The sequence below is a fragment of the Halichoerus grypus genome, chromosome 8, assembly GCF_964656455.1.
Source record: "Halichoerus grypus chromosome 8, mHalGry1.hap1.1, whole genome shotgun sequence".
Lineage (NCBI taxonomy): Eukaryota > Metazoa > Chordata > Mammalia > Carnivora > Phocidae > Halichoerus > Halichoerus grypus.
Genome location: NC_135719.1, coordinates 111,881,768 through 112,025,946, shown reverse-complemented (window position 1 = coordinate 112,025,946; position 144,179 = coordinate 111,881,768). Strand labels below are relative to the sequence as shown.

The window sequence follows — 144,179 nt, the reverse complement described above, 5'->3', positions numbered from 1 at the left end:
CCACAGTGTATGTTGGGATTTGGCACTACTGACATTTTGGGCCAGATAATGGCTTATTGTGTGGGGCTGTCACATGTGCATTAGAAGATCTTTAGCCGCATCCCTGGCATCTACCCCTCAGATGCCGGTGGCATACCCCAGTTGTGATAACCAGAAATATCTCCAGACATTGCCAAACATCCCCTGTGGGGATAAAACTACCTCCTGAGTTAAGAACCACTGGTTAAAAAACAGGCTTTTCTGAGAGTTTCGCTCAGGAGAAGGCATATGTCCGTCCTTCAGTCTTTGCCTATTCCCAAAAGAAGAGTGCTGGGGCTGGGTACTGCTGAACAGTCATAGATCTCTGAGTCTTTGTAGGTCTGGAGACTCCCACCCACCATTGCTCTCCATTCTGAGAGTCTGAATATGCAGACAATGGCCAGATCATATATGATAATAGAACCCAGACTCACCACCTCTGCAGCAACCGGTCTGGGAAGCCAAACCACCACATTTACGGGAATCTGCCCAGAGTGGTCAGGCCTTGCTCAACGACTGCCAGCTTCCCTTTATCACCCCTACTTCCAGCTCAGGACCAATCAGAGTAAGCCAAAAATGTTCCGCCACAGTAACCACATGAGATGCTCTGCTTCTAGTTAGCCCTTTCCAGCTTCCCCATACCAACCGTCTCTGATGAGAGCACACCTGAAGCTTTCCCTTTTTCTCCCTATAAAGCTCTTCCATTTCCCTTGCCTGACTTTGAGTCTCTGCCAAATACAAGTCATGGTGGGTGACTCTCTTGCTATAGCCAGCTCTGAATAAACAACCCTTGTTTATTCAGAACTAGTCTTCATTTATTTCCGCAATTCTTATTGGTTAGGCATGAGATTGACTTCATTAGAAACAAACAAGAGTGTTTGGGTGCCAGGCATTCTGGCTTTAGATGCAGCCATTTAGGGATTTGTCTGGGAAACACAGCGGCTCAGCACCTGGAGATGTTGGGGCCTGTGGAAAGTTGTAGCTCCTCCTGGGGATGGGGTCAGGGACAGGGGTGGGAAGCTCTGGCACAAGGGGAGATTCCCCTAGTCCCTGCCATCTTAACATCCACGCTACCTGGAATGAATTCCCAGGGTCACTACTAGACAAATTTACTTGTTGCACCTTAGTTACATTCTTGTCACCATGAGGTAGGCAGGGGGAATAACAGGGCTTTATTAAACAATTCTGAGACCAGAAAATGGAGAGAAGCTACTTGTTGCATCTGCTCGCCCTATACCTGTAAATACATCCCAAAGCAAAAAAAAAAAAAAAGCGGGGGGGGGCGGGGGGAAGGCGCTGCGGTGTTCTTCCTTGTCCCCTCTCTCCCCCTGATCCTAGGGTCTGCTTGGGCAAACAGGCCATTCAGATCAGATTTGACCCAAGTGTCTCAGTCTATTCAGGCTGTTATAACAAAATACCATAGACTGGCTGGCTTATAAACAACAGAAATTTATTTCCTACAGTTCTGGAGGCTGGAAGATGAGATCAGAGTGCCAGCATGATTGGGTGAGGCCCTCTTCCTGGTTTATAGTCAGCACCTCTTGCTATGTCCTCACATGGTAGAAGGGGGGGTTAGGGACCTCTGTGGAATCTCTTTTACAAGTGCTTCCCAAAACTAACCAGCTCCTAGTTGGCAACCCAATCATGAGGATAAACAGTAGATGCATGGACAACCACTCTGTACTCATACAACCATTCTGTTTTTCGCTTTCAGCACAGTATTCAATATATTGCACGAGACATTCAACCTTTCATTATAAATAGGCTTTGTGTTAAATGATTTTGGCCACAGTAGGCTAATGCAAGTGTTTGGGGCATATTTAAGGTAGGCTAGGCTAAGCTATGATGTTTGGTAGGTGTACTAAATGTATTTTCATCTTACGATATTTTCAGTATATGATGGGTTTATCCAGACATAACTCATTTTAAGTCAAGGAAGATCCGTATTGTTAAAAGATAAACTGAGATATATTAAAAATTTTAGGAGTCTATTTGAGCAAAAATAAATTTGAGTTGGGCAGTGCCAAAACAGAAGTGGTTAAGCACACTCCACCAACAGGAGCTAGGGGCAAGACTTACAGAAAAGACCCAGAAGCAAAGCAAGGAAATTATTTGATTGGCTGTATCTTAGGCAGCTGCCTTATTTGGGAAGGTCTAATTAGCTGTTTGTAATTGGTTTTCCTCAGGTTTTGATTTCTTAACCTTGAAACTTAGGTCTTGGTTTGCTTACTTAGGCCGCCAAGGCATTAGACATCACCTCAGTCTAATGGGCTCCCTGTTTAACAATTTTTATATAAAGATTGGTTTTGCTTCTCTGGAAAACCCAGCCTAATACAGGGTTAAATGTTGTCATGAGCAAGCGCCCCTAAGCCTATGATTCTTGCATGACCAGTTTTACATCTTGTACACCTTGATCATGGAACATTCCAAATCAAATCCCAGGTACAGGTCAACGAATTCTTGCAATTCTTTGTTGTATAGTATCTTTCCTTCCTTATCAGACCATAATGTCCCCTGGAAGTTGATGCAGGGATTTAACTCTAGATGTTGACCTGGCAGACAGGAAAGGAGGTGAGGGTTTCTTCTGAGAGGAACATCTGATAGCTTGTCAGGGAGAGGCTCCTGCAGCATTTTCCAGTACACAGCAGCCTCTCTTATCAAGGAAAGGTGAGTCACCTCAGCTAGCACAGGGGTCCAGGGATGTAGAGTCAGCAGATTTCCCTGTCCCAAGCTTCAGGATGCGCACTAGGGCCCTAGCTTTTGCATAATAGACCTGCTTTGACTGAGTATTCAAAGGTCTCTAGAGCACTGTGACTCTAAGAACTAGGTTTTCAGCTTCTTGTTCAGCTATGACCTTCCACTGCAAGAGATAAAGGTCTTTTCGTAAGCTACAGAAAAGCTCTCTGGCTCTCACATTTATCCAGGAACTGCAGACACAAACATGCCTTTGTCTATGTCCATACCCATACCTGTGTCTATAGGGAGAGAATTCACACCTTGGTTTTTAAAAAAGAACACAGTGAACAATATTTCATAGTGTTGAAGACAAAATTTCCTCACTTTCCCAAAAAGGATAATGCTATAATTTATAGATCATACCTTCTGAAATAAATCTCTCAAGCCATACTTTTGGGGTTAATATACTTTTTTGTTTGATAGGGCTTTAAAAAACACACAAAATTTTAAGAAACAATGGATTGATGATTAGAAATAATGTGTAAAGAAACAGATCCCAATGAAAATAGCTCTATACAGTTTTGTAAGTATTTCTACCTTTATTAAAATACATGATGGGAAAAGAACTGCAAGCACAGCTTTCAGAATGAGCTTCTATTGTATACAAATGCCAGTGTGAGTCCAAATATGGGGTGAGGCTGATACGGGGAAAGTTGACAAGTAAAGTTGAGATTTGCATTATATTCTTATTTTTCTTAATGACAACACAAAATTAAAATAAATGAATAAATTTCAACATGGAAATATAATGCACACAAGAGGTTTATGGAGAAATAGCTGGTTGTTTTTCTTTCCCTCCTTCCTGTTCTGACACTTTCGGACGTGCTCTATAGAAACCCGTTGCAGTTTGGGTGGAGGAAACCTACTGAACATTGATATCTAGCACTTGGCTTCTTTTTTCTTCTCCAACTTCTATTTCAGATGTGTCTTTATGTAGCTTTGATTCCATTTCTTGAAAAAAGTTGGTTATTAAGTTAAATAGAAGAGCAATCCAGGCAAGACCATGGAGATTCCAAATTAATAATAAGATTGAATAAGTGATGTCCTTATTCTCTGTTAGAGGATTTGAAACTAAAGATAAGAGGCAAATAAAATGTAAATAATCAGATGGTGACTTTTCTTCATCATATTTTCTTTCTATTCATTACTACCTAGAAAAATGCCTCCTTTTAGGATCTGATCCTGAGAACAAGTTAATATAAAGCATATCTAAAATTATCACTGATTTCAAGGAAAGAATATAAATTCCACATATTCAGATTCTATTCATTTTTAGAGTACATCTAGAGGGTAAAAATTCTCTTTCCCTTTGAAAAGTATCCTTTTGAATACCATAATAAGTATAATATTTTACAATGAGTAATTTATTTACCATTGCTACTGCTAGGAAACCTTTAAAATGAGAAAAAGAAAAGATAAATATATATCACAATCATTTAAAATGGGATTCAGATTTTGTTAACAAAAATACACTTCATTTCACTGTGCCACTTATCTGTATTTCTGAGTTTAAAATTCTGTAAATTCATTGCCTTCATCATTCTTTTAAAGATTTTATTTATTTATTCATGAGAGACAGAGAGAGATTGGCAGAGAGAGAAGCAGGCTACCCGCTCTGCGGGGAGCCTGATGCAGGCCTCAATCCCAGGACCCCAGAATCATGACCTGAGCCAAAGGCAGACACTTAACCAACTGAGCCACCCAGGCACCCCATTGCCTTCATCATTAGAAATCTTGGGCAACTCTTTGAAGAAGGAAAAGAAAATCACTCATAATTCAATCATTCTAATACTTCAATACTAGAACTTTTACATTCCCTTCAGGTCTTATCATTTATTTTTCACAATTGCAATCTACATGTATGAAGAGGTGCAGCTGAAAGAGCATGAGTTATGAAGGCAAAGAGAAGTAACCAGTGACACATAACACAATAAACATTGTGATTTATCACAAGAATACAATTTAACTGTGCTTATCAGAGCATGACATAACAGGAAATATCTTAAATTATCAGACATTAAGTTATTCAATATTTATCTGTAATTTCATAAATCAACCAGCTAAGATCAATGCAGTATAATTATCAGAGAGTAAACTGAATAAGTATAATTGGAAGGCTACACACACTTTTGACTTAAAATGATATTTGGTTAACTGTCTCTGATGCGGCTTCTTCCAAATACTGCCTCCCAAAGCACATGAGTGTGTGTACATGAGCGGACATACACTAATAAAAGCAAAATATACCTAAAACTGAGAGTCCATAATCTGACATAATCTGAGTGCATATTTTGCTAACTAAAAACCAAGTACAAGGAATTTCTGCATTAGTACGTAGAAAAAAATCACAAGAGATTATCATCCCTAGCTAATCTAACAACAACAACAACAACAAAAAACTAGATAAGCTACAAGATTATAGTTCTACTTAAATAAACTCAGACAGCTGAGGACATGGGGGAAAAAAGTCTTAAATGAGCTAAATTTTAGAAAGTGACAAGTGCTTCCTAGGAGGGGAGCTATGCATGGTTGCTTGCTTTCCTGTAGAGTGATTCCCACTGTGGGTTTTCCAAGTGCAAGAGAGGTTGTGCACTGAAGCCTGGAAGCAGGGCAGGAGAACGCAGGGAATCTACCTGAAGCAAACCAGGTTTCACTGAGTGAAGGCAGGGGCTGGCAAAGAGAAGCTGGCCCCTGGAGAACAACCCAGAACCCAAATAACCATAGCCAGGCTGTAAACTAGAAACTAGAAACTATACCTAGCTGTGCTCTCTTAATTTTCTTCAATGAACATGGGAAACTTTCATGTCTTTGAAAATGTCTTCATTTTTTTAATTATCATTCTTTTTACTGATAAGAGAATGTGATTAGAAAAAAAGATGAGTAGTAAGCTATACAATATAAGATGAGAAGTTCTAGAATAAAATTAGGAGAAAATTTCTATCTGAATGCCAAGGAAGTACCAACTATCTCTGCTCTGGAAAAAATGTAACAGAGACTTTTCTGAGTGATATTTAAAAATAGTTCTTAGAGTTTTAGGTGTGTATCCTCAAAATATGTTTATTTTTATAAAATCATCAATCTAGGTGCTAAATATTTATGACTTAATTTTTAGTCCTATATAGATTAAAAAGAAATATTATAGGGACACTTCCATTCTGGGTAGGATGGAGTAGCTACTGATGGAACAATGCTCCAGCTGAGAACTAGAAATATCAGATACATTTTTAAAAATCATATGTTTAAAGGCACTAGAGAGTTGCTAAAGCAATGAAGACTAAGAGGATTAAGATACCAGGTAGGGAAACTAAGGCAGAAAATCTATAACTGCTTTTATCCTTGGCTCTTGTGCAGATTCTGGGCACAAGCAAGAGGCTATGGATCTGGGCTTTATCTGAGAAGAAGAATACTACTGAGGATCAGAGAAATCAGCAGAGCTTTTGGTAGTCCTACATGGCTACACTGACAAAGTTGCAGATCTCAAGGGTTTAGAACCTACAGTCTGTTTTCCCCTCCAATATATTGCCACATTTTGAAGCTGCATGAAGTTGAAGGCTAAAAAGCCAAAAACCTTTAAAAGCAGAACAGAATTTTCAGTATATGCAAGTACTGGGAAACAAAAAATTGGCTTCAAGATCAACCTAAGGGGGGCACCTGGGTGGCTCAGTCGTTAAGTGTCTGCCTTTGGCTCAGGTCGTGATCCCGGGGTCCTGGGATCGAGCCCTGCATCGGGCTCCCTGCTCTGAGGGAAGCCTGCTTCTCCCTCCCCCACTCCCCCTGCTTGTGTTCCCTCTCTCGCTGTGTCTCTCCCTGTCAAATAAATAAATAAAATCTTTTAAAAAAAAGATCAACCTAAGGGAGTGACCTTGTGAACATACCAGGCTTTCCTTTGAAGGTCATGAATAACTACAATTTGGGAACAAGAAGAAACCAAAAGGAGACCAAATCTTACCAAACTTGCAATCTAGTCTCAGATCATTCTTTGACTGAATGAAGGTGTTCAGTTATCCTCCCCACACTTCTATATCTCCATATGTCTAACAGAGAAAACAGTAAAACCTCTCTGGAGGAAGATAGCATTACCTGAAGCAGCTATAATTTCTAAAATACACAATGCCCAGCATACAACAAAAATTATTGGGCATGCTAAGAAACAGAATCATATGGCCAAAAATCAGAAGAAAAAAGACCATAAAATAGACCTATAAGTGTTCCAGATATTGAAATTAGTAGATAAGAACTATAGACTATGATTATGTTCTCTTAAATATAAGAGAATATGGAAAAATAGATGAAAAGATGAAGAATTTCATCAGAGAATTCAAATCTACCAAAAAGGGTGGGACAATAAAAGGACATTTTAGAACTAAAAAAATATTATGTTAAGAACTCATTAAATGGATTTAAAAGCACATTACATATAGAAGTTAGAATTAGTAAACTAGAAGACAGGTTAACAAAAAATATCCCGAGAAGACAAAGGAAAATACAGAAAATACATTAGAACATGTGAAACCCAGTGAGGAGGTCTTATATTCATATAACTGGAGTCCCAGAAATAGAAAACAAGGCATACTCAATATTCAAACAGATAGTAGTTGAGAATTTTTCAAAACAGATGAAAAATATCAATTCCTCAATTCAACAATCTCTGTGATTCTCCAAGCAAAATAAACGCAAAGCAAACTACACTGAAGTAATTAATAAATTGCTGAAAACCAAAGACCAAGATAAAAGCTTAAAATCGGGTGCGGTGCTGGGGGAAACAGGTAAGGTGCAAGGGAAAAGCTGTTTACCTCAAAGGACCAACAATAAGACCAACACCTGACTTATCAGAAATGATGGAAATCAGGGAATGAAACAACATGGTTTTTTTTTTTTTAAAGATTTTATTTATTTTTTGAGAGAGAGAGAGACAGCAAGAGAGGGAACACAAGTGGGGGGAGTGGGAGAAGGAGAAGCAGTCTTCCCGCTGAGCAGGGAGCCCGACACGGGGCTTGATCTCAAGACCCTGGGATCATGACCTGAGCCAAAGGCAGACACTTAACGACTGAGCCACCCAGGCACCCTTGAAATGGCATCTTTAAAGTGCTGAACAAAAATAACTGCCCATTATCAGGGAAATACAAATCAAAACCTCAATTAGATACCACCTCACACCAGTCAGAATGGCTAAAATTAACAAGTCAGGAAACGACAGATGTTGGCGAGGATGTGGAGAAAGGGGAACCCTCCTACACTGTTGGTGGGAATGTGAGCTGGTGCAGCCACTCTGGAAAACAGTATGGAGGTTCCTCAAAAAGTTGAAAATAGAGCTACCGTACGACCCAGCAATTACACTACTGGGTATTTACCCCAAAGATACAAATGTAGTGATCCACAGGGGCACATGCACCCCAATGTTTATAGCAGCAATGTCCACAATAGCCAAACTATGGAAAGAGCCTAGATGTCCATCAACAATTGAATGGATAAAGAAGATGTGGTACACATATACAATGGAATATTATGCAGCCATCAAAAAAATGAAATCCTGCCATTTGCAACGACGTGGATGGAACTAGAGGGTATTATGCTAAGCGAAATAAGTCAATCAGAGAAAGACAAGTATCATATGATCTCACTGATATGAGGAATTTGAGAAACAAGACAGAGGATCATAGGGGAAGGGAGGGAAAAATGAAACAAGACGAAACCAGAGAGGGAGACAAACCATAAGAATCTCTTAATCTCAGGAAACAAACTGAGGGTTGCTGGAGTTGTGGGGGGTGGGAGGGATGGGGTGGCTGGGTGATAGACATTGGGGAGGGTATGTGCTATGGTGAGCGCTGTGAATTGTGTAAGACTGATGAATCACGGACCTGTACCCCTGAAACAAATCATACATTATATGTTAATTTAAAAAAAAGAAAGAAAATAACTGCCCATTTAGAAATCTAGATCCAAAATGACTTATGGGCTATTTTAATCTGACTCAGATATTTGTGAAAACATTTAGTGTCTGTATGGCTCTAACCTTCTCCTTTTCCCACCTTTATTTTAGGAAGGAATTTGAAATACTTTCTGGAAAAGTTATATAACGTACATGATGTAAGTGTTTTGATTATATGTGCCTGGTGTTTTGATTATATGTGCCTTTTGTTTATCATATGTGAGCAAGCAGAGACATTTAGTTTAAGAGGAAGTACTCTGCATCTTATTCCCATAGTCAGTGATCACTGCAGAGGAGAGAGGGAGGAGGACAGGGTGAGTTTATTCATACAATGGAGATTTATTTAAAAGGGCTTGACCTTCATCTTATCTCTCAAAGAAATCTGTTAAAATTTCCATTTGATCCTTTATTTTTCAATCTGTTGTTGTGATAGCTAATCTTATTTCAAGATTATTAAGACTCACTGTTGTATAGTCTCTGAAACCAACTGTAGTTATGGTGGTGAATGAAAAATAAATTCCTTCAATGTAAGTCCAAATCTCTAATGCCATGAAAACAAATGGTGGTAATACCAGAAACAAAAGTGATCCAATTACAGTGAAAAATAACTTCTTCCAAAGATAAATACTTTTCTAGACTATATTAGAAAAAGAGATAAAATGTTAGCAGATACATCATAAACCAGCAGCATTAAAAAACTGTTGTTTGCTCCACTAACTTAAGAGTTCTTATTTACTCCTTCATTGCTCAAAGGCTTGGGGCCCTTATTATCCAGGGATCATTCCTTTGAGTAATCCTGCCCCTGGGAGCTTGTCCAGGCTCTACCAGTCTACCTCCCGTCGTCCTTTGTTCTGTCTTCTCGTGTCTTCTCTTCTATTCTTTCCTATTCTCTGCGTCTAGACCATGATTTAAGATTAATTTCCATATGACACTTTAACATGCCCCCCTTCCGTCTAAGACTGTTCTTGCCTAGGTATCTGACTCCAGGTCTCCATCACTCTGGATTTTGTCCACATACCTCCAACCTAGCCCAGGACACCTGATCTGGACTAAGCCCTCCACCCGCCTGTGTGCTGGCATTATAAGGTAAGTTAGACAACCATCAGCTAGAAGATCAGGGCACTAATTGGCATCACTGAATATATCATTTACGGTTTGGAGAGTCCCATGGAACAAACTGTATTTACATTTTCAAACAAAATCAAGACATCTTGTAATTTAATTTCTTATTTATCAATTTCTTTTTATCATGATTCAAGTCTCGACTCATTTATTATAGATTTTTTTTTTTTATTTGTTCATTTGAGACACAGAGATACAGAGAGAGAGAGCATGAGCAGGGAGTCATCATTTATCCAGCATCTTTCACCCTTACTGCCAGCCAGCATTATATGAAATGCAGGGCAAAAAAGGAAAAAAAGGGAAAAAAAAAAGACATATTTTAGGCCTTCACCAAGCTTTGATAAATAAACATTTAGAAAATTTGTTTTTTATTTACATATTTAAATATAATTTACTTATATTTACATATAATTTGTGTCATAACACCAGGGACTGAATTCTAAGTACCACAATGACAGGACTGATTTTTTAAAAAATACTATTGCATAAGAAGATTTATGTTTTGATAGTAATTAGTTACAGTGGTCACATTAGATCCTAATGTGTACTGTATTTTCTTTTGTGGCAGTACAATATTCTAATCTACCTGTAGATTATTCTGAACACTAGAAAGGGGGGATACATGAGGAACTTGGCTTTGGAATCAACCACTACTGGGGGAGCCCTGACTGGGAAGCCCCCCCAAAGCCCTCCTGGATGGAACAGAGAAAAATTAGGAAAAAAAGAGCGGCAGACAGACATTTGGAATATATTTTGTGAATTTTATTTCTCTGTGGAATCAAGAAGTAATGTGGAATCAAGGAGTGTTGAAGCCTTCATTTCTCTGTGAGCATAATGAGAATGTTCTTGTTTTACTAAATTAAATCACATTCAGACAGAATGTGGAGCATTTAAAATGGCGGGGAATGTCTTATGTGAATTCTGATAATATCTGGTATAGTTATTACAAGGCTTTCTGGGGACTGTGGATGGGTAAGATTGCAGAGCTCTAGTTGAGAGGGGAAATAGAATGAGTAGGATTTGGCCCTGTTGGATATAGTCTTGTCATTGATTATGGGCCATCTTAATCTGTTTTCAAAGCTTCTGAAGACCACACCAGTGAGGGTTTGAGGTGAGGATCTGACCATTTCTGTCACTGGGTGGATTTGTGGGAGGAGAGAGAAAGGTTGGTGAAGAGGTCCTTGAAGCCATATGCTCACTTCCCTGAGAGGCACATCAGCAACCGTGGCTGGTCACACCCTGTGTCCTCATGTCCACTGGGTCGACAGAAGAAACAAAGGGGTCTGAGAAAAGCTGGCTTGTAGTGAGGCCAAGGGCTTCCCACTCGACTTCTTCCCTACCATTGAGTCGAGGTAGGGAACATTCCAGGACCAAGGGCTCGGTATGTATAGTCAGTGTTTCTACCTCCTCAAAGTTTTCCTTTCTTTGAACTCTTTTACGGGATCAATTGTATCTTCTCAAAATTCACGTTGAAGCCCTAACCCCTAGTATCTCAGAATGTGACTGAATTTGAAGATAGGGCCTTTAAAGCCAGAACGAAGTTAAAAGGAGGCCAGTAGAGTGGGCCCTAATCTAATCTGAGTGGTTTCCTCATAGCAGCGGGTTAGGAGAGACACCAGGGGCTGACACGCACAGGAGACAACCTTGTGGAGAGGCAACATGAGTTCAGTCATTGGCAAGCCAAGGAGAGAGGCCTGACGAGAAACCAAATCTGTCTGCCCCTTGCTCTTGCACTTCAAGCCTCCAGAATGTGAGCAGATAAGCTTCTCTTGTTTAAACCACCAAGTCTGGGGTATTGTGTTATGGTGGTCCTAGTTGACTAATACTCTTTTCTCCCACCGGCTGAAAGATCTGTATCAAGTTGGAGGCTACACTGCCTTGAGAAGTCTTAGTCTCCACTTAGTATTGAGGCAAACACTCTTCTTTTGGTGCTTGCAGTTTGCTAACAGGCATCTGTCTAAACTTGTTTTTTGTTTTTTAAAGATTTTATTTATTTGAGAGAGAGAGAATGAGAGAGAGAGAGCACATGAGAGGGGGGAGGGTCAGAGGGAGAAGCAGACTCCCCGCCGAACAGGGAGCCCGATGCGGGACTTGATCCAGGGTCTCCAGGATCATGACCTGAGCCGAAGGCAGTCGCTTAACCAACTGAGCCACCCAGGTGTCCCGTAAACTTGCTGTTCTTTCCTTCTCATCAGAGTTATACATGAATGTGGGCCCAGGCGAAAGGACAACAAAGAAGCCATGTAAGTTTGACTAAAGTTCTTTTTATGATCCATCCTGAGTCACCACAGGACGACATCCATTTGGTCCAAATACTTCAAAGTTATATAAAGCATCATGGAGTGTTGGTTTTAGCAAAAATGGACAAGATCTTGCAGGTCTACTTATTTTATCTAAATTTTTTATTATATATCTTGCCCTAAACTCAACACAATTCACGTAGCACTTTTTCATTCTATTCATTTCATCTCAACTACTGCTGTATCTGAACATCTTGAACAGTCTACTGTAGAGAGTAGTGGTATGGAGAGAAGCAGGGGAGTTAGATTAGGTTCTGATGTTAGAAATCTCAACCCTATCACAGTTTGTTTCTATTGTTTTAGACAGGAATAGCTTCCCCACCACAAATGGGGTTGTCTTGAGGACCAAATGTTAATATTGTAAAACTAAACTACATACTATAAATCTACAAATATTTATTCATGTATGTGACTTAAGAAAACTATTCAGATATTATAATATTTTCCCAAAAGAAAATATTTCCTGTAATTATCTGCTGAGGACTAATTACTTGGTCCCAAATATTTAAAATATTGTAGACTTAGTTTCCTGATCTCACTGCCTCCTTGTCTCTCCACTTATGAAACAAGATTACATAAATCATTTTTTACATATTTAACTTTTACAATGGATAAAGTAGTGTTCTGTATGCCAGACAATTATTATAACTGGGGATGATGTAGTACACAAAATGTATACAACAAAATTTCTGGCCCCTCACTTAAAAATAAAACTTCTTTGTATAGTAACATATAACCAGTCATAAAAACAATTAACCGTTAAATGTTAAAGATGAAAATTCACATGTACCCATAATAACATTGAAGTTTTGCTAGATGTCTAAAAAGGATAAAATGTTTAGAAGTTATCTGGAATATATATAGTTTTTTTCTTTTTAAAATGTTTTATTATCATGACAGCCCATTTTAACCACTATTAAAGTTCTGTTTAAAAGTTTGTGAATGGGGTGCACTTGGGTGGCTCAGTCGGTTAAGTGTCTGCCTTCAGCTCAGGTCACGATCCCAGGGTCCTGGGATGGAGCCCCGAGTTGGCTCCCCGCTCAGCAGGGAGTCCGCTTCTCCCTCTACTTCTGCCCCTCCCCACTGCTCATGCTCTTTCTCTTGCTTGTTGTCTCTCTCTCAAATAAATAAATAAATAAACTAAAAAAAAAAGGTTTGTGAATGGAAAAAAGTAAAATAAAAATGAATAAAAGTTTGTGAATGGGCAAAATAGATTTAAAAGGTTTGTGAATAGTTTAAATTATTAATATAAGTATAATTTAACATGATATAATTGTGGATACACTTTAATAATTTAAATATAAGTAAATTATGAAAAAATAAAGGAATACAATTAAGTCATTAGACTTAATTAGGTAGCTCTTTAAAATACCATCACAGAGAGGTGTCTATAATAATTTTGAAGTAAAAGAGGTAATTTTTTTTTGGTAATACAATTTTTATTTAAAAGAATCCTGTGGGGGCGCCTGGGTGGCTCAGTCGTTAAGCGTCTGCCTTCAGCTCAGGTCATGATCCCAGGGTCCTGGGATCGAGCCCCACATTGGGCTCCCTGCTCCGCGGGAAGCCTGCTTCTCCCCCTCCCACTCTCCCTGCTTGTGTTCCCTCTCTTGCTGTGTCTCTCTCTGTCAAATAAACAAAATCTTAAAAAAAAATAAAAAAATAAAAAATAAAAATAAAAGAATCCTGTGTAGGGAGTGACATCAGCATCATGGCAGCATAAGATATCCTTTACTTTTGTTCCTCTTACCCCAACAAAAAAAATTTGGCATCCATCCATGGATAAAAGTGCCTTTGAGGGAGCTGTGGGAACCAGCCCCAGATGCCAAGGGACCCGGGAGGCATCTCGCCCACCTGTGTTTCAGGTAATAGGCAGACAAGCATTGGTCCCAGCTGCGGACCCCACAGTGGCCTATGAACCATCTCCAATCACTCTCGGCTGCTGTGCCCTCTAAAGAACACTGACTTAGACACTCACTGTTGAGAGAAACTTTGTGGACATCTAGGTTTCCAGAGGAAAAGTTCCAGCATTCCACTGGAGAAAAAAACAAAACAAAGCAAATTTGGAAACATTTGAGTTGGTAAGAGGAACAATTTGACTTTGCCTGCATTACTCCTACTCCAGGGTGGCCCAGCTCAGGGTCAAAAAAGATCTTTCTCAACCTATGTTTACCCTGTGGGAGAAAGAGAAAGCGTGGGAGTGAACACTCAGTTTCTCTAGCTGTGTGGGATGCTGCCAAAGGGGCTCCCTTCTCTCTCACCTCCTTCAGAGTACTGAATTGTGAGCTACGTGACTGGGGGAGGGTGGGGTGGGAGGAGGCTGGGAGAGCTCTTGGGGGCAACTATGTCACAGATTCCATCAAGAAGCCCCCCTGACCAGTGGGAATGTCCACTGGCCCATGGGCATCCCCAGGGCTGTGTGTCTCACCCACACATTCTCCCTACCCTATGGCCAGCTCCCTGTGTACACTTCTGATGGCAGCATGAGCAGGCTGGCTACTGAACAAGTGCAGAAAGTCAGCCAAATATGTGGGCCAGAGAGAGCCACAAATTTGAGCCTTAGTGTCAGCTTTGGAAAAACAAGAGAGGCTGTCAGCACTTGGCCTCAGATGTTCTCTGAGGCTCCAGAGAAGGCATACTAGCTTAAGAATTCTGCCACAGAGGGAGCCAAAAGCATGAACAGGTACACACTTACAAGGTCCGAGATTGCCTCAGCATCCCCAGCAGGGCTGACGGAGAGTATTCCTATCCTGAAGGCAGTTAGCAAAACTGGAGGAGATAACTGCTATTTTTGCAAAACTTCAAAGAATGTGAAGAATCAAAGGAACATGACACCACTAAAGGATCACAGTAATTTCCTGGGAACCAAACCCAAAGGCATAGAAATCTACAATTTATGAGATAAGGAATTTAAAAAGTAAAAAAAGACGAAAGAAAACAAATGCTGGTGAGGATGTGGAAAGAAAAAAGAGCCCTCACACGCTGTTGGTAGGAATGCAAACTGATGCAGCCACTCTGGAAAACAGTATGGAGGTTCCTCACAAAGTTACAAACAGCTACCCCATGATCCAGCAATCCCACTTCTGGGTATATGTCCAAAGGGAATTAAAACCATCTCAAAGAGAGAGCTATACTACCATGTTCACTGCAGCATTATTCACAATAGCCAAGACATGGAAACAACCTCAGTGTCCAGTGATAGATGAATGGATAAAGATGCACAAACCCGCACCCATACACAGACACACACAATGAATTATTATTCAGCTGTGAGAAAGAAGTAAATACTAAGATCTGCAAAAACATGGGTGGACTTTGAGGGCATTATGCTAAGTGAAATAAGTCAGACAAAGATAAATACAGTTGATCCTTGAATGACATGGGTTTGAACTGCACAGGGTCCACTTACATGTGGATTTTGTACAGTACAGTACCGTAGAGATTGATGCTCACCTTAAACTTATATAATGTTATATGTCAGTTATATCTCAATAGGGCTGGGAAAAAATCCTGTATACGTGTTTCTGTATACATAGGGAAAATTCTGGAAGGATATATAATGAACTTTTTTAGCTTAGTGATTTATGATAAGGTGTTAATACGAGTCAGAATCCCATTCATGGGCTCCATCCTTCCATTCTCCCAAAAGTAACCACTGTACGGACTTAAATAGGAATCACTTCCTTGCATTTCCTCATGGCAGTGGTTCTTAAAGCGTGGTCTGCAATTCCCAGGCGCCCCCACACCTTTCTGCACATCTGCAAGATCAAAACCATTTTCAGGATAATCCTAAGACATAATTTGCCTTTTTGCTGTGTTGACGTTGGCGCCGCTAATGCCAGGGAGGTTGTGGGAAACCTGCTGACACCAGCAGCCCTGGCAGCCCCTACACTCCTCAACACCAGGCATACGCGGTTTAAAAAAAAAAAAGAAAAGCCAGCTTAATGTCAGTTTAAAAATTTTATTAAATTTTGAGCCTTGAGTACATGAATTTTTAATATTCTGTAAAATCAATTTATTTTTTTCTGAATATTAATTTAATATTCTGGAGAAAATGAGAAAGCGTGCTTAAAGCACTTCTGCTGCTTACTGAGGTATTGTGTTTTTCCTAAAGAATAGCTCATCAGCAAAAGCTCTTTAGGGTTCTCGATAATTTTTAAGAGTGGAAAGGGGTCCTGAGACCAAAAAGTCACTATATGTGAATCCCTACACACTTTAATCTAGCTTTCCCATTTTCTAACTTCATGCACATTTTAAGCTTCCCCTCCTCCTTTTAAAAACAGGTCTAACTGACAAAATGAACTTTGGATGGTTTCATAAGTTTTGACATATGTATCTACCTGCGAAACCACATTCACAATTAAGATCATGAATTTATCCCCCAACACTAAAATCTCCTCATGCCCCTTGATGATCCATCCTCGCCAGCTCTCCACACCCTATCCTTCCCTCTGACCTCAGAGACTCACAGGTCTGCCTTCTGTCACTGTACATTAGTTTGCATTTCCTAGAATCTTCTGTAAATCTATCATATGGTAGTGTAGTCTTTTTTTTGATCTGGCTTCTTTCAGTAAGAATAAATTTTGAGATTTATCCATGTTGTGGAGTGTTATCAATAGTTCGTTCCTTTTATTGATAAGTAGTATTCCAATGTGTGTGTGTGTGTGTGTGTGTGTGTGTATAACAGTTGTTTATTCATTCCCTTGTTAATGGACATTTGGGTTGTTTCCAGTTTTAAGCTATAACAAATAAGGCTTCAATGAATATTTATGTATTAGTCTTTGTAATTTCACTTTCACTTCTTTTAAGTAAATACCTAGTAATGAAATGACTAGATGACAAAGTAGATGTACATTTAATTTTTTAAGAAATTGCCAAAAACTGTTTCTCAAGGTGATTGTACCATTTTATGTTCTCATCAATGGTGTATGAGGGTTCCATTTCCTCCATACCCTTGCCAACACTTGGTGTGGTCAATCTTTTTACTTTGAACTGTTAGGTGTGTGTTGGTATCTCAGTGTGGTATTACCTTGCATTTTCCTAATGACTAATACTTAGCATTTTTTTTAATGTGCTTGTTTGTCTTGTATATATTTTTACTGGTAAAATTTGTGCTTAAACCTTTTTCCCCATTTAAAAATACTGAGCTATTTTCTTATTGAGTTTTAAGAGTTCTTAAATATTCTAGATGCACGTCCTTCTACTAGGTATATAATTTGCAAATATTTTCCCCTAGTCTGTAGTCTTTCCATTGTTTTAACAATTTCTTTTGAAAGGCAGATATTTTTAAAGTTTTAATCTTGCTGAAGTATTAATTAGGCTTTAGGTCAGAGTTTCTTAAACTTTTGTGTACATCTTTATCACCTGCAGGGCTTGTTAAAACAGATTGATGGGCCTCATCCCCAGAGTTCTTGATTTTGTACTCTTGGATGGGGGCCAAGTATCTGTATTCCTAACAATTCCCAGATAACATTGATGCTGCTATTCCTGGGACCATACTATTAGAACCAGTCATCCGGATCAGAGTTTCTCAACCTTGATACTAATGACATTTTGGACCCAATAATTCTTCGTTGTGAGGGCCTGTCTTATGTTTAGAAGCATCCTTAGCCTCTACCCTTTGGTGGAGATAGCACTCTCCTCCTGCTAGTAGCACTCTTCTCCTGAGTTGTGAGAATCTAATATGCTTCCAGACATTGCCAAATGTCCCCTTGGAAGGAAAAAAAATCACTCCAGTTGAAAACCACTGGTCTATATCCATGGTTCTCAACCTTGTTGCACGTTGAAATCACTTGGGGAGCTTTAAAAACCATTGAGGACGCCACCTTCAAAAATTCAGATCAAATTGGCCGGAAGTGGAGGCTAGGCATCAGAATTTCTTTAAAGCTCACAGGTGATTCTATTGTGCAACCAAGCTTGTGACCTATATCTAATCCTATAGTAACCACAGACCTTCAAAAAGAAGACAAAGAAGTATCAAAGAAAGTGACACCCCACATTCTGAAGGGCTCCCCCCAGAGTAAGGACTTTGATTACATCAACAATTAATGGGATTCTCACCTTGCCTACCTACTCCCCATAGGCTCTCTGAAGAGGATCCCTTATGTTCCTTCATAGCAAATAAAAATACAGTTGACCCTTGAACAAGGTGGGGGTTACAGGCACTGACCACATGCAGTGGGAAACCCATATAACCTTTGTCCCCCACCCTCCCTGGCAAACTTAACTACTAATAGCCTACTGTTGACCAGAGGCCTTACTCCTAACAGTCAATTAACACATAAATTGTATGTTATATGCATTATATACTGTATTCCTACAATAAAGTATCTAGAGAAGAGAAAATGTTATGAAGAAAATCATAGGGAAGAGAAAATGCATTTACAGTACTGTACTGAAAACAATCCCCACGTCGGCAGTGCACCCAGCGGTCCCTCAGATCTGCCTCTTGCTTCAACGGTGTTTGGGCAGAACAGCCCCGGGGACGCCCCTCTTCCAGCCTCGCACCACCCCCCAACCGCTTTCCCAGTCACAACCTTCAGAACCATCTTCTCAGCCACCCTGTGCTTACAGGGCGAGCAACACCGTTTTCTGGGCTTAGCTTCTTACTGCCGATCACCCATGAGGCCCCAGATTCGTCAGAATTACTCCACCCAAGTGCAGGCCACCACCGCCAGCCGCCTGGTCAACAGGCATCTGCCGGCCTCCGACACGCACCTGTCTCTGGGCTCCATGTCCACGGTGACTTTGTGACTCTGGAGGGCGTGGGCCGCGCCTTCTGCGAGCCGGCTGAGGACACACACGGGGGCGCCACGCCTCTCTTGACGCTAAACCAGCGCGGCCGCCACGCCCTGTCTCAGGACCGCAGAAGCTGGCCCAGGACCAGGGGGGCAAAGCCCCAGATGCCATGGAAGCCGCCGAGGTCCTGGAGGTGAACCTGAACCTGGCCCTTCTGGAGCTGCATGCCCCGGCTTCTGCCCGCGCAGACCCCCATCTCTGTGACTTCCTGGAAAACCACTTCCTGGGTGAGAAGGTGAAACTCATCAAGAAGATGGGGACCACCTGACGCACCTCCGCAGGCTGGCCGGCCCCCAGGCTGGGCTGGGCGAGGATCTCTTGGAAAGGCTCACCCATCCACATGACCGGGAGCCTCCAGGGCCCAGCAACCCTTCAGGGGACCCTCTGGCATCCTCCTGGCATCGGAACTTCTGTCTGAGTCTCTCCCTGCAGCCACTAGGCAGCTTTTTAACCACCCTGGAGCCCTCTCCTAAGCCATAGACCAAATGGAAATAATAAAGCTTTCACAAGCAAGGGAAAAAAGACCCTAGGAAATTAAAAAAAAAAAAAAAAAAAGTGTAAGTGGACCCATGCAGTTCAAACAGGTGTTGTTCAAGGGTTAATTAGCTTCTTGAAGAATGTCTATAACTTAGCAATTAGGTAATAAAGAACTGTATTTTATTCTAATTTTTTAGAAAGAGTAAAACTTATGCTAATTACTCAGTAGACCACACATGATTCAACTTGATATGTGGACAAAGCTTTGCATCTCTGGGGTAGGAGTCTGCACTTGCACTAATTCTTTGGGTAATCTTGGGTAAGTCATTCAGCCTTTATGAAATGTTTTCCTCTTCTGTAAAATAAAGGAGTTGACTGAATGACTTTGAGAACATTTAGGTCATACCAGTTCACCACTGCTCATCTTTTCTTCTTCTTCTTCTTCTTTTTTTTTGAAGGTGGGGAGGGGCAGAGGGAGAAAGAGAGAAGGAATCTTAAGCAGCTCCACGCCCAGCCCAGAGCCCGACATGGGGCTTGATCTCAAGACCCTGAGATCATGACCTGAGTCGAAATCAAGAGTCAGAGACTTAACCATCTGAGCCACCCAGGGGCCCCTCACTACTGCTCATTTTATAAGTTAAATGATTAGAGGAAAATCACTTAAGGGGAAATAGATGGTTTTTTGAATGCTGGATTTTCCCTCTTCTGTTTTATAACACAGGGTGACTTGCTTTTTCTACTTCTACAAATTTCATTCAACATGAATCCAGTAAATATAAAGTGTCATGTGTCTGGTCAATCTAAGGTTATGAACCCACATCATATATATTTTTTAAAAACAAAACTTCTCTACCAGATGTGTGTATGTGTGTGTGTGTGTGTGTGTGATTGTGTGGAGGGAGAGAAAACTTACCTCCTTTATTCCCTTTCCACGGTTTTCAAATGGCAGAGAAATTAATTTACCAATACGTTTAAACTATATGATAGTTAGAGGGATTCCAATTGCAGCAAAGACAACACAGAACATCTGTCCACCAGCAGTTCTAGGAAAAATTGTCCCATAACCTGATAAAAGAAAAAAAAATGCAATGCCCCTCAAAATATGACAACTTGGTATAATTTGCACATTTGACATTGGGCATTGAGGACAAATTTTTAGTCATTGGTATTCTAAGAGCCCTAGCATACATAGCACATATTAAAAAACAAACAAACAGAAAACCCAATAACTCTTATTTCATCCTAAGAAAACAATCAAGAAATGTGAGTGAAAACAAACAAGATTTTTCACAGTATCAGTATTTCAAATTTAAAAAAATTGGAATCAGTGTAAGTTCAGCAATAAAGGAGACTGATGGTGGGCAATCTGGTATATCAATGTAATGAAATATTGTGATATCTTTCAGGACAATAATGAAGTATTTATGACTAGAAAGATACTCAGGAAATATTGCTCTGAGAAAGCAGTCTAAAACTGAATACTGTCATTTATAGATGAAGAACTTTCTATCACAAAAGTTTGATAGTTAATGTGTGTGGAACTGTGAGATTACACTTACTAGTTTAAAAATTGTGGTTTTCTATGTAGCACATTCTACTCTTGCAATTAAACAAGAAAGTGAAGAGCATTCACTCTAGGAATCAACTAATTTTTAAAATGCATGCTGCTGTTTATGAGCTTAGGCCTTCACCCAGGTTCCTTTGACCCTTCTGGTACACTCATTCCCATGTGCCATAAGTATCAGCTGCTAAGGCAGGACTTCCTTCTCTCGAGACTTGCCCTTAGCCCAGTGGAGCCGCAGTACTTGGGAGGTTTGACCACACCCCTTCTTGGGAGGCAGAGAGGTAATCATCTGAGCCACCCGGGGGCCCCTCAGCCGACTGACAGAGGGTTATAAAAAACCATTTGTGGGAGCACCTGGGTGGCTCAGTCAGTTAAGCGTCTGCCTTCAGCTCAGGTCATGATCCCAGAGTCCTGGGATCGAGCCCCGAATCGGGCTCCCTGCTCAGCGGGAAGCCTGCTTCTCCCTCTCCCACTCCCCCAGCTTGTGTTCCCTCTCTTGCTCTCTCACTCTGTCAAATAAATAAATAAAATATTAAAAATAAATAAAAAAAGAAAAAACCATTTGTGGTGCAATCCCTGCTTCAGAGCTACTCTGTTGGATGAGACTAATGTATATGGATTACATCCATTTGTTGATTTATCAATTTTAGGTATTTTGTAATTGAAAGATGGGGATTCAACTCCTATAATCACCTTCTTCTTCCTGCTCTCCAAGTTTGATATTTATATTGCCTCTTTTCATTCTTCTATATTTGCCTTTGTACTTTAAAAAAATATTCTTAACCCATTTAAATATTCTTTATAAATTCTCAATTCTTAATATTGTACATTAAGGTATTTATTTATCTCCCCTCTTATTTTTTCTCTCTCTTTCCTTCCCCTCTTAGTCATTTCACATTCTGGTTTCCTTTCTATATCATCCTGTGATAACATTTGCACCCTGCTTCACAGCTCCAACCTACCCCATTTGGGGAGCTCCTTATTCTTTTTTTTTTTTTTTAGTATTTTTTTTATTATGTTATGTTAATCACCATCCATTACATCATTAGTTTTTGATGTAGTGTTCCATGACTCATTGTTTGCATATAACACCCAGTGGGGGAGTTCCTTATTCTAAGAACTTTTTTTTAAAACCTTTCTCATGGGTCCTTTTTTGTCCAAGAGTTGATGACACAGCTTTGCGAGGAGTGGGAGAAGAGAATTAAGTCCCATTTGACTTATTTGGGAACATTTTATAGCTTTGAAACCTTTTTTGTTGAGATGGAGTGGGGGGGGGACAGCTTTTCTTACTCCCCACACTTTCTGGTCCAGAGAACATAGTCTTAAGCCAAGATTTGAAGAGATCGAAGTGTAGGGAAAAAGAAAAACAATGTCTTTTTCACAGAGAGCCAAGAATATTGACAGCTTCCCTCCTTTACCTTAGTAGACCTAGTTCTGGAAGTGTATCTTGTCCTTAAACTACTACTTTATTTCATTAAATCTAAGATACCAACCATACAAAGGTATGGGCAGTATGTAGGCAGTCCCATATGCAAAACATATATAAAATATTTAACATCCTAAGTATAAAAGAAAAAGCACAATAATTACCTACTGTGGATACAATAATTAAGGATGTCATGAAAGAGTTTCTAAACGTCCAAAAGGAGGCATAGTCTTATTTCCTAGGGGAGGTATTCCTGATAATATTCGAGAAGTCATCATCTACAAATTAAGAGAAAAAACAAAAACAAAGTTTGGGGTTGCATAATTTCTATTTCTTCAAGTAGAACACTAAAGAAAATTAGTTCCATTTAGCTGGATTAAAACCAAACCCATATTTAACTGGGTCAAATTAGACATTTGCCTTAGGACCAAGTGAAATAGAAATGTTTATGATGAGAACTTGTGATGGAAAACCTTGTTTGTTTTAGTGGCGTATGGGTTAGAAGTTGTGTATGGGTTAGATATGTGACTATAACAACAGTCTCTGAGGAAATTTGGGAGAGTGATGTATATAAATTTAGCATAACGATTAAAATGTTAATAAAGTTCAATTATTTTCAAGTACTTAGCAAATCTGGGTCATATAGCTATAGAGAGACTTCTAGTTTAAGTAAACCGAAATCATGAGAGAGAATAAGAAAAATCATAGAGGAGCACAGTAATTTTATCACATCATTGGAGAATAAGAAAGGAGTTAATGACAGGGCCAGCAATTTCTGGAAAGTAAATTATTTTTTATTTTTAAATTTAATTTATTATTATTATTTTTTAAGTAGGCTCCATACCCAACATGGGGCTTGAACTCATGACCCTGAGATCGAGAGTCGCATTCTCTACTGACTAAGCCAGCCAGGTACCCCTGGAAAGTTCAAAATACATAAAAGTTTGTTGGTGAAAGAACCTTGGCCAAATAATTTCACAATCTAAACAGTAACAGTAGCAGCCTCTTCAAGTGGTCAATGCCTTAATTCTCTAAACACTCCCAAGAAACTGCAAATACAAAGTCAAGGAGAAAGGAATATGGAAGTGGAGAGTAGTACAATGAGCAGAATAATTAAAAGATTTTTTTCTGTGCTTCCTGATTCTTTATGGAATGCTTAGAATGAAGCTGATACTAATATGTCAAAAGCAGACATGAATAGCACAGGTATAAAGGAAGGAAGGAGGGAAGGAATGAAAGAAGGAAATTATACACTGCCTATAAATATAGAATCCAAAATTCTAAATAAAATATTATTAAATAAAATCTAGCAGAGTTATAAAAGGATACATTATGACTGAAAGAATGTACTAAAGTTTAGTAATAGGAAATCACTAAAAATATAATAAAGATGAAAGCATATGTTAATCATTTTAATAACTACAAAAATAGATAAAATGAAATAGTTTTAGGGAAATATCTTGTAAGTTAGAAATAGGAACAAAACGTTTTAATTTGGTAAAGAGTAACTATAACAAACCCCAGAAACTTCATGTTTAATAGTGAAATATAAGAGGTATTCCTTTTTTTTTTTTTTTTTTTGAGAGAGAGAGAGAAAACAAGAGCAGAGGGGGAGAGGCAGAGGGAGAAGCAGGCTCCCCACGAGCAAGAAGCCCAACGTGGGAATCGATCCCAGGATCCCGGAATTACCACCCGAGCCGAAGGCAGATGCTTAATGGACTGAGCCACCCAGGCGTCCCTATAAGAGGTATTCTATTTAAAGTCAAAAGCAAGATAAGAATGCCGTCACTATGGGAGTCACAGATGAATCTAATAGGATTAAAATCCTAAAATTTCAAATATTGCAGTAATTGGACACAGAATATAAAATATGTTTAAAATGTTTAATGAAACAAAAGGAATGAGAGACATGTAGGAATACAATATTATCAAGAAACACTACACAAATTTAAAGAGGATAAAATAGAACTTCCAGACAGGAAAAATATAATTATTAAAATTAACAATTTGAAACATTAGATAAGAAGATGGAGCCAAAAAGAAAATAAGGGAAGATATATCTTATTGTATTACTGAAAATATAGCAAAAAAGACAAAATAGTGGAGAATAAAAAGAGGGGTTAAGAGATGACAGAGGAGAGAAATAATAAGCCAATCATATTGGTCATTTTAAAAAAATTAATGAGTTTCCCAGAATTGATAAGAGAAATGGCTATGAAGATTCAGGAGGCAAACCCCAAGCAAAATAAAAACAAAAGTTACATCTAGACTGTTGAATTAGAACAGTGAAATAGCAGAGATCAAGAGAAGTTCACAGAATCAGAGAAAGTCTCTGATGCCAGAGAGAAAAGATAAATTATCTACAAAGTATAGGCAATGAGATTGACAGAAAGCTTCTTTTTTTTTTTTAAAGATTTTATTTATTTATATGACACAGAGAGACACAGCGAAAGAGGGAACACAAGCAGGGGGAGTGTGAGAAGAAGAAGCAGGCTTCCCGCCGAGCAGGGAGCCCGATGCGGGGCTTGATCCCAGGACCCTGAGATCATGACCTGAGCCGAAGGCAGTCGCTTAACCGACTGAGCCACCCAGGTGCCCCAACAGAAAGCTTCTTAAAAGCAGCTGAAGGAATCCACAAAATAGTGAAATAATGTCTCCCATGTTCTGAAAGAAAGCAATTGTCAACCTAGTATTGCATACTCTGCTAAAATAAATTTCAAGAAAAAATATGAGATGAATAAACATTTAGACCAAAACAAAACAAACTAACAAAAAAAGAGAAAGAGTGGTTTCAACTAGCAGACTCTCATGAGAGAAATGTATTAAAGATCTATTTCACTAGGAAAATTATCCCTGGAAGAACCTCTGAGATGAAGAAAGAAATAATGAATACAGACACCAATAAAATGTGGGCAAATCAAAACAGAAACTAAGTGTACAATAATACATATGGGAGTTTTAAAAATGAGATTGAACAAAACCACTCTGGGATGACATGCTAGCGAGAACAGGGGTGATGGTCATCAGAGGTACAATACCCTTAGAGACAGGCTGTAATCACTAAGAAGGGAAGCAAATGAAATGAGCACTACCACTGCCAAGATTGTTTGGAAGTAATTTCTAGACTGAGATATAGAGACAGGGGATCCCAAAGAGCATAATAATATTTCTGAGTTGGGGAGACAGAGATGGGAGCTCAGTAAAGCTGAGGTGGCTACAATTTGAGGGCAGAGTTTCACAGAGGAGGAAGCTACACAGAGAAAGAGTTCTAGAAGTCTGCACTGAATCTTTGGCTGAAAAACATTGTGCACATGAAAAAGATGAAACTTTGTGAGGCTGGTCAAAAACAATTTCCCAAGTATGGCAGACAGACTCTCAAAGTGGCCCCCATGGTCTGGTGTTTGTGCCCTGAGGGATTCCCTTCCCTTTGACAGTGGGTGGGACCTGCGATTTATTTCTAGTGACACAGAATATATCAAAGGTGGCAGGACAGCCATGATTCCACTTATGGTGATTAAATCATATGAGACTGTGTGCTGATCTTGCTAGTCTCTCTCTACCTTGCTGGCTTTGAGGAAGGAAGCTGCCATGCTGTGAACTGCCTATGAAAGGGCCATGTGGAGGGACCTGGTGGTAGCCCTGGCAGACAGCGAATGTGAAACTGGGGTCCTGGGGAGGACTGCCTGAAGGAACTAAATGCAATTAAGAGCTACATGAGTTTGTAAGCAGGCTTTCCCTCATTTGAGCATCAGATGAGACCACACCCCTGTCTGGCACCTTGACTATAGTCTTGCAGAGGACCCAGCTAAGCTGTGCTCAGACCCCCGACCTACAGAGACAGATAATAAATGTGTTTTAAGCTACTAAATTTGTCTTAATGTTGTTACTCAGCAATAGCTAACTGATGTATTGGGAAAAAACAATTACTGTGGCCTGTAAACTGGAATATTCCTAGAATTCATACCAGGTTAGGAACTGTTTGAGCTTTCTCAGCTAGGGTGAACAGACTTCACTGTATGTTCAGGACATTCAGGAGAGAACCCAAAAAGGCCATGACTGAGCAGTGCAGCAAAATTCACTCCAGAAAAAGGGCTACTTTAAGCCTGAAAGAAGCCTAAGATAAATCTTGAAAGGATTAAAGTAATGTTTAAGTAACTTACTTAATTGCCTGTGAGAAAAAGTTAAGGAATTTAAAGGAATATAATAAAACCAAGCACCTCAAAACAATTCCCAATGTTTATTATCTAATTTTTAAAAATTAGTAGACATACAAAGAAGCAGGAGGTTACCCATTACCAAAAGAAAAATCACTCAAGAGAAACAAACCCATAAATAAGTTTCATTAAAATGGTGGAATTAGCAAACAAGGACCTTAAAAGGGCTAAAATAAATATACTCAAAGATAAATCATTAACATAATGAGGAAAGAAATGGAATATTTAAGAAGTAATCAAATAGAAATTCTAGAAATGAAAAATACAATATTCAAAAAGGAATATTTCACTAGATGAGATTATCAGCAAAAGAAAAGATTAATAAAATTAAAGGTATAGCAGTGGATTTTATCCAAACTATCATAAGCTATGGAACCCAGAAGACTATGGAACATTTTTAAAGTGCCAGACTAGAATTTTATATCCAATGAAAATGTCCTTTTAAAAAAGGCAAAACAAAAACTCTTTCAGACAAAACCAGAGAGGATTTATCACCAGATTTTTGTGGTTCTTCATATGCTCAGTACTTCTGGATTGTATCCTCAACATTTTCAATCCTATGTTATGAGACTGTGAGTCTAATTCAAGTCCTATGGAGAATGTTGATATTTTCACGCTGGCAGGCAATCTACCTGTTTAGATTCAGACTGCAAGTTCCAATTCACATTCTGTGGAATGTGTTCAGCTCTCATGGCCTCTATCATTCGGACCTGTCCCACACATCCATCACTCTGGTCAGTCTGAGATCTAGATTCAGGCCTACGCACTAGTTCCATCCTCAAAGTCTTTGATGTGTGAATTAGGGTCAGATCCATGCATGTGCAGGTCAGGGTGAGTCCAGAAGATCTTAAGCAATCTTAAACACTAATTGGAAAAGATACATGCATCCCTATGTTTATTGGAGCATCATTTACAATAGCCAAGATATGGAAGAAGGCTAAGTGTCCATCAATAGACAAATGGACAAAGAAGATGTGGTATCTATCTATCTATCTATCTATCTATCTATCTATCTAACCAAATATTATGTAGCCATAAAAAAGATGGGATCGTGTCATTTGAGACAACATGGATGGACCTAGAGGGTATCATGCCAAGTGAAATAAGTCAGACTAAGACAAATACCATATGATTTCACTCATAAGTGAAATATATAAACAAAAACAAAAAAACAAATAAGCAAAAAGCAGAATCAGACCTGTGAGTGCAGAGAATAAACTGATGGTTGCCAGAGGGGAGAGGAATGGGGTTTTGGGAAAAGTGGGTGAAGGGGAGCAGAAGATACAGGATTCCAGTTACAGAACAAATAAGCCACAGGAATAAAAAGCACAGCATGAGGAATACAGTTGATGATATTGTAATAGCGATGTGTTAACACAGATGGTAGCTCCTTGTGGTGAACATAATGTGTAACTTGTCAAATCACTATGCTATACACCTGAAACTAATGTAACGTTATGTGCCAACTATCTAAAAAGATCCCCAACCTTCCCTGAAACCAAACCAAAATCATGCTAAGTGGAAGAAGCCAGCCACAAAAGACGATGCATTACATGATTCCTATATACTAAGAGATTCCATTTTGTGTTTAAGAATACTCAATATCATCACATAATAATTCTCCCCAAATTCAAAGAAATCTCGATCAAACCCCCAGCAGAGTACATTATGGAATGTGACAATCTGATCTTGAAATTCATACAAAAGAGTAGGAAAATTTATTCCAGGACTCATTGCAAGGCTATTGTAATTCAAACAGGAGGGAAGAGAATTGAAAGCCCAGAAACAAATTAATGTACAAATGAGAACCTGGCATATGACAGAGATAACACTAAAAATTAATGAGAAATAACGAATTAATAAATTGTTCCGGAGCAATGGGATCTTCATACAGAAAAATATGTAAAGCTAGATCCTACTTTACATATACAGATACACACACAATCCAGATTAATAATCTAATTAAAAATTAATGATTTAAATGTAAAACAAAATTTTAAAAATTTTTAGAAGAAAGTTGAAGAATATGTCTTTATGACGTTAAAGTTGGGAAAGACAAACTATACAAACGCTCAAGGAAAAGAGGAATCAGAATGCCTGCATTGAAATTAAATTTACTCTACCACAAAAGGTAGCATAGGGAAAATTTTAAGGACAATGTGTCCAGAATTTAGAGCATGACAATCTCTGGAAAAAGTGGAAGGGAAAAAAGCCAGATTTCCTGCCAAATTCTTATCTCCTTTTCAGAACATCTGTCTGCACTTCATCTGAAATAATGAAAAGGATCATTTCAATCAGAATATTTTTAGTTTTTATCCTCATGTAGTGATTGGGTTGTAATCTGTTCCTTCTCTGACTTTCACCTCCTTCCACCTTCTTATCATCTGCTGCCTTCCTTCTTCTTTCTAGTCTGCATGATTTCTTATTCCCACTCTTCCCTGTCTGGCTCAGAGCTAAAATGAAGTTTCCTGTTCGGGTAAGCTATCGGTAGTCTCAATGAAGGAAGTTATTTCACAGAATTTCCCATTCAAAGCCTCTCTGCATCTGAAAATAACCATATCTTCATCTCTTATCTGCACAAAGAGTTCCACATCTTCTTGAGTCAGATTAGAACAATTTCTCAGAAAAGCAATTTTTGTATTAACTGCCAACTGGCACCACTGTACCTCAAAGTCTTTCTCGAAGTCTTGAAATATCATTGCTCCAAGCACAAGGTACAATATGTAGGCAGGCAAAAGCGTGCCCTTCTGGACTTTGGTGTTTGTCTCCTCTTCATATAGTGGAATGAGGGTCAGAGAATTCACATCACTTCAATGTCCTCTAAAAAGAAACCCAATACAACAAAGCAAAACAAAATTCTCAGATACAGAATGTGAACTCACTTTTACTTATGAACCTACCTTTAAACAGCTACGCAAAAGAGACCAATCCTAAATAGTCATGACAACAAAAAATAACTCCACTTTGCTCCTGACTTTAACTTCTTTATTTAAAAAAAAAAAAAAAATGATGGGGATACCTGGGTGGCTCAGTCAATTAAGTGGCTGCCTTCGGCGCAGGTCATGATCCCAGGGTCCTGGGATTGAGACCCACATTGGGCTCCTTGTTCAGCGGGGAGCCTGCTTCTCCCTCTGCCTGCCGCTCTCCCTGCTTGTGCTCTCTCTCTATTTCTCTCTCTCTGACAAAGAAAGAAAGAAAGAAAATCTTTTAAAAAATTTTTAAAAATGATGAATTGTGCTATTTGGGGAGATAGGGAAATATTGCAGGATCAAAGTTTGTCAAATGACTCGTCAATTTCCTTAGCGGAAATGTTACTATGGAGTTACATTTTGAAGTACATCCCAAGTGTACAATGTTGATGCTTTAATTGTCTGATAAACTGGATTAAGTCAGATCATTCACCCTCTACCTGTTATTAGTGGTATGAATATAGGCCACTTCTATATCCTTGCTGTGTTTCAGATTCTTCTTCTGAAGTTACTCCGGAGGGTTGTTATAGAGATTAAATGAGTTAATATATTTAAATCTTTAGAATGAGATCTAGCAAATAGGAAATGCCGAAGACATCTTAGCAAGTGGTTGAAGAAGTGGTGGTGTTTGCACTAGCAGTAGTGGTATGAGGAGGAGTATCTACTCTGCATCCCGATTCCTCTACCCCTTGGCTCTGCAAGCGGGAGGCAGAGAGGAAGAGCATGATTGCTGGCAAGATGAAGGAGACTCTTAACTGAATGAGGTCAGATTCTAATATTAAGAAAGGGGAAATCCGTGTGTGTTTCCTATGACTCTGGGATCTGGCTTGGAGACAGGCCTTCTCCACTTGGAAGGAGCAGGACTCTCCACTCGAATCTGCCTCTTCACAGACTCTTCCACTTTAAAGAACAGGGTGAACCTCAGTGGCACTGACCCCCACCCCTTGGGTGAACTTCCTCTCCCAGTGGGATTTTTTTTTTTTTTTTTTTAAAGATTTTATTTATTTGACAGAGAGAGACACAGTGAGAGAGGGAACACAAGCACGGGAAGTGGGAGAGGGAGAAGCAGGCTTCCCGCGGAGCAGGGAGCCCGACGCGGGGCTCGATCCCAGGACCCCGGGATCATGACCTGAGCTGAAGGCAGACGCTTAACTGACTGAGCCACCCAGGCGCCCCTCCCAGTGGGATTTTTAAAAAGAAAGCACATTATGCATTTTGTATGTGATATTCAAAACTATGAGAATTCATTACAGTAATAAGCATGGTTAAAGTCCATATGCTTAGAACATCCAATATGTAGCCTAATACAATATTATACAATTAAATATATCATAGTCAGTTATTAATATACATTTCCAATGTCAAATAATAAATTTAATCATACTGAATGTAAATAATTCAGAGTAACAGTGAAACAGTACGGTCTCGCCTAAGTAGCTCTTTTCCTTTCCATTTCCACCAGAATAATCATATGCTTTTATGACCTTCTATTTTCATGTTTAAACTAACCGTAAATACTGGGACTAAAACAGAACACATCTGAGTTGAACTGAGTCTTCCTTAGGTCTCCCTGTCTTCAATAAAATACTGTGAAGAAGGAGCAATCAAATAATTCTGGTGTACACCTAAAACTAAAACAATGTTGTAGGTCAGTTATATCTCAATTTAGAAAAAGAAAAAGAATACTTTCAGGAACCATTACAGGAGAGCATTTACAAATGTGTCTAATTTGGCCATGTTTCGTAAGTGCACTTTCATTGATCTGTTGGGATAACACACTGCACTGGAAGATTTTGAACTTTTGAACTTTTCATTAACACCCCAACATTTGGGGGGTGTCCTCTCCAGTCATACTACCAAAGCAAGGCTGCTCCCCACCATCCCCACCACCCAAGACTAGGCCCCCACTTTAGCGAAGCAATTGAAGTAATCGTACCGCTAGATTGAAAGTTTTGCAATGCAAAAGTGTAAGTTGGATGGCTGAGAAGGAACATTTTGAGCCTGTCTAAACGAGCCTGTCACTCTACAGTTCCATCCAGAACCTTGGGGATGGCTAGTTCTACATACTGTTGCCTCCCCAGTACTACCACGTCCCTCCTATGGGCTATGCCCAGCTCCTCTACGCTGTGATTCACATTCTACACCCACACTCCCCCCACTTGCTACATCTTTGCTGTGACCTCATTCAGCTCACCCTTCTTGTTCTATCAGTCTCCTGCTGATCCCTTTCATGGCAATGACCATCCATCCTGTGGTCAGGGAAACTCTTTATATTCACTCCTTCAGACTGCTTGCTGCTTCAACTCCTGTCCCTTCAGACTCATGCTCAGTACTGCCAGACCTCTGCACCTTACCTATGCTCTTCCTACCCTTCTCCACTTGCTGAAACGCTCCTCAGCCTTCCAGACTTGGATACCTGACATCATCTGTGATACCCTCTCTGATCCTAAGTAGACAGAAGGTTCTCTGCTGTTAACTCAATTACAGCATTTATTTGTACTGTATTCATGCACAGTCCCCTGCAGAAGGTATAGATAGACTTTACCTTATTCAAGTTAGACCTCTTTCAAACACCTAGCAGGGTTTCACATACTCAGAAATGCTTCTTGGACACAACTGAATAATTTCCATATAACATGTATTACTGACAAACTTCATATTTCCCCCTCTAGATTATAATATCCAGAGACAATATGAAGTATTGCAAAAATCACAGGCTTCGGAGTTTGGCGGCACTGGGTTTGAGTCCTGGCTCAGTCGCTCTGTAGTTTGTGACCTTGAATAGCTATCTTCTCTGTTTTCTCATCTGTAAAGTAGATTTCTGTTTTCTCATCTATAATGTAGATGGCATCATTCCCCTGGACTATCATTTTGGATTTGAGTTCCTGTGCAGACTGCCTGACACAAGATAACTTGACTTTATGACTAGTTGTAATAATTGTCTTCAGGCAGAAAGAATCTGCATGGCACATTTTATGGTGACTTCCCTCTAGTGTTTACTTTTTTAAAAAAATGTTTGTTGAGTGAATGGAAAATGTGGTAATGAACAAACTTGGAGATGGAGTCTTGACCAGAAGTTTCTGGGAATTAGTGTGTGAGAAATATGAGTGGATCTTTTCTTCTTCTCTCTCTCTTTTTTTTTAAGATTTTATTTTATTTATTTGAGACAGAGAGAGAGAGAGAGAGAGCACAAGAGTGGATAGGGTGAGAGGGAGAAGAAGATTCCCTGCCGAGCAGGGAGCCCGATGCGGGACTCAACCCCAGGACTACGGGATCATGACCTGAGCTGAAGGAAGTCGCTTAACCAACTGAGACACCCAGGCGCCCCTTTTCTTCTGCTCTTAAATCCCAAAGAACCAAATAGGACTCTTCTACTAATTTATCCCTGGCTGCTATGAACTAGGAATGAGACAGCCACTTGAGTGTCTGAACTTAGAGTGTGGCTCCCAAACACTCAGGGAAACAGTGGAGGTGTTCAGGTCTTCGTGAACATGAGTGACTTTAAACCTGGACTAACCCAAACAGTGTAGAAGGAGGTCATAGTGTCCCTGTATTTAAATGTCCTAGTGCCAGATCATTATTGAACTGGCAGTGTTACCTGCATTGTAATGCTAGGATACAATATACATTTTGTATATATATATTTTCATACTCTCCGGGTAAATACCCAGTAGTGGAATTACTGGATCATATGGTAATTCTATTTTTAATTTTTTGAGTAATCTCCATACTGTTTTCCACAGTGGCTGCACCAGTTTTCATTCCCACCAACAGTGCAAGAAGGTTCTCTTTTCTCCACAAGAAACTCGTTATTTCTTGTGTTTTTTATTGTAGCCATTTTGACATGTGTGAGGTGATATTTCACTGTGGTTTTGATTTGCTTTTCCATGATGATGAGTGATGTTGAGCATCTTTCCATGTGTCTCTTGGCCATCTTTATGTCTTCTTTGGAGAAATGTCTGTTTGTGTCTTCTGCCCATTTGTTAAATGGATTTTTTGTGTTTTTTGGTGTTGAGTTGTAGAAGTTCTTTATATATTTTGGATACTAACCCTTTATGGGATATGTCATTTGTAAATATCTTCTCCCATTCAGTGGGTTGTCTTTTTGTTTTGTTGATTGCTTCCTTTGCTGTACAGAAGCTTTTTAATTTTGATGTAGTCCCAATAGTTTATTTTTGCTTTTGTTTCCTTTGCCTCAGGAGACATATCTAGAAAAATGTTGTTATGGTGGGGGCTACCATTTTAAATGGCACAATTAGGGAATACCTCACTGGCAAGATAGAATTTGGGCAAAGACCTAAAGGATTAAGGAGGAGAGCTGTGGGAATCGAAGGATAAGCTTTCTAGGCAGTGGCAAAGGCAAAGGCCCTGAAACTGGAATATTTTTAATTCATTTTTATGTGTGTGAAGAACAACAAAGAAGCCAGAGTAGCTGAAGCAGATTTAGTGGGGGAAGAGTGGGTATTCCTAAAAATCAGGGTGTAGTTGCAAAAGAGAGAGCATGGATGTTCTATGATCAGAAACATCATTAGCACATACAGGATATGTGGAGGAAATTCATAAGAGAAATAAATGAATAGAGAATGTCTGTGATTTACCTCCAAGGAGTTGAACTGGAGGTAGGAAGAAAAGGATAGGATGGAGTTTATACTTCTCATTTAATATGCTTCTGAGCCACCCAGGCGTCCCTGCTTCTCTGATAATTTTTATACCAAGGTTTATTTCAATTTTAAAGTTTAATTAAACAAGGGAATGAGTATTCATATAAATGTGCTTAAGTGCATGCACGAGAATATTTATTTCTTCACGTTTTGTAATAATAATGAATAGGGAACTGCTTTTAGAAAATGGACTATCCATAGAAGGAAATATAAAGATAATGATAAAATGGATCTACATATTGATTTGGAAAGAGGCCTATAACCTAGAACTCAAACCACTGGAGTAAGAAATTTATTTTATAGATGTAATTGAATAAGTGTGCCTGTTTATTTGTGTGCCGATGTACAAAATTCCTCCAAAGAGTTGTCCCTACAGCAATAGCAAAACACAATGGAAACTATCTGTTTGTAATTATGGAATTGGATAACAAATTTATGGAGCATTCAAATGCTAAACTGTTTTGTTGTTGTTGTTGTTTTTAATTTTATTTTATTATGTTAATCACTATACATTACATCATTAGTTTTTGACATAGTGTTCCATGATTCATTGTTTGCGTATAACACCCAGTGCTCCATTCAATACGTGCCCTCTTTAATACCCATCACCAGGCTAACCCATCCCCCTCCCCCCCTCCCCTCTAGAACCCTCAGTTTGCTTCTCAGAATCCATAGTCTCTCATGGTTTGTCTCCCCCTCCAGGCAGGATATAAAATCAATGCACAGAAATCAGTGGCATTTCTATACACCAACAACAAGACAGAAGAAAGAGAAATTAAGGAGTCGATCCCATTTACAGTTGCACCAAAAACCATAAGATACCTAGGAATAAATCTAACCAAAGAGGCAAAGAAACTGTACTCAGAAACCTATAGAATACTCATGAAAGAAATTGAGGAAGACACAAAGAAATGGAAAAACGTTCCATGCTCATGGATTGGAAGAACAAATATTGTGAAGATGTCAATGCTACCTAGAGCAATTTACACATTTAATGCAATCCCTATCAAAATACCATCAACTTTTTTCAAAGAAATGGAACAAATAATCCTAAAATTTGTATGGAACCAGAAAAGACCCCGCATAGCCAGAGGAATGTTGAAAAAGAAAAGCAAAGCTGGCGGCATCACAATTCCTGACTTCAAGCTCTATTACAAAGCTGTCATCATCAAGAAAGTATGGTACTGGCACAAAACAGACACATAGATCAATGGAACAGAATAAAGAGCCCAGAAATGGACCCTCAACTCTATGGTCAACTAATCTTCATCAAATGCTAAACTGTTAAACAGACATTTAAAATTACTGCAGGGCGCCTGGGTGGCTCAGTTGGTTAAGTGTCTGACTCTTGATTTCAGATCAGGTCATGACCTCAGGGTTGTGAGATTGAGCCTCATGTCCGGCTCTGCACTGGACAATGGAGCCTGCTTAAGATTTTCTCTCTCCTTCTCCCTCTGCCCCTCCCCACTTCTCTAAAAAAAGAATAATAAAAAAATAAAATTACTGCATAGATCTCTATTTAGCATGAAATGATGTGCAAAGTATATTTTATTTATTTATATTTTAGATTTTATTTATTTTAAGAGAGAGACTGAGAGAGAGCAAGTGGAGAGGGGGAGGCAGTGGGGCGGGGGGAGTGGCAGAGAGTGGAGCCCAATGTAGGGCTTGATCTCATGACCCTGAGATCATGACCTGAGCCAAAATCACGAGTTGGACGCCTAACTGACTGAGCCACCCAGGTGCCCTGCAAAAATATTTTAAATTGATAAAAAGCAAGTTGTGAAATTGTAGCTGTGAAAGAATTCACTTTTTATAAAAGATACTAGAACATAAGCTCCATGAAAGGAAGGACTTTATTTTCAGCACTATATTCTCTATACCTAGTTCCTAGAGCATGGCCTGCACACAATAAATACCTGTTGAATGTTGAAAGAATGAATAAAAATGTGCACCCACACACAAAAACACAAAACCAAAGGACCTATCGCAATATGTTAACAGAATTTATCTTAAGGTAATAACATTTAAATGGTTTTTTATTTTTCTTCATACTTATCTGTATTTTCTAACTTTAAAAATTAACATATGTAACAAAAATACCACTTTTACTTAATATTTATTTAGAGGATTAGAAGTCTCAATACATTTCAAGGCTAAGAGTTTAGAAAACATCCAATATTGAGAATAACTATAATTCATCGTTTTCTAGCTCAGGACTCAAACAGAGGGTTGGTTGCACTCAGCAGGACCATTGGCTTCTATTGGGTTGAAATGGCAGTTTTGCAAGTGGCTGAGAAGGGGAGACTGAACAAATAAAAAGTAAAAACAAAGCAGAGTTTCGAAGCCAAAAGAATATCATGGTGCTGCTGGATCCTAGAAGGCATGCAGGGTGCAGACAGTCCCAATCATTTGGGAATTGGCGAGTACTATTACTCTTGATTTACTTTTAGCTGCTGCACTCGCAAATCGGGTAGCTGCCCCTTGTGGACTACCCAGTTAGGATTCACCAGGCACGGGTGTGATTTGCACATGATTCTGTCAATTATGCATTTTCTCTTGAATAATGCTGCCTTTTTATTCAAGAACAAAATGTGGACTTGCCAGTCTGCCAGAGCAGTGATAAGGCAGAAGCTTTGCATTTCCACTGGGGCCAGGAAAGAGCAGTTGGAGCTGGGCCAAAGTTAGTTAGCTGTTTCTTTAACAGAAGGTTAAAAAAAAAAAAAAGTCTGGAGATACCTTCAGCATGAGCCTATAGCAACACCTTTTCTTATGTTTCAGAATTCTGTAAGAAATTTAAGACATTTTCCGGGCTTCTATAACTTCCACAGCCTAAAGAGCTGTAAACTAAATCAGAGGAACCCCAGGCTTTCTGGAGACATTTCTTCTATTTTTTTTTTTTAATCTTGTTTTAAGCATGTGCACTTAATTGAATTTGTTATATACTATATTTGATCTTTTTGTTCTTCCGTTATTTCTTTTTAGTCTTTACCCATGTACCTGCTGGCATTGCTTTACCCTGTTTATTTTCTTCCTCCTTCTTCAAGTTTTTATTACAATATTTACTTATTATATTTATTCTTTATATTATCTTATTTTTAAAAATATTTTATCTTACCACATTATCTTAATAAATCCTTTTAGATAATTCTATCCCTCTACTTTATAAAAAGGTAATCACCATATTCCGTTTTACCAGCATGATGTGTGGTCACATTTATTTTAAATGTTCCCATGAAGCCACCTGAATCCCACCTGGACCTTCTTACCTGTGATACCCAGAGCGTCAGGAATGCTTCATCTCATCCAGGAGGTTGGTCCCGACCCTCACCCCGATTCATTGCTATGTTCATCCAGGGTGATTTATGCCAAATCTGGTGGGGGCTCCCAATTTACAATGTTACAGTTCTTGGAATACACAGCTGTGTCACCTGAAGGACCAGGCCAAGTTCTACTATTTACTGTATCACCCAAAAGAATTTGTGCAGCAATGTTTGTTGCCTACTCAATGGCCATTTCCCTTTCCCTACATTCTTGCTGGAATTTCTTTCTTTCTTTCTTTCTTTCTTTCTTTCTTTCTTTCTTTCTTTCTTTCTTTCTTTCTCTCTCTCTTTCTTTCTTTCTTAAGATTTTATTTACTTATTTTAGGTAGTGTGTGTGTGTGCATGCATGCACAAGCAGGGTGAGGGGCAGAGGGAAAGAGAGACTCTCAAGCTTGGCATGGAATCCGACAGGGCTGGGGGTGGGGCTCAATCTCACCACCCTGAGATCATGATCTGAACTGAAATCAAGAGTCTGGCACTTAACCAATTGAGCCACCCAGGCACTCCCCCACTTCTTAAGTAGGCTCCACACCCAGTGTGGAGACCAACATGGAGCTTGAACTCACAACCCTGAGATCAAGACCTGAGCTGAGATCAAGAGTCAGAGGCTTAACCAACTGAACCACCCAGGTGTCCTGCTGGTGTGCTTTCTTGACCAATGGAGACTAATGGGAAGAATAACCACAGTAATAAGAAATGCATGGGGAAAAATAACTTTTCATATATGTCGAATGTGATTACGTCTATATGTGATGCCATAATGAGACAATGGAGGGATATATTGTTAACAACATGAAGATGGCGAAGGGAAAGATGGAAAAGTACCAGAGTTCATCACTGCATTGCGTTGCTGAACCAAAACTGGAACCACTTTGCCTCTAGACTTCTTTGAGAGATAATAAATGTCCTTGTTACTTAAGCCGATTGTAGTTAGGTATTGTGCTGCTTGTAGCCCAAAGTCTCCTAACTGGGACATGCTGTTCCCATGTGAAGATGTACAACATCAGGAGTCACCCCACTGACCTCATCCCTTTTCTACCCTGATGGTGATTTTCTTTTACAGACCTCAATTGCATTTTACTGCTCATTCTCCCTGACAGGTTTCAGTAACAATGAATCACTGATAGAAGGAGTCAGATGTTTGTTCTTCACCTTCCACCAAATATTTGGGCTACATGCACATCTGCCTACAAACTTCTAAGCAACTGCCAAGTTCATCATGTCAAAATTTCTCACAGAATACAAATGGAAAGTTCCTCCTCACTACATACCTGCTACATAATAACTTTCTTCATAATTATAAAGGCAAAGTATATTCATATAAAGAACTGGAAAATGCCAGACGATAAAAAGAAGAAAATCTCAATTTGCCATGCAGAAATCTGTTCAGCTAACATTGCAGTATACTTCTTTTGAATCTTATGCCATTGATGTTATACTACATGTATAATTTTGTATCCTGGCTTGTTCATTTAACATATTGTTTTAAATCTTACATTACTATTCCTCAAAAGCATGATGTTTAAAGGTTGGAAACTATCCTATGGTGAGGATGTACCAAAGTGTATTTAATCATTCCACTGCATAAAAAGAAGCTATATAATACATAATAGGATGCTAAAATGTTGGGTTCTAGGGTGCCTGGGTGGCTCAGTGGTTAAGTGTCTGCCTTCGGCTCAGGTCATGATCCCGGGGTCCTGGAATCGAGCCCCGCATTGGGCTCCCTGCTCAGCAGGAAGCCTGCTTCTCCCTCTCCCACTCCTCCTGCTTGTGTTCCCTCTCTTGCTGTGTCTCTCTCTCTGTCAAATAAATAAATAAGATCTTTAAAAAATAAAAAAATAAAACAATGGGTTCTAGAGTAACAGTTCCAACTCCACTTTTTAGATGTGTGGTCTTGGACCTCATGGAGCCTTAATTTCTTCATTTGTAAAATGGGTATAATAATAACAACTACCTCCTAGGTTTGTTGTGAAAAACAAATAATGTGGAGGCTTAAAATGGGATCTGGCACAAAGTTAACACCCAACAAAGGCTTATTATAATGAAATTTTTGTGTTGTTTTCCATTTTCTCAAATATAAATAAAACACCCATGTCTTAAAACATCATTAAATATAAATGTTTTTGCATCTCTGATCATTTTTGGGAATCCTTTCCTAGGAAGAGAATTCCTAGTTAATGTCTATGTATTTTTGATACTTTATCAGAGTTTTATAGAAATAAAAAAGCAGGGAATTCAGGTCTCAAGAGACAATAGTGAGAGGAATACATTTTCCATTTTAGTTGCTCTTTTGGTCCCAGCATTATAGAGTAGATTCACCCATGTCCTCTAAAGCTGAACTTCCTACCCTTAAATTGAAGTAATCCAGTCCATTCACAGGTCAAAATTAACTAATAACAAAACAACATGTCTATTCTGGGGGCCGCTCGGATGACCTACTAGAATGGTATCTTCTTTCTCAGTTATGGATTCTCATCTTCCTTTTTGAAGAGAAATGTGATTTACACAAAAATCTAGGCTTTTTCCTCCATATAATTTTTTAAAAGATTTATTTATTTATTTTAGAGAGAGAGAGAGAAAGGGAGAGCAGGGGGAGGGGCAGAGGGAGAAAGAGTCCCAAGCCGACTCCACACTGAGCTCAGAGTCCAACGCAGGGCTCAACTCAGGGCTCGATCTCATGACCCTCAGGACCCTGAGATCATGACCTGAGCTGAAACCAAGAGTCGGTCACTTAACCAACTGAGCCACCTAGGCGCCCCATCCTCCATATAATTTTTGAAAACTCATAGGAGCACAAGGAGTGGGTAAGGGAGTCCTTTCTGGAAGGAGCCTTATTGTAGCCCCCAGGTATAATTTTAATTAAGTAGTTTAATTAACTACTTAATTAGGCAATTAAGTAGTTTCATCAACCAATTGTCAACCTCCTTGAAAGTTATGCTTTCATTCATCCTATGTTTTGATTGAAAATGTTAGTATATCTTTAGCTGCCTGCTTGCCACCACATCAAAGAAAGGCCACAGTATTTGTCCTGAATTCTTAATTACTAATCCTAGAATTCTCTAACCCTCAGAGCAGACAAAGAAAATAATGGAAGGAAGAAAGCGTCTTCTGTTTTTTCCCTACTCAGAAAATCCTTTCACAAGACCCACTTCTCCTCCTTAACTCTTTGAATCTTTAAACTAAATATAAAAGTTATTTTGGATCAAATTATATTAAACTCATGAAAAAATATTTCACTGACTCCCAGCAGTTTTAAATCTGGATTCTGTGATAGATTTGTATCTTTCAAAAACGTATGCTTTCTTAAAGGACACTCAGGAACTTCCGTCCGTGATGCTTTTGCTGCCCTCCCGTGGCTACCCTGGATCCTAACAACCTGAAAAGTCTTTTTTGTCCAGCTGCCTGGTCTCACCCTTTGTCATCTGCTTTCTCTGCCAGTGAGCCTCCTCCTCACTCTCATCTACAGTATCTGAAGGAATTCAGCCCTTCAATGACTCATCCATATTCATGGCTCCATTTTGACCCAAGACTGTAATGTTATCCTCTGCTAGACTCTATCTCCCTTCCGGCATTGGTTCTCCCATGTGTGACTAAATGCTTGCTTCCTCTTTGATGGAGAGTGTACGTTCTTAGTAATGGTGCATTCGGTTAAGTGATCATTTATTTAAAAATGATACTCTCAGTCCGTGCTTATCATAAGGCCCTTCATCGACCAGATTATCAGGCTGGACGCATTTGTTAGCAAATCTTGGCTTCTTCACTGAACATTTTATAGGCATCTCTGGGTCTACTTTTTCTAGGAGGCCTTTTCCCAGAAGGCTTTTTCCTGGGTTTTTGTCTCTCCTCACCTCAATATGCCTTTTCCTGGTTCAGACAGCCTCACAAAGATTTTATCTCCAATCTAAGGAAGGTTTCTAATTCAGAATCATCTGCCAAAATGAAATGCCTGATGCACTTTATGGGAAATTAATCATTTAGCTTTTCCTGGCACTTTCTCAAGTTTTTGGAAACGATTTCCTCTCCTCCCCCGATGAAAACAGCCTTTTAAAATTAAAATTTAAAAATATTTACGAGTGAAGATGCCAATATCATTAAAAGATAAAGCCAGCACTAAAAATGGGCTAACAAATAGGGTGACACAAAGATTTCAGGATAAGAACAGTTCCCTACTCATCATCTCTTAGCTAAACACATCAGTACTAAAAATGCAGGTAAACAATAGTAGGTACTGGATATACGACACCATACTGTGATTTAGCAGTTAAAATGGGTATTGAATTCTAGTATTATTCTAGTATTCTCTACTTCTGTGAGCAGGTCACTTAACCAGTGCCTCGGTTCACTCATCTTTAAAATGGAGACAATGCAGGGCATCTGGGTGGCTCAGTCATGATCCTGGGGTCCCCGCTGAGCAGGGAGCCTGCTTCTCCCTCTCCCTCTGCTGCTCCCCCTGCTTGTGCCCTCTCGCTGTCTCTCTGTCAAGTAAATAAATAAAATCTTTAAAAAAAATAAAATGGAGACAAGACTACATACTTTTCAGGGTTGTTATAACAAACATGTGGTACTTTTACAAACTGTAAATCAAGATACAAATATAAAATAGTACTGTTTACACTCTATCTTTTGGGGGATAAAATTAAAAGGAAAACAACATCAAAACAGCCAACCAACAAAGATCCTCCTCTAGTGGGTCCTTTATAAAAACTCAGCAACTCGGAGTGGATAATTCATATAATAAAAACATTTTATTCTAAAGACAGTTTCCCATATTTTCCTGTCATAAATCTGAGAACATTTGTAGTGTATACAACTGATGGTTTCTTACATTAAAGCAAAACTTCCAAGCACTAGTAGACATTAGGTTGAAATTCATAAAGCAATGAAGTTGGATTTTAGGGAGAAAAATGGGTGATGCCTAGTTAGATACTGCCTGTTAGATATTGGCCGGTCTGAGGCCGCTTGATTTTAAACAAAAGATTGACCTGAAATGGTCGAAGTGGTCCTCTGGCTAGAGAAAACGTGGTCTACAATGCAAGAGGATCATCTTGGAATTAATCAACTCCTCTACAAGACCTGGAGAAAACCCTCAGGACAGGCCACCCCCCACTTAGGAGCCGCTTTCCCACCTCCTATGCTACTATTAGCTTCCGCGTGGGACCCCCTTGTCTGGTCAGCCTTCATTCTGCACAGCTGCTAACCTTTTCGCACTCACTTGGGTCTTAGGAAATCTTAACTGTCGCTTTAAGAGTTAGATATTCTAATGGCTTAATTTAAACACTGCAGTCATTTTTGGCACAATAGCCTATGCCAGATAATATTTTAAAAGAAGCAGAACCCCTTTTAAAACCAATCCCACATGGAATTCCAATTTATAAAAGAGTTCAAAGGGAAGCTGGTCCAGTTGAAATAGGAGTTGGGGGATTATCTAGATTTCTCTGAGATTCTCCTTCAGCTCTCTCTCCAATCTCACAGTGGCTTCCAGACAATTTTCAAGGATTTTTAAGACTCTAGGAAACCCAGGTTGGAAACATTGGTCTGTGCTAATGTGACAAGTGGTTTTCTAAATAAGAAATTAGGATGAACTTTAAAATAATGGAAGGCATCATGGGAGAAACCAAATCACTCTCTAGAGAGGAGAATACCTGAGAAGAGCAAGGGAACTTTCTAGAGCGATAGCAGTGCTTTGTATCTTGACAGGGTATAGGTAGGTGTAAGTATTTTTCAAAACTGAACTGCAGTCTTAGGATCTCACAATATGCCTCAATAAAAGAACAAGGCCAGAGACAGGCTGAATCTAGTTAGTTCCTGGATAAACACTGACTCATGTTCACTTAACTAAAAAGATGCTCTGTAACTTCAATGGGTTTCATCTATGAAGGTCAAGCTCATGTTTATAGAGCAGCCACTATGGGCTAGTTAATACTATAATTCCAAATCAAGTAACACAGTCCAATGCATCAGCTCAATGGTTATAATATGTACCATCGTTTAATCTCTAGTCTTGATTTATCTTTGATTGAGATAAAGAAGGATGTTACAGTCCTTATTAAATTAATACTTTGCATCACAATTATGGTGAGAGCTAACCGTGTAGCACCCTAGAGACCATTCCCAGAAAAATGATTCCATCAGCCTCGTTGCAGGTCAAAGTGAAGTGTTAATTCTCAAGTGGCATTAGGAGTTAGGAGTTTCACTCCAAAACAGTGGTTCATATACATTTTGGCTCTTATACACGTTTGTGAATCTGATGAAATATAGACATTTCCCCTCAGATATGTGCATGCATATGCACACACACACACACACACACACACATAAACACAACCTAAATGCTGGATACATTTCAGAAACTTAGATTCCCTGAAGCCTATTCATGAATTCATGGTAAAGAAACCCTTCTCTGGGGGTGCCTGGGTGGCGCAGTCAGTTAAACATCTGCCTTTGGCTCAGGTCACGATCAAGTGGGATCGAGCCCCATCCTGGGATGGAGCCCAGAGTCAGGCTCCCTAGCAGGGAGCCTGCTTCTCACTCTCCCTCTGCTTGCTGCTCCCCCTGCTGTGCTCACACACACTCTCTCTCTCTGTCAAATAAATAAATAAAATCTTTTTTTTTTAAAGAAGAATCCCTTCTCTGAATATTTTCTCGGCTTCAGAAAGTCTCATTTGAGAATAATCACTATAGTGTGGTAGAATGATAAAAACGTTGTCCAGCTCCCTGTTCCTGAGTGGGGTTGTCATTGTTATTGTTGCTGAGAAATTTATTTTCTACAAATTGGCTCATGTCTATTAAAGGAATATCTAAGAAGTATGCAGCATTGTTTGATTTTCAGACACTGGCATGAATACCACATGATTTACCTTTACATATGGACATCTACTGAATTAAATTTTAAAAACATTTTTTTTTAAGATTTTATTTATTTTTTGATAGAGAGAGAGAGACACAGTGAGAGAGGGAATACAAGCAGGGGGAGTGGGAGAGGGAGAAGCAGGCTTCCCGCGGAGCAGGGAGCCGGACGCAAGGCTCGATCCCAGGACTCTGGGATCATGACCTGAGCCAAAGGCAGACGCTTAACGACTGAGCCACCCAGGCGCCCCTACTGAATTAAATTTTAAACTCATGATTTTCCCAACAATTCTAGAAGGTTTCAATCTCATTCATGGATAGGGAACCTCACATATAGAGATATCCAAGGTGAATTGGTGGGTCAGTGCAAAGTTCAATAAAAAAGACTGAATCCTTGCTCTGGCACTAGCCCCTTTTCTTTCGGCTATGTTGCCAACCAAGTGTTTTAAATAAATAAACAGCAACAACAATAATAGAATAGTTATCATTTGTTGGGCAGTTCCAAGCATGAAGCTAAGAAATGCTCAAAAAAATCCACTCTGAACAATAAATTTGAAATCAGAATTTTAAACGTGGATTCACACTGAATGATGATCTTTAAAAAATAATGTGAACATATTCTTCATCATCTGGTGATTGTCTTAACACTGAGTGTCGCTACTTCATTTTTGTGTTTGAGCTTGCACTTACGCCTGCCATTGTGCTCATGCTATGTGAGAGCTAAATAATTTCATGGCATCCTACACAAAGAAAGGTTTCTGGCAGTTCCACTGGAGAAATGTAATGACAGATCTGTGTTCACGGAGCACAAAGTAGTTTGAGAAATGTGCTCAAAAAAAAAAAAAAAAAATCCCTGTTGTTGATTGAATACTTAGTCTTCAAAATAATATTTAACTTTTCTTCCACAATACCAGTTTAGCAGTAAGTGTTATAATAAAGAAATTCTGTTCCCACTTTCAGAAATAAATGGATTAAGCTCCCATTTAATCTAGATTTCAATTCCCTAAAAATATTAACCTTAATGCTAATCTTTAGTAATTAATAAAACTGGCACGTAGGAATTTCTGGCTTGCAGAATTTTGACAAATTATAGCATCTGACTAACCTGAACTATCAAACAAAATCCTTGGAGTTTTAAATTTCATTTTGTACAGCATATTTATGCAAGTAAGCCTTTTCTGCACTGGAAACGGTGAAGCCAGGATGCTGAGAGTTATAGAACCTGACATGAAGCCTCATCACTTTAATATTAAATTCAACATCAGTGTCAGTAAACAACATTATCTGTCATGTCAAATGAATATTATTAACTTAGACTGTGTTTTTATTTGATTCATGTGTTTGTGATGATTTTAAAATATTTATTCTTGAATCGGGCCTGGAAGTGTAAGTTACTTATTTCTAGTTTTAGGTTTTTATGCTTGACTAATACTACAATAAAAATTTTAAATCAATATTGGGGAGGTCTATGAATATATATTTTCTTTAAAGGGGATCTACATATATTACTCAAGTCTGAGAAACACTGGTCTGGAATAGCAGTGGTTAATTTATCAGTATTCTTTTTTTTTTTCTTTTTCTTTTTTTTTAAAGATTTTATTTATTTGACAGAGAGAAAGACAGCCAGAGAGGGAACACAAGCAGGGGGAGTGGGAGAGGGAGAAGCAGGCTTCCCGCTGAGCGGGGAGCCCGATGCGGGGCTCGATCCCAGGACCCTGGGACCATGACCTGAGCCGAAGGCAGACGCTTAACGACTGAGCCACCCAGGCGCCCCAATTTATCAGTATTCTTGAGACATGTTTTTATCACTCAGTGATCCAATTTCTCAGGCAGATACACTGAGGATACCATGACAAAGTTTGTCAAGTACTTTGATGAAATCAGTACATTTTTGGTGCCCCTTTAAGCATTTCTGGTACATTTTTTAGCATTCTGGTGATCTTTTCATTTAGTGATGCTATAAAAAAAATAAATTTTGGAATAAAATTTAGGGGGTAACTTTGTCTCTCTGGAGACTTAGGAAAAGCCGTATTTGTTTCCTCTGATTCACTCTGGAACCCATTCTTCACTGCAGAGAAGAGAGAAGCCAAAATGACACTTTGGGAGCTTTGGTATCATGTGGCAAGCTTAGGAACCGAGTGCTTCACTGTGCTTCAGATAGGAAAGGGTGATAAGGGAGAGACGGTCCCAACACTGGGCGATAGCGTCCACTCTCTCCTTCTCTTTTTCGGTAGAAAGAGTGATGGTGCCTCTAGTGGGGGCCAAGATCTGCCTGTATGTCAATCCTCAACTACAAGTGGCTGTGGTGTTCTGCCTCATTCTGGAAAGTGGTCACATCTACCCATCCTAGGTGCTGAGATGGGGATTCTATTACAGCTTCAGACTCTAGTCCCTGCTGGTCTTTAGACACAGAGGCCACATGGACATGAAATTTCACCTCTGTTTTCTGGTCTTCTTTGAGGCTGTGGGTCCCCATGGAAACTGTCATCCCTGGCTGCATATTCTAACTGACCCTAATTCTGCCCAGTTCCTATTCCAGCCTGTGATGTACCACGGCCATTCTAAACCTTAGAACTAACAGAATTCCCAGACAATTTTATCTCTGCTAGCTGTAAGGCCTGTGAGGGCAAGAACCTAGTTTCTTTTGCTCATCTTCTTATTTTGAGCATCGAGCTTGGTACCTAGCAGATAATTGGCTTTCAATAAATATTTATTATATGAATGAATGAGTAAATGAATGCAAGCTTTGAAACATGTCCAACCCTACCAATTAAACGGAGACCTGAAGCATTTTCTCCCACTTCAGAAATACAAATGATTTTTTAAAAATCCCAGGTTATTTCATTTGTGTGGTCTCCAAATCCATCAACTCTTTCCTTGTGGTCATCATAGCTTTTAAAGGACTGAAATGAAGTCTTTCCTCACACCTTTCTCAATCATGGAGCAAGAGGAAATGCAATATTCCCAGGGCCTGGAAGTCGGCACCCTTTCTCTTCCAGGAGGTTAAGGAGAGAGTCCCAGCTGTCCAAACAGTGGAGGCAGAGACCTCTCTTTTACCTCAAGACTGGAGGGAATTTTACTTTATTCTGCTCAGAAGTCCAGAAGTCCAATGTGAACACAAAATAGGATTTAAAAATCTATGTTCAGGAAAACTTCTGTGGTTACAGGAACCATACTGCTTGCTCTCATTCTCTGCTTCAATAGAAACACTCCCCCCTCCCCAACCGCTTGCCCTTTGTCACACATGAGGAAAATGTATCCATCTACTCAAGTAATCTTATTTTTACCTTTGCTTGAAAATGCGCCAATAATGTTTGCTCATTTTAATTCTCATTTCAAATAAATTTTCCAGAATGAAAGGGCATGATTATGATCTAACTCTCGAATTTCAACTAGAAATTCAGATTACTCTCCAGAAATCCAGGACCTTTTCACACCAGAAAAAAACTAATTTCTTGCTATAAAAGGTCACACTGACATTAAATAATGACATATTTGAGGAGAGGTAACCTAACCAGAAACAGAATGATTAATAACACCTAGCCAACACCTCATCTTAAAATAAAAATTATGTCAAATTTTCAGTATCCCATTATGTGCCAATATGGTAAATAGTATTTTCAAAAGAAGGCCACAGCCATATTCCTGGTCCTGCACACCACTTTTCTTCGAGGAGTAGAGTCTATTTTCCTTCCCCTTGAAGTTGAGTTGACCTTTGTGAATGAACGTCTGCCTAAATGATTAGAATGTGGTGGAGGCAACACCGCAAACTTCCAAGGCAAGATCATAAGAGTCCAACTGGCTCTCCATCGTGGGATGTCCACTCTTGGAACCCAAGGATGACATTGTGAGAAAGCTCAGGTTACAAGGGGAGGCCACGTGTAAGCGTTCTGTCTGGCTGCCCCCGCTAGTCTCAACTGAGAGCGACATCACTCCCAGACCTGTGAGTGAGTTGGTCTTTGAGTGATTCCAGGCCTTGATTTCCAACTACCCCAGGTGAAGCTGAATGGAGCAGGAACTGTGCTCCTGCCTCACTGTGCCCTGCCTAAACAGCAGCTCTCTGAGCAAAATAATTATTGTGGTTACATCAGGCCACTAGGTTTTGGGTTCTTTGTTATGCAACAGTAGACAACCAGACTAATCAAATGCTATATTATCTCAATCCTGTGTTCATTTAATCCTCATAAGAACTGAAAGGTAGGTATGATTAACTCCATATTGCCAATGCATAAACAGGCACTGTGCTGAGCCCTGGAAATCCGTTAGTGAACACAGCAAACATATTTCCTGCCTTCACAAGCTTATAGGGCGCAGTGACTGTGTTCCTTTCCTTTAGAACCATAAACCATTGGGGGCGCTGCTGACCCTTCACTATACATATGAGAACAAAGATCATGCGTTCCCTAAACACTGTCTTAATCGTAATATTCTCCAGCAGGGATAAATTAAATCATGTGTTTCTCTTGGCTTCAGATGCAGTGTGTGTGTGTGTGTGTGTGGTGTTCTTACATTAGAATTTTATAGACTGAGTCTTAAAACTATGATGGTTGGCTTTCTATTTTTCACTTGATCCTTTTAAATATGTTTTAAACTTTCTTATTATTCAATCAGAATAAAGATATAAGTAAAAATATATTTATAAAACCTAAAATATAAAACATAAATATATGTTTATTGAAGGGAAATTGGAAAATATAATTAATGAAAAACAAAAAATATACAAAAGTGACAATATAGACATATAACCGAAATATTTTAATAAATAGGCTTCCAGGAATTTGCTGTTCCTAGGTATGTATATTTCTGTCAAATGATAGGATATTGCTGAGGACACACCAGACTTAAAATTTCTTGCCTTTTAACCTCATTCACATTGGTAGAATGAAATGATAGATGCTTAAAATCAATGCAAAAAAAAAAAAAATCAATACAAGTAAAATCAGCTTGGCTTTGAAAAGTGTGTTCTAGAGAGCACTCCCTTCAAATATTTTTTATATTCTCTCACTTTAGGAAAGTAAGATAATTCAACTAAAATAGAGTACCTTTAAATGTTTTAGGATTTAGGACGCCTCAACCTCTTGGCTTATGCATGTTCCTATATATTTACAATTATCTCAGATCTCCAGGGTCATTAACACATTGGCTGTGACTTTGATGCCTTGGCTATGGAAAATGTACTTCACCCATTAGCAACATCCCACATTCTCAAATGGCAACCTCTGAATTTTGGTTTTAGCTGATTGTGGCAATCTGGGTTTCATTATTTAAGAGAGATAAGATGACAGATTGGGCTGGTTCCCACTATCTCAGAATAGCAGCCTTAAATATTTGGAAAATGTGAACACAAAAATATTTAGGGATTTGAAGAGTGTATGCTATTTGCTGTCTGAAAGAGAAAAAGCAGAAGATTATCACCCAAACAGTTTTGATATTGGGTTTTATCTTCCTGAAACAAGCAGACTATGGTTGAAAGAGTCTGTTGCCATTTACCGTGAGACTGCGGACTTACTCATATCTCTAGCATCTCTCATTTGTTTTTAGCTTCATGTTTAGTTAGTAACATTGGAATCTGGGTGCCAACATGTTTTTAGCAAATACTGTCCAGATCTGCCAGCGATTTCAGCTGCTCATGGCCATGTAGAAATACAAAGCAGGAAACGTAATGAAGAGGAACAGAGCTTTCAATGAGGGAATGTTCAGAAAGTTTTCACAGGTTAGAGTTCAGCTTCAACTGTGAGTTTCAATTTACTGCACCTTTTCTTTTCTCTCTTACAGTATTCACGCCTGAAGAAATGATCCTGGAAAAGAAGTCATTTTGGATTTTCTTTTTCATCACATGGAGGGATATTTTTAATAGCCAATGACTCATATCTTGGGATCTTGACTTCTCAAAAGAATTCTATTTTCAACCACTAAACATGGCTCTACAGTTAAGAGACCGCCTTCCCTCAGTAGTGAATGGAGGCCATGCACATCAGGCCTTAGCTATGGCAAAGATCAGTTCCCAGGAAGCCTGTATTCTTGCCATCCCTCATATGAACATTCTGCATTTAAATTAGACCACCCAAATGGAATAGAAATGTGACCAGCAGTCATCAGTGTAGTTGAAAATATAAAGCCAAAATTGAATGGCCCATGAGATATTTGCTGTTTATATTATCTGCTTCCTCACAGTGTTACACAAGCATAAATAAAAGTACCAAAGAAAGGAACAGGAGGCCAGACTGAACAGCTGGAAAATGTATGATGAATCTACAGTCCACTCACCTTCTGATTTCATTCCAGTTCTTTGCACCAAACGGTTTCAGTTCTATAGCAATTCATAAGCTTATGGGAGAGTCATTATCTTGCTCTGCAATGCTAACTCATTTGGGGGTGAAAGAGGCAGTGAGATTGCAGGAAGTTACAAGAGTTGAACAAAGGAAAGCCAATTCAATATTATTTTTATCTGACTGGGCATTTTAATGTTACTGAGAACAAAAGAGTTCTCCTCTTCCCTTTTCTTAACCATGACCATCAAGGAAGACTTAGAAATGTTCTTATAATTATGGCTTACATTTCATAATTTCTTGATTCCCTGGAGTATATAGAAAATGAAAAGATAATGTTTTACCTTGAAAGACCGAAATGGAAAAACCTTCTGTTCATGGAATCTCTCTGGAATGTAGTGATTTGTGTGATTGCAATCACAGAGCCAGCTAAAATAGCATATGAACTCTCCAAACTCTTCCTTCTGTCAAAAAGAACATTTCATTGAAACTACCTTTATAGCCTGGGATGACTGTCTGCTTTCCAAAAAGAGTTCTAAATGGCTATTAAGCAACCAGTAACTCTGCCTAAATGTAGAGCAATTAGAACCATTTTCAAAGTTTTGAAAGATTGTTCTAACCTTGCCCCTTCCTTTGCCAAGACTTAGATGGAATCAAGAAAATAAGCAGCCTGGAGATGAAGACTGAAGACGTAAATGAGTCAGCACTATGTTTGAAAGTGAAGTGTGTCTGCACCTTTGGAGCAATTTTTGAATTTTGAATTATTATGATTAACTCTGGAGAATGGGATGCCATAATCACAGAACACCTCCTCCATTAAAAAAACAAAAAAACAAAAAAACAAAAAAACAAACCTAAAACATCGCATCAACCCCAACCCACATCATTACACATCTGTGCAAGGCCCATCCTTTCAAAATTATTTTTCTCTACTCGATTCCTTATCCCCACTTTATTCTCTGCACCACAGTCATCTTTTCCAATGTGCTCGACATGTGTCCATAGTATGAACAGATACTTATAAATATACATTGTGTGTCTGTGTGTTGACTTACATAACAGCATTGTGGTATAGATACTGTTTTGTTTCTTACTTTTAGAAAACTTTGTTGTTTTTTTTTTAGAGATTTTATTTATTTATTTATTTGAGAGAGAGAATGAGAGAGAGAGAGAGCATGAGAGAGGGGAGGGTCAGAGGGAGAAGCAGACTCCCTGCTGAGCAGGGAGCTCGACATGGGACTTGATCCCAGGACTCTGGGATCATGACCTGAGCCGAAGGCAGTCGCTTAACCAACTGAGCCACCGAGGTGCCCCGGAGAACTTTGTTTTTAAGATCTACTCTGTTGTTCTATATGCATCAGATGCATTGTTCCTGATACTGCATAGCTGTCCATGGTGTGCATTCACTACTTTCTCTTTATCATTCCCCACTATGGACAGTTAGGTGGCCTCAATCTCACACAGTAAGCAACACTTGATGAAGACCCTTGTACAGTCTTCCACAGATCTGTAAGAGAATTTTTCTAAGGTATGGATCCTGGAGTAGGATTTCATGGTCATATATGCATAGCTGATTCTACTGAGGACTCTAGGATCTACTTTTGCTCTCTAGGACAGCCAGACCAGTTTGCTCTTCCACCAACAGTATACAGTTTGTCTCCTCACATTCGCATTAATATTTGATAATGTCTTTCTAATTTTTGATCATTTAATGGGAATAATGTAGTATCTTGTTGTTTCAACCATGTTGAATTTTGCAGGGAGTTTGAGTATATTTTGCTTGTATGAGGATAGTTACATTAAGTAGGAGCATGGTGTCGTTTCAAAGTTTGAGACTGGGAAAGAGAGTCTGTATGGATGCTGATCTGAAGGACACGTTATAGACCCATGTGGATGCTCAGCTTAGTTTGTTCCGTCAGCCCTCCCAATGATTCTGTGAACTACACATACATTCAATAAACCCCTTTCTGTTTAAAATAGTTAGAAGGGATTTTCTTGTTGGCAGCTAAGAAGGCTGGTTTATATAGTAATTGGTACCGTAAGTGGTTGCAAACCCTCAAGGAATAAAATCGGAATCTAGGATAGGTTATTCAAATAGTTTAAGTTTGAAAGCTGAGGATCTGGTTCCCATTATAATACAGGTCACCACAGGATTTTATCTGTGGACTTTTATTTTTCCATATACGTTTTGGAATTGATTTGATGAGTCTCAAAAATACTCTTGGATTTTTATTAAAATCCTATTGAATTTATAGAATAATTTGAGGATAATTGACATTATTAAAATATTTTTGTCCATCAATGAACATGGTATGGTTCTCTATTTGGGCTTTCTTTTGTGTCCTATAATAATATTTTTAAAATTTATCCATAAAAGTTTTGTGGATCTTTGTTAGATTATTTCTATTTCTGGGTGATGTCCATTTCTCCTCTAGTCCAAAAACAATCCTGTTTGATATACAGGAAATTATGAACTACATTTTGTTAACCATTATAACTACATTATATGATGACTATAAAAGAGAAAGGGAATGGCAGAGGGAAAAAATTAAAAAAAATTTTAGTATGTATAAGTATCTACCTTACAGGTTTTTTAATACTCTTGTGGATGATGCCTGGATTTCTAATGCATTTTCTAGTTGGTTATTGCTGGTGTAAAACATAGTATGGGTTAAGGATACTTGCTACACTCTCTTATTCATTCTATCAGTTTCCCAGTTGATTCAGCTTTTTTAAACGTAGATTGATCTTATCTTCTTCAAGTAATGACTTTCTTTTCTTCCCTTCTAATCTTTAAACTCATTTAGTTCATTGCCCTATTTCACTGACTAGGACTGTAATGCTATGTTGAATAGGATCAATGACAGAGAAAGTCAAGTCTTGTGTCCAATCTTAAAAGGAATGCATAATAAAAGAAAGATGACGACTTTGCAATTTGGCTTCCCCATTTGCCACCACCTTTTCCAAGAACTGTCTCCCTTAGTTGTAACTACTTGTTGTTGGGGTGTACCATGGGAGAGAAGGAGGGAAGATGGGGAAACCCAGGCCCTGCTCAATTGCTTGCACTCCTCCCAAACTCTACTGGGCTCAAAGACCACTTTGTGTTAATCTCACTGATCTGCACTTCTCATTTTCTGCCTCAAGTTTAGACAGAGAAAGCAAGAGCTGTTCAGAGCTCTCTTTCTATGCCCATGTTACCTTCCATCTGTGGCTACTCACCCCTTCCTAGGCTCTTACTTCATCTGGAACTCACTCCAGGGCCTTTTCAGTTTTTCCAATATTTTCTTAGATCCATCTATTTTCTTTCTCCTTTCTGCGGCATCTTCAGGATTGGGTTTAGAGTAGGGATCCAGAAATTCCTTCAAGTAATACTTAAATTTTTGCTATTTGGGATTGTTGTCTAAAAATGAAAAGAACAGAGATGCAACTTGGTTGACCATGTAATAAGGAAGTAGCACAAGCTGCACGCCTACCATGAAACAGTATCTATGAAATACTATGAAAGTTGGCCTAAGACTCAGAAGGAGACTAGAGCTGGCCAGACCTTTGCATGCCTCAAACTGAAAACAGATTTCCCTAAAATCTTGAAGGTTTTAATAAAATCTAGAATCACAATCCTGAAAGGCATGTCTTGATCCTTTACTCAGAGGGAGAATAACAGGGCAGGTGGTTGCAGCTGAAGAAGAAGATGTACTCATATTCTATTTACACATGTCTAAAATCCAGCTTTTAGTCTATGGGGCTAGATGTTTGAAATTGGGTAAGAGAAGGAGGGAAGGTGGCAATGGGCAGATCACACACACAAAAAATTGTGGCCAGAGATCTTTGCCCTTGAACACCAAAAACTAAGAGGAGTTATCTCCCAGGCAAAGGAAACAAACAGATGAGATGGCATTTAGGATAAACCTAAAACAAAACTTTGGACTGCCCATCCTGGGCCTCCTCCTTCTTCCCCACAATATTCTCTAATACGAAATGAGTACTTCTCCAAGATGAGCAATCATCAGAACAGTACTGACACTGGACCTGTGCACAGATATTAGATCTATGTGGAGAGGAGGAAAGGAACATAAGGAAAAGACAAATAAAAAACTTGTATCATAAAGAAGCTTTTAAAATGAAGACATAATTGAAGAAAGAGTTCAAATCTCAAAGCAGTTACAAATCACATTCCATTCCTTACAGAGACTGTTCCAACAAAGACTGTTGCTGTTGGAGTCCCTCGTTTTATGTGATTCCAGGTCTGCTCACTTTCTTGATCCACACCTACTCCAGGGGAAATACCTTCCTTGCCTAGCTCCTGGTGAGAGTCTCATTACCTCCCAGTGTCAGCCTTTCTGCTCTTTCCCAGGCTGTTCTGTTTTTCCCATGCATGAGCCAGCCACCAGACTCTTGAAAAGTCCAAATGATGCTCACATCCTATGTCCTCCATTAAATTCTCTTTTGGAAGTGGAAAAATTATCAAGTAAATATATTGTATAAAAAATACAAATTTTGTGAAATTTGATTTTATGTAGGCAAAATATAACCATAATTGCATGTATTAAAAAACCAGAAGGATGTTTACATATCTACAGGCAAATAGGTACCGTTTTAGTAGCATTTAGTTTTCTTTTTTAAAAACTGGTAAAAAAATCATAAAATTTTAACCATTTTAAGCATACAGTTCAGTGGCATTAGGCACATTCCCATTTTTGTGAATCATCATCACTATCTGTCTCCAGAACTTTTTCTTCTTTTGAAACAGAATCTCTACCCATTAAACAATAACTCCTAATTTCCTCTTCCCCTCAACTCCGGATAATCACCATTCTACTTTTTGTCTCAGTGAATTTGACTACTTTAGGCCCCTCATGTAAGTAGAAGCATTTAACATCCTTAAAATCGAATAAATCATTTTATTTGTCCATTACCTCTACTTTGCACATTCAACATTCTTGTTACTTGTTATTCTCCAAACTGATTAGAAAGAGGTTTAAGTTCTAACTGATTGAATGTAACCATGTTAACAGGGGGTTTTTCTTGGTACCAATAGGCAAGTCTCTCTAAGCTTTGAAGGTGCCAATACTAGAGAAAATTTATTCTGATGGAGAAATAAAACTGAAGGAGAAAGTTGAGAGAGCTGAGTTATACACCGAGGAAAGATCACAGAAAAGACCCAAATGACAGAATTCAGTGTCTCTTTCAGTGGGTTGTGTGGGTTTTAATTTAGTCAGTGGGTAAGTGTACCAGCTGGCTTGAGACCACAGGGCTGGACATATTGGTCCTGGACTGGAATAGAAGGCAAGGTATCTGGTTTTGGTTCATCACATGAGCTCATTCATAATTCAGAAAAAGAAAACATAGTCAGGTGTTTGTTCTGATTCTTGGTTAGGAAACTTTCAAATGCTGCAATTGTTAAGAATTAATAAGATGATATTTCTGACGTTTAAAATTGATTCACTGGCTTTTCATAATAGATAAAGACTTCACATTTAAATAGTTATTCCAGAATGGCCTTTTATAATTGAGCTTTGTTTAGGTAACATTCTAAAAGGCATCACTCACTAATCATCAATCATTTAAAGAGTCTCTGCGGTGTTTCAGGCATAGTGCTACGCACTGGGGTAAAAAGTACTACGTTCAAATAATTCACGACAAAATAGTGCTAGGTGGGAAGGCAGGTAGGTAAGTAGCTAGCTACATAGATACATAGAGACAAGGGTGAAGAAAAGAGAGATAGGAAGAGAGAGAGACAGAGGGAATAAAAAGCGATGCGGCAAACTAAGGATCGGGTAAAGGGTAAATAAAAGTTCTTTGTACTATTCTTACAACTTCAAGTTCAAAATTACTTTTTAAAGGTGCTACAAAAAGTAAGAAAGAAGATAGAATATAAAAGTGATAACTAGTTCATTAAAAAGGTCATGTTGTAAAAGGGTCTTCCAACCTTATTTTTTTTTAAAGGAGTGATTCCTTATCACACTAATAGAGATTTAGAGGAAAATGTAGTTCCACAGGAATAAGCTTGCAAAATACTACGCTCCTCTCCCAGACAGTCTAGTGTACATTTTAGCATATTCAAAGATCAGAGAAGTCCCCTAGGAAATAAAGCCAACTACTTTATTTTGTTTAATACAGAATATCCCAGTGTATTTGACCATAGAACTCCTTTTTTTTTTTTTTTTAGTAACATCTACTAAAATAGAGATTTCAGAAATGCCATTGTAAGATAAGGAACATTATCTCAATTTGTGTACAAATTCAATTAGAAGAAGGAGTCTACATGTAAAGCATTGTATGCTCCTGAGTTTACACAGATACAGTTCCAATTGGTTCTCAGATCCTTTGTGTGAAGGTATAGACGTGTGGCCCTCCCTTAATTAGAAACTCTTATCCTTAATGTGGTATTTATTGAATTTCACACTGAGATAAATAGTTTTTGTTTATGCAATTTCCCAGGACTAATTGCTGAGTTTTTAGAACAGTCTTTCACTAAGCTTTAATGACTACAATTAAATGAACCACTAAGATAAAACAAATTATCAATTCAGCCACCTATTGTGAATCGGTTGATCTTGAAGTACCTGAGGAAAACATGTAAGATTGTTGGCCTTTTGCCTAAGATTGCTAGAGACAAGATTATCCAGGTAATTTCTCCTCGTTCCTTTGAGTCTTTTCTCAAAATTCCCCAAGAGTAGAAGGTGACTTCAGAAATATAACATCTGATTTTTCTCTATATCAATAAAGAAATCCCTGTTAACATGAACTCTCACTGTATGCTTCGTTAGTAGAAAAGTTTGCAAACGAATACTTGGGGAAATTCTAAGAAATAGTTGAGAACAATTTTTCTTTTTTAAAAAAAGATTTATTTATTTATTATTTTAGGGAGAGAGAGAGAGAGAGAGCACCAGTGGGAGGGACAGAGGGAGAGGGAGAGGAAATCTCAAGCAGACTCCCTGCTGAGCATGGAGCCTGCCATGGGGCTTGATCTCATGACCCCAAGATCACAACCTGAGCCGAAATCAAGAGTCAGTTGCTCAAACAAGTGAGCCATCCAGGCGCCCCAACAATTTTTCTTCATAAAAAAAATTCCCAATAAAAAACTTGAATAAGCTGTCTCATGTCTTAAGTGATAAAAACACATCTTGGAAGTGAATTCAGAGAATGCTAATTTTTATTTTTTATTTTTTAAAAGCTTTACTTTTTTTATTTTAAAGATTTTTATTTATTTATTTGTCAGAGAGAGAGAGAGTGAGCACAAGCAGGGGGAGCGGCAGGCAGAGGGAGAAGCAGACTCCCCACTGAGCAAGGAGCCTGATGCAGGACTCGATCCCAGGACCCTGGGATCATGACCTGAGCTGACAACAGATGCTTAAACGACTGAGCCACCCAGGCATCCCAGAGAATGCTAATTTTTAAAGTTTACAAACTAAATGTGTATTCAGTTGCTACTGATTAACTCTAGTATTCTGTTCCTTTCTATATATATATATTTAGGGCAAATGCCCAATACATGAACAAAAACAGAAATACTAATCCAGTTATAAGAAATATAATGAATTATCTCCACGATAATAATGTATATTGCTAGTAATAATGTTATATTATTAATATTATAGCTAGTAATAACAATGTAATTGCTAATATTTATAAAGATATTTTCTAACTGAAGTAGGTTTTCTTCATAATTATACATGTAAAGTCATAGAACAGAATGCAGTGATTCTTTTTTTTTTAAGATTTATTTATTTATCATTTGAGAGAGAGAAAGCAGGGGAAGGGGCAGAGGGAGAGAAAGAATCTCAAGCAGACTCCCCACTGAGCGTGGAGCCCATTGAGGGGCTTGATCCCATTCCCTGACCTGAAATCAAGAGTCAGATGCTCAACCAACTGAGCCACCCAGGCGCTTCCAGAATACAATGATTCTTAAAGAGCAAGTATCGATCTAATAATGCACCAATTCTCATTTAATTAATGGACTACATTGCTAAAAAAGTAAGTGTATTAGTGTAAAACCTGGTATTACTAAGTAGATAAAAGGAAGAAAAAGGATATAATGCCAAATAGATGGAGCTTCAAAACATCAAATTATCATTTTCCAATGATATTCCTAATTCGCATATTTCTTTACAGTTCTTTACAACTATGCTCAGCACACTGTGTAAACTGTCATTTAACCATGTTAATTATCTTGAATTCTTTCTTTAAACTTGTGCCTTGGGTTATGTGAAATAATGAAAAATAAGAGAAGAAAGAAAGATTAAATGAAGAGAGACAAAGAAGAACCCAACATTCCCTGTGATGGTTTTTGTATTAAAATATAAAAGGACATAATTTTATTTCTAATGGTGGATTATTATGTGGAAAATGCTAATTATTTTTTTTTCTTGGTTAGACCAAAGGTAGAGAAAATGGGTTTTAATTATTTACAAAAGAACTACAAGTTAGAGATCCATTAATTCGTTGAAACACTTCATAACCACCTACCATTCATTCATTTAATTCAGAGATTTGTGAACAACAGCCCATGGGCCAGCCACCAGGATTTACAAAGTTTTACTGGAACAAATCTATGTCCATTCATTATATTTTCTATGGCTGCTAAAACAGCTGAGTGGAGCAGTTCCAACAGAGACTTACCAGTCCACAAAGCCTAAAATATTTATGAATGGGCCCTTTACAGAAAGATTTTGTAGACTCCTGATTTAAGCAGGACCCCTCATTTGTTATCATTTAACAAGTGTTTTTTTCAGAGTCAATCTGGCATTGGTCTCCGGGCTAAGACTCCAGCAATGAACATACAGCTATCGGCTCTGCCCCATGGAGTTTATACTCTAGTGGAAGAGACCATTAAACTGCAGCATAATCAAGTCTAGAATAAGGGAAATGTGGCCAGTGATGGGAACACAGATCAAAGGCACCAAACCTGGAATGGAGAAGGGTGTATGCAGTAAGGGTAACCCTGGAAGGAAATGATATCCAAACTGAAATCTGAAGGGCAACAGTCAGTCAGGAAAGTAAAACCTGGGGCTGGGAGAGATGGGGGAGAAGGAGGGAGCTGGAGGTAGGTTGTGAGTGTTGCAAGGAGAAAGACAAATGCTGAGTCCCATGGATAAAAGAAAGTGTGGCATGAGTGATGTCTAGTCCAATCAGAGCAAAGGCTTCTAGGGAGAAGTAGTAAAAAGAAAGCTAGAAAAGCAAGCAGAACCCAGATTATGAGACTTATAAGGATCTCATGCCAAGGAAAATAGAAAGCCGTTGAAGGATTTAAATTATGAGATACAATCATATTTATATTTTAGAATGATCACTTAGACTTCAGTCTGGAGCTTGGAGGGGAGAAAGGCTAGAGTCAGAAATAACAATTAAGAAGCTGTTGTCGACATTTGGGCTCTTTCCATAATTTGGCTATTGTTGATAATGCTGCTATAAATATTGGGGTTCATGTATCCCTTCAAATCAATAAAATTACTAATTTGTAAAAACACTATTTCCAGGGGATACATGCACCCCAATGTTTACACACACACACACACACACACACACACACACACACACACACTGGAATATTACTCAGCCATAAAAAAGAATGAAATCTTGGCATTTCCACCAACGTGGATGGAGCTTGAGAGTATTATGCTAAGTGAAGTAAGTCAGTCAGAGAAAGACAAATACCATACAATTTCACTCATATGTGGAATTTAAGAAACAAAACAAATAATCATAGTGGGGAAAAAAGAGAAGCAAATCAAAAAACAGACTCTTAACTATAGAGAATAAACTGACGGTGACCAGAGGGGAGGTGGGTGGGGGGATGGGTGAAACAGGTATCGGGGATTAAGGAGTGCATGTGTTGTGATGAGCACGAGGTGACATATGGGAGTGTTAAATCACTATACTGTACACCTGAAACTAATATTACACTATATGTTAACTAACTGGAATTTAAATAAACACACACACGCAAAAAGAAGCTGTTGTAGAGATGGAATTCCTGGTTACAGCCAAGTGAGGAGATTGGCAAATCCTCTACCTGAAAAGCAACTATAAAGCTGGAAAAAAATGGCAAACAAATCATCCTTCAACATTCTGAAAATTAATAAAAGCATGCAACAATCTGAGAAACATTTATATTTGAAAAGCTGCTTAACTTCCCAAGTGGGAACATGGGTATCTGTAGTGCTCTGGACTTGGGCCACCCCCTTCCTCCCCCAGCTCAGTGGACAAGGAAATTTTCCAAGGCAGGGCAGGTCACAAGGACCAGTAGCACTTTCTCCCTAACTGGTGAAGGGGCTTGCTCAGTGCGGTGTGGTGGGAAAAGACTGCATCCAACAGTGTTATTGGTAAAAGTGACAATCACAATAGTTGAATAGGAAAGGCTCACAGCTCTGCTAGGCTGAGATTGTAGCCATTGTTGGAGAAGGCATATTTCTTGCTTGTCTGTGTGTATGTGCAGCTTACACTGGAGAAAACCCAAAGCAGTTACAATGCCTTGCTGACCCTGAAGCTGAGCGCATGTGCATAGGAGACACAAAAGGGCCCAGAGTAGAAGCCTGGGCATACTTGAAAATGGCATGAACTCTGAATGTCGCCCACTTTACCCTGGTACATATTTATCCAGCAGAGAACAGAAGTCTTACTGGCTTGACGTGGTTGAATCCTACCTCTACCCAACCTCTGTCTAAAAGAAGCAGTGCAGACACAGTGGTGACTTTAAAGAAGCAAGGTTAAAAATAAAAACAAGACTATTTAAAAAGCCAAAAAACATGAAGCAGAGACATCAGTAGGCACAAACCACAGAGGAGATAGATTTCACAGATCTTGCCAGGTAAATCACTCGACAAAGAAATAAATAAAACTGCAACCAAAACAATCTTCAGTGGGTAGAAAAATCAGAATCCAGAGTTGCTTTAAATGTATTACCTAAAATGTCCAGATTTCAACAAAAACTGCTAGACACTCAAGGAAACAGGGAAGTGTGACACAGACTCAGGAAGTAAAGGAGCTTAATAAAATTTGCCACATGTAGCCGAGTTGTGTTCTTCGGCGGTTCACATCCTCTAAGAAGCAGACCCAGATGAGATTAGACATGCAAAAGATTCACTGGCGGGAATGCCTGTGAATATGAAGGGAGAAGGGAGGAGAAATAGGTAAGGAGAGCCCTGGGGCCCCAGTGCAGGTCTGAGACCTAGGAAATGAGAGCAGGAAAAGAAGGATCGGCTAGGGAGACCCTAAGTTGTAGTGCAGTTCTGAGACAGTCTCGGCTATCCCTATTAGAGGAGCCCAGTGCTGGGCAGGCTCAGCTGTGGTACCCACACTAAGTGACTGCCTGGGAACAACCAGGAGAAGTGTGGTCTCAGGGTGACCAACAGATGTGAAGATTCAGCTGCTCAAACATACGACCTTTTGGCCTTCCGTAATACATCCATGCCTGCATGCCCACTCCCAGCAGCCTCTTTTTCTGTTTGGCTCTCCTCTTCTGTTTGCCAGAATAACTCAGGCTTCTCCACTTTACTTGGCATCAGCCTTCTCTAGTCTTCTAAGAATGAGTTTCCCTAATCCCCTGGGGCCTCACCAGAGCCTCCAAAGTCAATGAATTCTCACTTAACCATTCTTTTGTTCCAACCCCCTTGATCAAGAACCCTCTAAATCCAATTCCAGGGGTAATCCCTTCATTCTTCTTCTTTTTCTTTTTTCTAGATTTTAATTTTTTTAAGTAATCTCTACACCCAACTTGGGGCTCAAACCTACAACCCCGGGATCAAGAGTCGCAGGCTCCACCAACTGAGCCAGCCATGTGCCCCATAATCCCCTCATTCTTCATGGTACTTGCTAACTAATTCTTATAACTCTTTTAGGGTGTAATTTCCTCCTTCCTTCATCAGGCCCAGCACATACCTGCCAGGTCACGTGAAGATTTAACCCTGATCATCACTCTGGCAGCCAGGAGAGGTGGTGGGAGCAGCTCCTGAGGGGGGCACCTGTTGCCTTGCAGGGGAAAGGTCTCTGTAATGGCAGCTTCAGGCAGGAGGAGTGATAGCTCCTACTAAGGAAGGGTGACCACCTCTGCAAGCCCAGAGAGTTCTGGGTCCCAGGGTTTGCCAGCCAAGGCCCTGACCTTAGCCTGGGAGACCTGCCTCATCTGAACATTTCAACATCGCCAGAGTTCTGTGGCTCTCGCATAGCTTCTTCCTGCTGCCAGGCTGTTTTTACTCTTCCATTTTAGAAGTTAAAGATCTCTTCTTAAGCTGTCAGAGGCCCTCTGGCTCGCACACTTAGCCTTTAATTGTTCGTTAACTGCCCTGAATTTCTCATTATCCCATCAAAGGACATCAATATAGCTTATTAAAAAATAAGGCAATTCTACTCCCTGTAGGCATTACTCCCTGATATCTTTCACATGTCAGAATCACTACATTTCTCTCTAATGGGACATTTTCTAAAAATCTTCAGCATTTGGGCTCTCACCTTGTACCATAGATTATATCACGTCCTCCCCATTGTAGTCAGGATAGGGTCCTTGGTGCTGGCCAGCCATGAGTGAGCCAGTCCCAAGCCCCATCTTACTGTCAGTTTTCTCAGACCCAACTCTTGGGACCACCTGTGTCAGTTTAGTTCCTTCAAAAAATAAACACTAAGGTGTGTTAGCCATGCAAGAGATTTCCCAGGGGAAGGATGAGGGGAGGGGAGCAGGAGGAGGTATGGAGAACCTTCAGGTTGCAGTGCAGGTCTGACTCCTGAGGAAGGAGAGCGATAAGGAAGGATTGGGTGGGAAGAAGCTGAGACCTCAGTGGAGTTCAGAGAAAGTCTCAGCAGGGCTGATGGAGGGCCCCAGAGAAGACTGCCTCTAGGAGTCCCAAAGCAGGGAGGCACAGCCCAGCTCGAGTACCCACACCATGCTCAGACATTGGCTCAGGTATAGCCCTGGGAAGTGTGGCTTGGGGTGTGAGTGCTATGTGGCTCTAGGTGAAGCAGCTGGAAGCTGTCAATCAACAGTGACCCTCAGCAGTCCTACTGAGTGATGATATGACAAGTGTAATTCTATCCTCTACACGTGTCTTTTGCCAGTGTTTCTGAGGATCCCCAGACTAGAGCATTTCCACAAATGTCTCCTTTTGTTTTGAATTCCTACTTCTGTGTAAGTGATCTGTCTCCTCTAGTGATACTACCACTTCTGAAAACCTCAATGCTCTCTTGGCATCTATGCCCCAAATTCAAAGATCTCACTTCATTCCCCAAAGTGGTACTATCACAGTGCTATGATAGCTATCTGACATATGAAAGATTTGGTGATAATGAGGGAAATTCCAAGAGAGAGACATGAAACACTTAAATTTTAATTTTAGATGCTATCATGCTTAAAGTCCGCTGACCCTTCTCCCCTACGAGGAATCTCTTACTAGGCTTTCCCACCCTCCCTCTTCCTCACTTGTCTCTTCCTGAGAACTTTTCCCCATCCATTTCTTATTTCAGTCTCAATTTTCAAAATTCCCCTTCTCTTGGGTTGTCTGGAAGGGAAAAAAATAATAAATATTCCTGTGTTTTGCATTCCTGCATGTAGTTTGTGGACAATGTGTATCTTTTATCTCAACTACTACCTGAGATGAGGCTCTGGAGTCTCATTGGGCATAACCAAAAAAAGGCTAATTAAAGTGTTTTTATTAAATATTGTAGTCAATCCCAGACTTCTGGTACATTCTCATATCTTGGTTTTGGCCACTTCTCACTATATTTTTATCTGCTAATAAATTATTAAAAACTGAATCTCAGGTTAAACAGAAGGTTATGATAGACCTCGTGCAAAGATACAAGAAAACAAACAGCCATAAGCCACAGACTTTTCTATGCTATTCCTCATCTCAAGTTCATTTTCCAATCTATTGGTATTTTCATCTTTGAAGGAGGTAACATTCAGTAATGGCAAATGTGCATTAAAAAGACTACATATCAATTTATGAACAGATGTAGGCAGGTAGCCAACATGTATAAAAGGAAAATGTTTTAGGAAGCTGATTCTTTGATGTGTATGTTCTTTTATAAGAATTTTCCTTTATCTCTCCCATAAAAAAAGAAGCCTAGTTCAAAGCACAATCAGTCTTTCATGGTAAGGACAATGGATGGAAGCAATTTGAAGCAAATGCCCTTTGATTAAATAGATGACTATTTGACTTCTTAATAAATAATAAACATCAAAATAAAAACCTAGATCTTTTCAAGTTCACATGGCTATGGCTTATTTTAGCAGAATTAAAATGGTATATGCACTTTGAACCCTGTAGCTTAAATATTTTTAAAAGACTCCTTGGAAATGATTTTAAAATAACCCAACAACGTTCATGCACCAAAGCATGGAAAACTGAAAGCAAATCAAGATCCCCAGAATATATATTTGCCTTTCAGCATCACCTTGTACCTGTGGCTTTGATTGCAAAACGACCCTTGCATGTGTTTATTTTGAAGTCACTTTTGATAGGAGGAGGCATGTGCTGCAATATACAGATAAGCAGGAAATGAACCATGGATGAAAAATCTATTAGTTCCAAAACTCAAAGAGAATAGTGGCCTCAGCACTGCATGCTTGTCCCTTTGCTAATTTAAAATTTTCTCTGTTCCCAATGATGCCACCTAATGGTCCCAATTTTGAACCAGCCTATCTTGCATTTGTACTAGTTTATCAGTACGGGGAATTTATTTTCTTACCCACAAATTTTGAGGAAAAGTGATCCTTTTCTCACGTATTCTCTGCTGGGATGCCCCAGCAAAGATAGCTATGGTCATACCACTGGAAAACCAGTTGCCCTTCTGTTGACAACACCAGCTGGCTCTTGCTTCAATCATGGCTGTCCCTTTAAAAGGTCAGAATTTTATTTTCTTCCCCACGGTTGGGAAAATGTGTTCTCCCTGGTGAGTCGGAGATTCTTTCCCTCCAACACACACAAAGCATAAAAGTACAAAACAATAGCTCTACACCCAAGCTTAATTCTAATTATGTAGCTCCCTGAGAAGGCATTAGCTGAGAAAAAAGACCGCAGCATATCTGCTTACAACCTGCTTGTCCTTTTGACTGTGGCGGAGAGATTTCCTAAATGGTTACAGTTATTAGAATAGAACTACTAATAAGCTAATATTAGCTTGTTAATTTTTTTAAAATTTTAAATTAATTTCAGAAGTGAGAATAAAAAGTATAAGTTGCCTTCATTTCCCCCTGCCTGGTCGGAAACTTTTCACATTCGTATCGTGTAACAGTTTGCTGTGTATTCTTCATGACCTCTTAACACATTTACATATATACTTACATGTATAAGTATATGTAGCAGGTGGAATAGCGCCCCCAGAAAATTCACATCCACGTGGAACCTCAGAATATGATCTGATTTTGGAATAGGGTCTTTGCAGATGTGACCAAGGTAAGGAAGGGTCTTGAGATGAGATCATCTGGGATTAGAGAGAGCCGTAAATTCAACAAGGACTGCCCTTACAAGAGACAGAAAAGAAGATGCAGACACACGGAGGAAAAGATACATGAAGATGAGGGCAGTAATTGGAATGGCGCCCTCCATAAGCCAAGGAGCACCAAGGATTATTTGCAACCACCAGAACCAGAAGAGAGGCCTGGAGCAGATTCTCCCTCAGAGCCTCCAGAGGGAACCAACTCTGCTGACGCCTTGATTTTGGACTTCTGACTTCCAGAATAGTGAGAGAATACATTTCTGTTGTTTTAAGCCATCCAGTTTGTGGTAATTTATTGTGGCAGCCCTAGGAAACTAATATAGTACATATTTACACACATGCACACAGATAATTATTATCTTGGAAAGTTTCCATAAGAATCAGTGGTTCTGGAGTGCCCGGGTGGCTCAGTCATTAAGCGTCTGCCTTCTGCTCAGGTCATGATGCCAGGGTCCTGGGATGGAGCCCCGCATCGGGCTCCCTGCTCCGCAGGAAGCCTGCTTCTCCCTCCCCTACTCCCCTTGTTTGTGTTCCCTCTCTCACTCTGTCTCTCTCTGTCAAATAAATAAATAAAATCTTAAAAAAAAAAAAATCAGTGGTTCTCAGTGGAGGCTGTACTGCCCCACACAGAAACACGTGAAGATAGTTTGGGTTTCAGATAATTGGAGGATGCTATGGGCATTGAGTGGGCAACGTTCATACCAGTCCCACACACTGAGAAATTCTTCAACCTTCTGCCTGACTTTTGAATATCTCACCAGACATTTATGTAGGTGAAAAACCCATTTACAATTATTTGAGGCTAGGACCTTATGTTGTTATACAAGTAAACACAAGCCATAGTTTTAATATGCATACATTTTCTGAATTTTCAAAAAATACGATTACTGTAAAGTGAGAGAACTCTGCATTTTCTTTATTTGGAATCATGTCTGTGCAACTTGTCCGCATTGGTACCCGTTGTCTCAAAGGGTCCGACGGTACTATTTTACCTGTTAATTTCATTGTGCCTGAACCTTTACATAATTAAATGGATACTGTATTCATCAGGGTTCTCCTGATTAATATGAAGAGGTTTATTATAAGGAATTGACTCGTGTGATAATAGAGGCAGACACGTCCCAAGGTCTGTAGAGTGAGTTGGAGACACAAAAAAGCCAATGGCAGAGTTCTTGTCTGAAGGCCAGCTGGCTTGGAACCCAGGAAGAGCTAAGGTTTCAATTCAGATCCAAAGGCAGGGAAGAGAAAACTCGCCACAGCTTGAAGGCAGTCAGGCAGGAGGAATTGCTTCTTACTTAGATGAGGATCAGCCTATTTGTTCTAGTCAGGCCTTCAACTGATTGGATGAGGCTCACCCACATTAGGAAGAGCAATCAGCTCTACTAGATCTACTGATTTAAATGTTAATCTCAGGGCACCTGGGTGGCTCAGTCGTTAAGCGTCTGCCTTTGGCTCAGGTCATGATCTCAGGGTCCTGGGATTGAGCCCCGCATCGGGCTCCCTGCTCAGCGGGAAGCCTGCTTCTCCCTCTCCCACTCCCCCTGCTTGTGTTCCCTCTCTCGCTGTGTCTCTCTCTGTCAAATAAATAAATAAAATATTTTAAAAATAAAATAGGGAGCAAGATGGCGGAGGAGTAGGAGACCTGGATTTCGTCTCCTCTCAGGAATTCAGCTGGATAGGGATCAAACCATTCTGAACACCTACAAACTCAACAAGAGATCGAAGAAAAGAAGAGCAACAACTCTCTGAACAGAGAAGCGACCACTTTCTGGAAGGTCTTCTCTGATTTGTTTAGAGTATATTTTCTGGGGACGTTGTTACCTTGCTAGCATTTTGTTCTCTCATTAATCTATTCTCCTCTGCACAAAATGACAAGACGGAAAAAATCACCTCAACAAAAAGAACAAGAAGTAGTACCGACTGCCAGGGACCTACTCAATACGGACATTAGTACGATGTCAGATCTAGAGTTCAGAATCATCACTTTAAAGATACTAGCTGGGCTTGAAAAAAACATGGAAGTTATTAGAGAAACCCTTTCTGGAGAAGTAAAAGAACTAAAATCTAACCAAGTAGAAATCAAAAAGGCTATCAATGAGGTGCAATCAAATATGGGGGCGCTAACTGCTAGGATAAATGAGGCAGAAGAAAGAATCAGTGAGATAGAAGACCAAATGATGGAAAATAAAGAAGCTGAGAAAAAGAGAGATAAACAACTACTGGATCACGAGGGCAGAATTCGAGAGATAAACGATACCATAAGACAAAACAACATTAGAATAATTGGGATCCCAGAAGAAGAAGAAAGAGAGAGAGGGGCAGAAGGTATAATGGAGCAAATTATAGCAGAGAACTTCCCTAATTTGGGAAAGGAAACAGGCATCAAAATCCAGGAAGCACAGAGAACCCCTCTCAAAATCAATAATAATAGGTCAACACCCCGACATCTAATAGTAAAACTTACGAGTCTCAGAGACAAAGAGAAAATCCTGAAAGCAGCTCGGGAGAAGAGATATGTAACCTACAATGGTAGAAACATTAGATTGGCAATAGACTTATCCACAGAGACCTGGCAGGCCAGAAAGGACTGGCAGGACATATTCAGAGCACTAAATGAGAAAAATATGCAGCCAAGAATACTATATCCAGCTAGGCTGTCATTGAAAATTGAAGGAGAGATCAAAAGCTTCCAGGACAAACAAAAACTAAAGGAATTTGCAAACACGAAACCAGCCCTACAACAAATATTGAAAGGGGTCCTCTAAGCAAAGAGAGAGCCTAAAAGCAACATAGACCAGAAAGGAACACAAACAATATACAGTAACAGTCACTTTACAGGCAATACAATGGCACTGAATTCCTATCTTTCAATAGTTACCCTGAATGTAAATGGGCTAAATGCCCCAATCAAAAGACACAGGCTATCAGATTGGATTAAAAAACAAGACCCATCGATATGCTGTCTGCAAGAGACTCATTTTAGACCCAAAGACACCCCCAGATTGAAAGTGAGGGGGTGGAAAACCATTTACCATGCTAATGGACACCAAAAGAAAGCTGGGGTGGCAATCCTTATATCAGACAAATTAGATTTTAAACCAAAGACTGTAATAAGAGATGAGGAAGGACACTATATCATACTTAAAGGGTCTATCCAACAAGAAGATCTAACAGTTGTAAATATCTATGCCCCTAACATGGGAGCAGCCAATTATATAAGGCAATTAATAACAAAAGCAAAGAAACACATCGACAACAATACAATAATAGTGGGGGACTTTAACACCCCCCTCACTGAAATGGACAGATCGTCTAAGCAAAAGATCAACAAGGAAATAAACACTTTAAATGACACACTGGACCAAATGGACTTCACAGACATATTCAGAACATTCCATCCCAAAGCAACGGAATACACATTCTTCTCTAGTGCCCATGGAACATTCTCCAGAATAGATCACATCCTAGGTCATAAATCAGGTCTCAACCAGTACCAGAAGATTGGGATCATCCCCTGCATATTTTCAGACCACAATGCTTTGAAACTAGAACTCAATCACAAGAGGAAAGTTGGAAAGAACTCAAATACATGGAGGCTAAAGAGCATCCTACTGAAGAATGAATGGGTCAACCAGGAAATTAAAGAAGAATTAAAAAAATTCATGGAAACCAATGAAAATGAAAACACAACTATTCAAAATCTTTGGGATACAGCAAAGGCAGTCCTAAGAGGAAAGTATATAGCAATACAAGCCTTTCTCAAGAAACAAGAAAGGTCTCAAGTACACAACCTAACCCTACACCTAAAGGAGCTGGAGAAAGAACAGCAAATAAAGCCTAAACCCAGCAGGAGAAGAGAAATAATAAAGATCAGAGCAGAAATCAATGAAATAGAAACCAAAAGAACAGTAGAACAGATCAACGAAACTAGGAGCTGGTTATTTGAAAGAATTAACAAGATTGATAAACCCCTGGCCAGACTTATCAAAAAGAAAAGAGAAATGACCCAAATCAACAAAATCATGAATGAAAGAGGAAAAATCACAACCAACACCAAAGAAATACAAACAATTATAAGAACATATTATGAGCAACTCTATGCCAGCAAATTAGATAACCTGGAAGTAATGGATGCATTCCTAGAGATGTATCAACTACCAAAACTGAACCAGGAAGAAATAGAAAACCTGAACAGACCTATAACCACTAAGGAAATAGAAGCAGTCATCAAAAATCTCCCAAAACATAAAAGCCCAGGGCCAGATGGCTTCCCAGGGGAATTCTACCAAACATTTCAAGAAGAATTAATACCTATCCTTCTGAAACTGTTCCAAAAAATAGAAATGGAAGGAAAACTTCCAAACTCATTTTATGAGGCCAGCATTACCTTGATCCCAAAACCAGACAAAGACCCCATCAAAAAGGAGAATTACAGACCAATATCCCTGATGAACATGGATGCAAAAATTCTCACCAAAATACTAGCCAATAGGATCCAACAGTACATTAAAAGGATTATTCACCACGACCAAGTCGGATTTATCCCTGGGCTGCAAGGTTGGTTCAACATCCGCAAATCAATCAACGTGATACAATACATTAACAAAAGAAAGAACAAGAATCATATGATCCTCTCAATAGATGCAGAAAAAGCATTTGACAAAGTACAGCATCCTTTCTTGATCAAAACTCTTCAGAGTATAGGGATAGAGGGTACATACCTTAATATCATAAAAGCCATCTATGAAAAACCTACAGCGAATGTCATTCTCAATGGGGAAAAACTGAGAGCTTTCCCCCTAAGGTCAGGAACACGGCAGGCATGTCCACTATCACCACTGCTATTCAGTATAGTACTAGAAGTCCTAACCACAGCAATCAGACAACAAAAAGAAATCAAAGGCATCCAAATTGGCAAAGAAGAAGTCAAACTCTCACTCTTTGCAGATGATATGATACTTTATGTGGAAAATCCCAAAGACTCCACCCCAAAACTGCTAGAACTCATACAGGAATTCAGTCAAGTGGCAGGATATAAAATCAATGCACAGAAGTCAGTGGCATTCCTATACACCAACAACAAGTCAGAAGAAAGAGAAATTAAGGAGTCGATCCCATTTACAATTGCACCCAAAACCATAAGATCCCTAGGAATAAATCTAACCAAAGAGGCAAAGGATCTGTACTCAGAAAACTATAAAATACTCATGAAAGAAATTGAGGAAGACACAAAGAAATGGAAAAACGTTCCATGCTCATGGATTGGAAGAACAAATATTGTGAAGATGTCAATCCTACCTAGAGCAATCTACACATTCAATGCAATCCCCATCAAAATACCATCTACTTTCTTCAAAGAAATGGAACAAATAATCCTAAAATTTGTATGGAACCAGAAAAGACCCCGCATAGCCAGAGGAATGTTGAAAAAGAAAAGCAAAGCTGGCGGCATCACAATTCCAGACTTCCAGCTCTACTACAAAGCTGTCATCATCAAGACAGTATGGTACTGGCACAAAAACAGACACATAGATCAATGGAACAGAATAGAGAGCCCAGAAATGGACCCTCAACTATATGGTCAACTAATCTTTGACAAAGCAGGAAAGAATGTCCAATGGAAAAAAGACAGTCTCTTCAACAAATGGTGTTGGGAAAATTGGACAGCCACATGCAGAAGAATGAAACTGGACCATTTCCTTACACCACACACAAAAATAGACTCCAAATGGTTGAAAGACCTCAATGTGAGACAGGAGTCCATCAAAATCCTAAAGGAGAACACAGGCAGCAACTTCTTCGACCTCAGCCGCAGCAACTTCTTCCTAGAAACATCACCAAAGGCAAGGGAAGCAAGGGCAAAAATGAACTATTGGGACTTCATCAAGATAAAAAGCTTTTGCAAAGCAAAGGAAACAGTCAACAAAACCAAAAGACAACTGACAGAATGGGAGAAGATATTTGCAAATGACATATCAGATAAAGGGCTAGTATCCAAAATCTATAAAGAACTCATCAAACTCAACACCAAAAGAACAAAGAATCCAATCAAGAAATGGGCAGAAGACATGAACAGACATTTTTCCAAAGAAGACATCCAAATGGCCAACAGACACATGAAAAAGTGCTCAACATCTCTCGGCATCAGGGAAATCCAAATCAAAACCTCAATGAGATATCACCTCACACCAGTCAGAATGGCTAAAATTAACAAGTCAGGAAATGACAGATGTTGGCGGGGATGCGGAGAAAGGGGAACCCTCCTACACTGTTGGTGGGAATGCAAGCTGGTGCAGCCACTCTGGAAAACAGTATGGAGGTTCCTCAAAAAGTTGAAAATAGAGCTACCATATGATCCAGCAATTGCACTACTGGGTATTTACCCCAAAGATACAAAAGTAGGGACCCGAAAGGCTACGTGCACCCCGATGTTTATAGCAGCAATGTCCACAATAGCCAAACTGTGGAAAGAGCCAAGATGTCCATCAACAGATGAATGGATAAAGAAGATGTGGTATATATATACAATGGAATATTATGCAGCCATCAAAAGGAATAAGATCTTGCCATTTGCAACGACGTGGATGGAACTGGAGGGTATTATGCTGAGCGAAATAAGTCAAACAGAGAAAGACATGTATCATATGACCTCACTGATATGAGGAATTCTTAATCTCAGGAAACAAACTGAGGGTTGCTGGAGTGGGGGGTGGGGTGGGAGGGATGGGGTGACTGGGTGATGGACACTGGGGAGGGTATGTGTTCTGGTAAGCGCTGTGAATTGTGCAAGACTGTTGAATCTCAGATCTGTACCTCTGAAACAAATAATGCAATATATGTTAAGAAAGAAAAAAAGAAAAGGAAGAATGTAGCAGGAGGGGAAGAATGAAGGGGGGGAATCGGAGGGGGAGAAGAACCATGAGAGACAATGGACTCTGAAAAACAAACTGAGGGTTCTAGAGGGGAGGGGGTTGGGAGGATGGGTTAGCCTGGTGATGGGTATTGAGGAGGGCACGTTCTGCATGGAGCACTGGGTGTTATGCACAAACAATGAATCATGGAACACTATATCTAAAACTAATGATGTAATGTATGGGGATTAACATAACAATAAAAAAATTTAAAAAAAAGAAAAAAAAGAAAAATTAAAAAATAAAATAAAATAAAATAAAATAAAATGTTAATAGACACTGTAGCAGGGGGTTTCAAGACTAGAACTCTCTCTTCAATGGAAATTATATACCAAAGAGTATAAAACAGATATATGTAGGGATGCTTTTGAAATGAGGATGGAAATCTGGAAGCCCCACCCATTCCTCTGTGGGCCAAGGCAGTTCTTGGGCATCTCCACAGGGCTCCTCAGGTGTCAGGAGCATAGTTTAAAGACCGCTGGCCTGAGATACAATTTACCCCTTTCTTGGTGGCTTTGGCTTTGTGGGATAGCCCTATGAGGCTCCTCAATACCTTCTCCTCACTCTACCTGACATCCAGGTCATTATCATCAGGTTAAGGGTCAGCCCAGTCATCAGGTGTATAGGCTAACCAGCTAGAATCCCCAGGCTGCCTTTATTATTATTATTTGTCTTAAAAATATTTAAAATACGCATACTAGAAAGTACATAAAATGTAAACATACAGCTTAATAAAACAGCATAATGTACATACCTATATAAGCACTACCCAGATAAAGAAATAGAACCCTCCCAGCGCTTCATGCTAAACACAACCACCTCATTCCACCCCAAACGTAACCACTGTACTGACATTATAGGAATCACTCCCTTGTTTTTCTTTACATTTGTACTCTAGTAAATACTATTATAAGTAAATACACTATAGTTTCTTTTTTATGGTTTGGGGACTTCATATCAAAGGGATAATACTGCAGCCATTTTCTATTCTTTGGTGCAATATTATTTTTGTGAAATTTTTAATTTTTATGTGCTATTGCGTATGGTTATAGTTTTTATTTTTTATTGCTATGTGACATTCAATTCTATGAATATACCATAATTTAATTATCCATTCCATTGTTAATGGGCATTTGGTTGTTTTCAGTTCAAGGCTATTATAAATAGTGCTGCTATGAACTTTTCCATACATATCTTCTAGTTCACATAGTCTTGCATTTCTACTTCACAAACAGCTAGAGATAGAATTGCTGGGACATAGGACATGCACCTGAGCTTTCTAAGTAAACGACCAGTTCTACTGGTTTTAAAAAGTATTTTTACCTGTAGATTACCTGATATCCACATGTGGTTGCAATAATCAGTTCTCAGATATTTTCCATTATATTTTATAAAACACAGGATTGTATAGGGTTTCTTTTGGGGTTATGAAAATAATCTAAAGTGAGTGGTTATGATTACACAACACTAAATAGACTAAAAACCTCTGAATTATACACTTTAAAATTTTATGGCATGTGAATTATTCTCAATTGTTATAACAAACAAACAAACTTCCAAATGACAATAAGAATTCAGGATTGTTGATGACAGAAGCAATGTAATAGGGGACTCTTTCTACCTCCAACCAATCTACCAGGAATTATGTGTTGGGGGAGCGGGGCAAGGAATGGGGAATGGGGGGGTAGGTAAAGAAGGAGAGGGGACAGGGATGCCTGGGTGGCTCAGTCGGTTGGGTGTTTGCCTTTGGCTCAGGTCATGATCCCTGGGGTCCTGGGATCAAGTCCTGCGTTGGGCTCCTTGCTCAGTAGGGAGCCTGTTTTTCTCTCTCCTTCTGCCTGCCTCTCTCTCTCTCTCTGACAAATAAATAAAATCTTTAAAAAATAAAAAAAAAAGGAGAGGGGACAGCAAAAAAGTGATAGGTTTAAAAAGTAGCTTAGAAAAATGTTATGCTATCTTGTATTATCTGATTATGGGAAATAAGGAAAAGAAAATGGAATAGAATTGGTAGAGAACTTTAAGCAACAATTATGTTTAAATGTGCATGATTTTCTGATCTGCAAATATCAGCTCTCCACATCTCAAGGAGTGTTAATATGTTCACAGAATACACGAAGAAAAATGAGTTTTAGAGATAAAATTCAGGGTCACAGGGTTAATATATATAAATAATAATAATCATAACAATCACAGCTAACACATTATTTCACATTTATTTTGTATTTATTATAAGATTTCAAGTCCCTGCTGTATCACTGACTATCTGTGTAAGCTTGAGGAAGCTACTTAGCTTCTCTTGACCTTATTTTCTTCATTCACTGAGCTGCTATTGTGCATTTCAGTTTCAGAAACGATGTCATGGGATTTGCCATTGTCTCTCCCCTGCTTTACTTTAAAGGAGGGTGCACAGTAGTAGATATGCCAGTTAGAAGGAGGGTACACTTATCCAGTTCTTCCCCATGCACACCCCCAACATAATCCCCTTAATGAGGTAAGGCTGCTGGCAAGAGACGAGAACATCCTCTGGGTCAAGAGAACACAGAAAACTGCCTTTCTGCTTGAAACTAGAGAAAAGGGGAAAAAAAGAAAAATAATGTCTCAACAAATCATCCTGTCACAGAAGCATCCAACTAGCTGGAGAATTCTAAGCAGCATAACTACAAAAGCCCTTGTTTGAATTGTATGGTATTCTGTGCCTCTGAGGATACAGTATGAGAAATAATTTTTTAAGTCCATAAATGATTCTTTCAAATACATCTTTTTACCTTTTTTTTTTTTTATAAAGTGGGGGATAAGCTCATTTTTGTTAACAAGTACAGGTAAGTAACACAACGCATGTCAGTTTTGTTCATTTTGAAGGTTTAAGGACATGTAAAGTGTCCAGAAAATTCCAACAGGCTCTTCCTATCAAATGAATCAAGATGGCTTCTTCAGCAGCTGAATATCACTCTATATAACACTTTTCTTCTATAAATGAAGGCCTTGTTTTACAACTGGCCTGGATGCTTCTGATTTTATTGGAACTATACTAAGAAGCTGGGTTGCTGTGAATTCCTGCCTTGTGGCTAAAGGTGCATAAAGTCAATACAGTGCCTGAGCTATTGCGAGGTCTCACGCCACCCACGTCCCAGGTGGAATTAAATGTCCTCAAGTAGGCTACTTTGAAATTCTAGTTTTTAAAGCATGCTTTTCAGAGCAGCAAAACAAAAATGGCTGTGTGTATATTTACTGCACTTTATGCATCCCACATATAAAAGCAGTATTGAACATTTATGAGGGTTCTCCTCTGAAAAACTGCAGATCATAATAGAAAGTATGTTTTTGCATTTTTACTCAAACCTCAGACTCCAATAGACTGAGGGCCTGATGGAGCCAACTAAAAAGAGGGAGTTGGTTACCACAACATACAGTTTTCCTGGCACAAATAAATCTGTCTCGCTCACTCAGGCCTTGAGGCAAAGGAACAAAAGAACCCAAGCAGTTCCAGAACGCTTTGCCAACCGCTGCCCGTGCCCCTGCTCTTCTTATGCAAGTGAGGGGGAGCAAGTGAGGGGAAGAAGTGAAGTAGGCGGTGCCCGTCTGCTCTGCAAGATGGGGTGAAAGGCAATACTAGGAACCTCTTCATCTTTTTCCTCCGCATATCTCATACCTTTTCTTCAACTTTCAAAATTCAAAACTATTGTACACTGTTCAAACAGCAAAGGTCTAATTATGAGTGGCTTCTCAAGGTTTGCGTTAAGCAAGTCACCTTGTTTCCAAGGTAATCTAGTACCAAATGTTCACTGCATTTATTGTTTGAAAAGTATTTAAATATACTTAATTTCTTCCCAACCACCTCCTGGTAATAGTCAGGGTCCAACAAGGAAACCACTCTATTTTTTTTTTAAAGGGAAATCAATGCTTGGCAATAGTTACAAGGGTGATAGAAGAGCGGGAAGCCAAACAAGAGATAGTGAGCCCAACCAGAGATTAACAACAGCAGAGAGGCAAAGGGGAAAGTAGTGGAGTTTCCAGAGCCCAGGGCCAGTGTCACCACACAGGGGCTGGCGCCACAGCAGACCTGTCCAGTGGGGGCTGAGTCAAAGGCAGGATGCAGCCACTGCTGAAGAAGCCATTCAAAGCAGAGAGCTGCCCTGTGTGCACCCTTCCTCCTGCATCTTCACACCCCCCTCCCAACCCCACCTGCAACCTCTTGCCAGCATCTTGCAACGCCCAAAAGCCAGAAGCCAACTGACAGGAGAGTGTGGGAATTATCCTGCAGGCAGGGTTGAGCCCCACCACCATGGAGAGCAGAGAAGGGGCCGGGGAATGAAGCTGCGGGTACACGGAGATCACATTTTTCTTGACCATTCTCTGGCTTCTCAATGCTAAAGAAAAAATATCCCTGATATGAAATCTCGAGCTTCCTGGATAATGGCGAAGATAAAGTTCTAAAGGCTGCAGCCACCAAATCAACCCCACCTCCCGCCCACCTGCTAACTCAGGACCGCTCCCCTGTCGTCTCACCAGGCTCTGTAGCTCTTCCAGCAAAAGCTCTTGTCCAGTGGGAACCATTGCAGACTCATCCAGAGGAACAATTAATTGCTTTTTTTTTTTTAATTTCTTGACATTGTTTCAGTATTTTCTCATACTTAGACAGGAACTCTTCTACAGCATTTTATGAGCGGCCACAAAGAAAAATGGGTGTGGGATGAGTCCACGGCTGACAGGGTGCTTTTGCCACGTATGTCTTCCAGAGCTTTGAGACAAAGGGAGAAAGAAGGAGGAAAAAAACTAATGCGGGTGAGTGGTGCATTACATCTCCTGTCCTCTTTTCTAGCCTAAAACACCTTTTTCCCTTTCTTATTTTTTTCCTCCTCCTTTTTAAGAAGAAAGGATATACCTAAGAGAAATATCTGGGCTATCTAAGGGTAGGGAACAAGGGCAGTTCATCCAAAAGCAGCTGGAATGTATCTGCAATGGGAGTGGACCAAAAAACGCTCTTCGTGTGCCATCAGTGAATCGTTGCTGTGAGAAAGGCAAAATAGCAACCTCTTTATCTCCAAAACAATTCTCCCTGAGGCCAGTTCCCAGCTTAGGATGCACACCCAGGACACTTCCCAGCTGTCTGGCAGGGCTGAGCTGTTGTCCACTGACCAGGAGCCTCAGATCACCAAGGAAGCTGCCATGCCCCAGGACTTCACATCACATGCAGTAGGGAGGCACAGCAGGTCTGGGCAAGTCCTGTGAGATAAGACACTGCACGGGTCAGTTTGAATACAGAAGGAAAACTTGTCTTTAATGTGTGAGAGAATTGGCATCTATTCAGCACTTGCTGCGTGCCAGGCTCTCTGTTATCTTACTGAATCTTCACAACAGCCCTTCGTGGTCACCATTCCTATTTTCCCCATTTCATAGATGAGGATGCTGAGGCTTTGAGGTTGGGTGATTTGTCCAGCATCTCACAGCTAATAAGGGGCAGATTTGAGACTCAAACCTATGTCCATCTCTCCCACAGATCCAAGGATCTTCATCAGTTTTACTAGTGTGCATATCAACTCTAAGGGAAACTCAATGGAGAGTTTGCACATTCGGTGTTAACCAGCCTCGCAAACCATCACTGACCTCATCTTTTTAGTTTTCTCTTTGTAATATCTGAATGCAAATGACCAGTGAACTCTTGCTATCTATTTAGTCTTAATGATTGAGTCATAGGATAGCTGCTGATGTCCTAGAGGCTTCTATGTTCTGAATCTCTCCAGCTACCCAAACCCTAGAGAATGAATGCTCCATTTCTACAACTTTTCTTCCCAGAGACTTTTCAGCTGGAATCCTAAAGATTGGAATCTGTAGGCTGAGATCCTGGCCAGTTCTGGAGTGACTCCTAATCTCATCTTCAGGGAAGGTCATTTATCTTAACAGCATTTTGCCCAAGATCCATTGTATCTGTGATGGATATAATGAATTTATACTCTTCTCCAGCTGGTATGGCTAGACTTTGCTCTTATCTCTGCTACACTGCTGGAGTCCACATGGCTCATGTCTAGTGTATAAACTCTTTTCCCTAGAAGTTGACCCTGTTCTTTGAATTCTTACATTTATAGAAGTAAAAGAGCACAGGATGACAAATACATTGCATACATACTGCTACTTCCCTTTCCTGCACCCATAGTTAGGGTGATCATTTAATTTACTGTCTGAACCAGAATGCTTGGAGAGTGAAAAGGAGGGCTAAATTCCATGAAGACAACAGGTGTCAAACAGGGCATCCCACAGTAGACAATGTTCATCGATCCTGTCCTCACCAGTGATCCAGGCAGCCCTTCAGAGATGAAAACTATAGGTAATCATATAATTGATACCTTAGGACACTTACTGTTCACATGTGCATGCAACTCATTTCATTTTTTCAGCAAAAATTTGAGTGTTTATTAGGCAAATTTACAGATGAGGAGCTATTCACCTTCTAAAGAAAAGACATAATCCTGCTCACAGATTAGAATCTAGTTTTGAAGAAAAGACAACATAAAATAAATAACTTTCTGAGTACAAATATTCTCTTCTATGTATGAATTTCCCTGGGTGAGTGAGAAGACCAGGTAGCACTTTGCAAGGCAAGTTAGGCTTGAAATTGAATATTCCATTGGGTTTCACTTGGAAGTGATATGAAATACATTCAAGATTTTAGAGTCAGAAAGTCCTGGATTCAAGTCGTGAAACTGCATTTACTAGTATGTGGGGGGAAAAAATGGAAAATTGAAAGCAAGCGCCAAAGGAGAGATAATTATGCTTTAAAAGTGGAGAAAAGGAGGAGAATACTTCTGTTTAGAGATGTCTGTCTTACTGTGCTCCTTTATATAATTTCTTCCTAAAAATAATATTTATTGGGTTAAGAATAGCAAAGAAGTACAAATAAGAAACCAAAAAAAGGATCCGGGGCGCCTGGGTGGCTCAGTCGGTTGAGTGTCTGCCTTCGGCTCGGGTCGTATCCCAGGGTCCTGGGATGGAGCCCTGCATCGGGGGTTCCTGCTCGGAGAGGAGTCTGCTTCTCCCTCTCCCTCTGCCTGCCACTCTGCCTACTTGTACTCTCTATCTCTCTGTCAAATAAATAAATAAAATCTTTAAAAAAAAAAAAAGAAAAAAGTAAAAAAAAAAAGATCCACAATCCCATCCTAGATCACCAATTGCTGATATTTAAAAACAACAAAAGAAATATAGATACATGATCACAAACTTCAGATAGTACAGAAAGACATAAGAAACAAAAGTCTCTTTCTCCACCCCCAGAATTACTCCCTGAAGTACCCACTTATAGCATTTTCTTGCACACCTCTCATAGAAAAAAAAAGGCATTTATCTGCATGTACATATGCTGTACCTTGCTTTTTTCTACTTAATAGTATATCTTGGAGGCCTTTCCATCTCAGCACATACAAATCTTTATTCCTTTACCAAGAGGAAGAGTCCATCATAGAGATTATAATTTATTTAACCAGCCCTTTTCATTTATTTATTTTTGCTACTATAAGCAATGCTGTGGTGCATATGTGAGCCTCTTTAACAGAATGTAGCTTAACCTCATAGACTTATTAAAAGTGAATATTAGAACATGCTACAGGTATTTGCACTTTGTCTCCAGAGTTTATTCATTGTCTCTCATTGTCCATTCCTGCCAGCTCTCCTCACTTCTAGTTTCCTGTGTGCTTAATCCCCTGATTTCTGGCAGGCCATCCTATGTCCCACGGTTTGCTTAGCCCCCTTGATGGTTGAACTTCCTTTGGACTTGCTGTCCTGGACTTACCCTCAGCATCCTCCCAGGACCCACCCACCTGTCAGCATTTGCCCTCTGGCTCCACAACCATCAAATGCAATTGGGAAGCACTCCACTTGGACACTTGTGATATTGTGATTTATAAATTAGAAATACATATTTGATTTTCATCCTGGTTCTGGCACAGAGCTACTTAAAACCCTTGGAATTTCCTAAGTGACAAGAGCAGTGAAGGTGTCTTTTGTTATGTTAATAAGGTAACATTTGGCATCTTCTTAGATCACCTAAGGATGTGATCTAATGACTTGGTCATCAGAGGAAACAACTGTGTGATTAGTTTTGGAATTTTCAGTCCCACACCCCCTCACCCCATCCCAGGGAGAGGAGCAGGGCTGGAGATTGAGTTCAATCACTATTGGCCAATGATTTAGTCCATCATGCCTATATAATGAAGCTCCCATAAAAACTCAAAAGGATGGGGGTTCAGAGAGCTCTAGATGGTAAACACAAGTAAATTTGGGAAGAGTGGTATACCTGGAGAGGGAATGGAACTCTATACTCTTTCCCCATAACTTGCGCTATGCTTCTCTTCCCTCTGGCTGTCCCTGAGTTATTTCTTTTTATAATAAATTGGTAATCTAGTAAGTAAAATGTTTCTCTGAGTTCTGTGAAATGCTCTAGCAATTAATTGAACCCAAGGAGGGAGTGATGGAAACCTTCAATCTATAGCCAGTAAGTCAGAAGCACAGGTGATAACCTGGACTGGTATATGAAGGCAGGAGAGGGGGTCAGTCTTGTAGGATGGAGCCCTTAACCTGTGGAATCTGGCCCAGTCTCCAGGTAGATAGGGTCAGAATTGAGTTAACTATAGGATACACAGTGGTGTCTGAAAATTGCTTGGTGGGAGAGGAAACCATGCACACACACACACACACACGCGCGCGTGTGCGTGCACACACAGACACAAATTTGGGTGACCAGAATCATTACTACTTGAAATTTACCAAGTACTCCTATTAGGTGAATGGGAATTTGACAGAAAGTTTTCCAAGAGTGAGACTCTGTGTGTCCTGTTAAAAGGCAGGACAAAGTCCTCAGGGGAGGACTAAACAATTTCTCCAAATACTATGCCACGCATGACTCTATACAAGGCAGGTATTCTGTGAAAAGTCAGCTAGTTTAGCAAGATTCCTCCAAGTGCCACATTAGTACCTGGAGGCCAGTTTAATGTGAATTAAATCGCAGTGAATATTCTCAAGCCAGACAAACTGTCTGCAAGATTATTGAGGGCCCACAGAGTGCCATAAGGACCCAGAAACAGAGGCCCAGGGGCACTGACCAGGAGCTTGTGTAGAGCTGGTCTCTCGGGAGGATTCAGATGCAGGGTTAAAGATTTTATGAAGAATTATGATTCTCAGTGATGAATGAAGAAAGCTAGAGCAAAGGCACCCCACAAAAACGATGGAGTGTCTTAAAGACTTGACAATAGTGGCAGTTCTGCCTGCCAATGCCGTAGGGTAATTTATGAACCACACAGCAGTTCAGAGCAGTTTAACAATTGCTGTATGATGAATACATACTTGGAAATGCTACTATTTCTGCAATAGCATAATGATATCCAAATTAACAAATTCTGGTTTATCCTTCTATCTGAGGGTATGAGGATGTAAATCAATCTGTTAAATATGTATAGGTACAAACCTACTTGTTGAAGATCCCAATGTTCTATAAACACCTTCTGAGTAACAACCTCCTATATTTGGAAAAATGTAGAATCTACATGACCAAGGATGGATTGGTCTAGTTTTCATATTTACCTGCTGTGGTAGGAAGAATAATGGCCCCCCAAGGATATCCAGTTTCAAATCCCCAGGACATGTGAATATGTTACCTCACATGGCAAAAGGGACTTTGCAAATGTAATTAAGTTTAAGACCTTGAGATAGGGAGATTAACTTGGATTACCTTGGGGGTCCAATGTAATCACAAGGGTCCTTATAAATGAAAGAATGATGTAATAAGAGAATCAGAGTCAGAGAAGGAGATGTGATGACCACAGAAGCAGAGGTTGGAGTGATTTGAATAAGGGGCCATGAGCCAAGGAATGCAGATGATTTCTAGATGTTGGAAAAAGGCAAAGAAATGGATTCTCCCTTAGAGCCTCAAGAAAGAACACGATTCTGCCAACATCTTGATTTTAGCCCACTGAAACCTGTTTTGGACTTCTGACCTCCAGAATTGTAAGAAAATAAATGTTTTAAGACACTAAATTTGTGGTAATTTGTTATAGCAGCAATATAAAACTGAGACACTTAATATCTTTCATTACTGTTTTCTTTTCTTTGCCTCGTAAATTCAGAGAGCCCAACAGCCAAGTCCAATACTGAAGGAAAATTCAACAAAGCCTATTTAACAAAGCATGAGAAAAATGTCATATAGATCCAAATGAAAGAAAGAGAAATGTAGAATAATACTATAATTTTTATGCCATATTAGCCTAGAACCATCTTTGGCTAGTTGGTAATTCAATTCATTTAAATATTTTCAGTGTCTCTTACAGATTCATATTAAATTCACCACAGTCCCAGAAGAGAAATCTCTTCCATGTATTTCCTGGATATCTTAATATTTTAAATAAATTTAAAATTTTAGGATTTCAAAACTTATATTTAGATGTTATGATGGATCCTTTTGAGGATTCTCCTTTAATTTCCCTGATAATTTCCACTTCTTTGGGAATTGCCCCTTGATCTACAGGACCTAAATTTAATCCTTCCTTCTAGCCAATATGAATTGGAACAAGGAAAGGCCAAGAGGAACTCCTGACCCAAGCTAGGCCAGTTATTTCTCCTGGAACCTAAAATTTGAACTGCAAGATTCGGAGTCTGGGAATTGGAAACAGAGTTACTTTAATGTCAGAATGGAGAGAGAAGTTCCTTAAGTTCAATAGGTGAATATTAAGGCTTCCTAGGCCTGGTTGTTAAAGTCTTCCTTGGATTCTGTAAGACGCTCTATGTGGCAATATGATTTGTGTAAATAGCAGCAATTCTCACCCCTCACTGTACCAACACTGTTGTTACACTCTTGGGATTTGCAGCTCCTCTCAGTGGTGGAATAAATTTACCTATCCCTTGAATCTGGGATGGCCTTATGACTTGCACTGAATGGTGGAATATGGTGAAAATGATATAGAAGTCTCCACACTTCCTCAGTCTGTGTCTGTCTCTCTCTCTCTTTTCCCTTGCCTCCTAGGAGAAGAACTTCAGTGTAGCCTTCAGGGTAATTAAATACATGTTACCCACCCACAGGCTTAGTCCCAGTCCCAAAGAGCCAGTCAACCACTGGACATGTGAACGAGGCATGAAGGATATCCTAGACCTGCCAGTCCTCATTTGACCTACCAGCTGATCACAAATATATGAGCACACCCAGGCAAGATTAGCCAAACCTCGCCCAGATGAGTAGATCCATCCATATGACTCATAGATGTACAAGTAATTTTTTCATCATTTTAAGTCAGGGTTTTGGGTGATCTATCACGAAGCAATGTCTAGTTGATATACCCTAATTTATTTGTTTGCCTGTTTCTTTTCTTATTTATTTTAAGAAATATTTGTTAAGCATCTAGTAAATACCAGATAAGTTCTTATGCTAAAAATATGAGACTACTATGACATTACAATAAAACATAGTTCCTACCCTCATCAAGCTGACATTCTAGTGAGCATTGTGGGAGAGGTGAGAAGACAGACGATAAACAAATAAGACAGTAAAGATACGGTATAACACATGGAAAATTAATAAAACAGTATTGGAAAAATAGGCAGTATGGTGTCCAGGGAAGAAATGAGTATCTTCTAAAGAACACAGATGAAAGGTATCTCTATAAGTTGACATTTGAGTAGAAACCCGAGGGGAGTGAGTAAGCCATACAAATATCTGAAGAAAAAGCATTCCAGATAGAAGAAATAGCAAGTGCAAAAGCTCTGAGGCAGGAGTGAGCTTGGCATATTTGTGAAACAGGAGGTAAGTTTTCTGGAGCAGAGAGGTAAGGGAGAGAGGGACCAGGGAGAGGTCAGAGCAGTGGCCAGGGCTCCCGTCATGGGAAGCTTAAGAGTGGTGATAAGGATTTTGTGGATTTCACTCTCAGCAAGATGGGAGGCAATTAAAGAGCTTCAATCACAGTAAGTAAGCAAGAGGAATGACATTTTAGAACACTCCCCCTGATGACTGTGTGAATAAGCTCTAGATGGACAAGAAGGGAAGCCAAGCGGAAGGCAGCTCTGATACTCTGGTGGAGGTGATGGTGATTTGGACCAATGTATTTTCTGTTCCTACAGTGGTGATCACAGAATCTACAAACGTTTGATTATGGGGTGTGAATGAATGAGGGAGGAGGGATCACTGAAAGGTTTTGGCCTGATAACGGAAGGGACAGATAGGCATTAATGGGAATGGGGCAAAAAGGGGATTAAGGAAAATCAGGACTTTGGTTCTGGACACGCCAAGGTTGAGAATGCTTCTAGCAGCCACAAGGATAACATCAAGTAGAGAGTCAGCTGTATGACCCTGGAGCTGAAGTCAGAGCACTGAATTAGAGACATGAATTTGGGAGTCATTTGTGTATAGTTGGTCTTGAGAGGTCTGAGTCTGAGAGAAATCCTCCAGGGAGGATAGAGAACAGAAGAAGCCCTGGGGCTCCCTAATGATTATATCCAGGAAGACAGGAGTCGACAAGGTACGAGAACCAACAGGGGTTTCTGCCAATAAATTCCTTTCTCTTTAACCGAGCTTAAGCTGGTTTCTGTTATTTATGTGATGGGATAATACACAGAGATTTTAAAAAGAGGTTTTCCTTTCTGAAAATTATCCCTGTTGCCCTGTGGCTCTCCCCATGCTGGATCAGAGCATCTGTGACTGCACAGGGAAGGCAAACACAAAGACTTCCACTGACTAAGTGATTTCTTTTTAAGTCATGGCAGGCCATAAGAGTCGAAAACCAAAGCATTTTTTATTTGTGAGAGCTAAGAGTATGAGAGAGAAGTGGTTTTGTTTTGATTTCTAAAAGGGCTTGATGGAAGAGTTAGCCTGAGCCTAGGGTAGAGGGTAGAGTCCTGTAGGAAATAATGCAGGATAGGGATTAGTGGCAGTTTCTTGCCCCCCCAGGAGGGAGATAAGATCGATTCCTGGGCAATAAAAAAGGCTGGAGAGAGAAATCAGGAGCTCTGAGATGCTTGTGAGGAGCCTTCCCAGCCTGCTCTTCTCCACCCTCCACCCGCCTCAAGGTTGAAAGCCCTGCTGGGGAGGGGCAGACACCCCCAGGCAAGTTTGAAAATCTCTCAGCTAAAGGACTTTGTTCTCGGTCCCCTGGGGCTCAGCCGGTTAAGCGTCTGCCTTCTGCTCAGGTCATGATGCAGGGCTTCTGGGATCCAGCCCTGCATCCTGCATCCGGCTCCTTGCTCAGCAGGGAGACTGCTTCTCTCTCTGCCTGCCACTCCCCCTGCTTGTGCTCTTTCTCTCTCTCTCTGACAAATAAATAAATAAAATCTTAAAAAAAAAAAAGAAAGGGCTTTGTTCTCCACTTCCCATCTGGGGTGCTAATGGGACTAACTCACAGTGCATCTCACACCGATTCCGGAGAGTGACAGTGAAGTGGACATGGTGGCCCTATGTATTTAGGCAGAAAGAGCCTGGGCCAGTGGATACCTCCCCCGGCCCCCTCTGAATTCTGCAAGCCAGCATGCAGCACAGATAGGATTCAAAGATTTCCTCACGTCCCAAGAGTTGGGATGTCAAAGATGGCTACAAGTTCAGTGTCTCCAGGCCTGCCAAGGAGTCACCAAGGCCAGGGGCAAAGTCCCAAACAAAAGTGTCAGGGTGGAGAGCTCAAAGCCCAAGCCACAAGGAAGCCTCAGCTGAGGCTTCGATAAGCAGTGCTCACAGTGAGAAGCACAGGGCCATCAGCCTGAGTCAGATGAATTCTGTTACAGGGAAATTCAGTTACATCTGAGCTCTGGTGATACATTTTTAAAGCAGTTACACCTGGAATGGAAAAATCCCTGCTTAATCTAGGTATCAAATGCTAGTTATACATTCTGCATTGCTTATTCAACAATGAACCAGATATTCTGTAAAGTCTACTGAAAATATTTTGGTGACATTTTTGTCACTAATAATAGAGTGCTCCCCAGTTGGTGGTTTAAAATTTATTTGTCCAGGGGCGCCTGGCTGGCTCAGTTGGTAGAGTATGTGACTCTGGATCTCGGGGTTGTGAGTTTGAGCCCCACATAGGGTGTAGAGATTACTTAAAAATAAGATCTTTTCAGGGGCGCCTGGGTGGCTCAGTTGGTTAAGCAACTGCCTTCAGCTCAGGTCATGATCCTGGATTCAGGCTCCCTGCTCAGAGGGGAGTCAGCTTCTCCCTCTAACCCTCCCCCCTCTCGTGCTCTCTCTCTCTCTCTCTCTAATAAATAAATAAAATCTTTAAAAAAAAGATCATTTTATAGTGGTGTTATAAATAGTGGTTAGTTTCCCATATTAGTTCACTAAGTCTATGTAATCCATAATATAATTGAATTGTAACTAGTCTGGTTGGTGCCAGGGTGGGATAGTGAAAGGGTGTTTCAAATCCCTGGCACCACTACTCACAGTGGACCCTCAGCTATACACTTAGCTTAATCTGGGCCTCAGTTTCCTTATATGTAAAAAGGGGAGGTTTCTTGTAGGTTTTTTATAAGAATTAGTAACAATTTCCCTAAGATACCCAAATCTTCAGTTGTAAGAACTACTAACAATTTCTATAAGGCACCTAAACAATTTCCATAAGATACTTCAAGTCTTAGCATTTGATTTTGGCTCAGCATTGGGAAAAACAATCTGATTGAATAAATCTATTCTAAACTATGGATTGTTCATTCCCCCTTAATCCTCATAGAAGTATTTGTACTTTTAAGTGAGAAAGATTTCTAATTTAATTGAATTCTAAATAAAGGGATTTTTAGTAATTCTTTTAATAACACATTCTTTTAATAACAAATTTAATAATAAAATTTAAAGTACCATGAGGGAAAATAGTTTCAAAGAGATGAACACCCTTGAAGCAAGGTGGATCTACCTGTTCAAGCTAGCCTAGTGTCCTCTCTCTTAGGATTAGTTTGGGCTGCATATACTAGAAAAGCCTTAACAGGTTTAAACAAGATAGAAGTTAATCTCTCTCATACACATAAAAGGAATCAGGAAGTTAGCAATCCAGGACTAATATGGTTACTTTACAAAGTCATCAAGGTCCACAGCTCCTTTCCCACCCTTGAGAGTGAGTGGTTCTTGTCCTTATCGTCCAGTATGGCTGACGGAGCACCAGCCATCATAACCACATTCTGAGCAGCACGATGGAAGAAGGGGCAAAAAAACAAAACCAATACCAAAAACCACTTCTTGGAAGTCCCATATAATAATTTCACCTGCATTTATTAGCTAAAATACAGTCACATGACCATGACCATATCTATCTGCTAGGAAGGCCAAGAAACATCCTTTAGCTGAGTTTTGCCTTCCAAATAAATTTAGGGTTCTATCACTAGGAACAAAAGGAAGAACAGATGTCAAAAATAAGCAACCAGCAGTCTCTGTCACAGCACTATTGAAACTGTTACTTAGCTCTTGTCTCTTAATTGCAATTTCCCCCCTTAATACTCTGCGCTGGGATGATGGAGCTGAGACCCTGCAAACTCCATTCTGCCTTGCAGGGGATTCTGGAGAGAGACAAGAAGACTTGAGGAGGAATGATGCTGTCCCTTTCTGTGTTACCCAGCTCTGCTTCTGCGGCCTGGCATTGACAGCTCTTTCCAGAAGCAGTTTGCCATTTGTCAGCACTCACAGACCAGCCTCCCCTCCCCTTGCTTCAGATATTCTGGTGCCAGGCCAGCTGGAACCCCTACTGTGGACTCAACTGTGTCCACTCGAAGCTCATGTGTTCATGCCATAGCCCCCAACGTGACTGCATTTGGAGATGGGGCTTTTAGGAGATAATTAAGGTCAAATAAGGTCATAAGGGTGGGGTCTGAATCCTAATCTCTCTCCCTCTCTCTCCACTAGCATGTACTCAGGAATGGCCATGTGAGCACAACAAGCAGGTGGCCACTAGCCAGCCAGGAAGAGAGCTCTCCTTAGAAACCACCTAAGCTGCAAAGACATTTGGGAACTACAGCAACAGGCCCCTCCCCCAGAAGATCAGCAAGAACAGCCAGCCAAGACCAAGTTTACCGATCAATGAGAACGGCAGAACTCCAGCCCTAGGGGAATATAGCACATAGAATTCATGGCTTTTTTCCCCCTGATTCTTTAGTCTTTCAAAGTTAATTTTTTAAATTTTCGTTTCCTTTTTCTATTTTTTTTTTGAATTTTTCTTTTTCCCTTTTTCAACCAACATCTTATCGATCCCTTTTTTAAAAATCTTTTTTTATTTTTCATTTTTAGAGTTATATTCTATACCTTCATTGTAGTTAACCTTATTTTTGGTATATATATAAGTTGTTCTTGCTTTAAAATTTTGGGATACAGTTTCTTCTAACAGACCAAAATATACCCTAAATCTCTAGTGTATGGCTTTGTTCTAGTCTCCTGCCTGATCACATTCTCTCCTTTTTTTTTTTTAATTTCTCTTCTTTCTTTTTTCAATCAACTTCTTATCAGTTCCTCTTAAAAATCTTTTATAATTTTCATCTTTACAGTCATATTCTATCCCTTCATCATATTTACCCTTATTTTTGTACATATATAAGTTTCTCTTTCTTTAAAATTTTGGGAGGCAGTTTCTTCTAACAGACCAAAATACGCCCAAAATCTAGTGTGTGGCACTGATCTATTCACCAGCTTGATCATATTCTTTTTTTTTTCTTTTTCTTTTTCTTTTTTCTTTCTTTCCCTTTCTTTTCCCCCAGTTTCAGGTCTCTTCAAATTTTTTTAATGTATATTTTTCTGGGGTCGTTGTTACCCTGTTAGCATTTTGTTCTCTCATTCATCTATTCTCCTCTGGACAAAATGACAAGATGGAAAAACTCACCTCAAAAAAAAGAACAAGAGGCAATACCAACTGCCAGGGACCTAATCAATATGGACATTAGTAAAATGTCGGAACTAGAGTTCAGAATGACGATTATAAAGATACTAGCTGGGCTTGAAAAAAGCATGGAAGATACTAGAGAAACCCTTTCTGGAGAAATAAAAGAAATAAAATCTAACCAAGTCGAAATCAAAAAGGCTATTAATGAGGTGCAAACAAAAATGGAGGCTCTAACTGCTAGGGTAAATGAGGCAGAGGAGAATTAGTGATATAGAAGACCAAATGATGGAGAATAAAGAAGCTGAGAAAAAGAGAGATAAACAACTACTGGATCACAAGGGGAGAATTCGAGAGATAAGTGATACCATAAGACAAAACAACATTAGAATAATTGGGATCCCAGAAGAAGAAGAAAGATGGAGAGGAGCAGAAGGTATACTGGAGCAAATTACAGCAGAGAACTTCCCTAATTTGGGAAAGGAAACAGGCATCAAAATCCAGGAGGCACAGAGAACCCCTCTCAAAATCAATAAAAATAAGTCAACACCCCGACATATAATAGTAAAACTTAAAAGTCTCAGAGACAAAGAGAAAATCCTGAAAGCAGCTCGGGACAAGAGATCTGCAACCTACAATGGTAGAAACATGAGATTGGCAACAGACCTATCCACAGACACCTGGCAGGCCAGAAAGGACTGACATGATATATTCAGAGCACTAAATGAGAAAAATATGCAGCCAAGAATACTATATCTAGCTAGGCTTTCACTGAAAATGGAAGGAGACATAAAAAGCTTCCAGGACAAACAAAAACTAAAAGAATTTGCAAACACGAAACCAGCCCTACAAGAAATATTGAAAGCGGTCCTATAAGCAAAGAGAGAGCCTAAAAGTAACATAGACCAGAAAGGAACAGAGACAATATACAGTAACAGTCACCTTACAGGCAATACAATGGCACTAAATTCATATCTTTCCATAGTTACCCTGAATGTAAATGGGCTAAATGCCCCAATCAAAAGACAGAGGTATCAGATTGGATTAAAAAACAGGACTCATCGATATGCTGTCTACAAGAGACTCATTTTATACCAAAAGACACCTCCAGATTGAAAGTGAGGGGGTGGAAAACGATTTACCATGCTAATGGACACCAAAAGAAAGCTGGGGTGGCAATCCTTATATCAGACAAATTAGATTTTAAACCAAAGACATAAGAGATGAGGAAGGGCACTATATCCTACTTAAAGGGTCTATCCAACAAGAAGATCTAACAATTGTAAATATCTATGCCCCTACATGGGAGTAGCCAATTATATAAGCCAATTAATAACAAAATCAAAGAAACACATTGACAACAATACAATAATAGGGGACTTTAACACCCCCTTCACTGAAATGGACAGATCATCTAAGCAAAAGATCAACAAGGAAATAAACACTTTAAATGACACACTGGAACAAATGGACTTCACAGACATATTCAGAACATTCCATCCCAAAGCAACAGAATACACATTCTTCTCTAGTGCCCATGGAACATTCTCCAGAATAGATCACATCCTAGGTCACAAATCAGGTCTCAACTGGTACCAAAAGATTGGGATCATTCCCTGCACATTTTCAGACCACAATGCTTTGAAACTAGAACTCAATCACAAGAGGAAAGTTGGAAAGAACTCAAATACATGGAAGCTAAAGAGCATCCTACTGAAGAATGAATGGGTCCACCAGGAAATTAAAGAAGAATTAAAAAAATTCATGGAAACCAATGAAAATGAAAACACAACTGTTCAAAATCTTTGGGATGCAACAAACGCAGTCCTAAGAGGAAAGTATATAGCAATACAAGCCTTTCTCAAGAAACAAGAAAGGTCTCAAATACACAACCTAACCCTACACCTAAAGGAGTTAGAGAAAAAACAGCAAATAAAGCCTAAACCCAGCAGGAGAAGAGAAATAATAAAGATCAGAGCAGAAATCAATGAAATAGAAACCAAAAGAACAGTAGAACAGATCAACGAAACTAGGAGATGGTTCTTTGAAAGAATTAATAAGATCGATAAACCCCTGGCCAGACTTACCAAAAAGAAAAGAGAAAGGATCCAAATAAATAAAATCATGAATGAAAGAGGCGAGATCACAACCAACACCAAAGAAATACAAACAATGATAAGAACATATTATGAGCAACTCTATGCCAGCAAATTAGATAATCTGGAAAAAATGCATGCATTCCGAGAGATGTATCAACAACGAAAACTGAACCAGGAAGAAATAGAAAACCTGAACTGACCCATAACCACTAAGGAAATTGAAGCAGTAATCAAAAATCTCCCAACAAACAAGAGCCCGGGGCCAGATGGCTTCCCAGGGGAATTCTACCAAACATTTAAAGAAGAATTAATACCTATTCTTCTGAAACTGTTCCAAAAAATAGAAATGGAAGGAAAACTTCCAAACTCATTTTATGAGGCCAGCATTACCTTGATCCCACAAACAAAGACCCCATCAAAAAGGAGAATTACAGACCAATATCCCTGATGAACATTGATGCAAAAATTCTCACCAAAATACTAGCCAATAGGATCCAACAGTATATTAAAAGGATTATTCACCACGACGAAGTGGGATTTAATCCTGAGCTGCAAGGTTGGTTCAACATCCACAAATCAATCAACGTGATACAATACATTAATAAAAGAAAGAGCAAGAATCATATGATCCTCTCAGTAGATGCAGAAAAAGCATTTGACAAAGTACAGCATCCTTTCTTGATCAAAACTCTTCAGAGTATAGGGGTAGAGGGTTCATACCTCAATATCATAAAAGCCATCTATGAAAAACCCACAGTGAATATCATTCTCAATGGGGAGAAACTGAGAGCTTTCCCCCTAAGGTCAGGAACATGGCAGGCATGTCCACTATCACCACTGCTATTCAGTATAGTACTAGAAGTCCTAGCCACAGCAATCAGACAACAAAAAGAAATCAAAGGCATCCAAATCAGCAAAGAAGAAGTCAAACTCTCACTGTTTGCAGATGATGTGATACTTTATGTGGAAAACCCAAAAGACTCCACCCCAAAACTGCTAGGACTCATAGAGGAATTCAGTAAAGTAGCAGGATATAAAATCAATACACAGAAATCAGTGGCATTCCTATACACCAACAACAAGACAGAAGACAGAAATTAAGGAGTCAATCCCATTTACAATTGCACCCAAAACCATAAGATACCTAGGAATAAATCTAACCAAAGAGGCAAAGAATCTGTACTCAGAAAACTATAAAATACTCATGAAAGAAATTGGGGAAGACACAAAGAAATGGAAAAACGTTCCATGCTCATGGATTGGAAGAACAAATAATGTGACGATGTCAATGCTACCTAGAGCAATCTACACATTCAATGCAATCCCTATCAAAATACCATCAACTTTTTTCAAAGAAATGGAACAAATAATCCTAAAATTTGTATGGAACCAGAAAAGACCCCGAATAGCCAGAGGAATGTTGAAAAAGAAAAGCAAAGCTGGTGGCATCACAATTCCGGACTTCCAGCTCTATTACAAAACTGTAATCATCAAGACAGTATGGTACTGGCACAAAAACAGACACATAGATCAATGGAACAGAAGAGAGAGCCCAGAAATGGACCCTCAACTCTATGGTCAACTAATCTTCAACAAAGCAGGAAAGAATGTCCAATGGAAAAAAGACAGTCTCTTCAACAAATGGTGTTGGGAAAATTGCACAGCCACATGCAGAAGAGTGAAACTGGACCATTTCCTTACACCACACACAAAAATAGACTCAAAATGGATGAAAGACCTAAATGTGAGACAGGAGTCCATCAAAATCCTAGAGGAGAACGCAGGCAGCAACCTCTTCGACCTCAGCCACAGCAACTTCTTCCTAGAAACATTGCCAAAGGCAAGGGAAGCAAGGGCAAAAATGAACTATTGGGACTTCATCAAGATAAAAAGCTTTTGCACAGCAAAAGAAACAGTCAACAAAACCAAAAGACAACCGACAGAATGGGAGAAGATATTTGCAAATGACATATCAGATAAAGGGCTAGTATCCAAAATCTATAAAGAACTCATCAAACTCAACACCAAAAGAACAAAGAATCCAATCAAGAAATGGGCAGAAGACATGAACAGACATTTTTCCAAAGAACACATCCAAATGACCAACAGACACATGAAAAAGTGCTCAACATCGCTCGGCATCAGGGAAATCTAAATCAAAACCTCAATGAGATACCACCTCACACCAGTCAGAATGGCTAAAATTAACAAGTCAGGAAACGACAGATGTTGGCGAGGATGCGGAGAAAGGGGAACCCTTCTACACTGTTGGTAGGAATGCAAGCTGATGCAGCCACTCTGGAAAACAGTATGGAGGTTCCTCAGAAAGTTGAAAATAGAGCTACCGTACAACCCAGCAATTGCACTACGGGGTATTTACCCCAAAGATACAAATACAGTGATCTGAAGGGGTACATGCACCCCAATGTTTATAGCAGCAATGTCCACAATAGCCAAACTATGGAAAGAGCCAAGATGTCCATCAACAGATGAATGGATAATGAAGAGGTGGTATATATATACAGTGGAATATTATGCAGCCATCAAAAAAAATGAACTCTTGCCATTTGCAAGGACATGGATAGAACTAGAGGGTATTATGCTAAGCGAAAAAAGTCAATCAGAGAAAGACATGTATCATATGATCTCACTGATATGAGGAATTCTTAATCTCAGGAAACAAACTGAGGGTTGCTGGAGTGGTGGGGGGTGGGAGGGATGGGGCAGCTGGGTGATAGACACTGGGGAGGGTATATGCTATGGTGAGCGCTGTGAATTGTGTAAGACTGATGAATCACAGACCTGTACCTCTGAAACAAATAATACATTATATGTTAAAAAAAAAAAAAAAAGGAAGATAGTAGTAAGGGAAAAATGAAGGGGGGAAAACGGAGACGGAGACAAACCATGAGAGACTATGGACTCTGAGAAACAAACTGAGGGTTCTAGGGGGGAGGGGGGTTGGTGGGATGGGTTAGCCTGGTGATGGGTATTAAAGAGGGCACGTGTTGAATGGAGCATTGGGTGTTATATGCAAACAATGAATCATGGAACACTACATCAAAAACTAATGATGTAATGTATGGTGATTAACATAACATAATAAAATATAATTAAAAAAAATTTTTTTTAATTAAAAAAATAAAACTTAAGAAACCACCTATGCTGGTGCCTTGATCCTGGATGTCCAGTCTCCAGCACTAAGCAAATAAATTTCTGTTGTTTAAGCCACCCAGTCTGTGGTATTTTTTCTATGGTAGTCCAAGTGGACTAACATGGCTCCCTCCTCAAAAGTCTGTTTTCAGTCCCACGGGGCCCATTCTCCAATCCCTTCTTTTGCTCTTCCAGACCCGGGGGCAGGTAGCTATTTTCATTAGTTGCCACCTTTTTTATAATTTCTGTTCTATTTTTGCCTTTTAAGTTCTTCAACATCTAGTCAATTCTTCATATTAATTTTTTCAGCTACTAAAAACCACTCGTTGTGGTTTCTGACTCTTGACTGGACCTTGACTGGACCTTACGAACAGCTCCAGATTATTCCCAGCTACAGCTACACATCCCTTCTAGAAATGCCAGTGGCACATTTCCCAACTGTCATCTGCCCCAAACACATCTCTACCAAACCCCATCTGCCACTTCATACTTCTGCTCATTCCCGGACACCACTCTTGCCCTGCCGTGTTCCTCTATCTAGATTCTTCCTCCCTTTACCCAGCTGGATGATGTAGCTGGGTTTTGGTTCTCTTCCTCCATAAAACACAAATTCTTATATTCTTGCCTAAGAACTGGGCTTGCGCTGCTTCCCTAAGTCCCATGTTTTCCTGGATGGGATCAGGGTCATAATCTAAAATTATACACCCAAACCAACTCCCCTTATCGAGCTGCTTTTTTTTTTTCAAAGGTTTAGAACTTTCTACTTTTGTAGCCTGCAAGTTCTTATTATAGTTCCAATTTGTTCTCCTGATGGCAGCAGAGGAAATTCCTTGGAGAAGGTGGGACACTTAATATAAGAAAACTAATTAATTAGTAAGGCAGGTTATTTTATGTTGGGAGCAGCCTGAAATAACTGAGTACTTAGCTGTGCAGTTAAAGAATAATTTCGAGGTGATACAACATCTTCACCCATTTTCAGGTTGCTTTCACATACTCAAGACTTCTTTTCTGCCTCATCTTTTCAATGCTATATTTAAATTGTTCGTGTGTTCATGTATTGGAAGCCATGTACAATGAAAAGTTTTTGGAGAGTTTATCTTTCCTTCCACAATACTCTTCCATTATTTCTGCTTCTCCTCTTAGGCTATCTGGTTTAGTTTAACAGAGTTTCCTTTCTTATCACTATAAATCCCACAATCACTAAAAAATGCTAAGGAATAAATAGACTCTCTCAAAGTGCCCTCTTATCAGGTTATCTTGTATAAGATAATAACATTTTAGGCCCAATTCATGTCAAGAATCTTGTTCGCCTGAAGAATACTTCTTGTAAACATGTTTTTATAGCCTTAGGCATGGGCGGAGAGGGAAGCTGGAGAACTAGTCACTGATTTAAATTTCCTTGCTTTCTCTGTGGCTGAAGAAAATGAAAATCCTCATTTATGTTGTAACATGAAGAGCTAGATTGCAAGATGCAGACATTTTCAAAATACCTAGAAAGTCTCAGGATTGATAATGATCACATTGATTCAACGCGGTGATCATTGTAGCCTCTGCCAACGTCTGTTTTTCTGTGTTCCTAGAAAACACTGGCATCCATACCCATGGGGGCTATATTTTTTAAATCAGAGAACAAAAGACACCATCACATCAGTTTAAATTTCCTCACATATACATATGAGGGTAGTAGAGAAATAACACTGGACAGGACTGTCCTAGGAAACTGTATTATGGCTGCTATATCCTTACCAGTTGGGCAAAACACACTAGGCAAACCAACAGAGGCTTTGCAGAAGTTTCGTCTTACTTTAAACACATGAGTTGGCATACTTCTATAAGGGGCCAGAGAGCAAATATCTTAATCTTTGTGGACTACATGGTCTCTGGGTTTTTATTCTATTCTATTCTATTCTATGCTATTTATTTGAGAGAGAGGATGTGCACAAGCCGGGGGGGGGGGGGGGGAAGGGCAGAGGGAGAGGGATAAGCAGACCCTGCATTGAGTGCAGAGCCTGAGGCCCTGGCCAGATCTCACAACCCTGAGATTATGACCTGAGCCAAAATCAAGAGTTGGATGCTCAACTGACTGAGCCACCCAGGCACCCCAACATGGTCACTGTTTTAACTACTAAATTTAGCTGTTATAGCACAAAAGCAGTCATAGGTAGTATGTAAATGAACCAACCTTACTGTGTTCAATTAACACTTGCTTTTACAAAACAAGCAGAGGGCCATTTCGGCTCATGGATCATGTTTTGCCAACCTGTGTTCTAGGATATGCAAGAACCCACAGAATGGGAGAAGATATTTGCAAATGACACTACAGATAAAGGGCTGGTATCCAAAATCTATAAAAAACTTCTCAAACTCAACACCCAAAAAACAAATAATCAAGTCAAAAAGTGGGCAGAAGATATGAAAAGACACTTCTCTGAAGAAGACATACAAACGGCTAACAGACACATGAAAAAATGTTCATCATCATTAGCCATCAGGGAAGTCCAAATCAAAACCACACTGAGATACCATCTTACACCAATTAGAATGGCAAAAATGGACAGGGAAAGAAACAACAAATGTTGGAGAGGTTGTGGAGAAAGGGGAACCCTCTTACACTGTTGGTGGGAATGCAAGTTGGTACAGCCACTTTGGAAAACAGTGTGGAGGTGCCTCAAAAATTTAAAAATAGAGCTACCCTATGACCCAGCAATTGCACTACTGGGTATTTACCGCAAAGACACAGATGTAGTGAAAAGAAGGGCCATATGCACCCCAATGTTCATAGCAGCAACGTCCGCAATAGCCAAACTGTGGAAAGAGCCGAGATGCCCTTCAACAGATGAATGGATAAAGAAGATGTGGTCCATATATACAATGGAATATTACTCAGCCATCAGAAAAGATGAATACCCAACTTTTACATCAACATGGATGGGACTGGAGGAGATTATGCTAAGTGAAATAAGTCAAGCAGAGAAAGTCAATTATCATATGGTTTCACTTATTTGTGGAACATAAGGAATAACATGGAGGACATTAGGAGAAGGAAGGGAAAAATGGGGGGGGGGAATTAGAGGGAGAGATGAACCATGAGAGACTATGGACTCTGAGAAACAAACAGGGTTTTAGAGGGGAGGAGGGAGGGGGGATTGGTTAGCCCGGTGATGGGTATTAAGGAGGGCATGTACTGCATGGAGCACTGGGTGTTATACGAAAACAATGGATCGTGGATCACCACATCAAAAACCAATGATGTACTGTATGGTGACTAACATAACATAATAAAATTAAAAAAAAAAAAAAAGAATACACTTTTATGTAAAAAAGACACATGCTACCAAAAAACCTATGCTCTGTTTTCCCAGTATTCTACATAATAATCTACACATGTTATACCTGTGAAGACACAAAATGTTGCCCTTTTTCTTTCAGCTTCCTGAATTGAGACGAATGTTTATGCCCACCGAGAAAGGAATTTTGTCATTTCTTATTTGCTAGGGTTGTATATCAAGGCAAGACATTATAACTAACGGGATCATTTATGGGCAAGGCCCGGGTTCTAACTTAACCTCTTCCAAAAGGGTAAGTGTAAGAGCATTCCAGGCCATTACAAACCAAATAACCCAAGGAAGACAGGTGAAGGCTAATACCTCTAATGGTACTCAGGAAAATCAATCAGCCAAGACAAATAGAGAAGACTGTCAGTGTTACGTCGACGAACTGGTGGGTGGTTAAAGGAAAAAAAAGGGAGTGGGCAAAAGGAATATTTAGAAGAGCAACAAAGGATGAAATTCTTTCTAGACCCTCGAGGCAAAGGTTCAAGTTCAGGGTTGAGGTTAATGGGGTTCATAGAGAATAGGCTTCATCTACTGGATCCTAATGATCCAGTTCTTATGGGATTTTTTTTTTTTTTTTTGGTTAATCACCAGGTTTTAAAAACCTAACCTTAAAATAATTGCACTTGAAGTCCTCAGTGGGGAAAATAATATTAATAGATAATATTTGAGTTCTTGCTCTCCTCTCATTTTACACATTATCATATTTAGTACTTATTAGTATACCTAATTTATGGGTGAGGAAACAGGCTCAAAATGGTTAAGTAATTTGCTCAAGGACACATGGATATGAAGAGGCAGGACCAGAATTTGTAAATGGGTCTGTCTGACTTGGAAGCCCATATTCTCAATCTTTACGTTATCCTCTCTTCTCTCCTCACTTCTTCTTGTTGATGGCTAAATCTTCAGGTCACAAAAGATTCTGAAAGTAATTTTTAAGTAGATGGTAAACTAAGTTCTAATGCTCATGTTTCAAAGACACCCAAGACCAAATTCTGCACCTACTGAGTTGCTTAAAGTTCTGTTACTGAGAGGATGGTATCTTAAATTTGGAAACTTTTATCCTGAACCAGAAAAAGAAAGGAAAGAAATGGGAAAAGGAAGAGTTTAGTAAGTTTAATATTTACTTAATTTCATTAAATATTTAATTTAATCAATTTGTTCCCATAAAGGTTTGGACAAAATATTTTAGGGCCAGCACATTGATGAAAATACAATAGAAAATGCCAGGTTACATAAGGTGCATGATGGTAGTGAATGAATTCAGTCAGACAGAAATAATGAACAATCTGAAAAATGAATATATATGTGTGTATATGTATATATAAATTTTTAAAGAGTATTCCCATTATTATGCCCAGTTAGTCTCTGGAAGGAGCATTTATTTTCTTAATCAGGCATTATTTCTTCTTCTCTGCTACCTAACGCATGTCTTACAAGTCCTAGTTACAAATTTAAAAAATTAATATGGTAGTTGTATCACCTCATTCTTTGAGACGGTTTTCATCTCTGACAGATAAATCCTGCTTCTTCCTTTTTATCATAGAATTTGACATATTTAGGTAACGCTGAGCCTGAAGTCCAGTGCTGTTTTCCTAATTTGTCTTTATTACTTTATCCCATAGGTTTGGTCAATGGAAGCCACCCTTCTTCCTTCCCACCTGTCCTTCCTCTCTCTCACATTACAAAAGTCGAGAGTATGGTTTCTTACATACTAGTTAAAATGAATAGTCATTTGTTTGTTTGTTTATTTATTTATTTGGTTAAAGAAAGGCAAATAAAGGAAGTCTGAGGTAAAATAGCTCCCTCTGGGACCTTAGCTTCAGCTGCTTCTCCTTGTTTTAATAAAGTCACTTTTGACCTAAATGTTTTGTCTCCAGAAAACCATGCAGACCTGAACTGATTTCAAAATATTAGGCATATTCTAGTGCCCAAGACCCCGAGGAGTTAAACTGTCTACAGATCATTTAGACCACCCACCAGCAATAGATGCAGGATCTGTCTAAACTCCACAGAAAGGCAAAAGCCTGCCTCTTGCTATCTCTGCAAATTGTGCCCAGGAGGCTTTGCTCCCCTTTAGAACTGCTGAGCTGGACAAGAATTTTACTCCTCTGGCCTAGTGTCACTTGCAGGTGGGAGGGAAAGGAAAATTAAGACACAAATTCCATTGCTAGTGAATAAATGTTGGACCCAGGAGACCAGTTTATCTAAAACTGGGGAAGGGAATTTTGGGCTTCACATACTTCTGCACTGTGCTTCCATTCAAATGAGTCTTTCTTTTTTTTTTTCTTCAACACATCAGTTCCCATAAAAAGCATTCTCTTTTTAGTAGCCTAATCAAACATGAAATAAGAAAACTTCCATGTTGAAATTACTTTCAGGGCGCCTGGGTGGCTCAGTTGGTTAAGCGACTGCCTTCGGCTCAGGTCATGATCCTGGCGTCCCGGGATGGAGTCCCACATCGGGCTCCCTGCTCAGCAGGGGGTCTGCTTCTCCCTCTGGCCCTCTTCCCTCTCGTGCTCTCTGTCTTTCATTCTCTCTCTCAAACAAATAAATAAAATATTTAAAAAAAAAGAAATTACTTTCAGATCTTGTTTATGGGTCATGCAAACAAAACACTCATATTTCTTTGTATTCAAATCCAGATTTTAATGAAAAATTGATGCCTCATCTTATTCACAAAATGACTTTTGGTTGTGTCCAAAAGAGCCGATTCACTCTTAAGAATTTGGCACTCCTAGTGGCATTTAAAAGAATAGAGGCTGTGAAAGTGTGGTAGGCAGAATTCTAAGAATGACCCCTAAAGACTCACTTTCCTGTGGATACGATGGCACATCACTCCCGTGATCATGCCACATTGCACGGCAAAAGGAATTTGGAGGATATAATTAAGGTTTGACCTTAAAATAGAGATCACTTAGGTGAGCTAGGTCTAATTACATGATCCCTTGAAAAGCAGAGAATTTTCTCTGGCTGGTGACAGAAGTCAGAGAGACCCCCCCCACCCCCCACTTAAGAATGACTGGACACACCACCGCTCACGAAGATGGAGGGACCACATGATGAGGAACGAGTGCAGCCTCTAGAATATGAGAACGGTCCCCAGCTGGCCACCAACAGTGAACTGGATTCTTAAATAGCCTGAATGAGCTTAAGAGCTGATTCTTCCCTCTAAGCCTCCAGATAAGAACCTGGCCAAACCTCACAAGGACTTCTGACCTACAAAATAGTGAGCTAATAAATGGGTGTTGCTTTTAAGTGAGTAAGTTTGTGGCAATTTGTTTTATAGCAATAGAAAACTAATATGGAAGGAGGTGAAGGGGATCTTTAAGGGAGATGAAGAGTCCCAAAGTAATAAGTGCATCCCTGGAACAAGCATCTGCCTTAGAAGGGGAGGAGATGCTCGAGCTGGGAATATCGTGCAGATATATTAATTCTGAGGTAATTCCTAATATGTTATTTGATAGCCATGTTCCATCTGCTATTTTTGAATCTGCTCCTCAGAATCCACTCCTCCACTCCAAACCCACTCTAGGAGGAGGACAAAGAGATTGGTGAGCCTCCCTGACCAGGCCAGCCACATGCAGCACTTTGGGCACATTTGTCCCTTCCTGTCCCACATGAGTCCTTCTGCCTTTCAGGAGATAAAGGCTATGAGACTGTTCTCTCTTGGATACCTGCTCTTGCCACACCATCAGTCAATCCCGACTGGCTCCTCCAGCCCCACTAAACATGCTGTTAGTTGATGGACCCATTTTCTCCCCTGTCCAAGGAAGTGGAAACCAGAACGGCCCAGAGAGGTCCTTATTAGACTTCATGGAAAGGGTGTTACTGGTACCCCCAGGGGAAGCTGAGATCCATGACCAGGGAACCCAAAGAGAAAAACAGCAGGAGCTGTGATCAGTAGCCAGAAAGCACAAGCTAGCCAAAAGACAGTCCCAGGAGATGGTGGGTGAAAAGTAAAGACACAGACCGGCCCAATCTCATTTTGTTGAGAAGATCATACTGGGCTGAGTCACTTTAAAAGATGAGATACATACGGCCAGAAAAGAAAGGCCAGTTTTAGAACATCAATAGCTGGCAGGGACGTAGGTGAGAAGTGTTTCCCTGATCAAATCTATATGCCAATAGGAACAGACCTTTCATGGGGAAAGCTGCTTTAGACTAGACACAGTCTGACAGAGAGAGGATAATCTTCTAAAAATTCTCTCAGCTGAGTCATAGGAGCTCATGTTTCTCCCTAACCTGTAAAAGTTTGGTCCTTTGCTGATTCAAAACCAGGATCCTGGTCATTTTCTTACCTGAGGCCACCTCCCTCATAGCTTCAGCTTCCTAGCAAGGTGCCAGGATTTCCTGGCACAAATAGCCCATAGATAGGGCTTCCCCCCACCCCACCCCGCCTATTCCAGTCCACTTCTGCTTATTTCTATCTTTTCACACAAGCCAGGAAGATAATTTACACACACCTCTTGTTACTATTCCATTTAATTATAATATAATCCTACATATGCAAACATGACAACAGCAATCATGTTTTATTCCAAGTTGTAATTGCATGTAGCAATCATATGCTTTCACTAAATTATTTCCATCAAGCATACAGAGCACCATCATCTCTAGCATACCAGAAGGCCCACCTGCAGCCTCCCACCCCCATCAGAAAAACCCATTTGAGTTTCACGTACTTGCTTGGATGTTTCATCCAGTGGTCCTTCCCCTCACCCCCACCGCGCCCCCTCCCCACATTTCTACATGCTGAATCTGTGTGAATTCAGCTCCACTGTTCCTTTTCTTTCTCATCAGCATCAGAGACCCCGAGATATTGAGTGGTCTGCTCACCACTCCCCTCTTGCTTTTGTGCATAGGAATGCTCTCAGCTGGGCTTTCTCCTTTCCCTATGTTCATTCTGAATCTCATTTCTCACTCTAGGAATTGTGCATTCTTTGCTTTATTTTCCCTCAACTCCTTTTCTACATTACATCATTGGAAACGAGCCTAGGAATTAGTCAAGTCATGTCCATAGACATGAACGCTAGAGAAAGAAAACACGAGATAGTGAGGTGGTGAATTACTAAGCACTGGGGTCAGCAAGTGTCTGAATTTTTGCTTCTGCTCTTCAAAGTTTTTGCTATTGGGTACATTCCAAGCTAGGCCTCAAGCCATTACCAGAACAGGTCATCTCAGTAGGTTTTTCTTTTACTTTTTTCCAAAGATGTTATCAATCAAGCTTTCCCAAAGGCTCACGGCTGTTAGCAAAGCAAAAGGGAGCCTCAGTGTCTCAGACACAGGATTACCATCTGCTACAGGAAGCAGGGCTGAAACCAGGAGGATTTGGCCTTGCACTGTGTCTCTGTGTTTGAGAAAAAGCCTGAGAGAGCTCTGAGGACCTGAAAACAACCAGCATGACATGACCATTTGAAAAAGAAATCCTGGAGCATTCCAGAGACATGAAGACAAGCTCAGTACTGTGCAGCCAAAGGAGATCACTCCTCGGGGACTGGTTTGCGGAATTGAGAGAAATGACTTTTAAGAAGTGGCTGTCTGAGTGAGAACAATTAGGGACTTTCTTTTTCTTTTAGGACTGAGCTGCATGCTCACTAGTCTTAAATGCAAAGGTTGAATATAAAATGAGACAGAAAAAAAGAAATATGTTTCGCAACTCTCTGCATGTGGTCAGCTGTCAATCTGCCGAGCTTGGGCGGTGATTCTCACCCTAAAGTCAGCAGAGAGATGGATCGCATGTTCTTGTTGTTTCTCATCAGTGTTACATTTTAGCCATTTCAGTTGTGAAAGGCTTTGAAGTTTAACAGGAAAGACAACAAATTGTGGTCAGAGTTTGGGATTATAAACTCACTTCTATTCTACTGAGGCAAAAAGGCACACAGTTTCTCCTAGCCTTGGTTTCCGGATTCATAAAGTGAAAAAATAATAATTCTGCTTCAGGGATGACTTCTTACTGTTATTCGAGTCCTGGTTGAAATGTCCCTTCCTCCGAGAGATATCCTATCTGAAGTATCTCCCTCTCTCCAACCACGTGGCCGCTTTCTGTCACATCATCCAGTTCCAAGTCCTTCCTCAAACTCTGCTTTTACATTTATCTGTTGCCTGTCTCCCCCAACTAAACTATAAAGACTATGAGGGTAAGGACCTCTTATCTGTTTTGATTTGTTGATTCATTCAACAATTATTGTTTAGCGGCTTCTGGGTGCCAGACGCTGCTCAGTGACTGGGGATGCATCAGTAAAGTAAGGAGATTAAGACCCTATTTTCTAACAGAGAATTCAGGCCTTGAACAAATGAGCAAATAATTTACAACATGTCCAGTGGTAATAGGTGTTCTGAAGAAGGATAACGTTTTTAAAGGAATGAAGTAGACCATTGTGGGGGGTATAATTTATACAGGGTGGTCAGGGAAGGCCTAAGGAGATGACATTTTAACAGAGACCTGGAGAAAAGGCAGGAGTAAGATGTGCAGATACCCGGAGCTAGTGTTTTCCGGGAAGTAGGAGCACTAAGGGCAAGAGCCTTGAGTGTTTTTTTCCAAAAACAGCAAGGGCAGTGTGGCTGGAGACGAGAGAGTGAGGGCCCAATGGGAGGAGATGACAGGGGAGCCCAGCTCATGGAAGCACCTGTGATTTATGGTAAGGGCTTTTGATTTTATTCTGAAAGAGATGGGAAGATGGGCTAGTTCGGGGTAAAAGGGTAACTTCTGTTTTCTTTGGCTCACTATGACAGCTGTGTGGAGAGGAGACTGAAGAAGGTCCTTTTTTTTTTTTTTAAAGATTATTTATTTGAGAGAGAGAGAGAATGGGGGTGGGGGAAAAAAGGGAGAGAATCTCAAGCAGACTCCCTGCTGAGGGCGGAGCCAGAGGTGGGGCTCCACTTGGGCTTATAGTGGGGCTCAAGGCATGGCTCCATGCAGGGCTCCATACAGGGCTTGATCCCATGTCCCTGAGATCATGACCCCAGCTGAAATCAAGAGTTGGACGCTTAAATGACTAAGCCACCCAGGCACCCCTTGAAGAAGGTCTTAATGGAAGCAATGTGACTGTGGAAGTTATTTATAGCAATGATCCAGATAAAAAATAAAGGTGTTTTGAATGGGTGGCAGCAATGGTGGTAGTGGGAAGGGCTTCAATTCCAGATATATTTTAGAGGTAGAGGCTACAGGATTTCCTGACAGATGGGGCAAGCAGGGGAGTAGGGAGAGAGAAGAATCAGGAACGTCTCCTGGGTTTTGGGGGTGCCTAGCTGGCTCAGTCAGTAGAGTATACAAGCCTTGATCTAGGGGTTGTGAGTTCAAGCACCATGTGGGGCAGAGAGCCTACTAAAAAAAAAAAAAAAGAATGTCTCCCTAGGTTTTGACCTGAACAACTGAAATGGAGATAGAGAGCTAGAAAGGCTTAGGGGAGGAGAAGATTAATATGAGAAGTGTGGAGGCAGGGGTGAATTTGATTTGACATATTAGTTAACTTTGAAATACATATTAGAAACCCAAGTGGAAATGCTGAATCAGTTAGACACACTAACTCAGAAGTTTGAGGGATTCTATAAAGACTGGAGATATAAATTTGGGCAGCATCAACAAATAGATAAAATTTGAAACCATCTCTTTCATCACTGTACCCTTGGTGCCCAACACAGTACGGACACTCAATAAATATTTGTCAAATTAATGAATGAGTGAGGATAAAATGAGATGATGGGTATGCAAGTGTCTTTCAAACTGTAAGTGCCTCTGCAAATAAAAGGTTAGACATAATATTATAGTACGATTATCTTACAAACAGAAAACCTCTGAATGAGCAATAAAGATTTAGCAAAAGCACAACTAGAAATCTTGCTTCTAACAGAAACAAACTCCAGATGGCTTCTTTCCTCCACCTCTTTTTGAATTTAAAGTTGATACTGTCTAATACTGTAATTAAGGGCAGTAAAGCACCATAAAAAAACCTGAATACTAGTAGAAATATAGCAATGGTTTTTCTCTAATCATGGCTCTTCAAATTGTCAAAAAGATTTTCAAACTGTTTTGAAGCAATTTTTCAAACTGTTTCAAAAGGAGTACTTTTTCAAAAACTACACGGGTTTTGTATGGACTTTCCCACCCCAGATCACGCCATAACTCTAAATTCAACTGGCATTATTTTGCATTAAATAAAAGATAGCCCCGACTTCTTTCTATTTGCCTTTTAAGTCATAGCCTGATACTTTCACTAAAAAAAAAAGTCACTTGATGGGGCACATGGGTGGCTCAGTTAGTTAAGCATCTGACTTGATTTCAGCTCAGGTCATGATCTCAGGGTCGTGAGATAGAGCCCCCCAAGGGGTGTCATGCTCAGTGCAGAGTCTACTTGAGATTCTCTCTCTTCCCCTCCGTCTGGCCCTCCCCCCACTCAGGCACGTGCTCACCCCCACTCTTTCTCTCTCTCTCTCTCTAAAATAAATAAATAAATATTTTTTTAAAGACAAAAGAGTAGTTTGGTGAATTTTATTGGGGAAACTATGGCTTTGGGACTTAAGCAACAATCCGGTAAAATTCTCTGGACTTTTTTTTTTTTTAAGATTTCATTCATTTATTTGTTAGAGAGAGAGAGAGAGAGAGTGCACAAGCAGTCAGGCAGAGGGAGAAGCAGGCCCTCCGCTGAGCAGGGAACCCGATGTGGGGCTCGATCTCAGCACCCTGGGATCATGACCTGAGCCGAAGGCAGACGCCTAACTGACTGAGCCACCCAGGCATCCCTTCTCTGGACTTTTTAAAGCACATGATAGAAATTAGAAGTTGCAAGTTATATTCCCTCTACTGATTATAGAAATATAACAAAGGTAAGGGTTTTCTGCCTATGAGAGCTGAGCATTGGATATGAAGACTTAAAGTTTCCTGGACCAAGAAAGGAGGTAGTCAGGTAGATGGGTGGATGAGTGGATGGATGGATGGGGAGTAGTGAGTGTTGAGAGAAAGAGAAGCAGGAAGATATGGAAGCATAAAAGGGAAAATGAGACATTCTGACTTTTAACAAGGGGCCAAAACAATTCAATAGGGCAAGGATAGTCTTCACAATCAACTGGTACAATTGATATCCCTACTAGAAAAATAAACCTGAGGCTTACTTCACAATTTGCAAAAATTAACTTGAAATAAATCATATATATAAATGTAATATCTAAATCTATAAAATGTATAGAAGGAAACAGAAGAAAAAATTTTGACTTTGATTTAGACAGAGTTCTTGTGACATAAAAAGCATGAATCATAAAAAGAAAAAATTATATATTAAACTTTATCAAATTTTTAATAGTTTTCTCTTTGAAAATCACTAGTCAGAAATTGGAAAATCATGCCAAAGACTGGGAGAAAGTATTTGTTAAACATATATCTGATAAAAGGCCTTCTACTTGGAATAAATAAATAAACAAACAAACCTTACAACTCAAGAATTTTTTTAAAATTTTAACAACAAAGATTTGAACACACTTTTCAGATAATATGAGAATGACAAGCATATGAGAAGATGTTCAACATCATTCATCATCAGAGAAATTCAAATTGAAATCACAATGAAATACTACTCCATACCTAACAGCAAGGCTCAAATTTTAAAAAGACAACAAAACAAAACTGACAGTGACATCTATTCTTTAACCATGAGGAAATAATAGGGACTAAACTGGAAACTGGTGAATAGAAAAACTGTGGCAGGTTCATACACATACACCTACATATTACTCAGCTGTAACTACTGACAGAGCAGAACATGGATGAATCCCCAAAGCATTATGCTTAGTTAAAGAAGTTAAACACACACACAAAAATTCAATTAATTCTTTTCTGCTTAATTCCATTTATATGTTGTTATTTTTTTAAAGGCAAAACTATAGAAACATAAACAGGTCAGTAGTTACCAGGACCTGGGGGTCATAGGAGGAAAGTGACTGCAAAGGGGCAAGAGAGAACATGTTGGGGGGGACAGAAAGGTTCTATATCCTCATTGTGATAATGACTACATGTCTGTATAAATTTGTCACAACTCATAGAATTGTACACTTAAAAACTGGTAAATCTTATTGTATGTTAATTATATCTCTATAAAGCTGACAAAAGATATTCATTTGATGAGATGAAGACATACCGGACCATCAACAAGAGAGGATCAGTAAACTAGAAGGCAAATCAATAGAATTTATCCAAACTGAAACACAAAGAGAGAATAAAGTTTTAAGAAATGAATAGAACCTCAATGACTTTTGGGCCAGGAACAAGCATTCTAACAGAAAAGTACTTAGAGCCTCAGAAGGAGAGGAAAGAGTGAAGAAGGCAGATAAAAATATTTGAACAAGTATTGGCCAAAAATATTCCAAATTTAATTAAAAATATCCATCAACAGATGTCATGAGCTTAGTGAACCTCAAGCAGATAAATACAAAGAAAACCAAAACAAGGCACATCATAATCAAGGTGCTGAAGGCTCCAGATAAAATCAGCCAGAGGAAAAAAGACGTATGACATTTGTATTAAGAATGACGGCTGACTTATTGGAAACAACGTAAACCCAGAGAACAAAACTTCCAAGTGCTTAAAGAAAAACTGGTCAAGCTAGACTTATACGTGCAATGGAAATGGTCTTCCGAAATCAGGGCAAAATAAAGACATATCCAGATAAATGAAAGCTGAGAGAATATGGTCCCAGGAGACTCACACCCATAAGAACTCAAAGAAGTTACACAGGGTGAATGGAAATGACACCAGATTTACAGGAAGGAATATAACACACCAAAGTTAGTAAATATGTGGTTAAATATAAAGACTACTTTTAGTTAACTTCTTTAAAAGATCATTGACTACATAAAGCATGTGACATTATAACAATGTAACAAATACAGAGTTAAATTTACAACACCATTATCACAAAGATGAGATGGAAGGTAATGGAATAAGGGTGAATATTGTAATCCCTAGAGCAACCACTAAAACAAATAAGAATACAAAAGTTGTAGTTCAAAATCCAGTAGAGGACCTAGAATACTATAATAAATAATATTTTGTTAATTCATGATATGGCAGAAAAGAAGGAATAGGGGAAGAACAAAGGGGACAAACAGAAAGTAGATATATACCCAACCATATCAATAATTTATATTAAATGTCAATAGACTAAACACTTCTGTTAAAGACAGAGCTTATCTAATTGGATTAAGAAAACCAAAACCAAATACATGTTGGTTTCAAGTGATGCACTTTAAATATAAAGACACAGATAAACCCTTAGTGAGAAAAAATTGAGGAAATACACATCTTCAATATCAGGAATGATAGAAGAGACACGTCTACTGATCCTGCTGGTATAAAAAGGACCAAGCCAGGTACATTCATACTGAAGGCTTACAACCTAATATTGTATGTATCCCAACTGGCTAAATATTCATCAAGCCACAGATTGTGCTAAACAGTTCAGGTACATCCTTTTATTTAGTCCTCTCACAATCCTGTAGTGTAGATATATTTTTGTTCATATTTTATAGATGAGAGAAATCAAGGCTGGCAGAGGGTAACTGACTTGCCCAAGGTCAGACAGCTTGTTACTAGCAGAACCACTTCCTTACTGAACTAACATTTTCTGGATATTCCTAGCCTCATAACTGTCTCATTAGAATGAGTTTAAAAGTATATATTATATTTTAAAGGAAGAACAGGTCTTGTTTTTATTTATTTATTTTTTCTGAAACAATCTTACAGCCTGAAGGTCTTGAAGGAAGAATGGAAAACTCCTCACTGACTAGCTGCCACTGTTGCCATGGGAACCCGAAAAGAGATTACATACACATCCGTTTTACAACTCCATCTTTTAATAAGTGCAGAACACAACCACAGGCTGCTGACTCCTCATGGAAAACTCCCTGAAAAATCCATCTAATCAAAACTCTCCACAGCTTTTCTAATACAAAAAATCCCAATTCACACAGTAAGCTGAACTTTGCCAGATGGGGTGGATAATGATTCTCTTTTCCTAAACTGCTGTCCATCTTCTGCCTATTGAGAAGTGAATCAAGACAAAAAAACAAAAACAAAATTAAAATAATACTGAAAAGCATGAACAGGGGGCTACAATGCACCGGATGATTATGTCCTAAGAGCCAGATCAAGGGGTGCTGGAGAGAGAGCTATGGGCACTGATTTAAAGCAATGGTAAACATTACTGAGACAAATGGGCAAATGTAAATTAGTCTCTGACAATGGAGGCAGCCGCTTCCACTAAAATCACAATAAAACATTCCTTGGCGGTGCAGACTTATCTCTGTTGACTGTTTCTATGATGCTGAGGTATAGACATTGTCAACTCAACGTCGGCTGTCAAAGTAAGGATGAAATTCTTTTTTTTTTTTTTTTTTTTTTTTTAAAGATTTTATTTATTTATTTGAGAGAGAGAGAATGAGAGAGAGTGAGTACATGAGAGGGGGGAGGGTCAGAGGGAGAAGCAGACTCTCCGCTGAGCAGGGAGCCCGATGCGGGACTCGATCCAGGGACTCCAGGATCATGACCTGAGCCGAAGGCAGTTGCTTAACCAACTGAGCCACCCAGGCGCCCAGGATGAAATTCTTAAATTCAATAAAGCGTATGTCTATTTATAAAGAAAGAGTGATGTCCTTGTTTATCTAAATTTAGGCTTTTAATATTCCTCCCCAAAAGCTGATTTGAAAAGTCACAAAAGAAAACTGAAGCAAGAACTGTAGGTACAGAAAAGTAAGATGTGATTTGCCAATTTTTTTCATGACATATGACTCTGGCTCAGCCAGCAGAAATGATTTAGAAAATATGTTAATTACAGTTTCATTTGGTTGCAAATGGCAGAAGTCCTAAAGTAACAAGGGTTTGAACAACACCAAATTTGATTTCTCTCTTATTTAAAAGTCTGCATAGATCATGTAGGGCTGATATGGCAGCTCCACAATCATCAGAGACCCCGTCCCCCCCCTTTATTGTTCTGCCATTCCCAACCTGTGCTCCAAGATGGTGATTGGAATGGCAGACCACGCATTCTCAAGAGAGCCCACAGAAAGGGGAAAGGAATGAAGGATGCTCCCTTTCCTTCTAAGGACACTGTTCTTTAGTGTCAGACACTTCTATCTATACCCCACTGGTCATGTCAGATGTGACTGGGCCCACCCCTATGTGCCACAGACAAGCGGGACCTCACGTGTTGAATAAAAACAGCCAGAGGAAGAATCGCTGCTCCTTGCAACTGCAACTCCTGGGGACCCGAGACTCAGGTTTGATTGATTTATTCATTTGTCATATATTCATTCAAGACACAATTGTTGGTTGTACCATATATGTCAGGCTTTTTGTGAGATTCTGGAAATAAGAAAGACAATAGTGACACATAAATAAATCATTTCAACACAATGTGTAAGGAATTTCATAGAGGTAAAAAAGTAGCTAACTTTTGCATTGCAAAGAACCCTTTCAAGGAAAATTTCACAGAGGAAATGCCACATAAGGTAAGTCTTTTAAAAAAATGACCTTGCCAAGTATAGTGGTGGAGGAGAGCTGGGGTGGGGGTGGGGAGATGAGAGTTGGAGAGTGTTGGAAAGTGGAGAAGGCATTCCAGGCAGAAGGAGGAACAGATGCAAATGTGACAAAATATGGGAAAGTATGGTTTGCTAGGGAGCTCTAGGCACTTCCATAGGACTTGGAATGGGGATGAGGATGTAGGAAGGGAGCCAGGGAGGCGTGGTAGATGAGACAAATGGAGACAGGTTGGAGAGCTCATGCATCATTCTGTGCTCTGTAGGAAGCACCGGAGAGATCTAGGAATGAGAGGATCACAATGAGTTTGTGTTTTGAATAATAACTCTGGAGGGTGTGTGGGTCAGTGGAAGTCTAACGGAAGATGGGCATAACTGAAAGCAGAAAACGTGTTCATTTATCAAACATTTCCTGAGTGTCATGTCTGCACTACAGGAAGTGCTAAGGATACCGAATGGAGTATAATAGACAGAGGAGCCCTCCAGGACCCACAGCAGAAGAAGTGACATGAACCGGTGTTACCAGTCCTCTGCAACATGTGTGACCATGGGAAGGTGAAGGATGATCTGGGAGGACAGTAAAGAAAGTGCCTAACCCTACTGGGATGGGGCCAGAAAATTACAGAGAAAAGTGAACTTTAGTTTGTAAAGACTGACTAGAATTTTGACAGGTAGTCCAGGACTGCAAAGGGCATTCTTGGCAGAGAATGTGGTACCTACAAATATAAAGAGGCATGAGGAAAAACTAGAAGTAGTTCAATGTAGGGGCTCAGGATGCAAATGTGGGTGGAGGCGTGGAAAATTAGGCCCAGATCAGGATGTAGACAGCTGGAGAGTCCCATGATCAGACCTGATAAGAGATTACAGCAAATGTCTAGTTAGGAGGAGATGAGAGCCTGATATAAAGTGGGTGGAAAGAGAAGTCACGGAGCTGTAGATCTTCCCTTTGCTCCCCCGATCCACACCATGCCCTCCTCCACTCTGCTCCATTGCCCAGGAGGCTGAATTTCGTGGATGGCATCAATCGGCTCTCTTGTCCTTGGACTTCCAGCTGAGTTTGGCCAACAGGGAACAACAGAAGGACATTAACAGGGAGGAGAACTTGAGAGAGTGAGGTCAGGTTCCCTGCCTGTAAGGTGACCCAGGGCTGACTTCATGCTCCTGTTCAGGGTTCCCATCTCCACGGTGCTCTCACGTTTTTCCTCTCTGCCCCAAAGCTTTGGCTTTCTTTTGTTCTCTTTGTCCCCAGAACCATTCCTTGCCCTTCTCCACTTGGGCATGGGAGGGGTAACAACCCACTATAACCTACTACAGCCTGTGTTACACTATCCCTGTGGTTTCCCTACACTGTGCCCTTTGTGAATAGTCCCTTTATTAAGTTCTCAAATTATGCATTAAGTGTGCCAACTGTTTCCTGCCAGGATCCTGACTTATATAATCAGTAAACATCACCCTCAATTAAACCATTTCTTCACAACTCTTGTGATTTTTCTGTGACATCTGAAGCACCCAGTTTTCCAGGGGGGATGATCGAACCCCCAAGAAGGTTCATGGCTCTCATAGTACATTTAGTTAATTTCATATGTCAAGGATCACAGTATGGTGGGTTCAGATGAATTCAGGTGAATGGAAGTAAATTCTTGCTACCAACCAGTTCACAAGTTAGGGGGGGGAAGATAAATTTATATATAATTAACAGTAAAACCCACCAGACTAATCTCTGGCCTACTTCCTCAGCATAGTACAGTTTAAGCAAATAGTCCAGCCTGAAGCAAAATCATTTCCATGGGGATATACTGGTCAAAGGGTACAAACTTCCAGTTAATAAGATTAACAAGTTCTGAGGATCTAATGTAGGGCATGGTGATTACAGCTAGTAATACTGTATTGTATACGCAAATATTGCTAAAGAGTCAGTCTTAAATGTTCTCACCACAAAAAAGAAATGGTAATTATGTGATGGGATGGAGGTGTTAGCTAAGGCGGGGGGGGGGGGAATGATTTCACAATATTTAAATACGTCAAATCAACATGCTGTACATCTTAAACTTATCCGATGTTATATGTCAGTTATATCTCAATAAAACTGGGGCTCATAAAACTAGGGTTAAAAAAGCACCTAGTTGAAGGATAAAGAAACAAAGTCTCAGGGAATTGCTAGATCTTGTACAAGACCACACAGCTGGTGCATGTGGGAGGCAAGATGTGAACTCCAAGGCATTCAAAAACAGTGGCAAACCCACTCCATCTCCCTCCCATGCTAGAACTGCATGCCCCGGAAGCTGTTCATCAACATCTGGTAAATAATTTTTTAATGGACTCTGATTGTCCATCTAAACTGGGTATTCAGTTCTCATCCAGTCAGGGTGGCTTGCAGTATGAAGAGGCTGCCTGCAAATTCAACACTCCGTGGGGAGAGGAAGTTTCCAGAGAAAGGGTACTGGTGTAAGATGAGCAGACATCCCTAAAAGTATTGATTACACTAGATCGTAGGCCCTGGTTAGTCTTTTTATTTTTATTTTTTTTTAAGAGGCGGAGAGGGGCAAAAGGAGAGCGAGAGAATCTTAAGCAGACTCCACGCTCAGGTGGAGGGGCTCAATCTCACCAACGTGAGATCATGACCTGAGCTGAAATCAAGAGTCTGATTCTTAACCGACTGAGCCACCCAGGCGCCCTATTCACTGACTGAATGAATAATTCATTATTAAATGAATAATTTCATAAGGCAGATTGTGATATGCCAAGAAAGACTGATTTAAAGTCCACCTTGTCTTAAGGTATTTTAGTGCTTTTATTTTTTTTTTTGAAGAGAAGGAACAATAGCATATTTACAACTCAATTACATTTCTATTATTCTACTTCTAGTCAAGTTAGACATTCCTTGGTTCCACAGTGATTTTTGGGGGGGAGGGGTATTGTCACACCTGCCACACAGCTGGGTCCAAGGACTGCCTGCATGCTCCCAGCATGCTCTGGGGTTAGTTTCCATGCCAACCGGTCTAGGAGTGTTTCCACCCTATCTACCCGCTCCAGGACAGACATTAATAGAATAGGCATATATGAGAAAGAGTAAGAGCAGGTTGAATAAGTGTATGCAATTATTTTTATAGCACTGCGGTCCTAAATTATTCCTTATGCTAGTCCCCTTTATAACACAAGATAATTGGAGAGAGATTACGATGTCTTTCCTGCTAAGTGCTTAGAGCTCTTTCAGATACGCTATCACATTATCCTCACAGCATCCCTAAGAGATAAGAAAGGTCTCATTCTGTAGGTTGGGAAACTAAGGCATTGAATGGTAAAATGTCCATTCTACACACATAGGATGAGGTGATACTAGCATTAGAATGGAATTCAACAATCCGACCTGTAAAATCTGCCTTTTTAGATTCTTTTGTGCTCCCCTGTCTCCATCAGCTTTAAATCCAGAGAAAATCAAACTCAATACAATTTTTGATTAAATCTCATCCTCATTATAGTTTGTGTAAACTGTAAAAATAACAAAAGTGGTAGAGGAGGTTAAATGGGGAGGACAACTGAGTAAACTATTAAAGAAAAAGACAGGTGAATACAAAGATTGGGAAACAGGAAAGCAAGTATATATGTTTCATTTAAGCTAAAATATTTCACCTCAATTTTCCTTTAAGGAAAGGAAACAACCACTGAGCTTTGGAATAACAGAAGGTTAATTCACTGGCATGAGGCATATTTGTGACTCAAGGAAACAATATGACATCAATTATGGCCAAGCTAACAAGAGACACCTCAGAGTGAGAGGGAAACTCAGGAAGATGTGCCTCCCTCCCCCCAAAATGAGCTAAAATGAGCCCACTTTTCACCTTTTCTGGGATTCTGCCTTTGGCCTCCACCACCTCAGGAGAAGAGACCAGGAATGCGTCATGGGAAGGGATTAGAATTGCCTTTGTGAGATGGAAGCTGAGGACACATTAAAACCTAACAAAGTGCTGACTCTATTGTTTGAGAGACCCTGAAATTCATTTCACCTCATTACTCCACGTGAAAAACTACAACCAAAAAAGACAGCACTCTAGCCAGTGAATGCAGAAGCACCAGAATGTAATTTCTTGACCCTGATGTTTCTCCAAAGCAATAACCAATCACTCCAAAAGTCAACCATCAGTGACACGCTAGTGTCAGGTGCTTTATGAACCCAGAGCTTTGGTACCCAATACACTTATTCCGAATTCATATATGCATATACATGCACACCCACATTTACATTTGTTTCTTCCCTCTTTTATTTCCTTATCATGCAACATAAGATGTATTGACTTTATATCATAGTATTTAAATATTGTTAATTTTAAATCATAGTATTTCAGTTACAGGATATCAGGGGGGAGGGTACATATCGCTCAAGGGCTTTATCTCCTCTTCTGTGGAAGTGATTAGCATGTTTTTGGTTGTATACAGGATAGTTGTATCATGGTAGATAGAATTATGACCTTGTTGGGGGGCGCCTGGGTGGCTCAGTCGTTAAGCGTCTGCCTTCGGCTCAGGTCATGATCCCAGGGTCCTGGGATCGAGTCCCACATCGGGCTCCTTGCTCAGCGGGGAGCCTGCTTCTCCCTCTGCCGCTCCCTGCCACTCTGCCTACTTGTGATTCCTCTCTCTCTCTCTGTGTCAAATAAATAAATAAAATCTTTAAAAAAAAAAAAAAAGAATTATGACCTTGTTAATGTCTTTATTTGGAGATTAGGTATGGTTTAAGGAGTTGTGTATGGGTGCCAAGTTGACAAGGGGTGGATTTGTGATGGTTAATTTTATGTGTCAACTTGACTGGTTGAACATTATTTCTGGGTATGTTTATGAGAGTGTTTCCAGAAGAGATTAGCAATTTGAATTGGTGGACTGAGTAAACAAAATTGCCCCCATGATGTAAGTGGGCATCACCAGCCCCTTGAAGGCCATATGAGGGAGTGTTGATCTCTCCTGACTTCTCAGATCCAGGAAGTGTTAATTCACTCACATCACTTTACCCTATGTCCAGAATCTTTTTGAGGAGTAGAATACTAGCCAGGACTGTCTTCTTTGTCTCTCTCCTGAGTATCTTCTTTGTCTCTCTCCTGAGTACCATCTCTGTGATATCCACTGTCTATGTGCCTTGGGGCAACAAGATCCAGCTGGACTCCCCACCCCATTCCATCCCCAAAAAGAGGAGCAGGCTTTGGAGTAAAGCTTAAGAGGTTCAAATCCTGGCTAATGGTGGACATTCTGTTGACCAACAACATTTATAATAAGTGAACATAGGCAATGTTACATCTCCTCTATGACATTTAGGGTTTCTGTCTATAAACTATGATTATTAACAATATCAACCTCATATGGATATTATGAGAATTAAATGAGATAATCCACATAAAGTTTGTCTAGTGACTAGAGCACAGTCAGCACTTGATACCTGTTAGCTATTTATTAAAACAACTCTCCAGAAATCTTCTCAGCAAGGAGCTGTGCCTTTGCTCATCAGACAGGCCTTTCTATTGTACTCAAAGAGGGCGAACACAAAGGAAAGCACAGAAAACTAAGGACTGGAAAATGATGAGGTTGTGGAAGTAGCCAATCAGGAGGAGCCAATTAAGTAGTTGCCCGAAGCATGTATAAAGGGTCTCTCTGGACAGAATGGAGTATAGTGTGTAGAAAGCAGTTAAATGGGCACAGTTTAAGCCTCTTAGGGCAAATCTAAGAAGGGACGTATTAAGTGTATTCATAAAAATAGACAGACTTTGGAAAATATACTTAATTAAATGAAAGATTTGCATTGAAAACCAGTCTTTTCCCAAGCTCATTAGAATGGCAAGTCAGTGATCCCTTAACAAATTTAGAATGTTGCTTCTATATGGTGGGAAGATTAGGAGACTGAAAAAAACTCAATACACTAGCAGTAAATCTGTGCCATGCCCAAACCTCAAGCAGAACTCATACATTTTAGGTGGTGAAAAATTAGACCCTATAGGAGAATTCAAGAGACACAAGTGATATGCTTAAAGTATTCCAAATGTATTTGCAAAGAAAGATTGATTCTTTGCTGCATTCAGTATATTGCCTGGAGCAAGAATAATCTCTTCCTCACGTCTCTGGTTCACACTGGTTTTCTTTTTTACATGCTGCCCTTCATTTGCCACACAAAGATATTTCGAATCTGTCATAAACACAGACACTCCCCGTGCAGTATAATGATAAACTAGCTGTTACAAAGAGCTTAGAAACCAGACAGAGTGTTCCTACATATCTAACCCAAGTTATTTTCTGTGGCTTAACATATTTTCAATAGCAGTTCAACCACATGCTTAACTCTAACATAGAATTCCTTTCACCAGCTACAGAAAAAAATAATCAAAGAGACTATTGCTTCTGTGGAAGTTCTTGTACATGACTCCGGGGGAATTATCCTTTCCCTCACTCCAACATGCTTTATGAGGTTGCCCCAAGCTGGCTACGCTAAACCCCCCAAACGTATGACTCTGCGTGCACCACAGCCGTGGAGGCTGGAAGAGTCCCAAGAGTCTCAGAAAGACAAGAAAGAATGCTTTAAAGCCCTGAGACCATTAATTATCCTGCAGAGCTCCTAAACAGGCAAAGCATTTCCCCTCCATGGTCTGCATTATTCCAGTCCCTTTCAAAGTACAGTAGTCCCCACTTATGAATGGTGGATACATTCCAAGACCCCCATGGACACCTGAAATTGCAGATAGTACCATACACTATATGGACTATGTTTTTTGCTATACATATATACTTATGATAAAGTTTATTTTATAAACTTGGCATAGTAAGAGATTAACACAGTAACTAATAATAAAAGAGAACAATTATAACAATATACTGTAATAAAAGTTATGTGAATGTGGTCTCTCTCTCAAAATATCTTATTGTGCTATACTCACCTTTCTTCTATTGATGACGTGAGATGGTAAAATGCCCACGTGATGAGATGAAGGGAGGTGAATGATGCAGGCATTGTGACATAGCTTTAGGTTACTACTGACTTTCTGACAATTTATCAGCAGGATCATCTGCTTCTGGACCACAGTTGACCACAGGTAACTGAAAGCATGGAAAGTGAAACCACAGATAAGCGGGGGGGCGGGGGGGGGGGCGCTACAGTACCGTTTCCAGCAACTGTGACAGCCTCTATCCTTTGGAACTTCTGAACATCCTCTGCCCTTCCACCTGGATCATCAAGCTTCTGACCACGGAGACAACATGGCAAAATGCCAGCAGGGCTTCAACACGGGAAATGGCCGGCGTTCAACTCTAGCTCAGCCTACTGCTGCCTCACGATGTGATTGAGAGCTTGGGCTAAAAAAAAAAAAGTTAGGGTTTAAGGTAGACTGAATCGGGTTTGAATTCTGACTCTACCTCTCACTGGTTCTAAGACCTTGGACAAGTTATTTAATTTTTCTAAGCCTCAATTCCTCATCTATCAATTGAAAAGAATGATATAGCTACCTCTCTGAGTGCAGGAAAATTAAATGAGATAATTTATGTAAAGAATTCAATAAGCACAATAAGCAGTCAGTACATAATAGCTATTGTCAGAGAAGCCTACTTTGGAGAGGCAGTCTGACCTTCCAGCTCCCAAACATTCCTTCATTCATTAAATGATTACTGATCCATTTCGGACTTTAGAAAGAGCTCCTCCAGCTAGATGTATGAGAGCTCTGGGTGCAAACTACATACAAACATTCAAATTTGAGATTTGTATTCAATCTAGTAGCAGATTATCTTTTCCTGACCCCTAAGAATTATTCCACCAGACTGCTGGGCTCAGTCACATGAAAACCCAGTAAGAAAGTCAATCAGTACTTTATATAAGAAGATAAACAAATTACCCATAAATACATTAAAAGGTTTAACCTTACTAATGATTAAATGAATTAAAAATAATCCAGTAATACCATTATACCTATCCAAAATGTGAACACTTAAAAATGATAATATTCAGTGTCATCAGAAGCAGTATGAGATACGCTGATAAGAATGTAAATATCTGGAGTATTTTGTTAATATGTACCAAAGACCAAAAGTTGATATCTTTTGACCAATATTTCAATGTCTGGAAATTTATCCTGAGAAAGTACTCAGAAATACAAACAAAAATGTATATATGCAAGAATGGTCAAAGCAGTATTATTCTGGGGTGCCTGGGTGGCTCAGTCAGTTAAGCAACTGACTCTTGATTTTGGCTCAGGTCGTGATCTCAGGGTCCTGGGGTCTAGCCCCGCGTAGGCTCCCCACTCAGTGGGGAGTCTGCTTGGGATTCTCTCTGTCCCTCTTCCTCTGCCCCTCCCTCAGCTTGCTAGTGTTCTCTCTCTCTCTCAAATAAGTAAATAAATCTTTAAAAAAAAGCAGTATTATTTTAACAGCAATTAATTAATTAGATAAAGAGCATAAATACCCAACAATAAGGAATTGCTTAAATAAATTATAACTCAATACAATAATATACCATGTACCCATTAAAAATCATGTTTTCAAAGAGTATTCAATGCCATAGGAAAGCACTTACACTATAATGCTATTTTAAAAAAATTTTTAATATAATGCTATTTTTAAAAATTGATTATAAAACTTCCAAATTTGTAGAGAAAATTAATAAAAAGAAATATGGTAAAATGCTAACTGTAAGTATCTATAATGAAGGAAGTGGAATCAAGTTTATTTTCTTTTGTATGGTTTTTGTATTTCACATTTTCTGTAATTAACATGCACTCCTTTTATGATCAGTTTTAATGTTTGTATGTATGTTCCAGTTTCTCAGAGACTTATTATTCTCCATGGATTTATTTACACTTAAATGTAACCTTCTAAAGAAACAAATCCTCAGCCCCAAAGAATAACCCTACTCTAAAACTACTAGTACCCAGGCTGCTCTGACCAGTAGAAGAGATACTTGAGGTAGTCAGTGATTCCTTATTCACCCCTCCCTGCCCAAATCACAGTCAGTAGGAGGGGAGCCTTAGGCTCAAAGGCTGATGGGAAAGTGACAAGGTAGCAGAGACAAGCCAAGCAAGCACAACCATCTTCATCAGAGACCAGGCTCTGGTCAGGAGGCTGTCACTGAGTTGGCTACGATAACATTGATTTATTTCTATATACTCAATAGGCTGTAGCTATGCAAAACTGATCCTCATTGCTATGAAGGTGGAGGAGTACAGAGGCTGAGAATATTTTCAAGCTAGTCTTTCTCAGGAAGGGCCTGATCTCAGAAGGGAAAGTATGGCAGAACAATCACGGCCCTTTGAAGTCATCCTTTGACTCACTGTCCAGCACGGGCCCAGGATGTGAAGGACAAAAAGAGACACATATTGTGCTGGACCTCACGGTTTCTGAAGGCACGTTCTATCAACTTTGTGAAACTGTAGTATTGTTCATTGCTATTATTTAGCACCCATAGAATATTCTATTATTCTGGGGCATCTTGCCAACAATAATTAGTAACTTTTCTCATCACTCTGAATAGCATTATTAGCATCATTATCCTCTGAAATATACAAGAGTATTATGAAAGCTGATGCCACAGCAGTCACTGGCAAAGCCAAAATTAAGCTTATTTTCTGGCTTCTTGATTAATAATAGTTAGAAGTCTCATATAATATAGAATTTTCCTACCAGAAGTAAAAGATGCATTATTTATATGTAAGATAAATAAGTTGGTTGTGATTTTCTCTCCTCTCAAATAAAAATTATTGTGTATTCTTTTAATTAAGTAATACAATTATACTGTCTGAGTTGCAATTAGTGTCTTCCTTCTCTTGCTTTCCTAGGAGGGCCTAGCCTCTATTTTAGTTTCTTCTGATTATTTGTGTCCATGGCTCTTGCTGGCTTTCGTGTTAGTCATCTATTGCTGCATAACAAATTACTCCCATAATTTAGAAACTTAAGACAACAAACATTTATTATGTCACATAGTTTCTGAGGGTCAGGAATTTGAGAGTCATTTAGCTGGGTGGTTCTGGCTTAAGATCTCTTTATGAGATTGCACCCAAGCTGTCACAGAGGCTGTGGTCATCGGTAATCTGATAGCTTAACTAGGGCTGTGGCTGTTGGCCTCAGTTCCTTGCTGGCTATTGGCAAAAGGTCTCAATCCCTGTCCTGTGGGCCTCCTCCTTAGGCTACTCACAACATGGCATTGAATGGCTTCCCCCACATTGAATGACGCAAGAAAGAGCAAGATTGCAAGACAGCAACCAAAATGGAAGTCGCACAGTTTTTAATAGCCTATTCTTGAAAGTGACATAACATTGCTTCTATCATATTCTTTTGGTTACACAGAGCAACTCCAGTAAAATGTGAAAGGGAACCATACAAGGGCATGAACATTAAGCAGCAGGGATTGCTGGTGGTGGGGAGGGTCATTTTGGATGCTGCCTACCACAGCTTTTATTTTTTTTTAATTTTTATTAGGGAGAGAGAGAATCTTAAGGAGGCTCCATGCCCAGCATGGATCCAGATGCAGGGCTTGATCTCACAACCCTGAGATCATGACCTGAGCCAAAATCAAAAGTCGGACCCTTAACTGACTGAGCCTCCCAGGCACCCCTACCATAGCTTTTGAAGAAAGTGTGATTTGTCTGTTTGTTTAACCAATGGTTTCTTCTTATCTCAGTGGTGGCAGCAAAGCCTTTCACATTCTTTCACAACCTAATCAGCAGCAGGATAATGGCCAAGAAAATTCATTTAAAGTACAATCTTCCAAAATAACTCTTGTCTTAACTTAAAAACATTTTTTAATTAAATAAGTTTTGATCATTTTGATTAGCTTCACTGGCCTTAAGACTATGGATCTGTCATGCTGACATCATTAGAATTTTGGGTCCATTTTTCTTGAAATGGATTTCCAAGAGAAAATAGTAACATTATTCTAATAGGAAAAGCCATTTGAGAGACTAGAATGGCAGTGAAATATAGTAATTAAGACTCCATTCCTGAGTCATGCCGGCCTGTGTGCTCACATCCTTGTTCTGCCCTGTCCTAGCTATTTGACTTTGGACAAACTGAGCCTCAGAGTCTCAGTTTCCTTATCTATAAAATGGGCACATCCCAAGCTCTGTTGCCTGAAAACCGGGCAAGTGCTTAGCCAAGTGTGATCACTGTCAATAATGAAGCTTTCATGTTTCAGCACAGTATTCACATAGGGCAAAAGGGTTTTTAGGAAGTTATTTCCAACTTCATTGACCCCTCCCTCTCCTTTCATCTTAAGGAATTTATTCAATCCTTTTTGCTTTCTATAGAAGGTAGATGTTTCTTAAGAGATTCTTCATTTTTAATTTTCAAAGGCTGCGACCAGCAAGGGAAAGTAGTGAATAGGTGTTTTATTTAATTTTTAAAATTAATTTCAAGAATCTGTCAGAGTCAGGCATTTTGAAACTAGACTATTATGGACTTTGAAGGTTGTTCCCTCACCTTTCCCCTACTCTGTGCCCTGTCTCCCAGCATTGAGCAAATACATGACCTGAACTGAGGTGACAGCTTTCACGTGGAGAGCTAGCATAGGAGGGTCCCAGGAGAGGTGAGTGGCTGCGGTGTAATAGGAGGCCTCTATTTGTTACCAACGACACCGATTCTCTCTGCTTGAGTCTTGAGCGAGGTCATTATTCTCAGCTGGTGATGCACGGGTGCAAGGCAGGCCAGCTGATTGTGCACGATCCATTAGTATTCTGCATGTTCCATCGGCTAAATTTGCCATTTCATTTAGAATGCTTCTGATTGCATATTTTTTATATTCCTGGCCTCCTCAGAGAAATGCATGCCACTGTTAGTGATCTGACAGGCAGCAGAGCACACAGTGACGCATTTGTCATTAAACTAAAGGGGAAAGTTATTAAAACACTTGGCTGTCAACCATGAATTTGGTCAGAATCATTTAAGTTATAAAAGTACTTTTACATGCAGGAGCCAAAAATAAATAAGTAAATCAAGGAAGAATTGTGGAGAGGGGGGAAAAAAGATTTTAATAGTTAGAATTTACCAAAGAGACTGGCTTTCTTCTATAGTTATGTCCAAATAGAAGTTAAATGAATGCAGACATTTTTTTCAGGCTACCAAATCATTTTCCGGCCATTGAAATTGATATCTACTCAAGGCACATTTGGCATCGCACACTTTGCAAACCTCAGAAACTGTATGTTTTAAAGCATGTACCTTTAAGAGATAATTAATATTTACATTTAATTATGCTCTTCTCAATATTTCTTAGATGGGATAGGCCAGAAGACATCTGAATTGCTATTTCACAAGAGAAATAAATGAGGAGCATTGTTTTATGGGCTGTGAAGGGAATGTAAAATTTGTACTCCATAGCAGAGCTACTAAAAAATGGAAATTTATGATTTTTGCCCCCCAGAAAAACCTCATTAAGCTCCTTGAAGAAATGGAAACCTCATGAGCAGTAATCAAAGCATATGAAGCCTCCTGAGTGGTTAACAGAACCCACTTCATCAGACAATTCCACTGAGGACAGAGTTGCCCAAGGACATGCTTCTTACGGAATGCATTATGAATTAAAATTCAGCTGCATAGAGTGACTGAGCTAGAAAGCTTGAACACTAGACTGGATCCATGAGAATCTTTCCTGAGAACCATACTGGCCTTTCATCATTGTCAAATCCCCAGGAACTATAAACAAGCAAGAGGCAGATTGATGTGCCCCATTCAGGGCAAATCCGTGAACAGAACGTTCCAGACAGACAGGCAGTGGAAGGCCCCACCACTGGAGGCCAAAGCAGCTAGATATTACAGCTCCTCAACACAAGTCAGTGCGATTTGGAACCACAGTCTGGGCATGTGTCAGCTTGTCCTAAGCATGCCTTCCCTGTTTCCAAGAAGACAATTTCTTGTACATGAGCCTAGATGCTATTAGGCTGAGGAAGGAACATCTGACAGAAAACATATTAAAAATACGTTGCTTTTCAGGACATCCTGTGGGACCATGTATTAGTTTCTTAAGGCTGCTGCAACAAAGTCCCACAACCAGGTAGCTTCAAACAACAAAAAATTGTCTCACAGTTCTAGAGGCTAGAAGTCCGAAATCAAGGTGTTGGCAGGGCCGTGCTCCCTCTGAAATCTCTAGGAGAGAATCCTTCCTTGCCTCTGCTCGCTTGATATTTGCTGGCAATCCTCGGCATTCCTGGGCTTAGAGATGCATCACTCCAACCTTTGCTTCCATGGTCACATAACTTTCGTCTCTCCATGTGTCTTTGTCTTGGCATGCTGTTTGCTTTTCTTTTTTTTTTTTTTTTATAAAATGTTTTATTTATTTATTCATGAGAATCAGAGAGAGAGACAGAGAGAGAGAGGCAGAGGCAGAGGGAGAAGCAGGCTCCCCACTGAGCAGGGAGCCCGATGCGGGGCTCGATCCCAGGACCCTGGGATCATGACCTGAACTGAAGGCAGACACTTAACCATCTGAGCCACTTAGGCGCCCCGGTGTTTGCTTTTCTTATAAGGACACCAGTCACACTGAATTAGGGCCCATCCTAAGACCTCATCTTAACTTGATTACATCTGCTAAGACTCAGTTTTAAAATAAAGTCACATCACAGGTACCAGTGGTTAAGACTCGGGATATCTTTTAGGAGACACTATTCAACCCACCACAGACCGCTTTGGTTGACGGGGGCTGAAGCAATTCATTTAGATGAACAGGATGCAGACTCTGAGGGAATTGGTTGCAGAAGACAAGGGATGAGATTGTTAGAAGAGTGTGGCCAATAGTAGTGGATTAACACATTAAGTAAAAGCTAAGTATCCATTGGATTTAATAGCAGGGAGGTTTGTGTCTATAGAGTGGTGAGGACAAGGACCATATTGCAATGGGTAACAGAGTGAGTAGCAAATAAGGGCATGAAGACCATGTGTAGGTAAGTCTCTTAAGACATTTAGCTGTGCAGAGATAAGAGACAAGAAAGCTATTGGAGAGAACACTGATTCTATGCAGGGCTTCTGGTGTCAAGAATTTGGAAGCACATTACATTTACTGGTGCTTCTCTATACTGAATGGCCACTGATTCATAAACCCTTGCCATGCCTCCAAATCGGTGGCAAAGATTGTATTTGAGAGCATATTGCTCCCTGCTTATAACGGGATGGGCAAGGTGTGTGAAAAGGTGGTTTGAATTGGGAGGGGCTTGGTAAGCATCCTGCAGTGAGGACCATGCTTTCCTCTATAAATTGTCATGAAAGCTGACTCTTAGCGGCATGTTTGGCTAAGTCCATGACACTTATTTGCATTAAGGGCCCAATAAACTCTCCTACAATTTGCAAGTCACCTGTCTCTTTCCTTCACTACCTGTAGCAGTCAGGTTCTCCAGCAAGAACCAACAGGATGTATATGTACATCAAAAAGATTTATTTTAAGGAATTGGCTCATAGGATTGTGGGGTCTGACAACTACAAAATTTGCAGGGAAGGTCAGTAGGCTGGGAACTCAGGTAAGGAGCTGATGCTGCAGTCTTGAAATAGAATTTCTTCTTCTCAGAGAAACTTCAGTTTTTCCTCTTAAAGCCTTCAACTGTTTGGATGAGTGAGACCCCATCCACATTATCCGGGGTACTCGCCTTTACTTAAAGTCAACCAATCATAGATGTTAACCACACTTACAAATACCTTCACAGTGACATCCAGATTCCTGTTGAATTGAACAACTAGACATTATAGCCTAGCTAAGTTGATACGTGAAACCTAACCATCATATCCTCCTCCTCCTCCTAAGGACCTCTGAGAGGCCACAGCTTCTGAAAAGGCATACCAGTTCTGACCGCAGTGATCAGGCAAATGTCCACTTTATAGTTAGAGGCTTGGATTTAGGCATTTATAGAACAGCATTTTTTTAAAAGATTTTATTTATTTACTTGACACAGAGAGAGTGAGAAAGGGAGCACAAGCAAGGGGAGCAGCAGAGGGAGAGGGAGAAGCAGGCTCCCTGCTCTCTATCCCAGGACCCTGGGATCATGACCTGAGCCGAAGGCAGACACTTAACTGACTCAACCACCCAGGCGCCCCTAGAACAGTATTTTTGTAGCAAAATCTATATGGTAAATGGAGTTAGCAGCCACAAATAAAACTATTTAAGACAATTAGTTCACAGAATGAAAGATGCTTGCATTCTTTCTAAAAGCAAAATGTGAACTATGATGTGCTTTGCTTATTCATGGTATAAAAACACCAGGACCCAGCCTGTGGCAATTAGCTCATTATCTTATAGTAATTACTATTACTATACCTATTACTATCTTGAGGTGTCATTAACCTCCTTTCTCCTTAGAGGAGAATTTAATACAAAGCAGCTCTGTCTCTCTTGCCATTCAGTGGAGCATTTAATTATCAAAGGATCAAAAGCATCTTGTTAGAATGTTGCTGTGCAGTGTGGACTCCAAGGGAATTATGAAGGACAATTTAAGTGTAATTTCCTGAAAGAAAGGGCTGTCAACAAAAATATTAGAGCACAGAAGATGACAGCTTCAGAACCATAACATGTCTATTTCTATATTTCTATCACAGAAAACTCTATTAAGATGACTTACAACAGGAAAAGCATCCAAACAAAGCAAGAATGTTTCTCATCTACGTGTACTGAGCATTTGAAAATGTCACCAAAAGTGCTTACTCCAGAATGTCATATACTGTTATTAGCCTTTAACATTTTAGTTCAGGTCATGTATCAAAAGACTGTTGTAGATGGTGAAACACACACACACACACATGCACACGCTTCTCCAAACTCCCGCAATTATATGAGGTTTAAGAGCCTTCATTCCCTAATCATCATATTCCTTCCGCTCAGAAATGATTTTATTACAGTTTCTCTTGAGATTTTTTTTAAATTGAAATGACATAATATGCCAACAGAAAGATAGAAAACTCACAGTTGAATATAAAGTGGTGTCATTTATAACTCATCCTTCTAAGACAAAACCAGCTCACCTTCGTATAAAACCTTGCCAGGTTCGTGCCGGGCTAAAACAATGCAGACAGCCATTTAACGTGAGTATTGGAAAGAAAGCCTGGAGCCGCCTTTTTTGTTTATATTTCCCATCCCCAACCTGCACATAGGATTAAAAGATGGCACTCAATTACCTTTCAATTTTTCTGCCAGCTATAGTCATTACAAAATTTCAGAAATGTTCTGGGAAGAGTCATTTATTGAATGGATGTTAAATTTGCCCTTAGAAATTGCAGTACCCAGCAGCACATTTTGTTCTCTCTCAAAGATCATTCATGTCAAAATACTGTGTTTTTGATAAGTGGACTGTGTCTGGGACTTTAGTGTATCATAGAGAATATAGTAATTCCTTCTTACAGTGATGTAAATGCTTTTATTATTAGACCTTATCAAGAAAAAAATGTGGGTTATATTAGTGAAGGGCATTATTTTTTATTACATAAATATTTTACGATATCTATTTTCCATTTCTTGCCCTGACACTTTATTACTACCCACTCTTATTAATTCCATGCTTGATATAAATTAAATGTGAGATTTTTGATGTGTGTAGTTGCAGGACCTTGAGGGCATAAAATCCCTTCTCTAAAATTACAATTACTTAACTCCTCCTAGGATTAATATGCCTCACCACAGTCCCTGAGCTATCCAAGAAAGAGATAATTTGGAAACATAAAAGCAAGCTTCAGATGTGATAACTCACAACCTCCTATTTATGCAGTTTGTGGGAAATCCAAGACAGAGTTCCCCAGGAAATGTTTCATAAAGAGCTTGTGAAATTGAATCCAAACTCTCCATTGTTCAGAGGCTGGTGCTCTTGCCTGGGGACCTCATTACTTGCTGGCACCTCTGTGTGAGGCTAGATTGGGCCCGGGAAGGTGGAGAAACTGACCCACACCATGGTCACCACTTGTTAGCAACTCACCGGAAACGTGGGCATGGCAGCTGAAACATGCTCTACCTTCCTCGGGGACTCAGCCAGGCTCTCCTCCTCTCGGTTACATTACAAAATTGATTGGGCTGTTGTTATTTTTCCAAGTTTCTCCCAAAAAGAAAAAGGATAAACACAGTAGAAATGCTTAAACCAACAGGATATGATCAGGAACAAGGAGGATGACAGAGTAATAGGGTAAAGAGAAATAACCCAAGAAAGATAGACTAGACTGGATGTCAAAAAGACAGGAATCTGAAAAGTGTGGATGTTTTTGCAGGCCCTAGTTCTTAAGTAGCTTACAAATGCCTTTTTAAAGGAAATAATTACTGAGTGCCTGGGTGGCTCAGTCGTTAAGCATCTGCCTTCGGCTCAGGTCATGATCTCAGGGTCCTGGGATCGAGCCCCGCATCAGGTTCCCTGCTCTGCAGGAAGCCTGCTTCTCCCTCTCCCACTCCCCCTGCTTGTGTTCCCTCTCTTGCTGTGTCTCTCTTTGTCAAACAAATAAATAAAATCTTTAAAAAATAATAGAATAGGGGCACCTGGGTGGCTCAGTCGTTAAGCGTCTGCCTTCGGCTCAGGTCATGATCCCAGGGTCCTAGGATCGAGTCCCGCATCAGACTCCCTGCTCAGTGGGAAGCCTACTTCTCCCTCTCCCACTCCCCCTGCTTGTGTTCCTGCTCTTGCTATCTCTCTCTCTCTGTCGAATAAATAAATAAAATCTTTTAAAAAAAATAATAGAATAAACAATTACCCCAGTGTTAACTTATTTCATGATATATATATACATATATATACTATATATATATACACACACATATGAATACCCATATATACATATACACACATATGTAAAATATATGTACATATAAAGATTCCCCAATCATGTGTCCTGTGTCTTTCGTGGTTGGCTGAAGCTCTTGGTTAACCTTGTATAATCTTCATTCTGGGGTCAAGGCTGAAGAAGAAATCCCTTTCTACAGTATTGCTGGGCTCATGCCAGAGAGAAAAAAGGGAGAGGGTCGGATAGGCAGTGGCTCTGAAAGCCTCCACTTGAAAATGGCACATTCACTTCCACCACATTTTCTTTGGCTAATCAAGTGGTACAGCCAAATCTAAAGTCAGGAGGATGGGAAGTATAATTTTCCCACAAGAAGGGACCCTGTAGGGAGAGACAGGAAATACTTTTGAAAAATAAGGGAATTTCTTTTTTTTTTTTTTAAAGATTTTATTTATTTATTTGACACAGACAGACACAGCAAGAGAGGGAACACAAGCAGGGGGACTGGGAGAGGGAGAAGCAGGCTTCCTGCAGAGCAGAGAATCTGATGCGGGGCTCGATCCTAGGACTCTGGGATCATGACCTGAGCCGAAAGCAGACACTTAACGACTGAGCCACCCAGGTGCCCTGACAAATAAGGGAATTTCTATGTGAAATAGAAAACTCAGCCTAATCTCTTTTTGCTTATAGATTTCATGGGAGTCTAAAGCCTTAACAATTCCATAGGAAATATAGCAAACCAATAGAGTTCAAATTAATATTTATTTATTGTGCTAAATGTTTTACTGAAATGAAAACACCATGTGCTATGAGAAAACTGTTGTCTTGTTTTGGTTTGGTTTTGTTATTGTTGCTCGTGTTTGTGAGTTAGTTAGGCATGCCTAGTCTGGGATGGGACATGTAGTAGCTACATTCTCCCCACTTTTTTTTTATTGGAGCTATTGTACCGAAAACCTGCCTACAAACAATTTGCTGTCACATGGATATCAAACTCATTACAAATTAAGTCGACTTCTGTTCATTTTTCATTAACGTATGACATTTAAAGTCATACAACTTGGCACCAACAAGATCATAAAAATATCTGCTACCCTGACAGTGAAATTTTATGACGGTGATAAGACAGTCCTTTAGATGATCCGGAATAGACATATTATTTTTTAATGATTTTTGTGGTTGTTATTAAAACACAAAACTCAAAAAACTCCTAGACAACCTAAACATGACCTCCTTCTTCCCACAAGAATGTCACCCCAGGGGTCTGGGGACACTGCTATATTGGAGCCATTGGAGAATTTGATGCAATGGACTCTTAAAAATCAAATTTATTTCTGAGAAAGATCCTGCTTAAGCAACCAACGGGCACCAGTGAGGAGGCATGACAATATGTTGAGCAAGGAAAACCAAAGGCCTGACCTTAAAAGTGGTTATGAATAAAATGAAATGAAGATCTAAAAAAAAAAAAAAAAAAAACGAAATGATGGAAACTAAATGTTTAACGTGCTGACTATGAAATCTAGAGAAGAAAATGTTGAAAAAGCAGGAAGAGCTGAAGGGGGATAAAAAGCTCACCAGACTTCTGGTGCATAGAACTTCCACGCCCATCTCCCAAAACAAGAGAAACTCATCACTAACAAATATGTGGGTATATGATTAATCACAAAAATGTGAAGAACACTGAACAGAGTTAAAAAAAAAAAATTGAGTTGCAGTTTCAGCTTTGCCACTCAGTAGCCATGTCATTTTGGGGAAACAACAATCTGAGTTTATAAAGAGAAGATTCATGAGTATTTCACAAGTGGTTTAGACAGCAATCTACAAGGAAACACATGAAAGCAGTTTTAAATTCAGCTCAACAAACACCTCTTAGGTATCTACTACACTGAGGGAGGAACTTGGAAATGTGTCAAGTGCTGTACAAATATCAGTTATCATGTAAATTTTCTTCCCTGTTCCTTCTGTTCCCAGAGCCTGGAGAACCCAATAATAAAGTAATAAAATGGAAAGTTTTGTATGGAACTCGTCTGAAGAGGAGCCAGACACTCTTTTAGCATAATAAGGTACAGAACATAAGCTAGAAAAAAACTCTTGCATCCAAGCAATCTGATTTCCTTTCAAGTCTGCTCTTTCCTGTTCCATTATACCCTCTGTGCCTGGGCTTCTGCATGGCCCTGTCAAGCCTCATAACAGAGAATGGGCACCCATGCCAGAGGCTGTGACACAGGAGGATGAAGAAACTTCAAAGGAAGAGAACTGGCCCCAAGGGTAAGGGGCTGAGCTGAGGAAGCAGAAAAAGAAAGAGCAAGTGTGTCAAAGGGGGTGTTTTCTGCTTCCGAGGGGAGCAGCCCCCTACAGCACCTGGAGAGCCCATGAACGGAGCCCCAGACCTGTGGACAAAACATAGACAATCAGTGAGAGAAGAGGCTCTGCACTGGGCAGATGGTTGCATGTCCTTTGGGGGTCTGTGCGTGCATTGACTCAGCTGAGGTGAGGCTTAGCCCATGGCCTTCACTCCTCCTCATCCCAATCACCAGCAGATGCCTGGATTCTGACGGGAAAAAAGACCAGGAAGCAAGTAAGTCATGTGGAATCAATCATTAGCTGACCAGTGAGACGTTCTTCTGACCTTCTCATTGCCTCCCACCTATACAAGGAACACAGTGTCCATCTTACACGATTATTTTAAAATCCACCCCCCTGCATGGTAGACTATCCTCCAGGAAGGTTCAGAAACTGCTAAACATTGACTTAAGCAAAGAACAAAGAGCTTCTTGTGGGAAAGCAGGTCTTAGACTAGCATTATGATTTATCACTGTTTGATGAGTTTTATCTTCTATATTTTGATTCCTGACTTTTCTGCAGTTTTCTGAGATTTTTAAACTGAAAGTAAACATGGGTTATTGGCTACTAAGCCTTGTTAAAGGAAGTATTAAAAGGAACTGTGGTTAAGCTACTGGTCTTCCATCTCACAGAGGGCGATTCAGCTACATACAAGGACACATTGTGAACCTCAAGTAAATCAGATTCAGCAACTTTTTAAAGGTGGATTTGAAACCTGCAATGGTAGCCAGGGAAGTAAAACATTGGAGAATACTGAGGCCGACTCAGAAATCATAATATTTATCAAAAACCTTATGTCACCTTATCCTTCCAGTACAAAAGGTCATATACTATTACCCTTGAGCGAGAGAGAATGTTGTTCAATATCTGAAATGAAACACGAATAGGGTTATATGACTTTGCAGGAGTTTCACAATTATTATAACAACACTCTTCTCTTGGAACGTTAAGACCATTCTTCCTTTTCATGGACAGGCAACTTAAAGGACTATATTCTTTGTCAACACCTTCCAAAGCCTCGAGACACTTCCCCAAATTGTGTAGGTCCCAGTGTATCACTCCAGAAACCTATAAGAACAACGTTTCTGATTACTGTCTGCAACGGCCAGTGAACACCTGTGATTTCAGGAATGCTGGACACCCCATGAGGTGACTAACTCACCAATTGTTACTATCTCCTTTCTAAAAGAGAAGATTGGATTAAGAGAAGTTGAGTGTGTTGCCAAAAATAATTGAGCAGTTATTGAATGAGTTGTGAGTCGATCTAGTTTTTATGGTTCCCAGACGGGTATTTCATCTACTGAGATAAATCACACCTCCAGCACAGAACTGCATTTTAAAAGATCAGACGCTACTATCACAGTGAAGGGAGGTAATTCTAAGAGGTATCAATTTTAAAGTTGGAAGATTTGAAACAAATCAAAAATATTGTGGATCCTGAAAAGATATGAAAAAATCTAAGTGAATCCAATAAATGTAACTAGTGTGAGACTACTGACTGAATAATATGGCTCTCACTGTAATATGTGTGTATATTTAACTTCACACGAATGTGTCCCTCTGAAAATTTTTATAGATATCATTTTTTTAAATTTTATAAATCAGGTTGTATTTCAAATATCCAAGAGAACTCACTATTGAAAGAAGGAAGACTGTGTAAATCTTTTGTACATGTGTATCCTTTTTAGAATTTGAGTCATCACTCTCTCGTTTGGAGGCTTTATAGTCTTAGATTCAGTACATTTGTGTTTCCTGATAGCAGGGCTTGCCGAAAGTTTAAATTAATAGGAAAATATTATCTTGTAACAGTGCACATTTGGCAGATGTATGAGGGTAGAATATATTCATAAAAGGCTTTTAGTTGTATTGTAGGCAATGGTATGAGAGGAGCAATTGATACCAAGGCAACATTCTTTTTTCTCCTAAATAAAATCTCATAAACATATTTTTAGACCATACCCATCTGCTCCCATGGCCTTAAATTGTTAGGCATGTCTTATATGCATGGGTTGGCTCTCAGAGAGTTATCTTTTTCACAGATATCAGTCTAATTGGTAGCAGCTGTTAATCAAGCACATTGTCACAAATCCTGTGTATAGCATTCAGCCTAAAGGTTTGTGGTTTTTTACGTTTTGAAGGGAAGCCATACGCCTTAGGCTACATGGAATGGAGTAGATTTCAAGTAATTATATTGAGTCAATGTAATTTGGCCTGAAATATCTGATTTGAATGTTTATGTTGATCAAACTCCCTGGAAACTGTCAGGCCTTATCAACACTTTGTGCTATTCACACATAACCCAGGAGGAAATGTCCCTTAAGCACTCTGGTCCTAGGCCTTGGGAACAAAGAACTGAAAGGCAGCGTGCTCTAAGTGGAAGCTTGGCTTCAGCAGACTGGGGCTTTCTATCATTAATTCTTTACATTACTCAGCCACCTTTAAGTGTCTAGACACATGTCTCACTGTGCTAGACGCTGGGATACCAAGGAAAATAAAGCATAATCTGGCCTCAAAGGCTCCCCTCTACTGGGGGCCGCTTCAATCACCAGGTACAACAAGACCAGGCTCATGCTCCAAGACAACCAAGCCCATAGGCCCCTATATCCTCCAAGCCTTCAACCCTAAAATCTCTGAGACCAGGTTGAAACGACTTCAAGTTCATGGAACCAAAATATCCACTCTTGGGTCCAGGGCCCACCTTCCAACAGGAGACTGTCAGAACTGAACCCATTCATTCTTCTCATCCCTGTTTTTATCAGTCAATGCTCCTTTAATCTAATTGGCAGGCACTACTGTCACTATAATGCTCATCCTTCCTTATCCTCAAATTAATGACCTAACCTCTCCTTCCCCTGAGCTCCCTGAGTCCCCTCTCTGTTATCAGACTGCTTCCTACCACCTCAACCTCCCCTACAGGGCTTCCTCCACCTCCTTGCATTAATTGAAAGCTGACTCAACCTCAAGGATATCCACTTCTACATCATTCTTCAAATGAGGCTTTTTATCCTAGGGTCGGTGGTATGCTTTTTGCTCCCCAATGCCTTAGACCTTTAAACTCTTAAGCATCATCAACCCCTGTGGCAGACTGCATTTTCCAAAGGTGGCTACAGCAACATCCCCCACTCCAGCTGGGTGACCTTGCCTCATGGATGGGAACTCCCTCATCCTCAGCAAATATACTTGCATCTGCCTCACCTTCCTTCCCTCTCCTTCTATCTGGAGTCCACTCTTATATCCATTCTCTTCTCATTCCTGCATTTTAGGCTTGTCCCCTCTAATAGATCCTTCCAAATGCCAGAGTATTTAAGCATTTTCATGTTTTTACAAACTAAAGGAAAAAAAAGGTACTTGATTGTCCTACCTCAAAGATAGCCTCCCTTTATAGCCATATTTGGTCAAGAGTTGTTTATCCTTGCTTTGTCCATTTCCTCACTTCCTCCCCACTCCTAAGCCTGCCCCATCTGGTTTAGGTCCTATGAATTCACCAAAATAACACTAACTAAGGAAAACATAGACCTCCGTAGTGCTCATTTTTGTGGATACTTTTTTGTCTTTGTTATAAATGGTGCCAGAGCTAAGGATATAGTTTTAGGGGTAAAAAAAAAAAAAAAAGGATAGGGATCATTCAAAGTAAAAAAAAGGATAGGGATTATCACTCCTGAGTATCAAGAGAGACAGGGGGAGGGAGAGGAAGAGAGAGAACATCAGAGAATGCTAACACCTGGGAGGGATAAGAGAAAGAATTCTGAAGAAGACTGAGAAGGCATAGTTATAAGTAGAGAACAGTATTATGGAAGCCAAGGGAGGCAAAAGTTTCAAGTAAATAATAATACATGTATTGTTGATCATATATATTCATGTAGTGTTCACATATGACTGAGACTGAAAGTGTCCACTGGATTTAGGAATTAGGAAGTGGATGGTGACCCAAACACCACAGAATAGTGGGGCAAAAGCCTGATTAAAGAAAATAGGAACGGAGACACTCTTTTAAGAAGCTTATCTACAAAAGAAAAGAGAGAGATGAGGCAGCAACTAGAATTCTCTCTGCACCTGTTTTCAATTCTGTTAAATAGAGATAGCAATAACTTACCCTGCAGACTTGTTGTGAGGACTAAACTAGAGGAGGAATAGATGTATGGTATGTAGAATATGCCATATAAATGATAGCCATTGTTATTAAAGGATGAACATGAAAAACTGAGTATATTTCTAGTTGGCAGGAAGAAACTAACAGGGAGGGGTTGAAGATAATGGATATAAGAGAAAAATGATAAAGAAAGGTCCTGTGACCAGACTAAACAAGATCAAGCAGCTAGGTGGAGAAGCTGTCGTGACCAGGAAGAAGGAAATACCATGGTCCCAGACTGAAGAGAAGGAGAGAGGGACAAATGCTGATACAGCAGGTGGCCCCTGGGGACAGAAGAGCTGTGAAACTGATGAAGTCTGTGACTGAAAACCCTCATCTATTAGGACCGTATGAGGGGAGATGATTTGCTGACAGTAAATGTGTTGGAGGCAAGATAAGGGATGGAGTAGGATAGTAGCCAAAAGGAACAGGACACAATGCCGACCAAAGACAATTTAAGTAGGTGAGCTTGGCTGAGGGGGTCACTGAAACTGGAACCCAAGATGTGCAATGGGCCCAACCTGCACAGCTGTGAGCTTTGCTCTCTTTGGCCTGGGTTGATCAATGTATTTTCCATCTCCCTGACAGTAGGATATGTGTTGATCTTGGTCACCACTACATCCAGTAATTGGTGCATAGTAGATGCTCAATAAATAGCTAGTAAAAGAACAAATGAATTAATGGATATAGAAATGCAAAAGGAAAATCATAAAGTTGTGTGAGTTTTGGATGTGTAGAATGGAAGAATTAGAATGGGAAAGAGTTGAGGGAGCATATAAGAAAAAAAATTTTTTTTAAAGATTTTATTTATTTGAGAGAGAGAGAGATGGAGGAGGAGGGTCAGAGGGAGAAGCAGACTCCCTGCTAAGCAGGGAGCCCGATGCGAGGCTCAATTCCAGGTCTCTGGGATCATGACCTGAGCCGAAGGCAGACGTTCAACCAACTGAGTCACAGAGGTGCCCCGAGCATATAAGAAAATTATGAGAATCACATAAGTGAATCAGACTATCAATTAGGAATGAAGAGAAGCCACAAGACAACTGCTAAACTGAGACAAAATGGCAATACCCTACTAGGCTAGAGGATTTCATTAGTCAAAAGAAGATTCAGGGGGCACCTGAGTGGCTCAGTCAGTTAAGTGTCCAACTCTTGATTTCAGCTCAGGTTATGATCTCAGGGTCATGAGATCAAGCCCCATGTCAGGCTCTGTGCTAGGTAGGCATGGAGCCTGCTTAAGATTCTCTCTCTCCTTCTCCCTCTGCCCCTCCCTCCCTAAAAAAAAAAAAAAGAAGATTCAGTGGATTAAGAGAACACAAGAGATCTGATTGGTTTTTTAAACTTCAAAGGTAGAACTATTACTGGAGATAACAAACCTAGGATATGTCCAAGAGACTGAAAAATTAAAAAAGAAATGGAGACAAAAGTCAAAGCAGCTAAAGGTCAAGGAACTATGAGATCAGAGTAAAGTTTTAATTTTTTTTCTAGCTTTGGTACTATGAAACAGACTGAAAAGAAGCCATACTGGATATCTCTCCTCCCAGGGTTATTTGTACACTTCCTACCTTCCTGGAGGGTGGGGACTGCACCATACTCATTTTAGCTCAATGGTTTGCACATAGATGAAACTTTGTTGAAGTGAAGAAAAGATAAGGGAAAACTGCCTATTTCCCTTCACTCATACACACCATTAAGCCAGAACTGTCAATCAAAAGCAATTCTATGAAAATCTGTCCAATTCATGCTCCAAGGGAGGCTAGCCAAATGTTAAAAAAAAATCAGACATCAGCAATTAATTTAGCAGTAGAGATGATGTCAATGACAGATTGTCTCAAATATCAGTTATATAATCTCTCCCTTTAAATGACTGTTAAACATGAGATACAAAAAAAAAAAAAAAAAGTTTAAAGTTTTACAAAAATCTAATCAAGAAAATACACCTGGGATGAATGATCTCAATTATCAAAGTGCCCAGCCAATTGGTCAGCATGTCCCATCCTCTCTCATCCTCAGTTTTCTCAGATACAAAGTAGGGGGTGAACAGTATTCTCCCTCTAGGATGTTTGGATGATTAAATGAGATTATATTTGTAAAAGACCTTAGCACAGGGCCTGGAACCTAGTAAAAATTTAAGAAATGAGAGCTATAGTTAGAGTTATCCATGAGAATGAAGCAAATCCCAGGCCTCCTAACCTACCTCCATATACCCAGTCATCCACAGGGATAACAGCTCAAGAGTAACTCTGGCCTTCCATAAATAAATACATCTTTTTTTTTTAAAGTGTGGGGGGTTGCTTCTAGGTGGCTCAGTCAGTTAAGTGTCTGACTCTTGATTTTGGCTCAGGTCATGATCTTAAGGTCCTGAGATGGAGGCTCACGTTGGGCTCCCTGGAGTCCACTTCCCCTCTCTCTTCCTCTGCCCCTCCCCCCACTCATGTTCTTTCATGTGCTCTCTCTCTCTCTCAAATAAATAAATTTTTGAAAAAAGGAAACTCTGGCCTTCCAGTTCAAGTTGAAAGACAGAAAATATGCATTGACTTCCCCTCCCCCAAACCCACTGAATCACAGTAAAGAAGCATAAGAAGAAATTCATGTATGATGCCCTAAAAATGGATAGAGTATTAGTTTTCTAGGGCTGCCATAATAACGTATCACAGACTGGGTGGCATAAACAACAGAAATTTATTTCCTCACAGTTCTAGAGGCTAGAAGTCCAAGACTGAAGTGGCAAAGGTTAATCTCTTCTGAGAGCCTCTATTCTTGGCTTATAGACAACCATCTTTTCCCTGTGTCTTCACATGGTCTTACTTCTATGTCTGTCAGTGTACGAATTTCCTATTCTTAAAGAGACCCCAGTCATATTACATTAAGGCCACTCTAATGACCTCATTTAACCTTAATCACTTCTTTAAAGACCCTATTCCCAAATACATTCTGAGGTACTGCAGGTTAGGGCTACAACATATGAATTTGGTAGGGGGATACAATTCAGCCCATAAAAGGAATACAGGCAAGAAGCAAAAAAAGATATAGATACATTTTTGGAAAACAAAATACAATTGGAAACCAACCGATGGATACTCCAGAGTGGAGATAGACATGGGTCAGAGAGGGTGACTCCAGAGGATTCAGAGATAATTCATGGGAGAGGAAATAAGAGAAAGTAGAAACGAAAAAAAAAAGAAATACAGAAGCCAAGGAAAAAATTTTTAAGAGGAAAAAAAAGAGGGCACTTGGGTGGGCTCAGTCAGTTAAGTGTCTGCCTTCGGCTCAGGTCATGATCTCAGGGTTCTGGGATAGAGTCCCATGTCTGGCTCCCTGCTCAGCAAGGAGTCTGCTTCTCCCTCTGTCCCCCCAATTTGTGCTCTCTCTCTCTCTCCCCCACTCTCTCTCTTTCAAAAATAAAAAAAAATTTTTTAAAGAGAAAAAAAAGAAAAAGGAAGGAAACAAACCAGGACAGTCAATAGTGTTCTAACAGGAGTTCCTGAAGAAGACAATAAAAGTAGAGGGAGGGGATTATTAGAGAAACAATAGAAGAAAAATCTTCCAAAAGACCAGTGTTCAGACTGAAAAAGTCAGACAGTACTGAAGAGAATGGAAGAAAAAAGATTCACAAAATTCTGGAACATCAATAATGATGAACAGATTGCCCAACTTTTGAGAAATAAAAACCAAATTACTTACAAAGGAAAGAGAATCAGGTTACATGATACTGTCTATCAGCAACCTTGAAAAAGATGTAAAAGATGGATCAAGGCCTCTAAAGTTCAGAAGAATGGCCTTAAATCTAGAAAAATTCTAATTGAGTAGAAAAGTGAGATACAGACTTTCAGACATACATACTTAAAGTCTCCCTCCATGGATCTTTTCTTTAAAAAATAATTTTAAAAGACTTTTTTTTAAAAAAGATTTTATTTATTTATTTGACAGAGAGATAGAGCGAGAGCACAAGTAGGCAGAGCGGCAGGCAGAGGGAGAGAGAAGCAGACTCTCTGTGGAGCAGGGAGCCCGACGCGGGGCTGGATCCCAGGACTCTGGGATCGTGACCTGAGCCAAAGGCAGATGCTTAACCGACTGAGCCACCCAGGCGCCCCAATTTTAAAAGACTCTTAACTATAGAGAACAAACTGGTGGTGACCTGAGGGGAGGTGGGGGTAGGGGATGGGTGAAATAGGGGATGGGAATTAAGGAGCGCACTTGTGAGGAGCACCGAGTGTTGTATGGAAGTGTTGAATCACTATATTGTACACCTGAAATTAATATTACACTGTATGTTAACTAACTGGAATTTAAATAAAAACTTGGAAATTTTTTTCTTAAAGGTGAGGATGTTTTTGTGCAAAATGAAGAATAAAAACCGTAGGCAGAGAGGGGTAGAGGCAGAAAGAGCTGCAGGAACATGAATTGCCAGTGTTAGCTATTTTTAAATTGTTAAGTAAATGTAATAAATCAAGATACAGACACTTAACTATATGGTTTGAAATTATGAAAGTTGCCAATAGAATACCTGAAAATAGAAACACAAGTAAAAATTAAATTGGAGGCAGGGCAGGATTACTCTTAGCTAAATTCCTCAATCCAAAACAGGAAGATAATAAAGATAAATGTCTATTATGTGGCATCATGCAGTTAACTACCAAAAGAAAAAGACATGAAAACAGGAGAGGTTATCTTTGAACTTGCAAGGATAAATTGAAAATGGGAGAGGGGGCATGGGTAGGTCAGCATGGGAAGACTTATTTTGTCCTCTGCACTATCTCAAACATCATCCTCTTGATCCACAGTTCAATCCACTTCCATTGGGCTTAGGGACAATTCTTCAAATAGCTACATGCTCTCCACCTGGAAGAGCAGTAAAAAACTGGACACTTTCATGTTTAGCAGTTTATCTAATACAGCCTTTTCCCAGCTAAACAATATTTCATAGAATTTTGATTGTGGTTCTATTCTCCACCCTACCCCCACTCCTTTTTTATTCACATCTTTCCTTTTTTCTGGTCACGTTGCTATGAACTCACACATTCTGTGTAATCTAATTACAGAATTTCTTCTCATGAATCATTAGCACCTTTAGCCTGCAAAATACATCAAATCTATATCTTTCTAATGATAAAGTTAACACATGTGATAGGATTTTTTAAATGCTGTATTTCACATCTATAAGGTGGCTGTAATTTCCACTGTAAGAGTAAGTGAGTACTAAAGGACAGCCTGGAATAACGCTTTTATTTAGGACTTCAAATTGAACTGCCACTTCATCACTGTCGATTCATTCCCCATGCGTAAAGTGGAGGGCAAAGGTTGAGTTTTCAGAGGTCCCTTTGCTCATGTTTGTGCTGGTTCCTCTTGCCCATCTTGCCCAAGAATCTTACTAATAAGGGTCATTTTTCCACTTGCCTATTGTAACACTGTCAATAAACTTCAACCTCAGAGTAAATAAACTGAGGTCTCTAGGTTTCTAATACCCTGAACAACGAACAAGTGAGCTTTAGACATAACTGTTACATCACTTCCTTGAACTTCATCTCATTGAGAAAATGCATAAGCATAATATAAGACTTTTGTCTTGTTGACTTATTGTATCTGTTTTCTACTGTTGTTATAGCAAGTTACCACAAATTTAGAGGCTTAAACAGGGTACATTTATTATCTTACTGTTCTGTAGATCAGAAGTTGATATAGGTCTCACTAGACTAAAATCAAAATGTCAGCAAGGTTGCATTCCTTTCTGGAAGCTCTAAGGGAGAGTTCTTTTCCTTGCCTTTTCATCTAGAGGCTGCCCATATTTGTTGGTCTATGACTCGCTTCCTCCATCCTCAAAGTCAGTAGTGGATGAGTGAGTCCTTCTCACGTTGCCATCTCTGATTCTTCATAGCTGAAAGATGTTCTCCACTTTTAAGAATGCATGTCATTGATTGGGCCCACCTAGTTAATCTGGGATAACCTCTGTTTTTCAAGGACCTTAACCTTAATCACATTGGAAAAGTCCCTTTTGCCATTTAAGTAACATATGCACAGGTTCTGGGGATTTGGGTGTGTATATCTTTGGGGGACCACTATTCTGCCTGCTACATTTATCTATTGTTATCTTTTGATCCCTAGACAGATCATTCCTGTGAATGAGAATGAAAGCATGATCTTGATTTAGGGACCAACATTTTAAGTCCTTCAAACACTCATCAAAATTACATATTGATAACCAGGGCTCTCAATGAAGTAATCTACAATTCTAGATGGTATAAAAGAAATTCATATACCAGACCTGATAACTTACACAAATATAACCTAAAAGGGTGTGACTTCGAATACATGGTTTCTGTTATAGCAAAGAAACAAGCGAGGCTCATGTCAAGGACTCAAATACATTAAAGAGTTTGTGGGACAATGAGATACCACCTCACACCAGTAAGAATGGCTAAAATTAACAAGTCAGGAAGTGACAGATGTTGGCGAGGATGCAGAGAAAGGGGAACCATCCTACACTGTTGGTAGGAATGCAAGCTGGTGCAGCCACTCTGGAAAACAGTATGGAGGTTCCTCAAAAAGTTGAAAATAGAGCGACCCTATGACCCAGAAATTGCACTACTAGAGATTTATCCCAAAGATACAAATGTAGTGATCTGAAGGGGTACCTGCACCCCAGTGTTTATAGCAGCAATGTCCACAGTAACCAAACTATGGAAAGAGCCAAGATGTCCATCGACAGATGAATGGATAAAGAAGATGTGGTGTATACATACAATGGAATACTACACGGCCATCAAAAAGGATGAAATCTTGCCATTTGCAATGATGTGGATGGAACTAGAGGGTATTATGTTAAGCGAAATAAGTGAATCAGAGAAACACAATTATCATAAGATCTCACTCATATGTGGAATTTAAGAAATAAAACAGAAGATCATAGGGGAAGGAGGGGGAAAATAAAACAAGACAAAATCAGAGAGGGAGACAAACCATAAGAGACTCTTAATCATAGGAAACAAACTGAGGGTTGCTGGAGGGTAGGGGTAGGGGGATGGGGTAACTGGGTGATGGACATTAAGGAGGGCATGTGATGTACTGATGAATCACTGAACTCTACCTCTGAAAACTAATAATATATTATATGTTAATATAATATGGACATCTTACTAATGTCCACATTGATTAGGTCCCTGGCAGTCGGTACTGCCTCTTGTTCTTTTTGTTCAGATGATTTTTCCATCTTGTCATTTTGTCCAGCGGAGACTTTACACAGCCCAACTGAGTAGGTACAGTGTTTCTCCTTTGTTCTTTTATTCCCAGGTGATCTTCATCACAATATAAACCTTTTCCCATCTTCTGATGTCATTTAAAAGTATTTTTGCAGATCCTTTCCTTCACTCAGTGTACAACTTCTTCCCATTTCCAGAACTGTTCTGAGCCTACCCAATGAGGGAACAGAAGGCTGGCTGAAGACAAAGCATAAGCTGACACCCTGCAACCTCCCCCCACCCCCACTCCTGGGTGGGACATGTGCGACAGTCCTCTTCTCTGGCTGATGTTGCATTGACGGGAGGCAAAGAGCAAGGCATCCTGGGGCTCCATGGATGCTGGAAAATAAATCAAAGTGGAGAGCCAGGGTCTGAAGTCCCAGGACTGCTGTTTACTAACCAAGTGACCTGAGTAGGCACATAAGCTCTCAGTGTCTCCTTGTGCTCATTTGTAAAATGGGAGTGGCCATAGCACTGACTCCATAGGTGGTTGTGAAGATTTAATGAGTTAATAAAGCACATTAGAAATACTCAGTAAATCTTTATATTGTTGTAAGGGCCTCAATATGGTCACATTTCAATATTCTTACCAACTGCTTATTTTTTTGGGCAAGTCAGTTCTGGGGGTATTGAGGTATTATACCAAGCTAGGTATTGAAGAAGTGGCCCACAGTTTGGGATAGATCTAGGAGAGGAGAGAATCAACTAGTCTTTTAAAAATTATTTATTTGAGTATAAATAATCTTTAGTCTTAATGTAGAAAATCGGGATGTTATTGTGGTGGTATTACAGCAATTGCTATTAATTCTTATCTATTGAATGTGAATTTATGATATATAATTATAATAATTATAAAATAATAATAATAAATAATGAATTAATTAATAAAATAAAGAA

At 39.7% G+C, this 144,179-nt stretch overlaps 2 long non-coding RNA genes across 2 annotated transcripts; both read right to left on the bottom strand.

Moving 5' to 3' along the window:
• Positions 1–20,301: 20,301 nt before the first annotated feature.
• LOC118550580 (uncharacterized) lies at positions 20,302–29,397 on the bottom strand. Its single transcript, XR_004924647.2, has 3 exons — positions 29,248–29,397; positions 22,532–22,645; positions 20,302–20,442 (listed from the first exon to the last, which is right to left on the bottom strand). It is a non-coding gene; the product is annotated as an uncharacterized LOC118550580 (long non-coding RNA).
• Positions 29,398–53,922: 24,525 nt separating this feature from the next.
• LOC144382785 (uncharacterized) lies at positions 53,923–118,965 on the bottom strand. Its single transcript, XR_013450185.1, has 3 exons — positions 118,811–118,965; positions 77,493–77,724; positions 53,923–54,046 (listed from the first exon to the last, which is right to left on the bottom strand). It is a non-coding gene; the product is annotated as an uncharacterized LOC144382785 (long non-coding RNA).
• Between the last annotated feature and the right edge of the window lie 25,214 nt (positions 118,966–144,179).